This window comes from Pleurodeles waltl, chromosome 2_2 (assembly GCF_031143425.1).
Source record: "Pleurodeles waltl isolate 20211129_DDA chromosome 2_2, aPleWal1.hap1.20221129, whole genome shotgun sequence".
In the NCBI taxonomy this organism is placed as follows: Eukaryota; Metazoa; Chordata; class Amphibia; order Caudata; family Salamandridae; genus Pleurodeles; species Pleurodeles waltl.
The window spans coordinates 309,208,679-309,352,857 of NC_090439.1; the positions used below are offsets into that span (position 1 = coordinate 309,208,679).

Below are 144,179 nucleotides of genomic sequence, written 5' to 3' on the forward strand. Positions count from 1 at the left end.
CGTAAGGACCTAAGAGCCAAGTGCCACAGCACCGGATCACCAGTGTTCAACAGTACTCATGAAGTACCACTGAAAGAGAGGAACACATAAGTGAACTCAATGAATTGCTTGAGTTTATCCCAACGACTAGGCCCGTCCCCATGATCGGAGATGACGTGGTAGAAGACTAGCCACTAAATCTGCATGGACTGAAAGACGTATTCAGTGTGTTAAACGATGCCTGCATACATTCTCTTCGATCACCAGCTTATCGAGGGGAGAAAAAGTGAACGAGAAAAACACCTTTTGGTGCAAGGTGTGCTGACGATGTTAAATGTAGTATTCTCGCGTGGAAGAACGAAGGCAATTCGGTACAATTTTTCAATTTAATCCACCAACAAGGAATTGTAATAAACAACATTCTTTATTTATTTAATCGGGATTCAACTCAGCTAAAATGGGGACCTCAGAATCGCACTTGTGACCTGAAATACATTTGTTTTGTGGCGTTGTTGCTCATTCCGGTCTTCAGCATCCAGCGTGATTTCATCCTTTGGACGTATTGCATGTCACGGCCCCGCATCAGCGATGCACCTAGAGGCATGGAGAAGGGCAACACATGAAAACGGGCCAAGTGCCAAACGTAAGATGCTTTAGATTTCAAATAGTTAATTAACTTTTCATAAGGGAAGTACTTTCCATGGCTTCCGGAGAGCCTGCTGTGAGTAATCATCGCTAATATTTTCCAAATCAAGCATTTTCCAGGCTTACCCACTTCCACTCTGCAAGTGGAACATGCTGCTTTCAACGTAAACTTTCAAACACTTCTATTCTGACTTGTACATTTAGTCTAGTCACTTACTTTGATCTTTGTCTGACCCTCTAATCAGTTTGATAAGCTCAGCACCGTTTCCTGATTGTATACCCTTTGAGGAGTAAAGGCATGCACCTTCCGTTGTTTAAACATGCCCAGAAATACGACCAATTCATATACTGGATATTTAGAAGGACTACTTCCTTAAACGAAATTAAAGCGCAAAGTAATATTTTCTTTACTGCAGTGGAGAAACGTTCGTCATCTTTGGATTAAAAATATAACGCACATTCACTGCAGGTCGCTTAGGTGAAAACCTGCTGGTCGGTCTCTTTCTGTCCCTCTCTCCCCCACCCAACCAATCACATCCAGGCTGAAAGCGCCCCCCACCCCTCCACCCCGCCCCCCGCCACCCTCCAAGATTTCGCTAACAGTGGGACAGAGAAATCGGAAACATACAGAACTTTAAGTTCAGGTCACACAGTGAAAATCCGCACTCGACACAAGGAGACATAAAATTTGAAGGGTTTTCAAACAAACTGTACTCCTACTGTGGGCAAATGTTTCGAATTCAAGAAACAAAACCCACCTGTCCCATCCGTCCAGCCCAAGGCTTTGTATTGCTGAAGCACTCTGCCAACAGCTCTCTGATTTTTTGAGACCACTAAGGCTCTGCTGACACCAAACCGTTGCTTGTAGTACCTCATGAGGGACCGATGGCCTATTCTTGCACCTGTGAAAAGTGAACAGAATTTCCGATTACTCAAGAGCAGACGAACAAACATCACTGCAGATTAATATGGACTGCACGACATTTCCGAAATAGCACACTACCACTTGCCCATTTGTGCTTGTTACCATCACCCGATACTCAACTGCGAGTTTGAGTTTTTTTCTGGGGCGTTTTTATACGGACATCTGCTCGTGAACTGTATTTCTAGAAGAATGAAATATTGTCTGTTTAGATGGGGTGACAGACAAGGTTCCAATTGAGAGGATTCTTAACTCACCCCGGCCATTGGTTGCTGTGTCCTGCACAAGTTGATCAACTCATAGTTACATTTAACCAATAGCTAATAATTAGCAGCCATGAGATAACGAGTTTTTCCTCTTCAGCAGATACAACCGTTTAACTGAACAGCAAATGTAGGAGTGTGCTTAGAGCGGGCGTGGCAACTTTTTCAGAAGCCCAAGGGCAGACAGTTTACTGTGCTCAGATTGTGACAATCGGAACCCTTTTACCACTGGTGTCCTGAGCTTAACCTTACGATTCAGCTCAACACTGAGCAACAAGTATACCCCCTCTAGCATTTGCCCTCCAGGGTGGAGAAGTTGAGCAGTCAAAGTCTTACTTGGGGAGGTGCTGTAGGGTTAGAGACTCAACTCAATAAATGAACCAATACAGGTTAACAACTCAATGTTCGGCCAATGCTTAGTCTAAAAATCACATACATTACTCAAATCCCACACCAATGAATACTGCGCACAATACCTCAGAAATCATCACAATACATTTGGTATTACTAATACCCTGCTGCAGTTACTGGGAAGAGAGCATAACCTAGGCTGTTCTTGTAGAACAATCTCTTAAGATACTCCTTGTACAATAGTTCACAATTAGTCTTTGCCGTTCTCTTAGTTCCATAATGTAAGTCTTTGGGGAACGCCGACACTATCGGGGGACAGCACTGCACTTGCGATTACACATTCCCATTTAGTGCCGACAACGTTCCTTAGTCTGGGTTCCCCCCTGGGTGCACAATACATTTTACTGTTTGTTTGGTTGCCTATTAATGCAGACAGTGCGCAATCCTATGGAGTTCGGCAGGGCAGCGTCACTCCACATGGCTCCCACAGTATGGCAATGGACCTTGCCTACGTTCAGCTGAATGGTGTGCATGGTGTCTAGGACGTTGCAGTGGTCAATTCCTGGTGGTCGCAGCTCAGTAAATCACACAGCTCGGGTTTTCTCTCGAACTCAAACACAAAACCCGCCATCAAACCAAGGTAGCTGCCCGCTCATGGTTGTGATAATGAGTATTGATGCACACCTTACCATTGATGTGGTTCTTCTCTTGTTTCCCTTGTATGTCTTTTTTGGGGCCCACATATTGCACTCCAGTTTCTTCCAATGCCCCATGGCTTCTTGGCACTCTGTTCTCTCAACATAACTTGACCAGCCTTGAGTTCCTCAGTAATGACGTTGAGGGGTGTAAGCAATTCTGTTTACATTGCAGGCACATTTTGTCGACTACTAGGCCTCACTCTAGCATTGCCGGTGGGTTCTTCCCTGGTGCTGTAGTGCACGTCTTTGGCTCATTTTTTCATAGCTCCTTACCGGAGCAGTATCTTCCCTAATGCAAGGACACCTTCAATGTCTTTCTGGAGCATTCAATAAGTTCTTCCCCTGAAGGCAGATTCCAGACAGCCTCCTCTAACAGACTTAGTCAAAGTTCAAAGGTTTCTGGTCCTAAAGAGTAAGGTGGTTGGAGTGTATCTCCGGACCCTGGAGCACCAAGAGTTTCTCAGTTGCTCTCATGGATTCTGTCAGAGAAATACTGGTTTCGGACTCACCTCTAAACTAAAACTGTCAACAGTAGTTTAGCCCTGAGACCACAGTTAGGTAGTTCTGGCCCTTTTGTTTATTACATTCAGACTAGTCTATCCAAGGTATTTGTACCAAGGTGCTAGCTGGAAGGCAGGGTGGAACTGGGAGGCTGGTGGAAAGAAAGACCCAAAACAAGAGCAAAAACGTGATGCTGTCCTGGATAACTGTGTTAACTTGTGTGGGGGTGTAGCCCTTCCAGTGACCAATGGGCCAAAAGATTAGAGGGGAAACCTCCGAAGTTTCAAAAGGGCCCTCTGTCTCCTCTTGTCTACAGCCGAAAGTCTGACACACAACAAAGGATCTCTGGAATGTTCTGGAGGAGTTCTGCAAATCTTAACTGCTACCTGGGCTCTCACCAAACCTCCATTTGGGTACTAGTCCGATGCAGCAAATGGAAAATATTACTTACCAGCAGACATTTGTTCATGGCATGTAGTGCTGTAGATTCACATGCTGTGCATAAGCTTGCCATCTAGTGTTGAATTTGGAGTAGTATAACTTCTTTTTCTTCGAAGAAACTTTTGAGTCACTGGATGGAGTGGCTCCTCCTCTCGGTAATACTGCGCATGGGCATCAAGTCCTTTGTTAGATTGTTTCTCTGCAGGCGGAAGAGTGAAGTAGTGAAAATAGACAGTATAACAGAAAAGATGTCCATGCTATGTTATTTACATATGTACATTATTTACATATTATTAAGTCTACACGAGTCCGGAGAATCTACAGCACTACATGCCACAAGCAGATGTCTACTGGTAAGTAACATTTTCCGTTCAATGGCATGTGTAGCTGTAGATATACATGCTGTGCATAGACTGTAAAGCAGACCCTCAAAGTGGAGGCTAGCGTGCAGGGGTCGCAACTGTTTGAAAAAGTGTTTTGAGCACAGCTTGTCCAACATTTGCGTGTTGTCATGCAAATACGTCCACACAATAATATTTTGTAAATGTGTGTGATGAAGATCATGTTGCTGCCTTACAAATATCTGCTACAGGTAGGTTACCTAAAAATGCCATGGATGCACCTCTTTTCCAAGTGGAGTGTGCCCTAGGTGGTACAGGTAATTGTTTTTTAGCTTTACTATAGCAAGTCTGAATACATTTGACTATCCATCTAGCTATAGTTGTTTTAGATATAGGCTCTCCTTTGTGTGGTAAGGAGAAAGCCACAAACATTTGTTTTATTTTCCTAATTTTTGTTTGTTCTATCTATAGAATACATAACAGCCCTGTTAACATTCTATAGTTTGAATAATATTACTTTGGAAGGAATTCTGGATTTGTTCTTAACACAATTTTTTTCTTTATGAACTTGAAAAGGTTCTTCCAAAGTTAAAGCTTGGAGCTCACTGACCCGTCTAAGGGAGGTGACAGCGATTTAAAAAGGAATTGTAGGGAACAGGGGTGAAGTGGCTCAAACAGTGGAGCCATAAGTCTTGTTAGTACAATGTTAAGATTTCAAGATGGAGCTGGATGAATTCTTGGTGGAATAATTATTTTTAGTCTTTCCATAAATGCTTTGATAACTAGAATTCAAAACAAAGAAATATGCCGTTATGGCTGCTATATGTGAACAAATACATGTGAAGCTTGATTTGCTTTTTGTAATTGTAATAAATATTGTACAATGTCTTGTACTGTTGATTTGAGTGAATCAATGTATTTTGTTTGACAATAGCAAACAAGCCGTTTCAATTTTGCAGCAGAACATTGTCTAGTTGTAGGTTTGCGTGCTTGTTTAAGGATAACCATACATTCTTGTGATAATTGTAAATATCCAAATTCTATGACCTCAGGAGCCATATTGCTAGTTTGAGTGACTTGGATGTCTTAATGGACCGTGTCTTTGTGTCGGGAGGTCTGGCGTGTTGGGAAGCTTCTGATGTGGAACATCTGAGAGTTTCCAAAAGTGTTGTGAACCATGGTTGACGTGGCCGTGTTGGGGCCACTAAGATCATGTTGAAGGAAGATTGTTTTATCTTCCGGACCAGAAAGGGTAGGAGTGGGAGAGGGGGAAACGCATAGGCAAATATTCCTGACCAACTCATTCATAAAGCATTGCACTTGGATTGAGGGTGTGGGTGCCTGGAGGCGAAGTTTTGGCATTTTTTGTTTTGATATGTTGCGAGTAGGTTTATTTGAGGTGTTCTCCACTTTTGGAAGTACTGTTAAAGGACTTGTGGGTGGAGTTTCCACTGATGTGTTTGTTGATGCATCCTGCTTTGTAGGTCTGCAAAGTGATTGTCTGTCCCTGGGAGATATTGTGCCACTATGTGAATGTGGTGATGCGTTAGCCATTTTCATATTATTTGTGCAAGATGGGACAATTGAGGAGATTGTGCCCAGTTTTTGAAGATAGTACATGGCAGTCATGTTGTCTGTACGTATTAGCAGTGTCTTGTGTTGCAAATGTGAAAGGAATGCTTTCATTGCTAAGGATACTGCTCTCAGTTTAAGGTAACTGATGTGAAGAGACCGTTGAGTATTGTTCCATTACCCCCAAACTGTGAGGTTGGGTAGATGAGCTCACCAATCAGTGTTTGAGACATCCGTTTTAAGAGTGATCTGAGGCACAGTGCCTAAAAAGGGCAACCCCTTCAAAAGGGGCTGTGGTGTTCAACCAATGCAGAGAGATATAAGTCTGGCGGTCCAGCAACACTAGATCTTTCATTTGACACTGTGCCCGAGACCATTGACAAGAGAGACATTGTTGAAGAGGACGCATATGAAGTTTGGCATGGGGTACGATGGCAATACAAGATGCCATCATCCCTAACAGTTTCATAACAGTTGTTACTGTGTATGTTTGGTTCTGTTTCAATGTAGCAATTAATGTTTGAGAAGCCTGAACGCGGGCTGAGTTGGGAAATGCTAGTCCTAATTGGGTATTGAGGATAGCTCCTAGATAGGGCTGTATCTGCAGAGGTTGCAGATGAGATTTTATGTAGTTTATGGTGAACCCCAGAGACTGTAGGAGACAAATTGTACTTTGATTGTTGCTTTGACACTGTGTGAATGAACTGGCTTTGATAACCCAATTGTCTAAATAAGGGAAACATGAATTTGTTTTCTTCTGAGATATGCTGCAACGAGTATAACACATTTTGTGAATACTCTGGGAGCAGTTGCGACTCTGAATGGTAATACTTTGAATTGGTAATGTTTTCCTGCAACTACAAATCTTAGGTATTTGTGGTGTGCAGGATGAATGGGAATGTGAAAGTAAGCGTCCTTTAGGTCTAAAGCTGTCATGAAGTCACCTTGTTGTAATAGGGGAATAAGATCCTGAAGAGTGACCATATGAAAGTGTTCTGATAGGATATAGTGGTTTAAGGGTCTAAGATCTAATATTTATCTGACAGACCCATTTTTTTTTATATTAGAAAATACAGGAAATAAATCCTTGTTCCTTGGTATTGTAATGGTAAGGGTTCAATAGCCCCTTTTAGAAGAAGTGAATGTACTTCCTCTTTGAGAAGAGGGAGATGATCTTGCGAAAGTTGGTGAGTTTGAGTGGGTATGTGGATCTCTTCAGCGGTGCAGGCAGGCAAGGGGGTAGCTCCTCAGGGTAGCCACCACCTGGGCAAGGGAGAGGGCCTCCTGGGGGTCACTCCTGCACTGGAGTTCTGTTCCTTCAGGTGCTGGGGGCTGCGGGTGCAGGGTCTTTTCCAGGCGTCAGGATTTCAGAGTCAGGCATTCGCGGTCAGGGGGAGCCTGGGGATTCCCTCTGCAGGCGTCGCTGTGGGGCCTCAGGGGGGACAACTTTGGTTACTCACGGTCTTGGAGTCGCCGGAGGGTCCTCCCTGGGGTGTTGGTTCTCCACCAGTCGAGTCGGGGTCGCCGGGTGCAGTGTTGCAAGTCTCACGCTTCTTGCGGGGATTGCAGGGGTCTTTAAATCTGCTCCTTTGAAACAAAGTTGCAGTCTTTTGGAGCAGGGCCGCTGTCCTCAGGAGTTTCTTGTCTTTCTTGAAGCAGGGCAGTCCTCTGAGGATTCAGAGGTCGCTGGTCCTTTGGAAAGCGTCGCTGGAGCAGGTTTCTTTGGAAGGCAGGAGACAGGCCGGTAGGACTGGGGCCAAAGCAGTTGGTGTCTTCTGTTCTTCCTCTGCAGGGGTTTTTCAGCTCAGCAGTCTTCTTCTTCTTGTAGTTTCAGGAATCTAAATTCTTAGGTTTAGGGGAGCCCTTAAATACTCAATTTAAGGGCGTGTTTAGGTCTGGGGGGTTAGTAGCCAATGGCTACTAGCCCTGAGGGTGGGTTCCCCCCTCTTTGTGCCTCCTCCCAAGGGGAGGGGGTCACATCCCTAATCCTATTGGGGAATCCTCCATCAGCAAGATGGAGGATTTCTAAAAGTTAGAGTCACTTCAGCTCAGGACACCTTAGGGGCTGTCCTGACTGGCCAGTGACTCCTCCTTGTTATTCTCATTATTTCCTCCGGCCTTGCCGCCAAAAGTGGGGGCCGTGGCCGGAGGGGGCAGGCAACTCCACTAGCTGGAGTGTCCTGCGGTGCTGGAACAAAGGGGTGAGCCTTTGAGGCCCACCGCCAGGTGTTACAGCTCCTGCCTGGGGGAGGTGTTAGCATCTCCACCCAGTGCAGGCTTTGTTACTGGCCTCAGAGTGACAAAGGCACTCTCCCCATGGGGCCAGCAACATGTCTCGGTTGTGGCAGGCTGCTGGAACCAGTCAGCCTACACAGATAGTCGGTTAAGGTTTCAGGGGGCACCTCTAAGGTGCCCTCTGGGGTGTATTTTACAATAAAATGTACACTGGCATCAGTGTGCATTTATTGTGCTGAGAAGTTTGATACCAAACTTCCCAGTTTTCAGTGTAGCCATAATGGTGCTGTGGAGTCTGTGTTTGACAGACTCCCAGACCATATACTCTTATGGCTACCCTGCACTTACAATGTCTAAGGTTTGGCTTAGACACTGTAGGGGCACAGTGCTCATGCACTGGTGCCCTCACCTATGGTATAGTGCACCCTGCCTTAGGGCTGTAAGGCCTACTAGAGGGGTGACTTATCTATACTGCATAGGCAGTGTGAGGTTGGCATGGCACCCTGAGGGGAGTGCCATGTCGACTTACTCGTTTTGTTCTCACCAGCACACACAAGCTGGCAAGCAGTGTGTCTGTGCTGAGTGAGGGGTCCCCAGGGTGGCATAAGATATGCTGCAGCCCTTAGAGACCTTCCCTGGCATCAGGGCCCTTGGTACCAGGGGTACCAGTTACAAGGGACTTACCTGGATGCCAGGGTGTGCCAATTGTGGAATCAAAAGTACAGGTTAGGGAAAGAACACTGGTGCTGGGGCCTGGTTAGCAGGCCTCAGCACACTTTCAATTCAAAACATAGCATCAGCAAAGGCAAAAAGTCAGGGGGTAACCATGCCAAGGAGGCATTTCCTTACAGCCCCCTCCTGTTCTAATACTTCTTGTGCATGCTCGTCGCCGAAGATGTCCGGTGTGTCATCTGGATGTTGAGATGCCATTTCCATCCGACAAGCTCTTCGATCTCTTCTTTGATCGAAAAGAGCGTCACGCTTCGCGGGTCTGCTCGTTGTGGTCAGGAGACAGACACAAATTACACATCTGATGGTGGTTGGTGTGTGGAAATTTTGAGTGGCATCAAGGACAAAAACATAATGGAGTACGTTCCGTTATAGCTGCATACTTCGATGTCACGTGGCAGAAGAGGGCCCGAGAGGGCCTGTTCTCGCCCCAAAAGGCTGAAAAATTTGATTCAGAGTGTAGAAATGGAGCCAGAAAATAAAGTACTGAAGAATATGTGATCAAGAACAATATCAATGATGATAGAAAGACAGAAAGAATACGGTTTTAGACTTTACAGAACCGAGAACTCTGAGGGAGTAACACACGTCCGAACCAGACTGGGGAGAAAAACAATCTAACGAGGACTCTTCTATGCCCATGCATAGTATTACCGAGAGGAGGAGTCACTCGATTCTTGGACTCAAAACTTTTCTTCGAAGAAAGACAAGTTCCACTAATCTGAACGCTACACTAAATGGAGAACTTATGCACAGCATGTGTATCTACAGCTACACATGCCACCAAACACTACATTTCAGTGTGTCTATGGCCAAATGCATCTCGCATGCTCCATGCAATAATCACGTTCCAAATGGATGGACAGGTAAAAAGGTGTCTTGCATCTGTAAACTATATCACTGCCACCAACAACAGTCTTTTACAGCCTGGAGCGCTAACAGTAGTGTTCTGTGTCACAGAAATGCCTCAAGTACTCAAGCATGATTGTGGAGTGTGCAGCGGTGCAGGTCATAAATCCACAGCTTGCTATAAATTTAACTAAAGGCAGGGTTGCACGCTCAAAATGATAAAGTAAACCCTTTTGAAAGGCTAAAATCTTTTTTAGTATTAGTAACCTACCCCTAGGGAAGACGTTAGTAGCCCACCTGGCTGGGTGCTTAGTATTAAAAAGAAGGTCATGTTCCTTTGATGTTTGACATTGCCTGGTAGGGAAAACACAAAATTACCATTTTCACTTCAGCAAGGCCTGTGGTCACACTGGCTAACATGAAATTTCACTAGCAATTGGCATAAGTGATAACCAAAGCTATTACTCCAAGGTATCAAATTAGTCATTATTTTAAAGTAGACTTATTGCGGAGATCTGATTTAAAGGTAACATTTAATAGGAAGGTGACTTTTAAAAATCACCACTTTGTTGCCCGAACCTTTGGTAGCCTTTCCAGTTTATCTACAGCAGTTGTCACCCAATACAACATACCGCCCTCCTGCTTGAAGTGTGAAGTACTCCCAGGGATGGGGAACCAAGAGAACTGCTTAAGGAAGGAGGAATTACCTCCTCCAGCAGGAAGACTACAAGGCTGCAGCCACAGATAGCCCAGCTTCAAAGAGGCTAATGCCTCAGTGAAGCAAATGGTGATCACACCTTCACCTGCTCGCTCTTTTGTGTAGGGGGACAGGCTAGCATCTCCTTCAAAGTTTCCCAGGAGTTGCCACTCATTATGCTGGGTACATCCCAGGGGTGTGCCTAGGGTCCCTCACAGGAATTTGGTAGAGAGGAGTATCCCAGGATTGTTTAGTGACCAAACCCCCAGGAAGTGATGTAAAGTGGGAAGGGTAGCCTTGTGGGTACCATTGTCCCATTGACTAGGGAGTCCTCTCCTGCCACAAATTAGAAAATGGCATAGAAGTGGCACCCCTAGACCCAAATCATTAGATCATTACTGGACTGGAAGAAGGTAAAAGAAGGACTGCCCTACTGCTCCCTAGACCCAGCAGTGAGAGAGTGCACCTGCACCCAAGGGACTCGCAAAGAGGTCTGTGCTTGCTGTGGCCACCTGTGGAAAAGAGCTCCACTTGTGCCAGGATGGAAGAAGTGACTTCAAGGGCTAGGTGGCTAGACTCCTGTTATGCTACCAAAAGCTAGAGAGGTCCACACCCTTTGAGAGCACAGCTGCCAGGAACACCTGCCTGCTGCTGGATGACGAAGTGCATGTTGGGGGACCAGGTCTAGACCTCCCGGGTTGTCATCAAGCCCATGGGACCTACAACGGAAGCCAAAGTGGATTCTGGTCCCCTAAAGAAAAGCAACTACTTAACTCTAAGCAACCGCTGAACCTGCTTTAACCAGGAGACCAGTTAATCAGTGGCAACTGGACCTGGGCTGGACTCGCCTGTTGCTCTGTGGACAGAGTCCTGAGGCCAGAGACACCCATGAAGTTTGTGGACCCCAGGGTAGCCCCGAAAAAAAACACAGAACCTCTTTAGCATCTTTCATCTCCAGTATCTGGAAAATGTATTGGCTTGACTGCTTTAAAAGAGAAAAGTACACTAAAGACCATTAGTTTGCTGACTACGACAAGTAAACTGGCCCCATGGGCCTGAGTGGTCCCTGTGACCAGTCCCAGGCTGTTGTTGCTAGTCACACGATTTTAACAGGTGTTTTAGCCCAGTGGCTACTACCCGCTTGCATTGATTTACTGTGATTTGCTTACCTTTGCAAAGTCCTACCTCCAGGTCCCGCCAAAGGATTTTTGCTGTTCTGGTGTCTAACAAGATAAAAGCAAACTCTATTTTTATAAATTGGATTGGATATTTATTGTGTTTTCTCTCTTACTTATTACCCAATTTGGTACTTCTAAATGCTTTACAGTAGTTCCTTTGATTAAGACTGACTGCTTTGTGCCGCAGGTCCCCAGGATAGAGCTAAGGGTTTTCCTAAAGCAACCTAACTGGACATTGGCAATGATTGTGACATTATTACATGATGAGGTTTCACAACCACACCATATAGTGTTCCACTTTCCTACAGCAATATAAAATGCTGGTGCTGAATGAAATGGATTCAGCTTTTTCTTCTAGCCTGGCACCCAAGTTGCCCTTTCCCTTCACGCTACACAGGTATAGCAAACCAACACAGAAAATCATGCTCTCCATGTAAGTAGATGATCATGACCAGTCAGCTGACTCAGCCTTCTTTACGTCTGATGAAATCATTAAAATAGACTCAGCTAGCTATTTCAAGTACTGGTCAGGTATTCAGGAAGTCTGCAGGAAACTTGATCTACATTTTGAAATCTCTGCAGTCAGCTCAGAGTGTGAACAGAAAAGTAATTACATGCCTCATCCTCGGTTTTAGTAAGACTGGGACAGCCCTCACATTCCACCAGTGAAGACAAGCAACAGAAAAAGCAGCTGGCATGATCTGTGTGGGTATAGCTTAACTTCAGCTATGCATAATGTAGCAGGTTGTCTAAGTGGATGAATGAGAGAGTTTGAAACTTGCTCTAGCCATAATTGTCTGTTAAGAATGAGTACATTAGAGTCTGCTGGGTCTGGTGCAAAGCATCCACTGGCGCATGATACTGAGGAAGATCCTAGTCTGGCAAGGCCTCCCTAGGACGGGACAGGACCTGAGGATTCGTAGAATAAGACAGGGTGGTCCTAGGCCTATCTTGATCTCTTGGAAGGTAATCTCAGAGTGGGCTGTTCTCCACAAACACTTCCTTATGACGGGATGGCCCTAGATCTGGCAATGAACACAACAACAAGAGACTGACAGAACTGTAAGTGAGCAATATTATGACAAAATGGCTTTGGAAGGCAGTGCTGCCCTGCCATTACAAGTTTTCAATGTGGCTGTGTTTTTTTGGGTCCAATGATCTTGGTGTTCATGCAAGCACACTGAGGTACTACATGTACACTTTGCCTTTTCCAGACATTAGAACTGTGCTTGAAGTCAGCGCAAATGTTGATGAGTAGATACTGCCCTGACAAATCAGCCTCTGCAGTGACTGATAGACGAGGTAGTGTGATTCTAGTCCAGAGGTCCTTCTTTACCTGTGTCCCTGTTGGCAGATTGCCTACCGGGTAACCGGGGTACTTTGCCTCCATCAAATCCTGGACATGCATGGAGGATGAATATTCTGTATGCATGTGATGTGTGGCTCGCATGTGGGCAGCCAACAGTGGGGGCCTTTTTGACCTTCTGTGTGTTGCACAAAATGATTGTAATTGTTGTGTTTAGCTGTTGATGTCCATATTGGACACCTGAGCCTTCAAGACCACAAGATCCTGCACCACACCGAAACCTTGAGTAACTGGTGAGTAGAGGAAGTTTTCAGCTCCTTCCCTTTACACAACTTAGGGTTTTCCCTTTCTTGGGTGACACTCATCCATCTTTACTATCTGTGATGTGAACATCTTTCATGTCAACGAAAGCAATGGAGGCCTCAGTGTAGGTGCAATACAAAACTCAGCGACCAGTCAAAACTGATTTGAGTGTGGGAAAAAGAGGGCCCTGATCCTAGCCAGTAACTAGGACCGAATGATGCTCCAAGACTAGGGAAGCAGACGATGCAAACCCTCTGGTTGACTTTGAGATCCCATACTGACCATCAGAGAGGAGTAAGTACTGAAACCCTCATCCACAACTTGGTTCCTCTGACGATTTGGCAACTTGCAGGCCTGCCTGCTACTGTAAGACAGAAATCACAAGACTAGCAGTATAACTGATAGACTGCTTCCCTTTAGACAAGGCCTAAGCCTGAGAAAGCTGCAGAGTCACCAGACTGCTGTGGCCTGGGAAGGATATACTGCACACAAACATGTTCAGAATCAGTAATATACTCCTTTTAACATATTGCATGTTTCACCAATCTGGTTCCTACTTATAGAGACATTTATTACCTATGACCCACGCGGAGGGGATCAAGGCGGTACTAGGGCTACACATGCACAAAAATTAACCAGAGCCCAAGTGAAAAGTTTTTCCTGCAAAATCAATGTATGTCTCCTGCAGCAGAGAAAGGCTCAGCATCAAACAAATCCCACTCCAATATCAGAACGGGAATAATATGATATTGAAGGTCACTGTGCAAGAATGAAAATGTCAACATGCAACTGCTGCAAACTGGAAGATCTGGTACACTGCTTGGTCACTGGGAAGGGAAAGAATGCTCAATAACTCAAAAGTTCTGAGAAAGAGTTCTCTATGTATAGCATGGTCAGTGCATGCTATGTGATACTCTTAGGAAATAATCAACAAATCATCTTACCTCACCAAAAGCTAGAAACAAAAAAGAAGAGAGGCCCACTGTGACCTAAGAATGCTTGCACATTCAGTGAAACTGAGTGCAGCAGAACCTTCAAAGGACACGTCCAATGAAAGGAGAGAGAAAAACGAAGAGTGGGTCGGACAAATCAAAGGGCTGTACAGAGCGTTAAGCTGCTATGCAACCCAGTTGGCCTCTTGTTCTGGGAGAGAGAGGACACATAGTTTAAATAGTTTAGGAAAGGACATTTATTCTGCAGCCAAGTATCACATGGGGATATCTCTGGCAGATAGGTATTAACTTTTTTAATAGCCATGAGAACCCTTTCAGAGTAGCTCTCAACAACAAAGATAAAAGAGGCCATTGAGGGAAGCCAAAGATATCTCTGACAAGAGGAACCCGATACCGGATGTTAACAATGCAGTTAACAAAGGAGTCCCTCCAGCTAAGCTTCTGTGGAGGGATGGGATGCCAACATCAGTCAAAACCAACAATGACAGGATATCATTTCAACCATCAGAGCTATACAAAAAAACAAATGTAAGCAAAAAAGAAATATCATATACAAAATACAAGAGCGATAATGTCCCAAAACTCATAACCAGCAATCATTTGAAACTAAAATATTACTAAGGCATTGGGACTGTTGAAATAAGAAAGCAATAAACTTAAGATCCGATCCAGGCACTTAAAAGCGATTAACGGAAAATGGGCCAAGTGAAGAGAGAAAGCCCTTGACCTAAAATGTCAAAGTAATTCCTAAGAGGATCATGAAGAGGGACATGCAAATGTATTCAAGACAGGATCAAAAGGATTGCCAATACAACAATCTTTTAAACAAATCTGGGAGGGTAAACATCCACAAATATGACCAAACTGGAAGGACAGAAGTTAAAGCAATTACATTAATTGTCTAGGAAATGTTTGTGGAGATCCTTGGAATAGAAGATTCTGACAATCTAGTGCTTGAAACAGTAAGTAATTTATAACCCAAAAACTAACATATGGTCACCAAAACAGTTTTGAATCCAGCTATGTTTTAATACGTGATAGAGGAACAAAATATTTTGGATAACGTTTGTAAGCTTTGCAACATTATGTTAAAGGTCTATATTCTAAAATCCTTGATATGATCTCTCAACCACCTCTATCAACTGCAGACAGGGAACAAAGCACACTAGCGAGAAAGTGAACACAAATGGAAATTCTTTTCTGGTCAGGCATTTACACACGAGGATATACAAGGAATTGCCAAGTAGGAGGAGAGAGCACATATTATGAAACTAGCAATAAAGATTACCCTTGCAACAAGGCAAGTGGAAAAATTTACTGAAACCGAACCAATTCAAGAGAAAAGCTGAAGAAAATGCTGTCCGTCCATACACCTCGGACATTGAGTGATAGCATATGCGCTCCCCAACCCATGTATGAGGTGTCTGTGGTAATAGTCACTGTAGGAGTTGATTGTGTGAATGGTATTCCTGCTGTTAACCGTGTCCTGTTCCACCATGCCATTTCCTCCTGAACATTTTGCAGGACAATCACTAAATCCTCCCAACTTGTTTGTAGCCCCCCTTCCCAACAACTCCTCTACTTGAGTAGACGGGATGTTTTTTCTTTGAGTGGACCATTTTTCTTGGCCCTTTTGTTGTCCGGGCATTCTGAGATAGGATTTCGATGTCCTCTTCAATACTCCTCCTGTAAGCCTCCTGTCAGTAGATTCTTCAGTCTTCTTTGATGAAAGACACTTTTGCAACTTCTTTTGTTCACCGTTTGGAAAGTCCCAACGGTGGAAATAAAGAATCTGAAGATGGTGACCAATAGAAGGCATCCGGGGATGGGCAAAGCACCAAATGGTGGAGATCATCAACGCCCAACAACAAAAAAATACAAAAATTAAAAAAGAGGGAAAAAAAGGAGGACTACTAGTATACCAGTCCCAACCACTAGATGGTGGAATAATGCACAGCATGTGAATCCAGAAAATATTCTCGCTGTAAAACCCACAGCGGCAAACTGAAGGAAAAACGGTAAACCGAGTGAACACCCTATCCTGTGTAGAAGGCATAGAGAGGCAGTCCTGAAACCTATACCCCCACAATCCTTGGATAAATTATAAAGAAAGGAACATGGTTAAAAATGCAACTTTTTAAATTCTCAATCTCCAGTCTAGACGAGGCAATGGGACTTTCTACAATCAACATTTCTTAAACCAAACCATTAAAACATTATGCCATTTAAAAATATTTTAAAAGTATGACATACTTAGAGTATGTTAGTTTTGAGAAGCATGATGCAGGTTTAATTATTTTTTCAAAGCATTACTCTTAACATTCTTCATTTTTTCTTTCATTTTCCTTCAGAAAATTATCTAGGTATATCAGTGAAGATCATACAAAGTAATGCAAACTATCTGTGCAAACACAACATGAACATGGTTTAACAAGAACTAAGGCGAAAAAACCCAGAAGCCAATTAGTTTTTCCCCTAATTAGAGTACTTGCCAGAAGGGAGCACCAGTTCCAAGCTTTCATCATCATATGCCAAATTCTTCTCAACCGGCACTTCTTCTTGCATTTCCACATCCTCTCCTTCCTTGTGATCAGGATAACTGGCCCTGTTAAGATAAACCAGTAACGTTGAATACGATTTTTAAACTGTAGAATATTTAGGTTTAATTTAACCATGGCTGCAGAATAATTTTAAATCACATCGTTTGGGAGATCATGCTAGTTTGTACAGTGAAACAAGGAATGCCTTTGTGACTGCACTGATGAGGTGGAAAATATGTGCACACGCATATATATTACATTTTTTAAAAAAATACTTAAGTTGAAGCGAAGTTAAAGACGATACAGCACAAAACCCAAAAAATATTCCCCTTGAAATTCCCAATTTAATGTGCTACCCAATTTCCCAACTGCCGTGTTCTGTTTCATCACCACAATACACTCTTAGTGACATAAAACAAAGTTTAATACACAAAGTAGCAGTAGACAATATACAATATGTTGAATTACACATGGAGGTAATGCCAATTTTAAATAACATGAAACAATACAGTACAGAATAGCACATGCATCACAAAGAGTATGTTGAAATGTCCAATAACTCCTACCAAGCGCCATACACTCCGAGTGTCAAAATCATCACACACAATAACATATTACACAATCTATAATCTCCACAATTTCATAAGTACTAGTTGGATACGGAGGGAAGACAAGTTCTAAAACATAAACCTTTGGAACATTCCACAGCCATCACTAATTTGTCCTTTTTAATGCAGCCTGAAAATTTATGGAGTTAGCACCGCAAATGTATTGACTTCCAATCACCTATCATTCTGACCACACTTTGGAAGCATTAGCAAAGCCAATTTTTCTTGCATTTTGGCTTCATTAATCCATTTTGATTATATTTTGTTTTGTCAAGCTGCTGATTTTCCTAAAGAACAAATTGGAGCAATGTGGAAGAGTGGGAGAAGAAGTAATTTAACGCCGTCTGAAGTAAGTGCGCAAAGGGGCAAAAAAAAAAAGAGCTGGAAGGGAGGTTTAATAATATGAAAAAAAATGCCGAGTATGACAGGATGGGGTGAAGAAAGCAACTGACGATTTGGTGGTGGGCGAGCAACAGACGGCACTGATGTGAGAAGGGGTTACAGCACACAGGAGAGGCGGAGAAAACAAGAAAAAAGATACACTCCCATGGAGAGCCGAAAGAAAAACAAAGAAGCAGTTCCATGAATGTAAGAAATGGAAGGATACAATTCGCCCTCTCAAAATCGTGGTAAATACCACAGGGGAGACTAAAACACAAGTTATTAAAAAGCAGGCAAATGAGTCCGACAAGAAAGTATTCATTTTTGGAGACAAAAATACGAAATGTAATTATTCAATTGTTGACTCTGTGGCTTTAGACATGAGCGAGTCGGCCCTATAAATGTCCATGCTTGGATGATAAAGGAATTAATCCTGTCCAATGTGCAACTTGGTTGCAGACAGACGCGAGACACAAAAAGCACTATTTGGTGATTTCTAAATATATAATCTGTACGAAAGTGACCATAAATTTAGCATTCATGGACACGTTCTCTTTTGATACGGTGGGCAGGTCCATACTCTGGACTATTCATGTAGCTTTAGGTGTAGAGAATAACCTAGTACTACAGTCACTTCACAGTTTTTAGGCATCCGCACGGTATGTCAGGGGAAGGGAGTGTGCATCTCCCTTGAGATGGGAAAAGCGTTTGAACTGTGACATGTTTTTGAACCCTCATTGTCCATAGTTTATGTTAGCCACTGAGAAGATGAATTGTTGGATGTGGAAATGAACCACTCAAAGGACTAGATAACTTCATCTTCTTTTTTTATGCAAAAATGAAGTTGATACTAACACAACCTCATTTCTTGTACCATAATTGAATATTTGTGCAAAAGCTGTCCAATGCCTGTGCTGTGCTTATATTCTGGGTATCCGGTGATTCAGCTACAGTGTGGGATGTTCAGGATGAGTCTGGCGGAGGCGTTCTGGATGTTCAACAGTTTCTTTAGGAGTTTCTGGGCGGTGCCGGCATAGTGCGTTGCTGTAGTCTAGTCTGCTGCTGATGAACGCATGGGTGACTGTTTTCCTGGATTCAGTTGGGATCCACTTGAAGATCTTACGAAGGAGGTGGAGCGTGTGGAAGGAGGACAAAACAGCGTTGATTTGTCGGTTCATTAAGATAGGAGTCCAGGATCATACCGAGGGTTTGTTCGTGATCTGTGGGGTTCAGAGCGCTGCGGGCCACCAGGAGTCGTCCCAGTAGAGCCCAGGATGAGGATTTTGGTCTTGCCGGAGTTAAGAATGAGGCAGCTGTCCTTCATCTAGGTGGTGACTGCCTTCACACCGTTGCGGAAGTTGTTCTTGGCATAGGAGACAATGGTGAGGCTGTAGCTTTTGAAGATTGCTGCAAGCGGGGCCATGTAGATGTTGAAGAGGTGGGGCTCATGGAGGATCCATGAAACACTCCGCAGCTGATCTATGTGGGTTCTCAACTGAACAGTGGAAGTCTGACTTGCTGTGTTTATCCGGCGAGAAAGGAGCAAATCCATTCTAGGGCTTTGTCACAATTGCTGGGCTTGTGGAGTCTTGTGCAGAGGGTGTGGTGGGAGATGGTGTTGAAGGCAGCAGAGAGGTCCAAGAGGATGAGGGCAGCAGCTTCCCCTCAGTCGAGGAGGGTGCGGATGTCACCTGTAGCGGCGAGGAGAGCAGTCTTGGTGCTCTGGATGCTTCTGAAGCCCGATTGGGAGCGGTCCAGGATGCGGATTGTTTTTATGAACTCAGAGTTGGGCGTTGATAGCTTTTTCAATGACTTTGGCTGAGAAGCGGAATAGCGATATGGGTCTGTAGTTGAGGTCCGTCGGGTCGGCAAAGGGTTTCTTCAGCAGGGGTGTCGATCTCTGCGTGCTTCCAGTCTTCCGGGAAGGTGGTGGACTCGATGGAGCAGTTGATTGTGCGGCAGAGTTCAGGTGAGATGGTGGGGCTGGCTCTGTTGAAGATGTGGTGAGGGCTGGTGTCCGAGGGGGCTCTGGAGTGGATGCTCTTCATGATCTCAGAGGTAAGGGTCGCCATTTAGGCAAGGTCTGATGGGGTCTGGAGCCATTGGGTGAGGCGGATGGGGTGGTGTGGTGGATGGGTCTTGGATTGCGAAGCTGTCGCAGATCTCCTTGAGCCTGCGGTGGACAAAGGTGGCGAGGTTGTCGTAGAGGTTTTGAGAGGGGGGGGAATGTCTGCTGTCTCCGTTTTGGGTTTGGCAAATTCTTTGACTATGGCAAAAAGTTATTTTTTGTGTCTGTTGGTGTTGATGCATTCCCATATAGCTGCTTTCTTTGTTTTTTTCATGAGGTGGTGGTGGTGGTGTGCAGTGACTGGAATTTTGAAGGCTGGTCTGCCACGCCACGATCTTGCTGCGCCTCCATCTTTTCTAGAGCCATCTGCTGGTGCGCTTGGACTCTTGGAAGCCAGGGGAGAACCAGCTGGCTTTCTTGGAGGGCTGCTTTCTGAGGGTTTCCTGAGGGGGGCCCATATGTTGGCAGAGTCGGAGATCCAGCAGTGGAGGTTACATGCTGAGGTGTTGGTGCCTGCGGATGTCGGTGGTGGGGTTCTGCTCAACAAGGTGGTGAGCTGGTCTTTAATGACCTTGTTCCAGCTTCTGCGAGGCTTGCAGTGGGCGTGGAGGAATACAGTGGGTGAAGGAAGTGGACGCAGTGGTAGTCAGTCCAGTGCGGCTCGGAGTTGCAGCTTACGGAGATGTTGTTGCTTGCGGAGAAGGTGGGGTCGAGCGTGTGTCCTACTAAGTGGGTTGGAGTTGTGACCAGTTTTTTGAGTCTGATGGTGGCGAGGTTCTCCAGTAGGGTTGAGGTGTTGTGGTTGTCAAGGTTGTCGAGGTGAAAGTTGAGGTCACCGAGGAGGATGTGATCCACAGAGGCAGGAGTGTGGTGAGCGATTAACAGCTATGGCTTCCCTGAAGGGGAGGTAGGGTCCGGGAGGGCTGGAGACAAGAGTGCCACTGTGGTGGGTTGGTCTGGATCTGGAAGTGGAGGTGCTCCCTGTAAGGTGAGAGGTCGTCGGAGCTGGTTGTGAGGCGGAGGGTGTTTTTGTGTACGATAGCGATGCCTCCTCCCGGTCAGTTGATGCAGTCCTTGTGGATGATTTCGTAGCTGTCAGAAATGGCGGTTGCACTGTCCGGGGCTAGGTGGAGTTTATCCAGGTTTCTCTAAAGAAGGCGACATCAGGGAAGATGGAGTTGATCGGGTCCCAGGTCTCAACCGCGTGTCTTTTGAGGGAGCGGGTGTTGAGTAGGATGCATCTGAGGTGGTCGGGTCTGGTTCTTGAGGTTCGTGTGGTCGGTGGGCCTGGTGTGCAGAGAGAGGAGATGGCACAGTTGCGGCAGTTCAATGGGCCTGGGGTGTTCTGTAATGTGAGGTGGCAGCCAGTAAACTGTCCGGGGTTGAATGCATGGAGGGTGACAACAGCTACCAGGCTGAGCTGTGCGGTGAGGGAAAAAATTGACTGTCAAGGTCAATAAGAATGCTCCTTCACAGCGCAGCGGCTGCCATTAAGTAGAGGGGACCCTCAACCCAAATCCCATCCCATGTTCCCAGGAGGTCAAGGGAGGGGGAGCGCTAAAAAAGATCATTGCTTTGGGCGCCACCAGCGCTAAAGACTGATGATGGGTATATGTGGCAAGATAAAGTAAGTGTGTCTTTTTTGTGTCTTTGGAGACCCTGCTGATTGAGGGAAGACAAGGTAAAGTGACCAACATTATTTAGTGCTGCACACACACAGCCCCCCCCAATTTTAGAACAAGATATGTGCCTTCTACGTAGGATAGTGTTTTAGAAGGATGGTGTTAGCCAGTAGCAGGAGGAGCATCTCGGTGGATGACTGCTGCTCAAGTCCTAACACATGCTGCATTTCAATGACAATTCTGCTACATTGCCCTGGGATCATCCAGACCATGACGGGATGTTCAAAATTCGGCCTGTGGTGAAACATTTGTCTGCCAGATTTCCAGAGATTCATACTCCTGGAAAGAATATAGCCATCGATGGGTCTTTGGTCCTGTAGAAAGGGCAGCTGCAGTTCAGGCAGAACATAACGAGCAAAAAGAGCTCACTATGGTACCAAGCTGTTACTGCTGTGTGGGAGATCTACTGGCTATGTGTGTGCAACTTGAGAGTGTATACAGGGAAAGACTCCATTCTACACTCAGTACGTTGCCCTCACAAGCTAGGAGTCATAGGAAAGATTTTATGGGAGCCTGTCCAGCCACTCCTTTACAAAAGTTATAATCTTTATTAGGACAATTTCCATACGGGAGTAGAGCTGTTCACTGAGCTCTACAGAGCTGGCACTGTGGCCTGCGGTACAGTTTGTTGTTGCCACAAAGGATTCCTGCAAGAGCTTGTTTGCAAGTAGCTCCAGAAATCCAAGAGCACGGTGTTGTGTTCCAATAAACTGCTCGCAGTCAAGTTCTCAGATAGGTGTGATATGTACGTGCTCACTACAATCCATGATAAGAGCACTTCCTCCATCACGGTTTGGCGTCAGATGGCCGAAGTTTATAAGTCGACCTTCTTTCTTGATTACAGGTACGTGGGCGGAGTGGACAAAAAAGACAAGGTTCTTCAGCCATACAATGCAAGTCCTAAAACTTGCACTTGGTACAGGAAACGGTTTACCCACCTGATCCAGATGGCAACATACAACACATATGTTGTTTATCGTCAGACAACCACAGGAAGACTCATGTCTTTCCTTGACTTTCAGTTGTCTGTGATTGAAAGCCTCACTTCTAAAGAGGCAGCAGCCTACACTTCATAAGCTCTGGACGACGTGACAAAGCTGCAGGAGTGGCACTTTGCTGAGCGCATTCCTAAAAACACCCAAAAACGATCAACCATGTTGTTAAAGTGTGCTCGAAGCAGGGAAAGAGGCAGGAGAGTCATGTTTCCTGTCCCCAGTGGCCACCTCAGTCAGGCCTGTGGTTTCTCACTAGCTTTATTTTGTATCATACTAAAGCGAACTACTGGTAAATGATTATGGTGGCGCTGCTCTCAGGCAAATCTTTCAGTGGCTATGCATGGATACCTATTGTCCATTGGCCACTACTTCACTAGGCAAGCAGCCACAGAATTTTAGTTCCTTTACTTCAGGAAATCAAGTACTTCCTTATGGCCTGCTCAACTCCTCTATCCTCTTGTCTAAACGTGGTAGGTGTTCGGTTCGCTGATTGACAAGTGCATTATAGTCCCCACACTGCAATACTATTGGACAGAACATAAGCCACATTGTCACAGAGTACCCTGGGTGGCAACATATTAAATGCTTGACTGGATTAAGAAGGGCTTGTTGGGGAACTTTTGTATACTATAAAAGGACCACCCTGACTGCCCATGAGAACCAGAGTAAGCATAATAAGTCAAACAAATGTCATGTGGGACTTATTCACTAATATTTCTACCTGCTTTGAAAGTGTGCAAACTCAATTAGTAAACTTTATCATAACCAGTGTTACTGAAAGGGGCACAGGACACAATATCTTGTATGATGATTGCTTTCACATCTTCAGTATAAGACGTGAAAACAACCATCATACAATGCATGGTGTCCTGTACCCTTCTTCAATAATACTGGGTTTGACACAAGTTAGTATTTGAGTTTTCACACTGTCAAAGCAAAAGTAGAAGTGTTGCTGAATGAGTCCCACAGGACACCTGTTTGGCTTTTTACTTTAGGGAACATAGGCAGTATTCCCCAGCATGTTTGCCTTAGTTTCAACAGTAGATATGCTCACTCATTTAAAGGAATGAGCCTCAGGGGCTTAAACAGACACCCCAAACTTGCATCCACAAACCGAACAGATTTGAATTTAGCACAGTAAGTGCGTTGATGGCGCATGAAATACACGTTTTCTTGAGCTTCCAGTTGCTAGGGATGTAAGGCCTTAGTATAGGTTAACTTGGCAATTATACAGGATGAGTCAGGACTCTGATGAGGACGGAGACATGAATGGGTAAAAAAGCTCACTGTACGTATCCTTTCCCAAGGATAGGGCATAGGGTAGAAGGCAGATAGTAAAGGTAGTACAGATACACACGCCATGATCTCATCTTCACCTATGTATTCAAACCCATTGGTTGCACACTCGCCCCAAGCCAGAATTACTATAGCAGTTTTGGGTCAATGCTTGATCTGCTTACCATGTTTATCCTCTGTCAGAGCTTAGTGGTAGTTCAGTTTGCTGTATGAAAAGTGCATTACAGTCAGAGCACAGCACATAACGGTGGATGGGATGTATGCCACGTTCGCACAGGCTATCCTGTGTGTTAAAAACATAAGTTTTTCATAGATCATCACGTTCCCTTTAGGGAACTTCGGAAAATTTTGCAGCATATTTGCCTTAGTTACAAACGTAAGCTATGCACGCTCTGTTCGAAGTATGAGCTTCAGAGGCATACTCGGAAACCCCCTACTTCCATCCACAAACTGAAAGGAGTTGGATTTAGCAAAGTGAAGCTGCTAAAGGCGCATGAAAGACATGTCTTCCTGAGCCTCATGTGGCGGTCATGGGAGCCATTAGTAAAGGTTCACTCGGCATGTGTTCTGTAATATTCAGGAAGAAGGAGGTGGTTACTTGACAGGTGCTAAAATGTAGTTAAACTTATTCCGGCCTGTGAAGCACGATTGTGGTGGGCCCTCATAACCGCAGTAAGTGGATGTGAGTGCACTGATCATTTGGATTGAGCTCATAGCAAGGGGGAAGAAATCTTGTGTGTGGTGCGGCAATGGTGTGTGAATGGACCATAAAGCAGTTGGTGCTGTGAAGTGGCTTTATGACTCACATTCAGAAGGCTTGGTTTCAATATTCAGATATTCTGATAAGTATTTATGCTTGAAACCAGCATTTCTGGAGGTACTAAAAATCAACCAGTACAAGTGATGGATTTATATCTGTGACGGTAAGATGACCATTACTAAGAACTCCTTGTTTTCTATCTTTTTGGGTAGTTGTAGATTTTGTGCCCTAGCTCAGCTAGCACCTAGGCAAACCTGCCCATTTTTTAAAAGTAGACAACCAGGGGAGTTCAGAGATGCATGATGTGCATGGCTCTCATGAGGTTTTTTTTTTTTTTTTTTACCCAGATGCCCCTGCAAAACTCAAACTTTGCCTAAAAAAAAAAAAAAAACATTTTCTTCGCATTTCCATTAGGACTGGATCGCTCCAGGATAAACAGTAGTCCTCATGCAAGGACTACCATTGACCCTTGTGTGATCTATTCCTGTCGCGGGCACTAGGCCAAGGTACACCAGAGGGGTAGTCTTTTTATCGGGACAAGTGAGGAACGCTGGGTGGTAGGAGGTTTGTGGGTCCCTGCATATTTTTGTAGTTTATATCACAGAAATGCAATAAGAAAAGTGTTTTTATTCACTGTTGCACGTTTGCAGGGTATTCTTGGTAAGAAAACTTTGGGGGAAAATCGACACAAGCAACACCTCCCTGGATTCCTCTTGATGTCTACTTTTAAGAAATATCTGGGTTTCATAGGTTTCCGTACATGGTTGCTGACTCCTGGACTAATTAGTACACCTATCATAGTTATCAGCACCACAATACGTATTGGGCCCTTCCTTGTGCTGTTGTGTGCAGTTGGCCCACCAACACAAGTGAGGTAGCATTTTTATCGGGAGACCTAGGGGAACGCTAAGTGGCAGGACATTTGTGATGGCCTGGTGATCCCACTACTTTCCCACTCAGAAATGTGTGGAAATGTGACTGTAGCTATATTTGAGGTTTGCAGGCGATTCCAAGTAAGAAAATGTTCGAGGTTCCACTTAGACAACACCTCCCTGGACTTCCCCAGGTGTTTAGTTTTCAGAAATGTCTGAGTTTGGTAGGTTTCTATAGATGGCTTCTGAGCCCAGGACCAAAAGCACAGGTGACCCCTTGCAAAACCAGGCCGTTTTGGGAAAGATAATTTTGATGTCTCCTCAATACGTTTTTGGCCCTGACCTGTTGGAGGCATTTGGCCCACCCACACAAGTGAGGCACAGATTTCTCAGGAAACTCGGGGGAACGCTGGGTGGTAGGAAATTTGTGGCTGCCTGCAGATTCCAGGATTTCTCTTCACGGACATGCAAGTAAAATGTGTTTTTTTAGGCAAAAGTTGTGCTTCGCAGGGGAATCTGGGTAAAAAAAAAAAAAAAAACATGGTGCGATCCATGCATGCCAGCCCACCATAGATACCCCTAGGTTTCTAGTTTTCAAATATGTACAGGTTGGCTAGGTTTTCCTAGGTTCTGGCTGAGCCAGGGTCCAAAAGCTTGAGCTACCCACACTGGAAAAAAGGGCCTTTTGAGTGGAAAAAGCAATGCGTCCATGTTGAATTTCGGGATGTTTCCTGTCGCGGGCACTAGATCTACCCACAGAAGAGAAGTGCCATTTTTAATGAGAGAACTAGGGGAACGCCGGGTGGAAGGAAGTTTGTGGCCCCCGCAGATTCCAGAACCCATCACATAAATGCGAGAAAAATGTGCTTTTTTTTTTTGTCAAAGTTTGAGGTTTGCAAGGGATTCTGGATAAACCAAAAGTGGCGAGAGCCCTGTAAAACAGCCCACCATGGGTATCCCTAGGTGTCTAGTTTTAAAAAATGTACAGGTTGGCTAGGTTTCCCAAGGTGCAGGCTGAGCCTAGTGTAAGGAAATGCCTCCTTGGCATGGTTACCCCCTGACTTTTTGCCTTTGCTGATGCTAAGTTTTGTTTTGATTTGAAAGTGTGCTGAGGCCTGCTAACCAGGCCCCAGCACCAGTGTTCTTTCCCTAACCTGTACTTTTGTTTCCACAATTGGCACACCCTGGCATCCAGGTAAGTCCCTTGTAACTGGTACCCCTGGTACCAAGGGCCCTGATGCCAGGGAAGGTCTCTAAGGGCTGCAGCATGTCTTATGCCACCCTGGGGACCCCTCACTCAGCACAGACACACTGCTTGCCAGCTTGTGTGTGCTAGTGAGGACAAAACGACTAATTCGACATGGCACTCCCCTCAGGGTGCCATGCCAACCTCACACTGTGTATGAAGTATAGATAAGTCACCCCTCTAGCAGGCCTTACAGCCCTAAGGCAGTGTGCACTATACCATAGGTGAGGGGCACCAGTGCATGAGCACTGTGCATCTACAGTGTCTAAGCAAAACCTTAGACATTGTAAGTGCAGGGTAGCCATAAGAGTATATGGTGTGGGAGTCCGTCATACACGAACTCCACAGCACCATAATGGCTACACTGAAAACTGTGAAGTTTGGTATCAAACTTCTCAGCACAATAAATGCACACAGATGCCAGTGTGCATTTTATTGTAACATACACCCCAGAGGGCACCTTAGAGGTGCCCCCTGAAACCTTAACCGACTATCCGTGTAGGCTGACTAGTTTTAGCAGCCTGCCACACACCAGACATGTTGCTGGCCACATTGGGGAGAGTGCCTTTGTCACTTTGTAGCTTGTAACAAACAAAGCCTGTACTGGCTGGAGGTGCTTCACACCTCCCCCTGCAGGAACTGTAACACCTGGCGGTGAGCCTCAAAGGCTCACCCACTTTGTTACAGCACCACAGGGAACTCCAGCTAGTGGAGTTGCCCGCCCCCTCCGGCCACGGCCCCACTTTTGGCGGCAAGGCCGGAGGAGATAATGAGAAAAACAAGGAGGAGTCACTGGCCAGTCAGGACAGCCCCTAAGGTGTCCTGAGCTGAGGTGACTCTGACTTTTAGAAATCCTCCATCTTGCAGATGGAGGATTAGGGATGTGCCCCCCTCCCCTCAGGGAGGAGGCACAAAGAGGGTGTAGCCACCCTCAGGGCTAGTAGCCATTGGCGACTAACCCCCCCAGACCTAAACACACCCCTAAATTCAGTATTTAGGGGCTCCCCAAAACCTAGGAACTCAGATTCCTGCAACCTAAAAAGAAGAGGACTGCTAAGCTGAAAAACCCTGCAGAGAAGACGGAGACACCAACTGCTTTGGCCCCAGCTCTACCGGCCTGAGTCCCCACTTGTAAAGACACTGCTCCAGCGACGCTTTCCACAGGGCCCACTGACCTCTGAAGGCTCAGAGGACTGCCCTGCATCTAGAAGGACCAAGAACTCCCGAGGACAGCGGCTCTGTTCACCAAAGACTGCAACTTTGAAACAAAGAAGCAACTTTGCAACAACTTGCGTTTCCCGCCGGAAGCGTGAGACTTGACACACTGCACCTGACGCCCCCAGCTCGACTTGTGGAGAACAATCACTTCAGGGAGGACTCCCCGGCGACTGCGAGACCGTGAGTAGCCAGAGTTGCCCCCACAGCGACGCCTGCAGAGGGAATCCCGAGGCTCCCCCTGACCGCGACTGCCTGCTTCAAAGATCTGACGCCTGGTAAAGACTCTGTACCCGCAGCCCCCAGGACCTGAAGGATCCGACCTCCAGTGCAGGAGCGACCCCCCAGGTGGCCCTCTCCGTTGCCCAGGTGGTGGCTACCCCGAGGAGCCCCCCCCCCTTGCCTGCATCGCTGAAGAGACCCCTTGGTCTCCCATTGCTTTCTATTGAAAACCTGATGCTTGTTTGCACACTGCACCCGGCCGCCCCCGCGCTGCTGAGGGTGTACTTTCTGTATAGACTTGTGTCCCCCCCGGTGCCCTACAAAACCCCCCTGGTCTGCCCTCCGAAGACGCGGGTACTTACCTGCTGGCAGACTGGAACCGGGGCACCCCCTTCTCCATTGAAGCATATGCGTTTTGGGCACCACTTTGACCTCTGCACCTGACCGGCCCTGAGCTGCTGGTGTGGTAACTTTGGGGTTGCTCTGAACCCCCAACGGTGGGCTACCTTGGACCCAAACTTGAACCCCGTAGGTGGTTTACTTACCTGCAAAAACTAACAAACTCTTACTCCCCCCCAGGAACTGTTAAAAATTGCACTAAGTGTCTAGTTTTAAAATAGCTATATGTGGTTTATGTGAAAACTGTATATGCTATTTTGCTAATTAAAAGTTCCTAAAGTACCTACCTGCAATACCTTTCATTTGAAGTATTACATGTAAATCTTGAACCTGTGGTTCTTAAAATAAACTAAGAAAATATATTTTCCTATACAAAAACCCATTGGCCGGGAATTGTCTCCGAGTGTGTGTTCCTCATTTATTGCCTGTGTGTGTACAACAAATGCTTAACACTACTCCTTTGATAAGCCTACTGCTCGACCACTCTACCACAAAATAGAGCATTAGTATTATCTCTTTTTGCCACTTTCTTACCTCTAAGGGGAATCCTTGGACTCTGTGCATACTATTCCTTACTTTGAAATAGTGCATACAGAGACAACTTCCTACACCTAGGGTCCAAAATCTCAGGCTATCCACACTGGGGGAAAAAGGGTCTGTTTTCAGTGGGAAAATGTGCTGCGCCCATTTAGCATTTTGGGCTGTTTCCAGTCAGGGTCACTAGACATACCCATACAAGTGAGGTACCATTCTTATTGGGAGACTTGAGGGAATGCCGGAGGGAAGTAAGTTTGTGGCTCTCTGCGCATTCCAGAACTTTCCATCACAGAAATTTGAGGAAAATGTGTTTTTTAGTCAAAGTTTGCAAGAGATTTTGGGTGACAAACGTGGTGAAAACCACACGTCAGCCCACCGTGGATACCCTTATGTGTCTAGTTTTAAAAAAATGTACAGGTTGGTTCGAATTCCCTAGGTGCCAGCTGAGCTAGGGTCCGAAATCTCGAGCTGCTCACAGTGGAAAAAAGGGTCAGTTTTCAGTGGAAAAATGCAGTGTCTATGTTGCGTTTTGGGCCATTTCCTGTTGCGGTCACCAGGCCTATCCACACAAGTGAGATACCATTTTATTGGAAGACTTATGGGAGCACAGAATAGTAGAAGATTTGTTATTGCCTATTGAATTTCACTGCATTTGTGCCTTTCAAATGTAAGCCAGTGTATAAGAAAGACGACATTTTGAAAAATACCCTCCAAACCATGCACTGGTATGGGTACCCACAAATTCAGAGATGTAGAATTAACCACTGCTGCTAAAGTTCATATCTTGTGCCCATTTCAGAAACACATAAGATTCTTTTATACCCGTTTGTTTTTTACTCTGCCTGTTTCGCTAGAAGAATTGGTCCATACCCGGTACTCAATGAAAATCCATTGTACGGTGCAACTCAGTTGTTGGCTCTAGGTACCTTGGGTTCTTGGAGAACCTACAAACCCCATATATCCCTACAGCCAGAAGGGTCTAGTGGACGTTTTGGTATATTGCTTTTGTCACAAAAAGTAAGATGAAAATGCTATTATAAATCTTGCCTTTTTTAATTTTTTTATTTCAACAGTTGTTTTGCTTGGCAAAATCTTGAGGGACATACACATATGACCCCTTGCTGAAATCAGAATGTGCTCTATGTTTTAGAAAGCTACAGCTTTTCTAGATCATACATGGTTTTCACACTGGTTTCCACCACAAATGAAGTAGGTGGAGAGCACAAAAAATAGGGAAAAAGGCTACCACTTCGAAAACTGCCAAAACTGTAATACAAAGTTAGGTTTTTGGATACAACTTTGCATGTTCCTGAAAGCTGGAAAGATGGGGACTTTAGCACAACAAACCGTTTGTGGATGCCATGTTTAGGGAAAAAAGCACTTATTTGGAGCACTTTGCCCAATTTTTCTAAAAAATCTCAAACGTTTGCTTTAAAAAAAAACAAAGACAATTCTTTATTCGGTTAAATAGTAAATACATAGCACATAATAAAACAATCTAAAAATATACACAGATAAAAGCTTAAAATACTACCAATTTCATTTTTCAACCAAAATTCAATAAGTAAAAAAATTAGGCTATTCCGCCCAAGTTATGGGTCCCTTTAAAAAAGACTAACCCCCCCCCCTCCAGCACACCAACACATGAGGGACCATTTGCAGCCACACAAAAGCCGGGCGATACTGCAGAAAGACCCTTTTCCTCAGCAAGGGGGATAAAAATTGTCACCTAAATGGTGCATAACAATCACAGAACAAAGTAAAATGGAGCAGAGACTGTGTGCACACCCCATCACAGGGGGAAATTTGTATACATTTTGGGTCATTTTGACCAAGCGGGAAACACAAATTACATCTAATTACTCCTAGGCGGAAGCCCAAAAAAGTGTCCTTTCCCATACATTCTGTACCGTCAAAAGATGCAACTCTGGACCCATCGCCATCTTCAATGTTAGGAAACCCCTCATTGATTGTTTCTTTAAATCCTCTGCCTACCTCTTGGCCCCTAGAATATTAATAGGGTTCTCCTTTGCCCACTGTTTATCAGAGCGTGTTAGACACTCTGGGGTATTAAACATTTGTGGGCAACCAAGAGATGCAGAGATTTATTTTATAAAAGACAGCCAGGGAATGTCTAAAGCGTGATCGCAAGCCATACAGTCAAGCAGGATTTCCCTACTTAGGGAGGCACACTCATTTAACCAAATTGAGATCCATAGCAGAAAGGGCACCATCTTAATGGCATGGTCTAAGAACTCAAAATTCAGTTCCTCATGTATACAGAAACAGCCTTCCGCAGAAGCGATTTTCCTCTATCAAGGGAACCTTACTTCCTGAATAGCCCCAGAGTGCTGCCCCGTATGTTAAAACCGGGAGGCATTTCCATCTATATACCTCAAGCAAGGGCTGTATGGGTTTATTCCCCACTCTTGAGGCAAACTCAAAAGGTAGCTCCTACAGCAGCATTAAAACGCGCAGACATTCTTGAGATGCAGGGCTTCCATGTACCATTATCAAATATAAACCCCAGATAGGGAAATTCCTGTACACGGCTAATAAAGTGGCCATTGATCTTTACCGCACCCACTTTACTCTTTGGTTTACCACACACCATGAAACATAACTTACTGCTATTTACTTCCAAGTTCAAGTCAGACATAAAATTATGGAGACCGTTCATGGTCCAGGCCATAAGTACTGCATCATCCGCATATATCAGGACTGGGACACTCTTTCCACTTATTTTGGGAACATCCTTACATTTTTCCACCAGAAAATTGCGCAGGCCATTAGTATATAAAAGAAAAATGGTGGGGCCCAGAACACACCCGTCTCACACCCTTCTAAACCCAAAAGATTCTGTGCATTCTCCCTCCACCCCGAACCCCACAGTTGCATTTGTTCCCAAATGTAAGTAACGGAGCAGCTCCTCAATTTGGGGTTCCAAGCCCATCAAGGGTAGCTTTTCCCATCACTTACTACAGTTCACCGTATCGAACGCACAGCTAAGATCCATGAAGGCAAGGTACAGGGTACCCTTCTTTGCCTGCGTATATTTACCAATCAGCATGAGCAAATTTAGACACTGCTCTTGAGTTCCAAGCCCTTACCTAAAGCCATACTGGACCCTACTCAGCACATCATTCCCACTCATCCAATCCTCAATGCGTATTAAAACTATTCACCCCTGGATTTTCACTGAGGAATCTAGGAGTGGGATTGGGCGGTAGGATTTGGGATCACTCCGGTTTCCCTTTTTATATACAGGGACAATGCACGCAGATTTCCAAGAAGTGGGGATCCCTACACTTACTGCCGCATTTAGGACATTGAGCAGTATGGGTGCCCACAGCTGAGGGCAGCATTTATATATATATCCATAGGAATGGCATCTGGGCCCGCTGCTTTATGGCTAGAGCTGTCCTGTATAGCCTCCCACACCTCATCTAGAGTAAATCTAATAGCCAGGTTATGGGTATGCCTATGTAGCTCATCCATTTCCTCCCCTTGGGTACCCCCCAAGAAACACTGCAGAAATGGCTCACCCAGACATCAGGTAGGATATTGCAGCCCAGCCTGCAGTCATTTCTGTCCCAAAGGTAACCCTATTTATGATCTTCCAGAACATGCCTGAGTTCTTGGTGAGCAGCGCACGTTCCAGATCACCCAGGCGTGGTTCTTGAGCTGCTGTTTTCTTTCCTGTAAGGCAGCTTTATACCGAGCTTGCGCAGTGCTCAGATAAACCTTATCTCTCAGTTGTGCCTTTAAAGCCTTCTTCAGGGATTTCCTCGCCTCATGACAGGGCTTACTGAACCAAACCCTGTGAAGCTTAGGAGTAGGCTTTTCAGTTTAAAACATACATTCTTTAATGACTTTATTTAATCTGGTCACCGCACAATAACATCTCCCGCTGGGAAAGGGGGGAGGGAACTCAGCCAGAAGGATCCCCGTTATTAAAGTTAGATTTTGGCTCACCACCCTCTCCACTACCTGTGGGATGATTGGCTGTCTCCATCCATTCTCCTTTCCTGATCCTTTATTCTCACAGCTACCGGCCCTCTGAACATAGGTTTACACATGTTATATGGGAAGATTGTAAAAACCGTAAAAGGGTTATGGTCACTAAGACACTGCCTTATGACCTTACCGTGCCGGACCAGATTTCTCAGTGAAGGTGATACAAACATATAGTCAATTGTCGTCCCAGCCCCTCTCCCCACAAAGGTTGGTACCTGCAATTCACCTGCAGACTCCAGGTCACATATATTCAACAATCCCAGACTCTGTATCCCCTTGATGCAGGACCTTCCCCCTTACATCCTGTGCACCCTTAGTTACATGCACACTGTTATCCTGAAAAAGATTTGCCACTGTACAGTACCCCCCTATCTTCGCACTGAAGTCCCCAGAAATAATGGCACAAAAATACATACCAAACACTTCCACTCTTACCCTCAATATCTGCAATACTGAACAAAGGGCCCGAATTTGGCATCCAGAGTCCCATTCTGCGTTGTAGAAATTTACCAAAAAAACATTATACTTGTTTGCTATATTTTGCCTATTTTCTTGGTACCCTCCAGGGGAATCCACAAAGCCTGGGTATGGTTACACTCCCCATGACGCTGAAAAAAAAAGAAAAAAAAAAAAAAAAAAAGAGGAGGAGGACGCAAATTTGATGTGGATCCTTTATGTGGAAAAAGTGTAATGAAGCCCTAAGCACAAACTAACCCAAATAGTCAAAAAAAGGCTTAGCATAAAAGGCCCAACCGCTAAGGGGCTAAAGTATAATGACCAAAGAGAACGGTGAAAGTATTTTACTGGTGGTTGTCTGGTAGGTGTGGTGGAAAATGATACTGCCTCTGTATCATGTTACAGCTGCTGCCCCCACCCCCACCCCCACCCCCGATCTCAATGGCCTTCAGCTGTGTGCATTGGGGTTAATGGAGGGCCTTGCCCACGCCAGACCCTACACAACCCACCTTGTTGCCAACAGCTGCATGTAGCCTTTGGTTGTGTTCAATGGTGGTCTGGCACGGTCAACCAACCTTTCATGCAGCCAACCGACAGCTGCACATGCAGTCTGCAACTTAAATCCAGTTCTGGCATCTCAACTTTCAAGGAAATTTGTCAAATGGTACCAACGTTATCAATAAATCAAAGTGATTTTAACTACTACTCACTTTTACATTAACAACCCCTTGTCAGTCTGCATTAACCATATAAATTCCAGACGATTTTAATGCAGATTTGTAAAAGGTTGCCAAAGATATTAGCAAATGAACAATAATCCCGCCTCCTTTGACTATGTCACCCGTTATGGAGCAGTATGCAACTCAGCATATCAGAGGTTAAAACTGGCAAGTTTCATGAAATGGTACCAAAGTTATCAACTAATCAAATGTTTTTGAGCCCCCTTTCAATCTGCTGATCTAACTGAAACCAGAAACACCTTCACTAGATTTAGCTTGATAACAGTACATAAAACTTCACAAAGATTCATTAAACTACACTTAAGTAATTAGTAAATGAAAATACTTAAGACCTTTCACCTTAAGTGTGCCCAGAATTGATGGATTTACATTAAACTTAAAACACCACCACGCTTAATATGCTAAAAGTCATGCAGGCCCATGAAACTGTAATAGCAATCATTGACTTCCCTTTTGAATTTGTCCCCCATACCGGCCACAAAAACTCTACTCTGCTGGGCCTAACTTGCTATAAGGCTGTCAAATTTCAAGCCCGTTTATCATACAACACCTAAGCTATTACATTAAATTATTTTTGCACCCCTGCATAAAAACCTGTGAAACCCACAAAAGACTAATCATTCAAATTGTTGTCATACTTCACATGAATTTGTGAAGATGCTACAGGTAATAGAAAACATACACTTTTGACCCATATCTTTCAACCTTACCTCCCTTGATAAAACCACACAAATGTAAAAGCGTCAAGAGTAAGCTAAACATGCTAATCAGGCCAAATGTGGTGAAATTCATCAAATGTCACTGAAGTTACAGGCAAATTGGAAGTCTTCCTGTGAGTCCAGTTAAGAGTAAAGAAAGGCTGGGCCTACTCCACATCCTTTTTTGCCTCAGCAATGGAGGTTATGGCAGTCAAGGTAAGGAGTTATGGTGAAAGTACGAGGAGTAAAATTGAGAGGAATTAAATATTTTCTTACAATATATGTAAACAAAATTATGCTTTCATTAATAGATCCAGCATGCTCTAAACCAGCACTAATAGAGAAACTGGAGAAATATGGTTAGATATCAGGATTTAATATCAATATGACCTAGCCACAGACACTGAATATATCCATCCACAACGAAGAAACAGCCTGGCTCGAATGGAAATTCCTATTCCAGTGAGTGAAAAAAATCAGCCCCATACCTAGGCACTCAAATTGCTGACTCTACTAACTGGATCATGCAGATAAAATATACTGAATTATTAAGAACAGCGAGCCACGATCTGCAGACCTGGCATCTGTGTTTTTTGATGGCGTAGGAGGATTGGTGTAAAAATAATAATAAAAATGGCGACTCTGAACTTAATTCTTTAGCATTTCAAACGCTTCCACTCCAAGCTCACCAGGCAGGTCTGAAAAAACTCCAGGGAGCTACAGACAAATTTGTACAAGATGAGAAAGCTCCAAGCCTAGTAGGATGCATGCAGATTAACCAGACTGGGGCTTCCTAACATAATGCACTCCTTTCAGGCTACGCAGCCTACATTTGTGGTGGATTGGGGACAAGAAGAATCAGAGAAACAGAAGTGGTTCATTAATCAGATAGTCGCAGGGGGGACGCATCAAGAGAATTCAATGGCTTAGGAAAAAACACCGAGCATTGGCCTCTACTTATCGCCACTGACCAGGATAATTCTTGCAGTGTGATTGTTTCAAGACAATAGGGCTCCCTAAGTTTCCCTGCCCCCTGGCCCTGATCCTCAAAACCAGATTTGACTCCGGCAGCTGTGAAAGGGATGTGCAATATATGGAGGGAGTAGGGGGTGTTAAATGATGCACGTCTCCATCAAGTTGAATGCAAGTTGAGTCCTGCTTCGCTAGGAGAGACGGAAGGTCACAAAGAAATGGGCTAAGAAGCTCTTCTTAGACTTATATAAATTCCTTATCAGCAAAAGAGAGATAGACCACATACTGGGATAGAGGCAATTGGAGACAGAGTTAGGATGAACACATATGGAAAAGTAAGGAAAAGAAATCCATTATAGAGCATAGGAGGGCTAGAACAAAGTTTCTGGATTCAGAACAACCTCCTATCAACCACTGGAATCAGACCCCTTGCCAAGTGTGAAGATTTACTATTTCCTTCTACCTTTGGACCTGCAGTGAGGTAAGCAGGGAATCCTACGAACAAGGTATGAATTGATGCAGGCTTACTCTAAATCTGTTAAGTCATAGAGCAACTTCTCGACCCATTTATACTTACTAGTCCTTTCCTCCTAAACAACTGGCCTGGGGTGAACCTGTGGCTGCTGAGATATTTCAGTACTATGTGCTGTCCTCATGGAGGCCCTTCTAAATCAACTGGAACGTGTGCACCTCTTCTGGGACATCAGGTCAAGAAGTGCAGCTCTTCAACAGGCAAGCCTTGCCTTCTCTTTCTAAGTCAAAGCAGCAAAGAGATGTCGACGTTTGTTAAAGTTAACAACCAAACTACTTCTCTGCAACCAGTGCAAGGAGGTACTGGGTCATAAAATGTCACTTTTTATAGGAGCATTTACATCAGTGTCTTATTCAGTGGGCTTAAGGAGACCAAAATACTTACAGAGAGCATTTATCTATGACCAAAGCAAATGTGGTGCCAAACAAAAGCTCGAGATGTAATGAAAATGTCACTTACCCAGTGTACATCTGTTCGTGGCATTAGTCGCTGCAGATTCAGATGTTTGGCACAGTCCGCTGCCTGGTGTTGGGCTCGGAGTATTACAAGTTGTTTTTCTTCGAAGAAGTCTTTTTGGTCACGGGACCGAAGGACTCCTCCCTCCTCGGCTCCATTGCGCATGGGCGTCGACTCCATCTTAGATTGTTTTCCCCGCAGAGGGTGAGGATGGAGTTGTTTGGTATAAATAGTGCCCATGCAATGGAGTGAATATGTATGTACGTTAAGAGTTTATAATAATTATTTACAAATGTTCAGATGTTTAAGATTTATGATCTACTTCTAAACGGCTACAGGCTTCCCGGGGAGGTGGGAGGGTACATGTGAATCTGCAGCGACTAATGCCACGAACAGATGTACACTGGGTAAGTGACATTTTCAGTTCGATGGCATATGTTGCTGCAGATACACATGTTTGGCATAGACTATAAAGCAGTTACCTCCCCTAAAAGCGGTGGTTTAGCCTGTAGGAGTTGAAGTAGTTTGGAATAATGTTCTTAGTACAGCTTGGCCCACTGTAGCTTGTTGTGCATTTAGTACGTCTACACAGTAGTGTTTAGTAAACGTATGAGGCGTAGACCAGGTTGCAGCCTTACATATTTCGCTCATAGGAATGTTTCCTAGAAAGGCCATTGTAGCACCTTTCTTTCTGGTTGAGTGTGCCTTTGGTGTAATAGGCAATTCTCTTTTGGCTTTAAGATAGCATGTTTGAATACATCTGACTATCCATCTAGCAATGCCTTGTTTAGAGATTGGATTTCCTATGTGTGGTTTTTGAAAAGCTATGAACAGTTGTTTTGTTTTCCTGATTAGCTTTGTTCTGTCAATGTAATACATTAGTGCTCTTTTGATGTCTAATGTATGTAGTGCCCTTTCAGCCACAGAATTTGGTTGTGGGAAGAAAACTGGCAATTCTACTGTTTGATTTAAATGGAATGGTGAGATTACCTTTGGCAGAAATTCTGGATTTGTTCTTAGAACTATTTTATTGTTGTGTATTTGAATAAATGGTTCTTGTATGGTAAATGCCTGTATTTCACTTACTCTTCTGAGGGATGTGATTGCAATGAGAAATGCGACCTTCCAGGTTAGATATTGCATTTCACAGGAATGCATGGGTTCGAAAGGTGGACCCATGAGTCTTGTTAAGACGATGTTAAGATTCCATGAAGGAACTGGTGGTGTTCTTGGTGGTATAATTCTTTTTAGCCCTTCCATGAATGCTTTAATAACTGGTATTCTAAATAGAGACGATGAATGAGTAGTTTGTAGGTAAGCAGATATTGCTGCGAGGTGTATTTTTATAGATGAAAAAGCGAGATTTGCTTTTTGCAAATGTAGTAAGTATCCTATTATGTCTTTAGTAGAGGCATGTAATGGTTGTATTTGATTGGCATGGCAGTAGTAAACAAATCTTTTCCACTTAGATGCATAGCAGTGTCTAGTGGAAGGTTTTCTAGCTTGTTTTATGACCTCCATGCATTCTTGTGTGAAGTCTAAGTGTCCGAATTCTAGGATTTCAGGAGCCAAATTGCCAGATTCAATGATGCTGGGTTTGGATGCCTGATCTGTTGTTTGTGTTGTGTTAACAGATCTGGCCTGTTGGGTAGTTTGACATGCGGTACTAGTGAAAGGTCTAGTAGAGTTGTATACCAAGGTTGTCTTGCCCATGTGGGTGCTATCAGTATGAGTTTGAGTTGGTTTTGACTCAACTTGTTTACTAGATATGGAAGGAGAGGGAGAGGGGGAAAAGCGTACGCAAATATCCCTGACCAACTCATCCATAGAGCATTGCCTTGTGATTCGCGGTGTGGGTACCTGGATGCGAAGTTTTGGCATTTTGAGTTTTCTTTTGTTGCGAACAAATCTATCTGGGGTGTTCCCCAAATTTGAAAGTACTTGTTCAGAACTTGGGGGTGAATTTCCCATTCGTGGACTTGTTGGTGGTCTCGCGAAAGGTTGTCTGCTAGTTGGTTTTGTATTCCTGGAATAAATTGTGCTATTAGGCGAATGTTGTTGTGAATCGCCCACTGCCAAATTTTTTGTGTGAGGAGGCACAATTGTGTTGAGTGTGTTCCTCCTTGTTTGTTTAAATAATACATTGTTGTCATGTTGTCTGTTTTGACAAGAATGTATTTGTGTGTTATTATGGGTTGGAAGGCTTTTAACGCTAGAAATACTGCTAACAGTTCTAGGTAATTGATATGAAATTTTGTTTCGTGTATATCCCATTGTCCTTGAATGCTGTGGTGATTGAGGTGTGCTCCCCACCCTGTCATGGAAGCATCTGTTGTTATAACGTATTGAGGCACTGGGTCCTGAAATGTCCGCCCTTTGTTTAAATTTTTGCTGTTCCACCATAGAAGCGAGAGGTATGTTTGGCGGTCTACCAACACCAGATCTTGAAGTTGACCCTGTGCCTGTGACCATTGTGATGCTAGACACTGTTGTAAGGGTCGCATGTGTAGTCTTGCGTTTGGGACAATGGCTATGCATGATGACATCATGCCTAGAAGTTTTAGCACAAATTTTGCTTGTATCTTTTGGTTTGGAAACATAGCACTTATTACCTTGTGGAATGCCTGCACTCTTTGTGGACTTGGAGTGGCAATTCCTTTTGATGTGTTGATGGTTGCTCCTAGATATTGTTGTGTTTGACAAGGTTCTAGGTGTGATTTTGTATAGTTGATGGAAAACCCCAGTTTGTGAAGGGTTTGTATGACAAATGTGGTGTCGTTTGCGCATTTTTTTACTGTGTTGGTCTTGATTAGCCAATCGTCTAGGTAAGGGAACACATGTATCTGTTGTCTCCTGATGTGTGCTGCTACTACTGCTAGACATTTTGTGAACACTCTTGGTGCAGTTGTTATTCCGAATGGCAACACCTTGAATTGGTAATGTATTCCTTTGAATACGAACCGTAGGTACTTTCTGTGAGAAGGGTGTATTGGTATATGAAAGTACGCATCCTTTAGGTCTAATGTGGTCATGTAATCTTGCTGTTTGAGCAGTGGAATGATGTCTTGTAGTGTGACCATGTGAAAATGGTTGGATATGATGTAGGTATTTAGTGTCCTGAGATCTAATATTGGTCTTAATGTTTTGTCTTTTTTTGGAATTAGAAAGTACAGGGAGTAAACTCCTGTGTTTTTTTGTTGTACTGGTACTAACTCTATTGCATCCTTTTGCAGTAGTGCTTGAACTTCTAGTCCTAAAAGTTCTAAATGTTGTGGTGACATTTTGCGTGTTTTGGGGGGGATGTTTGGTGGGAAGTTGTGGAATTCTATGCAATAGCCATGTTGGATTATTGCTAATACCCAATTGTCTGTTGTAATCTGTTGCCAAGATTGGTAGAATTGGCTTAGTCTTCCCCCCACTGGTGTTGAGTGAAGGGGTTGCGTGACTTGAAAGTCACTGTTTAGGTGGAGGTGTTTTTGGAGTCTGGAATCTTCCCCTACTCCTTGGGAATTGACCCCCCCTATATCCCCTGAAACCTCCCCTTTGGAAGGAACCCTGATATGGTGTGGTTCTTGTTTGTTGGCTGGTGGTGTCTGTGGGTTGGCCACGAAACCCCCCTCTAAATGGAGTTTTTCTGAAAGAGCCTCTGCTCTGCGGGGAGTAGAGTGCGCCCATGGCCTTGGCCGTGTCTGTGTCCTTTTTAAGTTTTTCAATGGCTGTATCCACTTCAGGGCCAAAAAGTTGTTTTTCGTTGAAGGGCATATTAAGGACAGCCTGCTGGATTTCAGGTTTGAAGCCTGAAGTGCGGAGCCAAGCGTGTCTCCTTATGGTGACAGCAGTGTTGACTGTTCTCGCTGCAGTATCGGCTGCGTCCAGTGAAGAGCGGATTTGATTGTTTGAGATCGTTTGTCCCTCTTCAACTATTTGCTGCGCCCTTTTTTGGTATTCTTGGGGAAGATGGTCTACGAGAAGTTGCATCTCATCCCAGTGAGCGCGGTCATATCTGGCCAGCAGCGCTTGAGAATTTGCGATGCGCCACTGGTTGGCTGCCTGTGATGCTACTCTTTTCCCTGCCGCATCAAATTTTCTGCTTTCTTTGTCCGGAGGTGGGGCGTCACCAGATGTATGGGAATTTGCTCTTTTGCGAGCTGCCCCTACTACTACGGAGTCAGGTGGTAACTGCGAAGTAATAAACACTGGATCTGTGGGTGGTGGTTTGTATTTTTTATCCACCCTTGGGGTGATGGCTCTTGATTTTACGGGCTCTTCAAAAATTTGTTTTGCGTGCCGTAACATCCCCGGTAGCATTGGGAGACATTGATATTGGCTATGTGTAGCCGAGAGGGTGTGAAATAAAAAATCATCCTCTATAGGGTCTGAATGCAGTTGGACATTGTGGAATTCTGCAGCCCTAGCCACCAGTTGTGAGTATGAGGTACTGTCCTCTGGCGGTGACGTCTTTGTGGGGTATGAATCTGGATCATTGTCCGGCACAGGGGTGTCGTATAGGTCCCAAGCGTCTTGATCCTGATCATCTTGACTTATGGTAGTTTGCGCTGGTGAGTGCATTTGTGGCGGTGTTTGTGCCGGCGATGCCTGTTGTAGTGGAGAGGGCGGAGGCGTGACTTTTTTGACCACTTTGGCTTGTGGTTGTGCGTCATCCTTGAGGAGACTGATCCTTCTTTTCCTCATTATTGGGGGAAGGGTTGATATCTTCCCTGTGTCTTGCTGGATGTACAGTCTCTTTTGTGTGTAGTCTGATTCTACACTTTGGAGCTCTTGTCCAAATCTGTGCATCTGGCCACTTATTCCTTGTTCCTCTGAGTAGGATGAAGGTGTGGTATTTTTCGGCGCCGAGAGAGAATCTTTTTTCGGTTTCGGCACCAACAGAATTTTTGTTCCTTTCGGCATGGATTCTCGGTGCCGATGTTTTTCGGTGCCGGTATCTTGTCTTTGTCTCTCGGAGCCGCTTTCTCGGCTCCGAGGTTGCTCCATGGCGGTCCCTCGACCGGAGTCGGGTGTCTTCGCTATGGGCGTGCCCTTTTTCGGCGCCTTCGACGGGTCGCCTGTTTTATGGGTCGAGCCATGGCCTGTTGGCAGTGGCGTCCCCTGGGCTTTCGTTTTGTCGATGGTTTTACTTTTCGACGTCTTAATCACAGTTTGTTGCTGTTGTTCGACGTCGGAGTCTCCGGATTCTGATTCCGGAACCGAGAATGTTTCCTCTTCGTCGTCGAAACGTTGTTTTGTCGGCGTGGACGCCATTTGTAGACGCCTGGCTCTTCGGTCCCGGAGTGTTTTTCTGGACCGGAAGGCTCGACAGGCCTCACAGGTATCCTCCTTGTGCTCGGGGGACAAGCACAAGTTACAGACCAAGTGCTGATCTGTATAAGGATACTTACTGTGACATTTTGGGCAGAAACGGAACGGGGTCCGTTCCATCGGCTTCGATGTTGCACGCGGTCGGGCCGACCAGGCCCCGATGGGGGAATCGAAGCTACCCCAAAGTCTTCCGATGATCGGTGTCGATGTACCTAACTATCCCGATACCGAACGGAACAATACCGACGCTTTCTTCCGAGATTCTGACTAACTTTCCGAACCGAAACACGGAGCGAAAAGGAATACGTCCGAACCCGACAGCGGAAAAAAACAATCTAAGATGGAGTCGACGCCCATGCGCAATGGAGCCGAGGAGGGAGGAGTCCTTCGGTCCTGTGACCAAAAAGACTTCTTCGAAGAAAAACAACTTGTAATACTCCGAGCCCAACACCAGGCAGCGGACTGTGCCAAACATGTGTATCTGCAGCAACATATGCCATCGAACACGTCTTGCATATGGAAGTGGACTGTGAAAGGAAAACAATGCTGCAGTGTAACAGTATATGGTAGGAAGCATCCCAGCACTCCAAAAGTACATCCAACCCCCAACAAATAAACCTGGTTACTGGGTCTCTACACAGAAATGGTGTGCAGAAAATCTAATGAGAGTGGAAGAGAACACAAGAAAGGCTATATGTATACAACGATATTCTGAAGCACTATTATGGTTTTAGGAAAGCTTCTCCTACCTGAAGTCATAGAAGTCTGCAAACTCGAGGGCTGCGTCTCCCTCTGTGAAAAGTTTGCAGTGGCTTTTGTCATTCATGTGAGCCTGGACAGACTCAGTAGAATAAAACGACTTCCCCTTCTCATTGCACCAAAGACAGATTTTCCCAACACCAACTTTCTCCCCTTAAAAACAAGAAGGTATATTAAAAATGTGATGCAATGTGGTTTCTGGGAATCTATAACAGATTTTGTGCACATTTGTTTGGCAAAGAACTTGACCAAAGCCTATAGCGTTCTTCAATAGTAGTGCTAACTGGTTATTGATAAAGATATTTAAAGTCCTTCAAGCAAGAGAAAAACAAAAACATTACTTACCTGTAACTACAGTTCTCCAGTGAGGGAACCTCAGTAGAGTTACAGCCTTAGAATTATTGCCTGGCACCATGGTAAACTTCATAACACCAACATTTATTTTTGATCACAACACTTTTTTCTGTTTTACTTTTATGCTTTGCGTCTTTATAGTAACTATGATAAGACATTCAGCGTTCTTTACGAACTACAAAACAAGCTGAACTTCAACGCTGAATTACATGATTGATGCCACAGAAAGTACGTTTAAAATATCATCAATGGGTACGTAGTATGACATTTTCTGACATCAGTTAAAAGTAAACTCTTGCAAAAGGCCCTTCAGTTTAGAAAATGAGGCTGTTGTGGGGAAGGGAGAAACACGTTTTAAAAGTAGACCCTTCCATCTTAGGAACACTTTAATAAACAAACTCAACAGCTCTGCTGTCAACATCGCACACTCGCACTCCCTCAAGCCATAACAGGAAGTAATGCTGGTCTGATAACAACCCTCGAGGTTATAGTAGGATGTACAATGGGTGTCCCATTACTCACAATCTTGTCTGGCCTTAATAAAGAGTTTAGGTGTTCCCTTGTTAAACTGAGAGTCAAGAACATTTATGTTTCCCCCCCCCCCCCATTCACAACTCAGATTGTAAAGGACTATTTTCCCACAAGCACAAATTCCTTTTTTCACGCATTTCAGTTCTAGTCATCGCACCAATCTGATTAATTCAGGTCTTCATAAATGTGAAACCTGAATGTGTCATCAATAAACCTCATCTTTTGACCAGTATTTTATTTAGGTTCTCCCTCGTTTACACTTCCCAGTTCGACCAGCACATTTTCTGTGGTGAATCCAGTGAAGTTCAGGCCATTGTAGGTAGGAACTCTGCTTTAACAATGAGCACAAACTTTATGTTGATCCACCAAGGAAAGTTTCATTTGGAAAATGGCGTACCACTTATATCAAATTCAGCTAGTGCACTTTCAGAACTCTTAGTAGCACGTGCCTTAATTTAGTTATACTACCACTGATTTCAGGAAGGCACGTGTATCTATCGCACGGGTTTCAGACTGCTGACTCTTCTGGGAACTGGCCTCATCTTGTAGCAAGTTTTTAAACGTGCTTCTACGGCAATCTAAGTGATCAACTTAATGTTCAGGCTTGGTAATGTGGCCTCATTATGTTTCAACCAAGTAAACCCTGGCTGCAATGTGCTTTGTAGTGCCCTTCAAATATGGATCTTGTTTTAACGATTCAACCTCCTCCTTCAAGCATTCCTATTCATTTCTACCACATGCCGAACAGAGTGGTGGTATTCGTAGCATAAAGTTGCTTTTGCTTCTTTCCTTTATCCTGTGCTCTTTCGGTGGCAACATAGTGGCTGTTGTAAACTCTGCTTAATTCCCACCACTCCCCTCACCCCACCACCACCCCCCATCCCCCCACCAACCCCAGAAAGCCTGGGTGGATGATCATCATTAAACAGGGAAAAACAAATCAGAACTCTCAACGCTGTGCACCTCTGCACTTCCAGTGCTGATAAATCCTCCTCCACACTTCTGGTCACAGCTATGGCGAAGGAGCAGGAAACGGCCCAGGTGGCCAGTTCCACTCTGGGCACTCATTCTCATGCAGTGGCCTCATAGCAACACTCAGGATCTCAAGTGAAGTGGGAATCCAGTCACAGGACTCTGGGCCAAATGCCATGGGCACGGCGTCAAAGCAGCTCCACCAGGTATGATAGCTGAAAGTATTAGTGTGAGACACACTCCTGAGTTAGCAGGACACCCCAATGGAGTGCTGCCCTTCTACCTGTCAGGAGTCTATTTTTCTCCCATTTGCAGCCCCAAAATTATAGTTGTATCAGAGCTTCAAATGCTGAGGCAATCGTGGAGAGTGGCTGTTGTTTTCCAACTACTTTTCACTTTTTGACAGAAATACACAAAGTGAGAACCAAACAGGGAAAATATTTAGAACTATGTAGTTAAACAGTGCCCATCTCAAAACCCATTCTATTTTGAGTGGAGCGTCATTTGGAACCAAGAGATCACCTCTTAAGCACCCGTTAGCAGCTATTTTACTTCAGGTTCTTTTTCCAGGAGGAAACTATCATCTCCTGTGGGATAGGAAGGGGTGTTGCTTTTGTATCTGGGGAGCATTGTTCACTTGAGAACTAATAGTTACAGTAATTTTCCTTTCTCCAGGAATGGATCCTCCTGAATTCATCCCTTAGAAGCATATCAAAGCAGTGTCAGAAGAGGAAAAGGTAAACTGAACCGTTCAATTACAAAAAATAAAAAAAAAGTTAGGTATGGATGTCTGCCCCCCTCCCCCACCCCCTCCATAGCATTTGCTCTAGCACCCCAATATAAGCAACGGTAAGCACAAAAGTTATGCACAGACCTACAAGTTGCTGTCCCTGTGCAACCTGAAGGTGGACTCGTCTGTTTTAGCATATTCGAACCAAAGGTGTCCCACGCTCCACCTAGAAGTCGATTGTTTAGTAACTGTTTTACCAGCATTAAACTAGACATACACTACTATAAAATGTCTGACTGCCCACCTCTAACAATAGAACACAACCCTTGCCAGGGAGCACTCAAAGTCACTAAATTAACCTGAACTGAATCCACAGGTAGCTATGGCACAGACCAGACAGCAATATTCAACCTAGGTCCAGTTGCTACTGGTCAGCTGGGCAGCTGCAGGAAAGGCCTCTTGTACCTCGTTCTATCACTGTAGATTCAAAAGGAGGTCAATTTTATGACCTTTGGAATCCACTTCTTTCTGCTGGGTACAATACGGAGCCTAATAGGGAGCTGTTCCACTCCTTCATGGCTCCTCTTGGGTCACAGACAATAGGTCTGTTCGTCTTCTGTTCGTCCTCAGGTCCAGCATTTTCTTTCCTGGGCGGGTGCCTCGAGGCGCCACCTTTACACCTGGCTCTATCTAGTGGGTGGAAACTACTCCTTGACACATCCTAACCAATGGGGTAAAAATTCCAGGGGCCAAACCCTACCTGCTTTGGGCATTTTCTTGCTGGGGAAAGTCTTTGGCTGCATTAAATTAGGGTTCTGAGGGTGTGTTTCATGGTAATCTCAGTTGCCTTTTACATATAACAGTAAAATCCACTTTTGATTTATTGTGGGTGCAGTGGCTGCCTCTGAGACAGAGGCCTGCTAGGACAAAACCAAAATTCTACAACAACCAGCCAGTGGATATACAAGGAGTTGTCTTGGCATACTGTTCCCTTCCTCTGAAGTGTTATATGTAGCTCAGCAGACCTGTCAAGTAGGATTTGAAACTGTGGTAACAAAAGGGGGCAAACAACCCTACTGAGCTCAGTGGAATCATCCCTGCCCAATCAGGTCAACCTGCTAATCACAGTGATCTACGGTGTAGCTCCTGGGAGGAATTTCACACTTACTAAATCCAAGTACAGTCTGGGAGTAGCTGGAGAATACATGTAAATAACACCCCAAGAACTTCAGGCTGAAAAGGCAGAATTATAAAAGCTATTTTTCCTTAATATTTTATTGGCAGGATAAACTGCAGTTTTTACATTGCTAGTCAGGCTATAATGGTAGATCTGAATCCATGTTTGCACTGCCTCTGTAGTGAATGGCATAATCGATGCTGCAGTCCACCAATGGCATTTAACGTCCAGGCCCTGGATACACTTTGTACCCTATACTAAGGGCTTATCTGCAAGTTAAATACTAGAATTAGGAAAATATCAATTTGACCACGTATTAAAGGGATGGATCATAGGCACTTTACTATTGGTTAGCAGGCATAAAGATTCATAGAGTTCTAAAGCCAGCAAAATATATATGGTCCAGCAAAAGGCAAACACTGTGGGTGACTACGCAGAAAAGGAGGCATTCCTACAAATCTTCAGAGAAAATTATGAAGGGTTGGTTAAATGTAATTACTAACGACCAACTGCTTTGTTGTGACACTACAACAGGTTCTAATGCTGTGACATAACAGTTCCACTTGCAAAATCTCCTCCATTTCCTAAAGCATCAGAATTTGTAGATGGACAGCAATACTCTTTCAGAGTATTCATGCAGTCTTGAGGCGAATTCAAATATAGGTATTGAGAACTTCAGGAGCCCAGCAATCAAAGTGAGAAAGCCAAGGCTGTGGTGAATAAATCCTCTTGTCGCATGAGACAACAAACAGCTTCTGCAGGGAAATCTGGCAAGATGCACTTGACATTCACAGATTAGATAACTACATTTATTTATTGGGGACCTTGGCACCCTGAATGTACTCATTATTATTGGAATCACAGGAATGAGTGGAAGAGAAGGCTCACAAGGGGATCGCAAGAGATTACAAACGTAGCAGTCTGCATTGTACAAAAACATTTTGCAGTTTCCTTCGGCACCAAACATCAGTAACAGGCTCTTCACATCAAGTCGACATCTGGATGAAGCTCTTAAAAATGGACTCCTGTGAAATGCATGCTCATGGGTTCTGCCTGCTGGCTGTTATCACTAGGAAGGCGCGGATTTGACAGTCTTGAACCCTAGTGAATCCCCTAGAGTCATAGCTACTGGGTCTCTTCAGACAAGACAATCAGCCTTGTTTCCCTTTTACTTTGAGGAGTAAAACATATTTGTTTATGAACACTAGCAGAAAAGCCTACAGAGAAGATAGGATGGCTCTGAACTCAAATCTTTTTCTGCTACAACACTTCACTGTTCCACTAGATGCCCTAGACTGAACTCCTCAGCCCATCAGAGACATATCCGCGATTACTGTGCCACGATTCTGTGCGGATTGCAAAAGAAACCACTTGTAGGTGTTCTCTAGTTTAATATAACAAAGCAATGATTTCAATTCATGAGAAAACCCAAAAACTTTGTTTACTATAATTGACAAGAAATGTGGGCCCAGTTATATAGGGCACATTTTTGCAATGGTCGCAAGTGCAGTCGAGTATGAGGGAATCAGAAAAAAATGACTATCATTAGCCCCACCAAACAAGGCTCCTTTCTGTCATGCTAGCATGGATCTATCCTAATCTCTAAAATGTTTCTCTGAAACAGGCACTTCTCAAAGACGGAAAGAATATATATTTTTTGGTGTCCAGCATAGCTCCTGCATAATAAATCTAGGGAGAAGGGGTCAAAGAAGACTTCCACCAACTGATGGAAATCTCATACTGTGGTCTGTATACATTGGGTGGCTTGCATCCCCGATAGTTCAGACAGGAACCAGTTGTCAGGACTTAGACACAAATACAACCCATCCAGAGATGAGCTGCAATTGCTGAAAGACACTTAGTTAAAATCTAAGAGCATATTTCAAGCTAAAAGGAGGCCCCTTGAACTTTTAATGGGAATCTCCTACCATTAAACGAAGATAGCTTCAGTGCGCTTTTCAAATAAAATATGGAAAAAGCATCCTACAGGTCGATTGAAACAAGACCAAGAAGTCTCCTTGACTTAGAAAGGGTGCCATCAACTGCATAATCACAAGTTCATGTTTTTTTCTGGAAAGAAAATTTGTTGAAGCACTTTAAGATTCAGAATGGGCTTCTTCACTTCTTCTTTCCTATCTATCACTAAATGGATTATGCTCATATTTCACACTTAGAGGACCTCTTTTTCATCCTTCTGTAGGAGAGAATCAAACCTCCCCATGAAAACATTTGAGAGGGTTCACCTCCAACAAAATTACAAGCTTGCAGAGCTCAGTAATAGTTTAGGTTTATAGTGGGATTGAAATGGCCAGGTCTTTGAGACATTCTCGAACTGGAGTTGATTGTCAGTACTCAATATTCTGATGGGTATTGTATTGTATTGTACTGGACAGAGTAATGGACTCTGCTGGACTGAGTCTTCCTAAATCAACAATTAACCCACTTATTCTACATTAGTCAAAGGAATCACAGGATAAATATTTGGAGGAATCAAGTGGCACCAAGAACTCTATAGATAAACACTAAATCACAATTATCAATAAACTCATCCGGTCACTGCCTCAATAACTGCAACTCTTATCATTGGCAAACAGAGAATGCAATTCACCCCTTTACAAACCAGCTGCCTTGCATGCTACGTATTACCATATTATTTAGTAAGTCCAGAATCTTAACCATAACCTTCTAACTGACCTGAACCCTGAGTTGTTATTCATCACTGAACCTGGCTGGAAGGGGATGCTGTACCAATACAGATATAGAGTTTATCCTGGTGGGTATGTGGCACAATACAGAAGCCGCCCAAGCAGATCTAGCAGTCATCTTAAATAAATAAATGTATAAAACCCATAGAAATGGTAGTCTCAGAATGTGAGTAATAACCTGTTCAATACTCACCTGTACTGTCTTGTCAACTTTCCTCCTCCATCAACCATGCCCACACAAGCCAGCTTTTGCTGATGTTCTCCTTTACTTAGTAGCAGAGATTACTACAGATACCCCAAGCCTATGTACCTTAGGGCATCCAAACAGTTTCTTTAATAAACCAGCAGTTACATATCAAGCATCATCACTGACCTAGAATCACTGAATGTGAAACAACTAGTCACAAGACTTATACATTCAGCAGGCCATACTCTAAACATCTTTCTTTTCATCAGGAAGTACAAATCATAGACAACGGTAACAATCAAACAGTGTGGAGGTATCACCACGTCATACACTTTAACTCAACTTTTTCAGGCTCAATACCTGTAACCAGAAGGTCCTACTACTTGTATAACAACCAGATAATGAAGAAACTTGACCTAAACATATTGTAAACAATTCATCAAAATGGTCTGACATTTCTATACCAACAGACTCTTTGAATAGAAGTTTGCACCTCACAAGACATTTAAAAAAAATCTAACACAGAACCCACAGCAGCAGGTCTATGAGTCAGGCAACCTAACCTGAGGCAGAGAGGTCTTAAACCTACAGTACACTCAAAGAACATAGCTATGAAGTTACGAGGCCTACTAAGAAGTGGATTTAACACCAACAATAGGCTTACAATCCATAATAATGAGCCTGTAAGATCTACCCAGAAAGGAAGGTGGCACTAACCTATGATAAACATAGAACACTGAACTACAGATAAGCACAGAAATCACACTAATTGAGTTAAAGGTCTATACAGAAGTAGATAGGGTGCGCAAAACAGGAAGATCAGAACTCACAGTATTTGATATGTATGACGGGCTCCGCCCATAGGCGGAATTGGTGTTGAATAGAAGTACACGCAGAACAAACAGAAATGGGCCTAAGTAACCAACGGCATGCTCAGAACTCACAATAAAGGGTCTACGCAGAAGCGGCTTGAAGCTAACCGAGAGCACACTTCAAACCTACATTTCGAGGTCTATGGAGACTGCCCAGTAATGGAGTACTGGGTGGAATGTCCCACATGGGAAAATGTAGACTACAGTTTGTTTCCTTGCATGAAGTTGCAGGAAGACTGGGATAGGCAGTGTTCGATAACAAATGCCTTAAAAGGCCCAAGCAGAGACTTCAAGAAGATGTCATGTATGGGGCGGGGGGGGGGAAAGAAAGAGAGAAAGAAAAAGAGAAAAAGAAAAAGAGAGCGAAAGAAAGAAAGAGAGAAAGAAAGAGACAGAGAGAAAGAGAAAGAGACCGAGAGAAAGAGAAAGAGAAAGAGAGAGAGAAAGAGAAAGAGAGAGAGAGAATGAGATAGAAAATGAGAAAGAGATAGCAAAAAAAGAACAGCTCAACTGGTCTAGGTAAGAGTTCTCCAAAAACGGCCTCTAAAACAAGTTGCACCGCAAGCACTAAATCAGGTTAATTCCTAGCAATGCCGGTTTATGCTATTAAAAACTTACTTAATATAATAGGTATAAAAATAAGCTTTCACTTCTTTTAAATCCGTTTTCTAAGGGAGAACATTCAGTTGGTAACTGGGTTAAGTGGGGTTTGATGATGCCTTGCTGGCAAACTGGACAGTTTTCTAGAAGGGTTATAGCATAGGCACTAGCTCGTCTGCCAACCTACCACTCCAAATTTTACTCCTCTTCAAAGTCTCATTACTGCTTAGGGTCTGAAGTGTCTGTGCCAAAGGGCAATGCTCACTTTTTGGGACCTTCAGGATTTGTGCTTGCGATTGTCAGGAAGATCTGGCTTTGAAGAGTCTGGTTTAACAGTTGAGCTTTCTAGACATGTTTTACTTCTAGGAGGTGTTGTATTTGTATTTAGGGTGCAGGTGTAGTATTCTCTGGTGTGGTATTCTCTGGTTAACTGGTCAGTATTATATACTCATACTTTTCGGTGCTCTAGTGATGTCTGAATTTAGAGGCTTTGAGGTACTTAAAAGGGCATCTTACTGAAATGTAATTGTTCTTCAACTTCTCAGTATCAGTCTATAAGTGATCACCTGGGTTTGGTGTATGGACTGAGTGCGGTCAACATTTGTTTGCAAAAGTACAGTATTTTCTGACAACAGCACATGCAGGGTTTTTCAAAATTGAAGATGCAGAGTCAGCTTTGTTGCTTGTAGAGATATAATAGAAATATTGGTATTTTGCATCATGGGTCCCTGAACCCTGAAGCTGGCCCAAGAGAAGATCTTGGTACTCCATTTTTCTGTCAGGTCATTTGCATGTCTACCTTTGATGTTGACGCGGTCAGTCTTTATATTTCAAAGAACCTGCAGAGGTGTCAAGTCTTCCAGATTATAACATCAGTAAGAACAGCTACTGAAAAATCAGTGTGGGACAAGCATTTTGAGATCTATATTTCAAGGTCACCTAATGATAATAACAAACAGTGTAGTCTGAATTGATGTGTGCATGACATATTTGTTTATATTTGTTTATAACACTGTGTCCAAGACTGGCATATTGATCCATGTAAGAAATTCTCTATAACATATAAGATCAGTGATCAAAATATAAAAGACCCAAACAGCCTTTACACAGGAGAGATCTTTCACCCCATCTTATCGCACTAGATACTACCAGGCGATCTGGACAGAGACTGACAGACTGTCGTACTGTTGCAGCATGCTGTCTTATGTGGACAGCTGATACCAGCCATGTCAGAGATGACAGGAGAGGAGCTGAACCAAGCTAATGTTGGTCTTCCTTTTGAGGGAACACTCTCCAAGCTACTGAGAACTACAGCTTCTTGCTGTACGCCAAAATGTACTGTGCAGAGTCCTCCTAAGAAACTGTAGATGCAAGTTGTTACTCAATTTTCTCATTGTACAGCACATAGAAGTAGGGTTTAGAATGTTAGATAGCCAGATGATATTTCCTCTACTGGTAGAAATGTTTATATTATTTTCATGGGTAGCAGCATGCTTTTTACTAATATTGTGTGAAGGTATTGTACCTGTGCTAAACAGGATATGACTGTTGAACTAAACACCTAAGCATAAAGTGTCTTTCTCTTGGTGCAGTACTTGTGTGTCAAAATACGAAGAACAAATAGGGGGTTTAAATTACCAATGCATCCCTGACCCCTTTGTAAGGGACTATTAGTTACCCAGAAGGCACAAACACCACATCAACTATGTACTGTGTAGGACGACTACTTTAACATTCAAGCCTCAGTGCAATTAACCAAGTTCAGGCATCAGTGGGTATGAAAGCAAACCTTGTAGAAAGTAAGCCAGAGTCTTAATTTAAGCAACAGTGCCAGAGCTGGCATTCTGGCAAACAATATTGAGTTTTTATTCAGCAGACAAGTTTATGATTGATACAAGTTTCTTTCTGTGTCTGCTCTTCAAATGGCTGCAAACGGTAAGGCCTACTGGAGCTTGATTTTATTGGAGTGGTGATCTGTATTGGAGGGACTGATGCAATTTATGCCAAGACAACCCTCCCTGTTTTAGGATTCCTACAGACATGGCCTTCTAGGGTATCCTTAATGGAGCCCTATGCCACCTTCTGTGAAGGTGCTGGGATGCAGCAGATACCGCGCTCTCCTATACGTGGACCCAATGCTTCTGTGAGTCTGAAGTGTGCAAGCTGAAATGTGCCATATTATCCACAGATGCTGAAAAAAAACATTCGACTATTGTATGGGCATACCTCCCATCAGATACTACTCTTACTAGGGCTTGGCCCCCAGTTCTGCAAATGGGCGTCTATGAAGCACTCACAGTGGTGGTGAAGATTAACCGGGTGATGTTGGCCCTGTTCCCCTAGGCACGCAGCATTAGGTAGGGTCACCCCTTCTTTCCGCCCTCTGCAAGGAACCTCTGGCACGGTGGATTATGGCAAGTGCTGATATAACAGGATCCCCTTTTGTGATGGGACAACAGGGAAACAAATCTCACTCTATGCAGATAATATTCTATAACACCTTTATGACCTAAACCAAGCCATTCCAACAGCTCTGTCAATATACCAGTCCTTTGAAAAATATTTATCATAGAGGACAAACTGTGGGGAAATGTATGCTGGATGCCCTTGGCACATAGGGTAATTTAGGTGACTGCTACTGTGGCCAACAGGTCAAGAGGGATTGGCTGCAATATCTTGGGAATGAAATAACCTTAGAAATGTACAGTTCTTGGACAGAAACCTTGAGGGGGTCATACGAGAATACTAGAAATACACAGAACGATGAAAACAGTGGCCACTAGCCCAGAAGGGGAGAGCAGCAATTTTTAAAATGATAACACTTTCCAAGCTGCTATACATCCTACAAAACACACTGCTCACTAACCCTCCCCCAAGTCATACTTCAATAGAATAGATAAAATCAAGAACAGCCCCCCCTAACAGATGGACGCACACCCAAATAGCCTTTCTTTCCCTGCACTGGTCAGTCTACAATGGTGGTATCGGGTTACTAGATATTAAGGAATAATGGCGGGTGAAGCAGGTATGGAACATTGTCAAATGGGGATTCACCTCAAGACCTGATCCTGCTAGAAGACTGGAATGAGTGGACAGGAAGAGCACATATGCATGCATTATTTATATAGCAAAAAGAGCAAGCATCAATTTGTTACACACCACCCAGGCAATGTTAGATGTATGGGACAAGGCTATTAGGCACTTGGGTTGGCAGGGAAAGGTGACCAAGCAAACACTGCTATGGAAAAGCCACATTAAAAAAAGGTTGGTAAATTGACTGGATTTCGCAAATTGAATACCATAGGCATCTACTCTATAGGAGACATAATGGATGTCGGTGGGGTGAAATCCTTCAGCAAGAATAGGACCCGAGACCTATGCAGAAATATAAGCAAGCAGAGAAAATAAACTTGAAGACAGCTCCCAATAGCAGCCTTTTAGAGGCTAGAATACTTAGACAAGAGATGATTGGTAAAGTGGTCTCATAAACCTATCAAACCATAGTAAATAACAGATGTGATATGGGTGACCCAGGAGAGAAAAGTAGGCCCAATGGAGCATGTGGTCTGGGAGAATTCCTTAAAGCATCCTACAGAAGTAGATATTAAGTCCCAACTCAGATTATTACAGATGAAGATTGTACAACGGACCTACTAAAATTGAAGACCAAATGGGCAGGGCACCGAACCCACAATGTTTGCTATGTTTATGGGCCAGGGTACTTTTATACACTCACTGTGGGATTACCCAGTTATTGCCAGGTACTGGCCACCATGATTGTAGACATGGAAGCCATAGTTAATGTGGTCATCCCTATAACCTTGCAATTTATCCTATTGGGATTCCCATGGGATGTATACCTCACGCGAGCTCATCTTCTGTAATTTAGGATTCATGCTAGTGAAGAGGGACATTGCTATGCTGTGGTGCGGTGTAGGCCACAATTACCAACTGAACAATAATGTCTTATAGGCAAGGACATTTGTATGGAGTCAGAAAGAGTGGTCTATACCAGTAGAGGAAGCCCACAAATATTTGACATAGCATAGGGCAGATGGAGAGAGCATTACAGTCTAGGATGAGAGGGGCGAGAAACACCATCTTAAAAACTTTACTTCTGCTATGTCATTATATGAGGCCTGGTCCCTGCATCCAGCTGGACCCAGGAGGGGTGGAACTAGATGGTTGACATGGATGGGATCGACAGTCGAGATGTACTATTCCATTACAGATATATTGCACTGGAGGGGTGTGTACTATGATGAATGTGATGCACAGGGGTCATGGGTTATCTTAATATGGATGTTGATTGTTTTATATTGTATAATCATAATAAAAACATTTTTTTTTTTAAATATATGCTTATCTCTACAAGACGACTTTTAGTAGAAGTGCAAACCTCGAGTTACATGATTTCTGTGACATACAAACCCTGCAGACATTGGGAGAAAATCAAACAAAAAGGGAGGCATACTGATACAACTTGCTCTATTCAGCATCTGGAAAAAAAAAAAAAAAAAGGAATGTATGAATAGTACATCAGGTCTCGTCAGAGAGGTCTGTGTACATGTCTATATATTGTGTCAAAAACACATGTTCTTCCAGCTTTTCTCAGCTGAAGGTCTGTTCTGAATGTTACTAATCTGAAAACTAAATTACATGTGAAGCAAAGTGGAGCAGCATCTTAATGTCAAATAGTAGACTTATTACCAACGCTCCCTTGATAAAAATCCAACTTTGCCAAAAAGGCTTTTCAAGAAATGAAACAAAAAAAAAAACTACTCAATGGTATCTATTTTAGATTCATACTGCAAAAAGGAATATTTAAAAATGTATTTTTGTTGCGTAAGCATTTGTCAGAAGCCTTGCAATGAAAATGAAACAAACCAATTGGATTTATAAAAGCGCTTATCTGCCAACCAGGCATCCTGGCGCTAGATGCAAGAGAAGCCCCCTAAAAAAGACAATCAATGACTAAATGCCAAAGTCTTCAGTTGTTTCCTAAACTGGTTTTCATTAGGAATTCGCAAAATGAAGAGAGATCCCACCAAGTCTTAGTAGCCTGTTAAGTAAAAGAATAGCTACCCTGAGTTTTGAGGCAGAACGTCGGGGGCTTCAAGAGTAAGGCTTCTTCTGATCTAAGAGAGTGGGACTGCAGATAAAGGCAAAGCCACTACATAAATACTTGTGGGAAGGGGGTGGGGGCAGTCAAGATGGTGCCTGGGAAGGGCGCTGGAACCTCCAAGGGTGACTGCCGCACCTGGTGCAGCGAAGTCAACGCGGAATTGGAGGCCGAGGGTGGGCCTGCCTTGTGGCGATCCCGACCAGTGCGGGGGCAGCCGTGCGTGTGCGGCCACATCACGCGGCCGCTGACAGGTTGCTGCCGAACTCACTGCGGAGTGTTTGTGCCCACCACACGAGCTTAATATCACCAGCAGTGCGGGCGGAACCAATGCGATGCCGTGCGACTGCGGTGGGGCCGTGGCCACACTGCGCACCAGCTGTTCTCCCCCCCCAACTGATGGAGATGCGAACCGGAGGGGTACCAACTCACAAATCGTATGTTTGACTTTTATGGAGCTTTGGTGTGGCAGTGAGGAACCCTGAAGCGCCTCATGGTGGCAACTGAAGGACCTCTAAGCAGCATCCGGTGACTCTAAATGGCGGTTCTCACACGCAGATAGCTGTGAGACCCCTCTGCACGTACAACAGGGAGGATCCTCAACAAACAACCGTCCACTGGCGGTGACCCCCCCACCCCTGCCTCCCCCCAACCGGTAACGAGGAGGAGGGATCCTCTGGCTGGCCCTTTGCCTGCCTGGAAAGTTCAAACTGCACCTCCATACGGATTGCTTCTAGTATAGGGAGGACACCCAGCATTGGGCCTCAGCCTACAGTGGAGACGCGAGTCGCACCACTAAAGTGGGGGCCTGGGCAAGACTGTGGTGACATACCTCCCTCATGGCCTCCTGCAGCCCTATCTGTGCTCTTGGCCACTGTCTAGAGCAATTATTTGTGAATATCTGCGTGCTTGGCATTGTGCTGGTGTGTTGCACTCCTGTGAGAGAAGGTGCTCCTCTGGTGACGGATGGCCCTCATCCTTCTCGTTTGCGCTGAAATGATGGGTAAGGTTAAAGGCACCAAAAATGTTGGGCAAGACCCAGATCAAACCCTGAGAGATGGTGGTGCGCTGAAGGCCCTCACTCAACTTGACACAATGCTTACATTGCACTCTGCTCAGTTTGATAAAGCCCTACAAGCTATTCTAGACACGAAAACTTCGCTGGAAGCTAGGATCGACGCAATAGCCGTAGAGGTTAATCTACTCAGGGTGGATCATTGTAACTTGACAGAGTGGAAGGAGCGGAGTCCTTGCTTGCCACCCTTCGCCCTACGGTACAGGGACCTCAGGTCCAAATGACGCAGGTGAATCTGGAGATGACTGCTCTTCACAAGCGGGCGGAGGATGTAGAGTGGAGGTCTCGCCGCAACATTAGACTGGTGGGATTTCCTGAGCGACTGGAAGGCCCCAGTGTGGAACTCTTTGTGGAACAATGGCTGATTGACACCGTTCTAGGTGGCAACCCCTCGAAGTTCTTTTCGGTCGAATGGGTCCTCAGAGTACCCGGCAGACCCCCTCACCCATGTGCACCTCCATGACCTATAATGGCCCGCCTCCTTACTTTTAGAGACCATTATTTAATTCTGCAACTCTCCCGCTCCAATGGACTGTGGTGACACAATGCCAAGATCTCAGCCTATTCGGACTTTACCTATGAGGTGCAGAAACAGCATAACTCCAACGTTAAAGTGAAACAATGTTTGAGAGAACTGAATTACCGACCCGTGAACCTGGTTGCATGCCAAAGGGCTAATGCACTCCTCACAGGAGTTCTGAGAAGATACCACCTGGCTGCCCCCCTCCTCCCCACCCCAGATAAAGAGCGCAAACGAAAATCCAGCAGAGCGAGACCATCGAAAGGCCAGGCACCCAGGGAACGAGAAGGGGCAACAAAGGAAACAGCACAACTGTCTAATAACCCCTTTTTTGCACTGGCAGACAATCCTCCAATTACCTCGGATACAGATGCAGGAACTCCATCGCCCACCCAGAACTCACTTGAAGAGGAAGGCCTGGCACTAACCCCATGCATGGCAGATGACCTCTGATATTACCGACACTCTATTATTGTCCTCATGCACCAACGAATCTGATGCGGGTAGGCGGTGCCCGCAGAAACATTGACTTGTATCCTTCTAGTTTGCTGCTTCACCAGGTCCCGGGCTTTGCCTTGTTCTATCCCCCCCAGGGCCTACAACGCTGACATGCGGCTTATATACAGCTTCATTGTACAACTGTTTGAATGTTTGGGGAGTTTTGGCATGATACCTGTTGTGGGTCAGGCCTGGGATATGGGTGTTGTTTCTCTTGGTCTTACAGTTTTAAAGTGCCTGGTGGACAGGGAGGATGCGGATTGGGTGGAGGATTTGGGGGAGGGAGCGGGTATGGAGTTGAACATTATCTGTTGACTTAATGGCTGTAGAATACGCTATGTTAACTTGGAACATCCGGGGTATGGGCAATCCTACTAGGCGGTACAGGGTGTATTCCTATCTCAGGTGGCGACGGATACATTTTGCCCATCTACAAGAGACACATTTGACACAAGGGGAATCGCTTAAGCTTAGCAGTCACTGGAGGGGCCAAATATATGGTACTGGATACATACGCCAGGGTTGCCTTAATTTGGGTGGCGCCGGAAGTGCCCTTTGTTAAAACCAGGGCGCACACAGACCGGGAAGGGAGATCCGTTCTATTAGAGGGCCAACTAAACGGGCGCTCTATTACGGTGGCATCGATATATGGCCCCAACACTGCACAAGGGACTTTCCTAAACGAACTGACCCCAACTTTATTACATGATCCAGGGGCTCCTAGTCTTTTTTGAGGGGGAGTAGTTGCTTTAATTGTGTACAAAAACACCACACTAGATCGCTCGACCCCTCCTCTTCTGAACACTCCTGGCCTACAAGTTACTAAACGTTTCCAACAGTGACCTTATATAGTGACCAATAGTCACCTATTGGGAAAAAAGTATTGGGAGAGAAAATTAACTTGTAACAGCTCAATAGATTTTCGCATGAGCAAATCTACACATGCATATTTGCTTGTGATAAATGCAGTTCACAAATAATTTCTAGGAGTAGGACTTCCTTGCCTACTTCTGTAAATTCAGGTGAATTAATAAAAACTGTAAACCTGCACTAATGCAAGGACATGTACCATGGGTGCACTTTTGTGACTTTAAGAATTAGGCCTAATTGGGTCTGGCGTTAACCAAGACATTTTGGTTTTAAAATGCTGGCTTTCACTATCTATCTATAGACTTACTTCACTGAATGACAGCATTCTGCTTTTTGATAAGGAAGATATCGGCATACAAAGTAGTTTTATTCAATGCCAAGAACGTTGTGGCAATGTCTGCTTTTTGAGAGCAAAAACATTTTTATTTTGGTCAATGTTTGTCATAATGGTGAGGGACTAACAAGTCCCACAACTATAAAGTTGTGGAAAAACCTTGTCAAAAGAAGATATGCATTGACAAAAGCAAAATGTTAAGCACCAAATCAGACCTTTTGACTTTGCCAATGCTTGTTTAGTTTCAAGTTTTCCATAATCCTATTGAAACGTGTTACCCCGATTTTCCATTATGAATATTTTTGGGAAATACTAGCATGAATTAACACATTTTACTAAATGATGCTTCAAAAAAATGATACCTAAAATTTCACAGTAGTTTAGCAAAAAATATTTCTAGTTGCATATTTTTGTGAACAATTTATTTTGAAAGCAATTGTAAATCTTGCTTTCAAAATTCTGCAGATATTTGTATCTGATCAGAGTGAATTATGGGAGCACTGTACTTAGCCTCATATTGTTAAACTTTGCAAACGTGTAAATTTTTTCCATACTTGAACCACTGTCAGTAGTGCAGTCCCAGGCTTACAAGATTTCTGTAGAACGCTCACCCTAATAAGAAAGGCTTCGCATTGATGAACCATACATACAAGTTTAAGCAGCATTAACATAGACAAAAAATTGGCCTTAAATGCAAACAATGCCCTTCCCTGTTCCATTACGTGGTACAGTAAATTGGCAGCAAAAGGAGTTGTGCTGCAGGAGGTTGGGCCTACTTGTCCCAAGGCCAAAATACACATGAAACCTGTTGTCCTTGACCCTAAACAATCTGTCCCCATCCCTCTTTACATACATGTACAAGCCTGGGCAGGGGAATCCAGAAGGAGCAGAAAGTGGAAGATAACCAGATGAGAGTACAAACACAAAACTGGCCATCACAAATAATTGTTAATAAATTAGTAGGGCCTCCCGCTTCTTCTATCCCAGATCTTCCCCCGCACATTAAAACATCTTACCCCATGGCAAGCAAGAGGACGTTTGATTATTTTAGGTTTCAGTTTTACATTTGGGCCATGAGAGCTTGTCTAACTCTCAAAAGCGCCCCACTCAGAATGGTAAGGGCTGCACTTTTTGGACTTTGGGACGCTGGCATCTAGAAACCTAGACACATCTGAAAAGTAACATGTGGGTGAGTCTAGGGTGGTGAGCTTCACATGCACCCCGCACTATTTGGTTTTTACCCACAATGCCCTGCAAACTTTGTTTGAAATCACACATTTTCCCCACATTTGTGTGCTTGAACTTTCCGGAATCTGCAGGAATCCACAAAATTCCTACCACCCAGCATTCTCACATCTATACTGATAAAAACACTGCCCCACTTGTCAGCCTAAAATCATTTTTTTTCCCGAACTGCCCTTTAGGACCAGTTTTGGTTCCCCCTCATTTTCAACATGTTTTTGGCTTTTCCCTGTCACAGGCACTTGGCCCACCTAACATTTGTACCGGTGCAGTGATCCCACACATAAATATGGGTAAAATGTGATATTTGTTTTTTTGAGCTAAATTTGAGGTTTGCTGAGGATTCTGGGTAAGAAAACACTGGGGGATCCACGCAAGTCACACCTCCCTGGACTCCCTTGGGTGTCTAGTTTTCTGAAATGTCTGGGTTTGGTAAGTTTTCCTAGATGGCTGCTGAGTCCAGGACAAGAAACGCAGGTTCCACCCCCACCCCCAAACAAAAACAGGTAGTTTTGTACTTGATCATACTCATGTGTCCACATAGCGTTTTAGGGCATTTCCTGTTGCAGGCACTAGGTCTACCCACACAAGTGAGGTACCATTTTTATCGGGAGACTTGGGGGAAACACAGAATAGCAGAACAAGTGTTATTGCCCCTGGTCTTCCTCTACATTTCTTCCTTCCAAATGTAAAACAGTGTGTAAAAAAGGCATCTATTTGAGAAATGCCCTGTAATTCACATGCTAATATGGGCACCCCTGCATTCAGAGATGTGCAAATAACCATTGCTTATCAACACCTTATCTTGTGCCCATTTTGGAAATACAAAGGTTTCCTGGATACCTTTTTTTCACTCTTTATATTTCACCAAATGAATTGCTGTATACCCAGTATTCAATGGAAACGCATTGCAAAGTGCAGCTCCTTTATTGGCTCTGGGTACCTACAGTTCTTGATGAACCTACAAGTCTTATATATCCCCGCTACCAGAAGAATCCAGCAGACGTAACAGTATAATGCTTTCGAAAATCTGACCTCCAGGGGAACACACAAACTCTGTACCTCTAGAATCCCTAGGATGTTGGGGGAAAAAGGGACACAAATTTGGCGTGGGTAGGTTATGCGGACAAAAGTTATGAGGGCCTAAGCGCGAACTGCCCCAAATAGCCAAAAAAAGGCCTAGCACCTGAGGGGGAAAAGGCCTGGCAGCAAAGGGGTTAAGCAACCTGTCAACACACTGTGGAATTCTCTTGCCGTTTACACAGTGCCAGTGGCTTTCTAAGATTAAGATAACAATTAGCATACTTGCAAATATTTTCATTTCCCATTCGTAAACCATAAGAAGTGTTTGAATTATAGAAAGAGGTAGGTGCCTCAAACCCTTGTGTCGTAATCACCAGACCTCCTCCTAGTCGGCAGTGACCCAATTTTCGTACAGGTGATGTTATCAGAATCACATTAACTGATCTGCTAAACTCCACTATTGCTCCATAAGTTTCACCTACCGAGTCCTGGCAGAGGCTCCTGGTAGGGTCTCTTAATGAAAGATGGGCGGGAATTACTGACTCAGTAGTACCGCTTCATGACTCAACTGAAAACAAGCACTCACAAATACAATAGGTCTGGTGTGAGTGGCAGCCTTTTTGCTTCGCCAATGTTAGTTCTGTTACTTTTTTTAGTAAAACTTTATTTTGAGGAGCTGAAAACCCTGTGCCAAAAAAACAAAGTATTTGCAATACAATGGGTCTTGCGTTTGCTCGAGTTAGAGCTATTAGCGTTTAAACTCCTAACCGGACTTTTCTTGCCACATACACTGAAAAGTAAAACAGTTTCACGTAAGCGAGCAGATGGTCGCCATGAGCGCGAAGCAGACACACAAAGGGAAACAGAAGTTCGCTCGCAGTGAAATGTATGAGCAAAAGTGGAATTATCCATGCAACCGGCCAAAGTGCAATTATCCATGTCCAGGGTCAAGGTCATGCAAAGCGCTCGATTACTGCCCAGCCAGACCACGCTGCCTACGAAATAAAAAAAAAATGTAGTCCAGAAACCAAACGGAAAACATGGAGCCTCGTATGTTTCCAGTAGTTGGCCAGTGCGCTTAAGGATGGTAAACACCAGAAAAGGCATGACCTGTGCATGCTTTTCACAAATGAAATCAAGCGATTTTTAAAAGGCAAGCCCACGAACTAACCAAACTAATGGGCGTGGCAGAGGCGTGGTTAAAAGCCCATAGAGAGATTACACCAGGGACAGAGCTTTCGTGCTCGAACCTAAACAAAAAAAACAAAAAAACCTGTACTGCAATAAAGCACAAATATTCTTGGCAATTCTGTGTGGATGTACTTTGTGTGAAAAAGAAAAATCCCAAAGCTCGCAGTGAAGTTAGCCAACGGCTTAAGTGAGCTAACCCACTGTCCTGTGTTATATGCTGTAGTGGGCAGAGGGAAAAACTTAAATGACCACAGACCTATGGAAATGAAAGCCCCTCCAAGTATATTAAATTTATAATTCTAGAAAAACCAGAAGGTCTTGGGTAATGGTAGACTACAAATGCTTCATTAATGTTGATTAAGATTTATGATCTTACATGCTGTACCATATCAATTCACAAACAAAATATCGCTGCAGTTAAAGTATATACTCGTTCAGATATATCATTAAAGATTATCTGCGTTTTCTTGTGAAAAATAAACTTTTTCAACAGTCTCAAACCCTTAGTAGTCAAAAGGCTAACGATTTACTCAGATTAAACAGTAGGAAGAATAACATAATGAGAACTCAAAAAATCCACCTCCAAAATCTATCTGTGTGTCAACAATCTATCTTGGACAGATATCTAACACAAAATGTACATACCCAAATATGCTATCAGTCCCCTGAGATCTTGGAGAAACTCTATATCTGGGATAAAGAAACTGTGCACTTTTGTCATGTGGGCCACATTTTTCATGAGGGAATGTGAATGATGGGAGCAGAACAAACAGTCTGTGACTGGCAGTGAGCCCTCAAGAGCAGGTGGCGCCATAACTGCTGCACCCTGTTCAGATACAATTGTTGCTGGGTCCATCTCCTCATCATCAAGTCCATCATCATCATCATCGTCATCATCCTCCTCCAAATCTTCCCAGCCTTCAAATAGAAAAGAAAATCAGAGTAAATAAATCAAAAAAGTCTTCCCAGCCTTCAAATAGAGAATAAAAGCAGAATACATTAATACTTTTTTCAATTGTTTCTATAGTACTTTACATTTTACTTTATAAGTTGATTTGATTAGATCTCAAACAAAGAAATTGTGTACAGCTCATAGAACTGCTTCGCCTTTAACACTTTTCAAAACGTAATGGACCACGCACACTCCGACCCAGAATTCTTCTTACCTCTGCGGTATCTTTTTGCAATCTATAATCAGTGTACATTTAATCAGAGCTTTCAACAATTACTTATCCACAAGATTACTGCAGCTGATTCTTTTGCTATCTCCGTTATTTTTCCTTGACACAGAACGAACAAGAGAGTTATATACAACAATCTGCTTTATTCCGTCATCCTTCTGCTCAATTTCTTTAGTACGAATGGTGATGTAGTTTCCATAACAAGCTTATACTTGCAAATCTTGAAAGATATCTGTAACAACACGCCCAGATTTGTGAATCATAAGATATGTCTACATGCTACATAAATGGTGATAATGCAATGCCACTTTTAGGGCACAATTTGCAAGGGAGGGGGGGGTGCCGACCAACACTCTGAACAGCTATCACCAGCAGAATCAGAATTATTACGCTCTGTGTCTGTTGTTGTAACCCTAACCTGCTCTGGTATCCTAGTAGGGTAGAAATATAGGGGATTTCCACGAGCAACTGCTGATAGCATGAGATGCTGCACTAAGATCAGAGCAGAGGACCTCTGATCACATCACTTATGCATCACTGATTGTCACCATTCTGGAAATGGCGGTGAAAAGGAGACTTAAAATACAAAGTATCAATTTTCAGTGCAAAGTGGAGACTATGACATCTTTGAGAAAGATATGGTCCATCATCATGGTATTAGTAAGGCTAGCAAACATCAACGTAGAAAATGTTTTAGGACTGCATGATGCACCAAGGGATTTGATGAGTATTTCACACACATCTTCCTGCCTCTTCTTGAAGACTGTGCAGTTCTTTCTTTGTGATGCTAGTAGATTGTTTTCACATAATTAGCCCCTTGATGGTTTGCAGTTATACCAGATAAAATACACTGTTGTCATTACAACACTATAAAATGCTGAAGGACTTTGTGTAGAAATAGATATATTTTATACTGAATCAGAGGACATGACTATCCACAGCTTCAAATGAGTTAAAGAGACTTGAGCTATGCCAGATACTGAGCAAAAAAACAGTGCAGAAGCCTTTGGTAAAGAAGGTCCTATACAATGTCTGTCTCCTTAAACAACAAGAAGCCATATTTCTTGCTTGGGTCAAATAACTAATGACAGCCAGAATCTCAGTATGTAAAATGCAGCAATTGTTTTTGAGAGACCACTTTCACAGGATATAAACATCTACATGTCTTATTGCAATCCACTTGGCTCATCAGTTAGAGGGACTTTTCATGAAAACAGCAGTGATAGAGAACGAGTGTTAAAGTTTAGTATTTCAGTCTCATTCACAGTACCTTCATTATCGTTCCCTCCACTGGAACTAATCTTCAAACAACAGAAAACATCAGAGGCTTGATGATCTTATAGTCTGAACAATGTAAGTAACTAAAGTTGTACCTAAAAGCCATGTCCAAGGAGCTAGGAAGCATAAGTAGGAGATCAAAAAATTAGAACGTTGGAATTCAGTTCCAATACAGGAATAATATATCTGGGTACAAACCTCTCCAGCTTCTTTCAGTACCACATCTCAAAATAGTTTTCCTTAAAGTATCCTAATGAATAATAAAAGTTACTCAACTTCCAGGAACATCAGTTTTAGATACAACCAAAGTGCTCACTTGCAAAATTCTCTCCCGGCCAGATTAACTGCACTAACGTTTTGCCTGAGGGAGACTACTTCAACCAGGATCAAAGTGTAGTTGGAGGAATGTAAAAGGAAAGTCAACAATTCCACAAGTTCACCTATGCCATTCTTGTGATTCAGAGAAGAGATACTTCTACCTTAGATACTGTGATAATTCTGAATAATGTTAGATTGCAAATGTGTTTCTGATGGGCCACTTAGTAGAGTTTTAGGATATTAATAACGACACAAATGTGACAGGAGCAAGCTGTAAAGGGTCTGCCTTAATTCATGTGTGAGGGTATCCAGTCTCTCACTTGGTAAGCTTGCAGCAGGCAGCATCAATTAGAGAGAAAATCTAGAAAGAGTATTCATATATCCGGACTCTGATAAGGTTGTGAATCCCCCAAAAAAACAATGGCATATGAATGTTTTCAAAATAAATGTCCATTTAAGTTGTAGAACCAGTCTAATTCGGTTGTACCATTGTAGTGTTTTGAAAATTCAGAGATATCAGTCTCGGAACAGAAAGGGCATCCTTCTTGAAGAGAAAAGTTTTTATTATTGCTATCTGAACTTGAAGTACTGAACTGTTTAGCCATTTAGCAGAACTATGACAACAGAGTCCATAATCGGTAACACCAACGCTGGTATGATCGTGTCTATAAAAGTAAAATGGAGAAAACCTAATTTTGATTGATAAACACGACAGTACTAAGATGCTACCAACTCTGTTTGGAACAGAGTTTGTACAGACGCTGTGTATCATATAAGAGTCTTTGGGGTCTAGGACACATTTTCCTTTTGAATCATCAATATCACTTTTGAAAATAAGTATCGGCAACAATAGTGTGCCTGACTCAATGCCCTCGTAGTCACTTCTGAAATGTATTCCTGTTTTGAGGACACGGCTCACAAAATTAAAAACAAAAAAAACTTAGTGTCCTATTATGTCAACATTTTTATAAATGTTAACATTATGTTAATGTCTTGGTACCTTCAAAATTCTTTAGTGTTAGTGTAATGCCTACACTTAGATATTTAGTTGCATTGTCCAAGGGGCCAGCATTTCTGACATACAGTGCTTCATCCCAACCACACTATTTTCATTAGAACACTTTTAGTACTTAGTGATACAGTTTGCAACAAAATCCTTGTAGTCTTATTTGCCTTCTCTGTAAAGCCCAAGTCTATTTAAATATATGTGCCTTTTAAACCCTTGGTTATCGTACGACCCTATGGCATCCACATACTGAGTTCCAATGCCTCGAAGAGGTCTCTATTCTCCATGAGTCTTAGTGACCTCAAATCCCTGCGACAGTCAGTTCCCCAAATTTATAGTGATTTTCTTCCTTATCTTTGACATTTTGCCACACCGAGTAGTGTGGTTCATCAGGATACTTGAAACTTTACAGCAATGTAGTTATCCAGCTCCATTTTCACTCACCTACTTGCCATGTGTTATGTTGCAAGAGAAAACAGACATGTATACAAAACCTGTGTTGTGTGGAAGTTGAAGAGGGTCTGCACCACAACCCAGTCAGAAGATACTGATACAGTGATGTAGAGCTCATGAGTTGCTGCAATTTGTTTTCACTTTTGGACACGGGTGCAAGCTGTCTTGTGGCTGTACTAATCAGCACTAGAAATGGTCACGGACATTGTCGTCCGCAGGTGTGAGTGGTGGGAGGCAGCCCTGGGAGGAAGGCTCCAGGATAGGGAGTGGAAGCTGGCTATGGATCAAGTCCACAAGATATGGCCTAACACTTGCTTTAAATATACACAATTTAACTATATTCATACTACCTAGCTGACCTTCCCACAGAATATCTGTACTGAGCGGACAGACAAAATGCAGTGTCCTAGATGTGCCCTGAGAGATGCTGGGCTTCAAGACATGGTATGGGAATGCCCAAAGGTTAGGCAATTCTGGAGCACTGTGATAACAGATGTGGAACATAGGCTGGGTAGGAGGGATGTTGGATCCATGGCCCTTTGGTTTTTGGGAATTTACCATCAGAAAAGAGATCGTAGAGTGAGTGACAGATTCCTTGATCCAACCATGGTCTTGGAGTGAAGGGAAATCACCTTTCATTGAAGATCGCAGGATGCCTACCCCCCCCACACTCACTGGCACTCCTTTCTGAAGTTATGGGTTAGAGCAAAGGCTGAAGCTCTGCGGAATGAGGAGAGGTGGGTGTTGCAGAGCCAGCCTATTGCAGGACTCTGGGTGGAACAGTGTGTCTGCAAAGAAGCTGTGTATTATATAAAGTTCTTCAGGGTCTAGGATACATTTTCCCTGTGAATAATCAAGCTAACTGTTGAAAAGGAAAATCTGAAACAATAAAGTGTGCACAACTCAGTGCCATGGTAGTCACTATAGAAAATGTATTCCTGTTTTGAGGACTTGGCTCACAAAATTATAAAAAACAGAGTACTATTATTATGTCACAATTTTTTATAAAATATAAACATTATATTAACCTCTTAGTAGCCTCGGAATTCTTTAGTGTTAGTGTAACGCCTACTTTTAGATATGTTGTTGTATTGTCCAAGGAGCCAACATCTGATATACAGTGCTTCATCCAGCTCATACTATTTTCATTAGAACACATTTCGCACTTAAAGGAATTTCTCACTTGACCACGATGGCAAATGAGGGCCTAAGCAGGACAGGTAACAGAGTGATGTGCCATCACCTTTCCCCACGCTGCCAGGACAATCAAACGAGAGGTGCAACCTTTAGATGGCACTGACCTAGCTCTCCCTTGCCTATATGAGAGGGTATTCTTACTTAGATTTGCCCCTTCTGCCGAGTCTAGTGCACAAAGGGTTATGAGTAGTTGCACATGCCTGCCACAATATGAGTCTCATTTTCATGTTAATTCTTTGTTTGGTGTGTGTTTCCTACTATGCAGGTTTGGACTGAGACATTGACCCCCATCGGGGGTGGAGCAGGGGTAATGCAGATTGTTTGTGATGCTATAAACTAATGTTTCCGCTGTTCAACTATCTGCAAGACTTGATGGGAGAGGTCAATGTTAAATGTCTATCTTACAGCTGTTAATGCCTACGTGCCCATGATGGGGCTTGTCAGCACTGAACTGCCATGGTGTTCGAAGAAATGCAATAAAGAAATATTTTAAAAAATAACAAAAAAATAGTGGTGTAGACAAAATCAATTTATATACGTCAAGTGGAATATGCATTATGATGCAGAGAGTCACACTCTAATCTCCCATTTAGTAGGGAGACGATTTAACCAGCTATGCAACAACATATTAATCCTTAAGGTGGCTTCTGGTGTCTGGACCCCACAATTGTGGGATCAAGATAGTCAGAACCTGGCCTTCCTGCCAAGAGGTAACTCAATCTTACATATACACGACAAAACAGAGGACTATAACCTCAACATCATGGAAGCCCCCCTTAAACATTGAAAATGTTAATAATGTTAATCAACATGGAGCCAGGCTCCTTGACAGAAAGGGTTCCCTCGATGTCTAGCACATCAGGTGGCCATTAGAGAGCTCTACTGGGTTAGGGGCAATCTCTTAAAGTTCAGTCTGTACGTCACAATGGAGAGCCAGTGAAATAAGGTGCGATGCCTCTGAAGGAGCATTTAAAGGCATAAAGTGGTGGTCAGGAAGGTATGGACAGGAGCAACTACCCTTCGCTTCTCTTTTGCTGCTTTTATCCTTCACTGTTAGATGCACACTAATAATTTTTTTTAAAGAAAATCCAGAAGTGGAAGTGCACATTTTCTCCTCAGATTTCCTGCACAATTAAAGCAAAGTATTTCACAAAGTGAAAATGAGCAAAAAGAGAGTGAACTGCGAAAAGCTTGCCACAGTTCTGTCCTAGTCTATTTTTGGAGAAAGAACCAGAATGAAAAAATACCAATCATGAACACCAAATCTACATCTCAGTCTTCGTACAAGTACGTTACGCTGGGTGAAATGTTTATAAAGACTTTCTGTGTACAAACAACAAACCGGGCAAAGACGTTCAGGAAGGTCTGTGATAGAGATAGAAAAAGGACTGAGGGCTAGCTGGCTACCCATAAAGTGACAGCACATATTTAACACCGTCCAACTCCATGATCACGCTGGCAACAATAAAGTTTTGCAATGGTATTTTACTCTTTCCCATAGTTCTATTAAAAACAAAAACATGAAAAGGAATTGTTCCTTTTACATTTCTTTTTTGCTCTATATGAAGGATGTTTTTCCTTTCCAATTTAGAAGTGCTCCAGGCTTAGCTAGAGGGAGAGTCTATTCAGTGTTTATGAATAATAAAGAAAAATAAAACTACTTTACTTACCTGCATCTACACTTAAAATTCATGTTCTTGCAATATTCCCCATTGTTAAGCTGTTACTCCTCTGTAGTAACTGTTAAAGCACTAACAGTAACCACTCAGTAAAGCGCTGCACTTATTGCAGGTTATCCACCTCATTGTATGACTTCAATCACTCTCCAGTATTTTGGAGATGCCTCGAGCTCTACTACCTTCACAGCCTTACAAAGTTCAGGATAAGTAAAAGGAAGAGCAAAAGGTTTGAAGCTCGTGGAGGAGAGGAGACAGGATTGCCTTTTTAGTTATAAAAGATACTCTTACAAGATACGTATATTTTTCTTCTACGTGATTGGATCTTCATACACTTGCTTGAATTACAACTGAAGAGCAATTATCGGAAACACTATCAGAAGGTGGTAAGTGAGGCTCATCTAATATGAAAACATTCTTGGTGCTACCTGCTCTTCTGTAGTCTCAGACTCTTTGTAGTTTGGGAACTAATGCCTCACAAAAAGTGTGCAGATATCCACGTTGCTTGCCAAATGTCTTATAGCAGAGGGGGCTGACCAGAGCTAAAAATGGTCAAGAATCTTTAGCGCTCTTGATTCTCCAAGAGCTGAAGGGGAACAGACGACTTGAGCTGGGGACCCCGAAATAAATGTGTCCGGACAAATGTGGGAACCACAGGCGGTGTGGTTCCCAGTTAAAGCCCCTAGTAAGCTCACTAAAAGAATCTCCTCTTGCCTTCTGGCAACCACGGTGCTCACAATGGATTAGAGCCTAAGGTAGCAGTGGCAGCAAGGTCAACCTTCTCAGTTTCACCATCAATTTGGGGAGGAGTTTGGATAGTACTAAGGGAAATGCATGGCTGGGGAGAAATTGAACAGCACCAAACAGGTGACTGGCCATTGCGTGGCCTGGGTCCAGGAGAAGGAAGATAAGATGCTGTCAAGAAAGTGGGGAGCACAAGGAGCAGTTTCTCTTCATTATCGCTCCATAGTTTCATCAGGGATGCTTCACCGCTCCAAGCAGGCCTGGCCTTTCTCTCTTTCATGGACAACTGGGGTGTGTTTGCCTGCACTTGGAGATGAAAGAGACTACAGAGCTCCAATTCCTGACTTGCAACAACTGAGTTTGCAGCACCTTCTGCTAAAAACTTCCCTTTGGGAACTATATATTTACTGGGATTTAAAAGGCAGACAAAAAGGAAAAGGAAAGCAGCTATTGAATCCTCGAACAACTCCACACGGTAAAGACAGGCTGAGGTGAGGAGCAGCTAATAAACTCTGCTTCGTTTTATCAATGTCATTCATGAAGACCCTTAGTAAAAGACACACCGAATGGAAGGAGTGGTTTTGTTTAGTAGGATAGTAGATAGAGAGACTAGCTAGTCCTGTCCTACACTTTGAACAAAATATGAAGTCCTCAGTGGCAGCAACTGTAAGATCAGTGCAATGCAAACATGGCTACCTTGAAAGAAATGGCAATGTTTAACAATTGTGCAGGTGTGGAGCCGGTGGGACTGGAGCAATATAGAGGAACATGCAGCTCAAGATAGTGAAGATCCTTACTTCTCTTAATGTTTATTTGTTCACAGGGGTAATGGAAAACATGGTTAGGTTGGAGTTTTTGTTGGGTACTTTTTGGTATAGCGTGATGGCACTAATTGAGGAGTATTTAAGCCCAAATCCAGCCAGCCAGCTGCAATACACAAGACAAAATGTAGCGTGGTTTTGAGGATAATAGAGACATTGCGAATGTGTCTATATGTAAAATCTTTTTTCTTTTTTTTTTTTAACACATCTTTTAGTACTTAATTGCTTCCTGGCTGTACTATGTATTATCCTATAAGCCTTCAGCACTTTGAAGAATCCAAAGTAAGTTTTCAGCAGCCAAGCCATCAGCTGAAGTGACAGAATATGAGGCAGGACGTATGTCTGCTACTTGACAAACGATGATGGTCTGGTTCTGAATGCTACTGGCAGATACAGAGACATACACCACAGATATGTGAACCAATGCTGGCAAGTGGGGCCCATCAGAAGGGAGGTGCAAGACTCCCATTTCATTTTCCAGAGGAAGCATAGAACAGACAGAGAAGCTTAAGCATATATCCTGCTTAAGGGATTGGAAAATAGGTCTCCTCACGGTTGGAATGCCACATTCCGCTTATGTACAACTGGCTGGAGTGTAAATGGAATGGCAAAGAAATCATAGGTAGGAGTTCACCAGGGTTGAAAACACAAGTTACAGTTGTCTGTGATTCAGTTCCTTAGAGCACTCCATTTCTTTCTGCTAAGCATACCTGCCTATTTGTGGTGCAGGCCTGAAATGTAAGCCAATGATGTGAAATTTTGTTTGGCTTTCTACATGGATAGAAGTATTCTCCCACCCATTGTTATTTTAAGGTAAAACGGACATGTTAAATTATATTTCTGAACCGGATGTCTGTTTTCCTGGTGAAGGGAAAAAAGTAGGTTTTCTGGGCAAGGCATACCACTCTGACCACCAAAATACAGAGTAGATTCTTTCTCTGTCCAATATCCAAGGGCCGTTAGTCTAGAAGCCCCCTGCCCCCAACACTCAACCAATAGGCCTGCAGTTAGCAATAGCTGTCGCTCCTATTAAAGTCATACTTAAACAAATGACCTTTGTTTTACTAAAAAACAAACATCCAAGAGTTGTTTCCACCAGCAAGGTTCCCCCAAATAATTTCCTCGGCAGACAGCAACAATATGTTTGTGGGCACAATAGTCTCTACTGCATGCAAGATCCAGAGTAGTGATGATCCACTAAGCAAATTATTGGGGTGAGTAAGCTATCACACCTGAGGGGAGGAGAAGTATTAGCTAACAGCAGTAAGCTACAATTTGACCTCTGTTATGCCCGGCATTTTTGCCACAGGATGGCAAAATTATCATTTTTGCCAACTGTAAAAAGTCACCTGTCCCTTAAAGGAAAGGGATGAACCTCCCATTCATTATGTAAAAGAGTTCTGATAATAGACACTCTGATTATGCCAAGGCTCATACTATATGCCACCCTTCTACAGATCTACATACTAGAGCTGGAGGTAGCGGAATGCAAAAGATCGAGCGTTGAAATGCCCTTTAGGGTCTGTGCACACCTAACTTGTACGTTTTAGGGTTTTTTACCAGTTCTGCTCTTTCTTCTCTAATCTTTTCCCATACTGAGAAAGGCTGGAAATGTACTCCTGACAAAGACAGAAGGTAAAACTTGTACGAGGGTTGGGGAAAAAAAAGTGGTTGAGGGAAAGTGAACTTGTAAACACTCAGCAGATTTTTGCATGAGCAAATCTACACATGCTAACAATGCAGTTCATAAATATTTTCTGGGAGCACAATATCCTGGCCCACTTCTGCAAGTACTTGTGAATTCTTGGAATGCATATATTTGCAATAATGCAAGGACATATACTGTGGGTGCACTTTTGTGACTTTCTTTAAAAAAATAAAATAATAATAATAATAATTTTAAAAAAATGGACCCCTAATTAGATCTGGCCTGAACAAGATCTTTTGTTTTTATTAAAATTATCTCTCTCTCCGTCTATCAGAGGGCTTTACTGTGAGTGACAGCTTTCTGCTCTCTCACAAAAAGCAAATCAGCACACAACATAATTTTATTCAGTGCCATGAACTACTGTGGAAATGTGTGCTTTCTGAGTCCAAAAAAAATGTTTTGCCTTTTGCCAATGTTTGCTATAATGGTTAGGTCCCAGCAGCCCCCACAACAATACATTTTTACAAAAACCATGTCAAAAGTAGACACGCATTGACAAAAACAAAAGGCTAACCACCAATGATGACCTACAGGCTTAGCTAATGCTCGTTTATTTTCATGTTTCCTTGAATCTTGTTGAAACTGGTTACACTGACTTTCTATTATGAATACATATGGGAAATAATAGCATGCATTAACACATTTTACTAAATAATGTTTCAAAGAAATAGTACCTGCGCTTTCACTGTAGTTTAGCAAAACAGGTTTTCCACAGTTGATTTTTGGGGCGGGGTTTATTTTGAAAGAAAATAACTATCAATCTTGATTTCAACCTTCTGTAATTAATTGTATGTAATCAGACAGCATTCTTTATATAGCTTTATGTTAAAATGTACAAAAGTGTGAACACATTTTTATACTGGAACCACTTTCGGTAGTGCAGTCCACGTTTGAATTTCCTTAGAGAGCACACACTAATAATGGTTTTGCATTAATGAATCAAATAAAAGTTCTAATAGCATTACTAAAGGGACAGAAATATCTCAATTACAGATAATGCCCTTCCCAGATCAATAATGTGGTACTGTCAACTGGCAGCCAAAAGGTTTTTGCTGCCAGGAGTTGAGCCAACTTGTCCCAAGGACAAAATAAACATGAAAACCTGTTGTCCTTGACCCCAAACAAGATGCCTGGGGTGTCAGACTATAGGAATTCCACACCCCGCTCCCTAAATGGGTCAATGGCTAGAAAAGCTTAGTTCAGATCCTACGTTCCCTCTAATGTGTGCGCTCAGGCTCCCGCTCAACCTCTGCCTTTTGAGCTATTCACAGAAAAACTGAGACCACGCACATACATTTCACGAACTAAGGGAGCACTACCATTATGTTCATAAGGCCAACTGTAAAGCTCTCAGGGCGGCAGCAACACTTGGCTCCACTGAATTCCTCCTCATCAACATTACAAAAAAATATAAAGTATTTATAATGTGCTGCCTGCTGTAGGACACTTCTGCTGCAACCCCAGCTTCCAAGATAAGCAAAAGCAGGTAAGTGAAACAACTTCCATGCACCATTTCTACCCAGGAACCTCTAACTATACCAACATACGCCTTCTTATTCAGAACAGAATGCGAGACCTTTGTTTCTGAGCTTTTGAGATTAGAACTGTTTACAAAGTGTACCACATCAGAGAATATTGAAATCTTGCCTACTACATTTTTAGTTATCTAAATGCTATTCAGACTGTCAAAACAAAATGCCCTATTTGGCAATTTTAAGTGTGAGTACGTTTAAAGCACGTTGGTGCAAAATTAACGTGGCCGTAAAATCAAATTCAAAGGATACATGTTCACATGTTGCTACATTTATCCTTGTACTATTTGTAGGGAGCCAGTGAGAATGGGTGTTTGGGAGACTGACTTGCATAGATACTGAACCTAGTAATAAGCCTTCAGAAGAATTTGTTGAAATACAAATTTTGGTAAACCCCTAACCTTCGGATTTGGAGTTTGCACATTAGGAGTAACCCTACTGCCCTGTAAATAGTAATCTATTGATGTGTCAGTGGTGAAATATCTACTTAATTAATCAAATACATTATTTTCTGCAACTGAACAAAGGTATTAATCAAGTTAGGTTGACACTTTGCATTTTGTTAGGTATGCAATGAGTGCATGGACTATATGTGTGCTTTGAAAATGTTATTAAGCAACTGATAAACCACACCTCTCGATCCCCCTTGAAAACATTCCTAATTACTCTACCTGTTTTAGTGAATTAAGTGTATGGGTAACTGACTTTGTGCCATTAGATAGACTGCATTTTAGGGATAAAACATTGGCAATGCTAAAATGGCTAGGACAATTTGAGCTTCTGGAGATTTGTTTAATTTCATTCCCCACCATGCCCCAATTCTGAGGATAATATTCACATACATAATAGCTCCCTTCAGTGCAAGGGACTACTAAGGTAATGTGTGCTTTTTGAGACAAAACTCTTTTTGCTTTTATGTATTTTTTTTTAGGGTAGAGCCTGCGTCGCTTGCATGACGCTTTAGGAGTTAGAAAAGGGCTCTGAGCCCCGTCCATGTCATGTCAGTGTCTTTCATTGGTTCGTGGGCTGCCTAATAAAATCTGCTTGCTTTCATTAGTCGAAGGCAAGCATACGTCATGCCTTTTCCGGTGGCTAGCCCTCCTTGAGCGCAGCGACCAAGTACAGAAAACATGCAAGGCTCGCTGTTTTCCATCGGGCTCGTGGACTTCCTTTTTCTCTAATTTACGAGCGTGATCTCACTTGGCAGAAGTCGAGCGCTTTACATAGTTAATTTCACTTTTTCGGGTTGTGTACATAAATGCACTTTTGCCCGATAGGTGAAAAGTCGGGTTAGGAGTTTACAACGCGATCAGCTCTAACATGAGCAAGCACGAGACCCGTTGCATTGTAAATGCTTGTCTTAATTCTTTTCAAACTGACCTGCGTCTGCTGCTTGAGCTGCCTACTCCTGGCACAGTGTTTGCTCCATACGCAGTTGATTTCACTCTGCTTTAACCACCAAACATCCCTGTCAGTTCTCAGTAAGCTCTCATTGTTAGTTCACTATTAGAACCCTGTTAGTTAACGTTCATGTCAGTTTCCAGATAACAATAACAGCCCCAACGTATCCAAGATGGGAATGGCAAGGTACCCAGCCAACAAAGTTATCAGAGGCAGTATGTTTACCTCTTATCCAGTTCATCTGAATGCAGAAATAGTGTTCAGTGGCATATATAGGGACTTAAAAGGGAAATATTTGGTGGTGTGGGTCACATCTTCTCCCCTTCCTGTTTCTCATTCATGGTTGCCTGCAACATTTGAAAGAACAGTGAGGAGAGGCCGAGGTAGACCTAGGGATCCCCTCAACCTGACAACACACAGCAAGTAATCCAATGGCCGAAAACAGGGTTCAGAAAAGAAAAAAACTGGGAGCAGCTGTGATATCACTTCGTGGTCCCACCTTCCAACCATAGAGTTTGTGTCTGTGTGGTAGAAGGCAGTAGGAAAAATTCACATGAGCTTGGAACCCCTTCCCAGCTTATCACCCCTTAAAATACCCCTTCCCAATTCAGCTACAAATGTCATGACAAGTAAGTGTGGGTGGCCAGGCAAAGAGATAAGAGCAGTGATCACTACTTGCTAATGCTCTATTAAGTAGCAGACAAAACAAGTCCTATATGGTGGCTGGGAGCAACAGAATGCCTTTTTGAGCGCCCTTTCACTTCCTCAACCAAGCTGCAACATTTAGTTTTCTACGGACTCATTCACATCTGCTAATAGCTGCATATTACAATATCTATTGTGTCCTCCGCTGAGGACTCCAGCGACAGGACATTGTGGAAAAACTGGAAGCAGTTATCACTGATCCCAACTCCCCTCTTACCTCTTGCCCTACTCGCGTTATTTCTGTGGTGGGAACAGATACAAAAGGAGATAATAGGTGTTAAACATCCTCTACCAATTCACTTCAAATCCCAACAATAAACCTTAGAGCCATTGGTAGAAACAAGGAGAGAGATGGCTGGTGCAGTCCTAATCATTTTACTTTCTTACTCTAGCTCACCCCGCCCCCAGTTTGTGGCTGAAAATAGAGAGAATGGTGATAGGGTTTAGCAGACCCATTCTCACATTGCGCCGCAAATGTCAGATTCTGCAGCAGAGCATGGTTAGGATAAAAACTAGCAGCAGTGATCAAAAGTTCTGCTGAATCTTCCCACAGCGCCCACTCACCACTGTTCAGTGGAGGATATCAATGTGGAATTGTGTATCTAGCAGTTTCCACTGTTTAAAGGCATCCCTGATATTTGTGTAGGGTACTTCAGAGAGAAGATGTTGCTATCAGGCCCAGTCCTTACCTTACACCCTACAACTTCATGTTGAGGGTTGGGTTTGGGGTATGAAGCCTGTCTGCCCCTCTCAACCCAGCAAGACATCTAAATTAATGGTAGCCCCGCAGTCATTTAACTTCCAGTTTCTATCTCTTAACTCTCTGGTTTGTGACTGCAATAAGAAAAGGCTGTGGAGGAAACTGTGACAGGGATTGGAGGGCTCCTAACCCGCTTTTCACATTCACTCCTACAAATCTATTCATTGTGCAGTGCGTACAGTCGGGGAAAGTCTGTGAAGGAGGTGGGTATAATACTTGCTCTAATGACTTTAGTTTGCGTAAGTCCACCGAGAGCAAGAATGAAGGGAGTGGGAGAAAAACAGAAGATTCATCAATATGTGGCCAATGTAACTCCGGTTAAGCTCCATATTACTAAGGTGGCTCTCAAGTGTAAACCATAATTCCTCAGAGAAGTTTCATAATGCCCAATCAAGAAATCATACACTAACCTACCTAAACCTCAGCCCTGCAAAAGAAACGTCAGACTGTCCCATCACAAGTTTGGTAAAAAGGTTGCCTCTCACACCCATTTCCAATATGGTAACAAACAGGGATGTCCCTCTCTCCACCCTAGCTTTAAAACCCCTTGTTTGTCTCCTACAAAAGCACCATTCTAATAGGGGTATACCAGTACCTACCAGGAAAATGCTTGTGTCTCTATGCAGATGAGATTCATTTATTTATTTATTAAGAACCAAGATTCCAATCTATCACTAGTAATCAACAAAAGTATCACATCAGGCACTATTTTTGGTGTTATACTGTAACAAACCTGAAACCTTCCCCCTTGCTGCAAAGAGTCTCCATATAGATAGTATGTTCCTTATCACAGACTGTAACCCACTTTCGAATGGGAGGTTAATATGTCCCAATCTATACCTGGTAGTTAACCATTCCCGACCAGTTGTGACAATGCTGCAGTAATTCTGGAGAAGGACACTTTATTTACTAAGATAGTCATATTGGTAAGTACCGACACTTTAGGAGAATGGCTATAATAGCTTATACATCCTGCCACTGAGAGATAGCTCCAATTTGTATCCGCCTCATGGAAAAGGATACCTAGATATCTCATGGTGCACTATCTAAGGAGATATTCAGTCTTAGGGCGCCCTATCCCCCTTCGTTGTATATTGGCTACGACCAGATCGCCACACTCCTCATCTAGTAGCCAAGAAAGATCAGCCACAGAAAGACAAATCACACACTGCTACTTCCAATCATCTACCTAGACCTTATTTCGAGATTTACACACAAAGCAGCATGCACTAGTCACCCTGGAACTCTAGAAGACTAGCAGGCCTTGTTCAATCGTAAGCTACCAATATACAACTGTATACAGCCTCAACAAAAGAAAAGATCAGCAGGGAAATCCAGGCAGGGAAAAACATGTAGCACCCTAGGAGTTCTATTCATAAATGGGGAGTTAATAAATCAATTTAATCCTTCAGCATCCCAACCCATAGTGAGCACATTAAATTTGCTACAGAATATGGAAAGCAGCTAAATCTGCCTTACCACGAGTCTGCAAAAAAACGGTAATCCCATACAATATATGCTAGCCTTCTTCAACAGAAGAGGATGGGCGTCCAGGTTTATATGCTGAGGTATTCTTTAACAAAGGACACCAAGCTCAGGAGCAGTAGAAATTAGATTTGAGTTGTAGTAGCAACGACAAGACATGGGCATACTGTTGTAGGCAAAATAAATTAGGAACTACAGGCACAAACTTACAAACATTTTTAACACAGTTTTATCATTTTCTTCCAAAACTACACAGAAGTTATTCAAGCATAAGCTATGCATCTTATCACTAACCATACTCCAATGCAGATTTCACACACCTTGCTTGGGACTGTATCAAGATCCATAAGTACTGGAAAGCCCTCTTCCAACTGTTAACGCTGAATTTATTAATGAATATTCATGTATTCTGAGCGTTGGATTTGCATAGAAAATGTATTAACTGAGAGAAAAATAATGCACGCATTTGATGCTGCGCCCATGTGAGTGGCCGCCAATGTTCACAAAGTGTACTTATTAATGACTTATTAATACGAAATGTTGAGTTTATGTTTGATTGATGTAGTAATATGTCAGATTAAGGGTTATGCATTAGCTTTATTAATCTGTAGGCCCTTAATTTAGAGAGGTCTTGGCCTACTTGCACGGCCTCATGTCAAGCTGCATTTCATAGGCGTTTAATCAAATGGATGCTTAGAGGATTAAATTGTGATTTTCCACTGTACTGACCATGTGCTCGTAGCTGAAGTTAGTGCTCATAAGAAACTCCTTGCTAGAAGATGCTGTACTTGCTAGTGAAACAATGTTTATTGTAATGTGGTAAGACTGACCTTCCCAGGAGAAGACAATGGACGCACTGACAGGAGTATAAGCTGAAACAATATTGATATCTGACAAGCCGAACGATGGGAAAAGGAGAAGAGGAGCCAATCATCGACATGTGAACCACATAATAGTAGAAATGTAGATTAAGGGTTTTAGTTTAATTGGACTAAATGTGAACATGCGATCCCTTGACCAATTAGGATGTGGGAAATAGTTTTAGGAAATCTAACTTAGCCAGACTGCACTGAGAGGAGATACGCTATTCTCCCCATTCTTCTTGAGAGTTAGGCCATAAGCTATATTCTTTCAAACTGCTCAGAGAGACTTTGCTTTTGCTGAACTTTGAGACTGAATCCTGATGTCGTTCTGTCCGAACTGATGTCCTATTGCCGAAGACTGTCACAACTTGCTGAACCAATTGAGGACAGGTATATTGACCATGTTACTGACTATGTCGATTTGCTTTTGTTTCTAGGTACCAACCGCTATTTTGATAGCGCCATAGTTAGATGTTCTTCCAAATTTGTGTTGACTAAATTGTTTTGCATGAAGTCCAAACATGCTATTCTAATCTGATGTTAGGGTTCTCACTGATGAAGTTCACTTCATGTAATAACAGTTAATGTCTTTTCTTTGCTGAATCTAAATGTATGTAAAATTGTTTGCGCAGTTTTCCCTGCTATTAATTTGTACTGTAACCTTAGAATGTGTGGTAGCTCAAGCTTTGATTAGACTGCGATTCTTTCAGTGCTTTGGACAGCCAGTATTGTTTCTGTATGTTTATCATTTGATTTTGAGACTAGGTTACGTGACATTCGCATTGTTAATATAGGGAAATAAACATTCTTACTCAGTGGTTCCCAAACTTTTGACATCTGTGGACCCCCCACTTTATCATTACTGGAAAACGGGGGCCCCCCACTGAATCATTATTGGAATTTGGGGACCCCCTACTGAGTCATTACTGAAAGCTGGGGACCTAATTTGTTAATATTATTTAATTTTCTAAGCAGACGTGGACCCCCTGAAGAGGCTTCGCGGACCTCAGGGTTCCCCGGACCACAGGTTGGGAACCACTGTTCTAACTTTTACTTAAAGGTGTGGTTATTCATGACTCAAAGGTCACGGTGTGTGGAAATGACTGACTCCTATTGATTATTGAAGTTACTGATTGTTGATTTGTATCTGTATTGGATATATGGTGGGAAAAACCTCGAAGTGCAGTCAAAAAGGTCCATCGGTCTATGGGCGTCTCCCTTGTAAATTTACTTAATAAGGTCTGACGCGCTAACAGAGATGATAGCAGAGATTGATGTTTGTCTTCCTTAAGAGCCCATTATAGATGCCCAGTACATGGGTCTGTCTCCTTAACAGCCCATCGTAGATGCCCAGTACATCGTTTTGTCTCCTTAAGAGCCCATCATAGATGCCCTGTACATGGTTTGTCTCATTAAGAGTCTACCATACAGTTCAGCGATAGGTAGTAGAGTATTTGGCCAAGAGACTGTAACCAAGAAATAACACGTGTTCCCAGAGATGGTAGTGGGGTAAGAATTAGTCTCCTAGAAAGAGCAAAATAATTTTGCATAATTGGTGAAATTTTGGGTTTTACAGATTCAATGACACAAAGTGGAAAGAAAATGTGCCCCTAAGTACCTAAAATGACTTTCCCAGCATCTTGGAGTTTGCCATTGTTTGAGGATGTTCTTGGCATTCAAGTGTCGGTGTGAATGAAATAGGTTTTACGCTTGCACAGCTTATGCAAATCACACATGAATTGTGATGTTTGTGAGGGTTTAGGGAGTTTGCGTACTCCAAATGAAGTGAAATGTGAGTAAGGAAGTCGAACTTCACACGTGTGTGGCGCTTTGTGCTCAAATAAATTGCCCACGTGGTTGTTGGTATACGGATCCTGTGTGGGCGAAGACTCCAGAGTATATTGAAAAGTGTATGAGACAATTGGGTTTTGTTGTAATTGGTCTGATTTAATAGGTCGATCGGGCGTGGTGGACAAGTCAGAGTGTGAGTCAAAGTGAGTGAAAGAATTTTGGACTGAGATCTGGCGAGGCCTATGTGCACCAAGACAGACCCACTGATCAGCTTAGAGTGAAATTTGCAGGTCGAATTTTGCTTGCGAATCAGGGAAACTGAGGAGTAGTTGCTAGTGCGAAACGCCATCAGTGAAAAATACGTAAAGTTTCTGAAGCTATTGTGTTACCTTACCAGTAGTAAACGGACAAATTGGGTTTTGATTTCGTTTAGTGCTTGCAATAATTTTTCATTATTTTCGTGTGAATCAGAGATTGGGAGGACAAGCCACAAGACGGTCGGTCGGTTGGTTGGGTCGTGCACGGATTGACAGCCATCCGTGAAGCGCAATTGGTTGAGAAGGTGAGTGAAGAGAATTCTGGGATCAAAAGTCACTTCCTGATTTGATTTAGAATAACAGAAAGGTCGCAAAAATGAATTTTCTCAAAGCGTTAAAGGGTGCTTTAAGCGGAGATACATACATTACAAAGAGTATAGGGGATATTGCACTGGCAGGAGGTACACCAGCTTACATTGTAATCGAAGAGCAGGGTGTCGCGCCATGTCTTTGGTTGAAGCAATAGTGCAAAGTGACAGAGAAAGATGGGAGCTTAGCATTTCCTGCACACAAAATAGTTAATTTGAGGATCTTAGAAAATCTGAGGTGGGTGCTGTATGATCTGAAACCCCCTCCGAGACCAGCACAGTTCGAGGCATTAGCAATCTGTGAGTTAGTACCCAGACAGCAACAGAAATTTGAGAGGAGGATGAAAAAGGCAGAAAAGACACTAGCAGAGGCTAGATAAGAGCATGCTCAGAAATTGTGGAGAGCCAAGACTTTAAAAGTGATTAAACGGTTTCCAGCTATTACATAAGAAAGCAAAAGAGAAAGAAGGAAAGCTATCACAAAACAAACAGGAGCCCTTCCAAGAGTAGGGAGCGGAGACCAAAAGAGACTAAAGGATCTTTGACATTTGAAGAAGAGTCAGACGATGTTGAGTTTATTTTGCAGTTATTGAGAAATCGTCCCCCACCATATGCAGCACAAGAGAGTGGTCCGAGCACTAGTGTAAATCCTTCGGCACAGACACAGGTTAACGCAAAAATGAGTCCAGTGCAGGTTATTCAGACTATGACACAGAGCCCAATGTAGAGCAGTCATAATGTACCTATTGCTCCAGTAGTACAAAACCAGGTGCCACAGTTGAGTGTCCAGAGGATTTACCCTGATGTACCTATTGCAGAAACTGCCACAAACCGAATAGCGCCGACAGGATAGGTTTTCCCAAAACCAATGTTATTTCAGACAGAACCAACTCCACTTTTACTGCCTCAAGGGCAGCCACAAGTAATGCCAAAATACACTCCGATAACAGGGACCCTGACAGACATCTGTGTTGATAAGCCAGAATGTGGATGGAACTATGCAACCACAGAGCTTGAGAATCAGACCAGGCCCAGATGCTGGGTCTGTACCTGTAACTATTGGTCCAGGTGTACCTTTGTTCGCAAAAGAGAAAAATAGTGCAAATGGACAGGGTGTCCTGAGTCACGATTCAATGAGGGGAGGTCTTAATGAGAATATCCGAGTAATCTCTCCTGTGGGACAGACCTCTGACGGATCAAGATCATTGCTAGACCTTAGTCCATTAGGAGTTCCTCCGGATACTGTTAGAGGGTCGAATGTTAGGCCAACAATATTTTGCTGCAAGGTTTGACAGCCCAACAACTGACTGAATGGTTAGACAAGCTGAATACCCCGCAGAGTGCTCCTAGGGGTGAGGAGTACTTGAACTACACAAAACTAGGAATGGAAGCGGGTGAGCTTATTGAAGGAGCTATGGATGTGAACAGATTAGAGTCCTACACAGAAGAAGAATTGAGATATCTGTGCCCGAAAATTACGAGGGAAGTGACCAATGTGCATCAGAGGTTAGCAGACCTGGCAGAGTAGTGCGGGATGGAAATAGAGAAGACAAAGCATTTGAAAAGGAGTTACGGTTAGGTTTTTAAACAAAAGACTTTGAACACATGAGATCTGCAGGAATGAAGGCACACCTTAGGGAGTTGCTCCAAAGTGTACAAACATGGGGAGCCTTAGAGAAGTGGGAAGGCAGATGGGCAAAGAAAAGAGATAAAAAGGAAGAGGGATTCTGTGGAGCTGACTGCGAATGTGCAGCAGCGCAAGGATCCGGTGAAAATTACCAATGAAATATTCCAGGAGGGAATTTTGTCCATGCCCCTTGGGGCAGAAGTGACATTCTGTCCTTCACAAATGACTATCTCAGGTTGAGAAAGAAGCCAGTGGAGTGGTACCAGCAGACAGATAGGTTTTTGGAACTTGCAAAGTGCCTGTGGGAAGATTTGAACACTCTAATAGAGACAGTAGTTCCAACTGATCTGTGAATGGAGTGTAAGAGGAGTATAGATTGGCCGACAAAAGAACCAGAGAGAGCTCAGGCTACAGGTGCGCCATCTCCTGAAGTAATGAAATATTACTAAGAATTTTTGAAAATTAGAATTTCGTCCAAAAACATTGATTGGCAGAGAAAAGATGGGACAGCTCAGGAAGCAAGAGTCGATATATGCGTATCATGAGATTGTTGCAGGCGTTTAAGCATTACAGGGGTACAGAGACAATTGAGCCGAAAGACATGATTCATTTTGTGCTCAGATTTGTGGAAGGATTGAGATCTGAAATTAGCCAGATGATTAAGAGTCATTTGATTTGCTGGCAAGCAAAGCAATTGATGACATGTTGCAGTACGCAAAATACTGTAGTGACAAGATTGAGTTGATGCAGAGAAAACTGAAAGAAAAGGCAATGGTGATGCAGATTAAAGCAGCACAAACAGGGATGCAGGGAAATTTTCCACAGCAGCAGCAGGGAAATGTAGTATTTCAAAACCATATGAGAGGTAGAGGTCACAAAGGACTTGGTAATGGAAACCGTAGCCCCGATTTGAGTATTATAGTGGCTCAGAATGATGTGCAGGGCATGAAGGGAGTGTTGCCTTGTCACGCTTGCGGAGCAGTTGGACATTGTAGGTAAGCGTGTCCAACGACGGTGCAGGAAGGTGTTGTTCGTCAAACAAGTGACATCAACTCGTTCCAAAACATGAGGGGGCCGAGAACGAGAGGTCATAATTCTTTCTTTCTAGTGTTCACTGTGAAGGAGCTTCCTTCTGGCCTGCAGGGAATGATTGAAGAGAAAGTGTGGGATCTGAAAGACAAAGAAATAGGTCTGGTAAAGGGAGCTGAGCCAGTTAAGGTTCCTGTAAAGCCAAATGCAATATTTCCTCAGAATCACATGCCACAGGACATCCTTATGAAGGCTGCTCACAGAATTGCATGATTTGTGAAACAAGGGGCCTTGAAAGAAGTGTTGAGCAGCCCATGTAATTCGCCGATAATGGGATTGAAAAAGCCCTGTGGGAAAGTTCGAATTATCCAGGATTTTAGAAAAATAAATGGCACTGATCAAAAGTTGCCTCGTGGTGCCAAATCCCGCTGTAATTCTGTTTCAGATTCCATGTGATGCTGAATGGTTCACTGTTATAGAGTTGTCACAAGCCTTCTTTTAGGTGCCTCTTGACGAGGACAGACAATTTTTCTTTTGTTTCAAATTTGTGGACAGAGTTTACTGCTGGTGTCAAATTCATCAAGGGTCTTCTGAGTCACCTTTCATATTCAATCAGATCTTTAAAAATAGTTTGTAATCGTTGGAATTGCCTTTCCAATCGACACTGGTACAGTACATTGAAGACTTGTTGATTGCATCCAAAACAAGGGACGAGTGCAAGTATGACACAATTGCCTTACTGAACCATTTGGGAAAGAATGGTCCTAGAAGTGCCTCTACTTAAATTGCAATACTGTCAGAAAGAAGTGAAATATGTGGGTCACCAGATTGTGAAAGGAATAAGAAAAATATACAGGGAAAGGGTCACAACCATATTGTGGATGAGTCCTCCAGCCACACAGAGATGTGTGGATGTTATTAGGGATGGTAGACTACTGTCGCCAATGGATTCCAAATTTTTCAGTCATTTCCCAGCCCTGGCAGAAGCTGACTCATAAAGAAGTCACTGATCCCTTAGTGTTAGACCAGGCCTGCATGAAAGAGTTTTCTGATTTGAAAGAGTCTGTGCAAAGCTCCGGCTTTGGGTATGGGTATGCCTAACTACACAAAGTCCTTCACATTGTTTTTTCATGAGCGTGATGCATGTTCTTGGTCTGTCTTGACTCAGGTCCATGGAGGTGTGAACCGCCCAGTAGCATATTTTTCAGCTACTTTGGACCAAGTTGGAGCAGCTTTACTAGGCTGTCTGTGTGCAGTTGCAGGGGTTGGACAGAGCCTCACACAATGTGAAGGCATTGTGATGGGAAATCTCCTAGGATATGAAACGAGAGGTCTAGGGTCACTAAGTGTATCACTGAAGAGATGTAAAGTGCTGAACCAGGTAACTTTACTTTTAAATCAAAATGCTGAAACTGAAAAATTGGAAGACATTGAGCATGATTGTCTTGAAGTAACTGATCTGTGCACAAAATCGAGACCTGATATTAGAGACACCCGATAGGAAGAAAATAACCAAATTATCTTAGTTGATGGTTCCTGTTTACTGTTTAAGAGACAATACAGGAACGCTGAGCAGGCTGTGTTGTGTGCACAATTATTGGTATACTGGAAGTGTCTTGGCTTCGAGGAGTATATGCTGCACAAGTAGCTGAACTGGTAGCTCTTACCAGAGTGTGCCATATTTCTGCTCAGCTTAAAGTTACCATCTATATAGATAGCCAGTATGGATTTGGAATAATCCAGGACTTTGGCCAGTTGTGGTCACAGAGAGGTTTCATGACCTCTTCTGGTTCACTAGTGAGAAAACTTGAGATTTGTTGCATGCTATCCAAATGCCTGAAAAGACTGGTGTGGTGAAATGCAGTGCACATCGGAAATCGCAAGATTTGTCTCAATGGGAAATGGATATGCGAATTAAATTACTGTGTGGAGCCTTGAACATTGAGCAAAAGTTGCATTGTGGTTACCACCCTGAAGCATCAGGACTTGTGGAACAGATGATTGGTACCTTGAAACAAAAATAGCGGAAATGTGTGCGTCCATGAATATGAAATGGCCTGACGCACTGCTGTTAGTTCTGAGGACAATGAGAAACAGACCCAACAGGAAGACAGGATTGTCACCGCACTAAATCCTCATGGGCAAAACACTGAGGTTTCCAGAGGTTCCTGTAAATGCTCTTGTGAACATAACAGATGATATGGTGTTGGACTACTGCAAAGGTCTGGCTGATGTGGTTCGCTCATTCTCTCAGCAGGTAGAAGCCACCACACTGCTACCGATCCAAGATCAAGGACATCCCCTGAGAGCGAGTGACTGGATGGTGGTCCAGAAACACATGAGGAAGAGGTGTTTGGAGCCTGGGTGGAAAGGCCCGTTCCAGGTGGGTCTGACCACCACCACAACTGTGAAGTGTGCTGGAGTTCTGAATTGGATACATGAAAGCCACGCGAGAAAGGTGGCATGTCCTTTGGATGATGGAGAGGAGTTGTTGAGAGTACCAACAACGGCCAGACAAGCCTCAGAGCCGGAAAGAAAAGAAAGAAGACCTGAGACTGGATCTGAGCAAGTAGAGAACGTTTCAGTCACTCCTGTGAGAGATGAAGGAAAATACCTCCAGGAGAGTGACAGTGAACCAATATTGATTGAGGAAGCAGGAGAGTAAAGTCAGGGGAGGGCATTCCCAGAAGTAGACAAGTTTGATAGACAAACAGAGAAAACACCAGACCCCGATGGGGAAGGAGCTGAGGCGGATCAGAGCCAATGTGATCTGACTCCCCCTGAACCAGTTGCAGGTCTGTCAAGAGAAAATCCTGCAGAGCAAGAAGAAGTTTAAAGTTCAACACTGAAGAGAGCATTGACCAAGGGTCCAGTGAAAGGAGATGACTGGCCGGAGTCACAAGCGAAGAGAAAGGAAGCAGTTGTTGTGACAACAATTGAGGACGAAGTAGAGACGACAAGGAGAGAAGACCTAAGTGAAGGAGAATTGAATGGAGATCAAAAGTTGAAAAGAAAGAATAACAAGTTGAAGGCAGGCAGGCCCTGAATGGGTGTATGCAACAACAAGTAAATGGCAAAGAGTTTTTGTCTTTTTGCTTTGATCGAGACATTCCAAGTCAATATTTTGGCACTTGAAAGGAAGTAACAAACTAAACTGTTAGACAAATTGAGAAAAAATGCAAAAAGAAAGATACTGTTGAAAGTAACTGGAAAATACTTTGATAACCTGATTTGACAAAGAAAACCTGATTTGCCAAGCTGTTAAACAGATTTTTGATAAAAGGATCCTGGAAGTGAGACTGAAAGCTGTAAATACCTGCTGAAAGAAGATTTTGTTTTTTTATTTTTGCTGCATAGTTTCTAAAAAATCTCTCTTCTACGTTTTGATTCTTTACAGATCATGGGTAACATTAGTCAGTAGGGTAGGAAGAACAGGTGTTGTAAATACATGAGTATTGGTTTGGCAATTGTATGTGTGATATTGATTGTGGATCTCTGAGCCTATATTATCTTTTGGGACAGCTTATGCGCATAGAAACAACTTGACATGCTTGGTTACACCTTTAGAAAAGAGCTTCTTAGATCACACAGATGACAGGAGAAAGGTATTAAAGGAGGACTTGGAAAAGGGCTTAGAGAAAAGAACTTTTAACAATAATTATGCTTTTAGCGAAATAAAGACACAAGGGAAATTAGCTTTAGATGTGCAACACGCAAGGAAGCTTTGTGTACATAGGCCTAAATCTTGCACTGACACTTTGTGGGGACGAGTGAATGTAGACATGCGTTTTTGTTCCAGACTAAATGGACATTTAGGTTGAATGGACAGGATCCAGCGATTCCTGGCATATATTACTTTTGTGGACCTAATGCTTATTACCGTCTTCCAAGAGGATGGTATGGCATATGTTACTTGGGAATAGTTTTCCCACAGATTTTCCAACTTGAGGACTTGAAAAGATTACCAAAAGTGACTGAATTACATTGCATTAGAGAAAGGAGAGAGTCTCATTCTGATATATTGGGAGATATATTTGGAGCAATGATTCCTTCAGTAGGAGCTGTTCTGAAACCTATAAAGATTAGAAAGTTGTCTACTATTGATGATAACATGCTGACCAATTTTTCAGGAGCCATGATCCTAATGGATACAGAAGAGGCTACGGTAAGATCTATGACTCTTCAGAACCGCCTTGCGTTAGACATTCTTTTAGCAAAGGACGGCGGATTATGCAAAATGCTTAATTCGAAGCATTGCTTACTTACTAATCTGACTAATGAGAGTGCTGATTTGAAAGAGTTGAAAGAACCAGGTATTTGGGAGAACGTTGGCAAAGGAATTTTCTTTGCTGAATCTAAATGTAGGTAACATTGTTTGCGCAGTTATTCCTGCTATTAATTTGTACTGTAACCTTAGAATGTGTCGGAGCTCAAGCTTTGATTAGATTGTGATTTTTTGCGCCGCTTTGGACAGCCAGTATTGTTTCTGTATGTTTATCATTTGATTTTTAGACTAAGTTACGCGATAATAGCTTTGTTAATTTAGGGAAGCAAACATTCTAACATTTACTGAAAGGTGTGTATTCAAAATTGAAAGGTCATGGTGTGTGAAAATTACTGACTCCTATTAATTAATTTGTATCTGTATGGGATATATGGTGGGAAAAACTCAAAGCGTAGTCAAAAGGTCTATCAGCCTATTCGCGTCTCCCTTGTAAGTTTACTTAATAAGGTCCGAAGCGCTAACAAAACCATTCTGTGATATTACAACCCATCCCACTGATATGTACCCACTGACTGCACACCTGCGATACATTGCCAAAATTACCATATTAGGAAGCTAACTGCTATAGAGCTACTATTCTCTCAATACAAAATAGCAATTGCATGTACCACCTACTACAAAAGCTGGACTAACGATGCTGCAATGATCTTGTGGATATTTTTTTCATCCAAGCAACCAATAAACAGCAGATTAAAAGGCACATGGGGTCGCTTCCAGGCATTCCATATCAGTAGGACCAAGATACCGCCTGACTCCCCAAAAGCCACATCAATAGCTAGCAATGACCGGAAATATAGTCCAAATGCAAGCTTCAAAACACAGCTGTTTCTACTGTCCCCTAGGTCTGTGATTTCCTACTCAGCCTTTACTTGCTACACCTTGTTCTTATATAGGCATTTCGTGTCTTAGCATATTTTTAACTGTACCAGTACAAATAGTGATTGTGGTATGACGTCAGGATTGTACACCTGATGGATGATGTGTATAGTAACAACAATGTACTTTGTCCTGAAAGTGCTAAATTGTGAAAATTAAAGACTTAAAGAGAGACACAACGTTTGAAGAAAAAGGTGTTGGGTTCTACAGAGTGAGGGAAGTCAATGCCCCTTAAGTATCAGTACCTCCACACACGGGTGTTATGAAGTTGTGCGAAAGGTACCTTCCATGGTTTATTCAGACATCACAAGGGCACACAAGCAGTTATATGAGGTACTACACATCGGCAAGACGTCCAGAAGTTGTTAAGGGCTCATATTTAACTCTAGGTCAAATAAGAGTAGAATATTGATTTGTAAGCTCAACGTGTAGTAACTTTGATTAGTTTAGGAGAAGCTTCTTCAGTCAGTAACTAGTAAGATGGACATTAACAACCGGTTTACATTTAGGACTAAAGAACAACAGGAGATATGATTGAAGAAGACATAGACTGGAGGAAACAGTGAAGGGGAAGTTTACTACGAAAAACTGCCTGTCTCACACAGTTTTGTTTTAGAAATCAAAACATTAATTTATAGCTGTATCATTTTGGATTTGGCAAAAGTTATGTTTTTCTTACCTTCGTCATCTTGCTCCATGTCATCAACATCATCTTTACTCCATTCATGTTCCGCCATTTTTTTAGCTTGTTGCTCGAACCAAAGTAAGCGAGGAGGCTTTAAAGGCCTGCATTTCTCTTGTATCACCTGGACACCTGATGCAGCAGTGGATGTATCCTCTGCAACTGTGCCTGGAAATGAGGGCTTCTTTTTTGGAGACATGGAGGGCTGGGCCTTAATGGCTTGTTGAATGGCGGTATTCATCACATCATGATCCACGCTCTCCTGTCCCAGACCCTTCTCTATGTTCTTTTCATTAAGTAGTTCTACCTTCTTGCTCACAGATTCAACAGCCTTCTTTTCTAGATCCAGGTGCTTTCTGGACTTCAGGTGATTCTCATAGGTGTTGTACGTTGAGAATCGCTTACTGCAGGCTGCGCAATAGGTGGCAGTTTCTCTGCTCTGTTCTTCCACAACTGCCCTCTGAGCGAGGACCCTCTCCTGGAAGTTCTCAGCTGTGACAGATGGCATGTCAGCCACTTTTCTTTTTAAGTTGTATCTGTGCCAGTCAGTCTTATAGTGAGCGCGCTGAATATCGGCGTCTGCAAAAGCCACACGACACGTGATGCACGTGTAAGATGCCATGTCTGTGAAGAAGACATAAAATTAATTGAAACAACAAAGTAAATGACATGCTAAGAATAATATTTTCTTTTCCAAACTATCACTCTTCAAATGCAATGGTATCAATACACTTAAAAAAAACAAAAAAGCAAGACATTTGGTTTGGCTTTTGTACAATGAAAATATGTTTGCATGCTTGAGTATTCTAAGTAATGGAAAGAACAGGTGAACCAGCAATGTAGGGCTTATGCCCACATTTAGAGAAGCTTGGAATGCTCATGCCAATTCACTACCTAATGTATGTTAGCAAAGGTAAGGGAATACATTTTCACTAAAGAAAAGACAAAATGCTCTGCACTTGAGGGAAAGGTGGTCATGGACAAGCAGGGCAGGGGTTTGTGCAAAAACAAGGAAAAAGGGCAAGGGGATGTGGTTTATAGAGGAAAGCCAGAGTGATAAGGCAAATTAAGTTAGAGCAGTACAGGGTCTCGAGGCTGTAGAGACACAGGGGTTAGATATAAATGCCACATCCATGGTTGGTGGGGGGGAAAGGTTGGGTGTTTTAGTGAGGCACAGTCTGGGGTGGGAAGATGAATTTCAGATACAGAGAACAGGGTCTGGGGTGGTGGAGCAGCACAAACAACACGGTCAGGAGGGTATTTGCAAGAGGTCAGGGTTGAGTGATTCTGCAGCAATGCAAGTTCCCAAAAATAAAAAGCACTGAGGGGAAAGTGTGTGTGTTGGGGGAGGGGGTGGGTTGTGAGTAGAGAGGGGAAGCAACATTGGAGTTTGGAGAATGGGAAAGGGATAATGGCATTCTCTGTGGAACTGCACCATTAGCATATTGGTTTCAGTTAGCCCAAACTGTTCTTTTGAAGTGAACGAAGACTGCAACTCCCAGAATTAATCTGACTGAGAGGAAAAAAAAAAAAAAAAAATACACAGAACTGAACAATGGCATCTCTGACTATATATAGTCATCTGTGGCCAAAAAAATAACATACAGCATCCTCGTACTCTGTATTTCAAAGTTGCTCACGTGGATCCTCGCATGAACTAGTACAAGTCACTTGGGCTCACCTCTGCACCTTAGGCTACCTTGATCGACAGGATTCGAACAGATTTAAAAAACGTCACAGCCTGCAAACTTGTCACTTCTGTTGAGGTTACAAACAAAAACTAGAACAAACCAAAATATGTCTAAGTAAGAACATATTCATTATCCGTGACACCTATAAGTAGCAGGGTCAAAAATACACAATTGTTGGGACTGAAGTACAACTACAACAGACAGTACACAGCCTCCTATTTCCTCAGTTAAACACATCAGGAGCATGATGGTTGTGCATGCATAAGAGGCAGACTGTCCCCTGTGAAAATAGGTTAACCAACACTGGTTATGACACTCCATGATTATACTGGCATGCTCATGCACCTAAAGCTGCGGGGGAACAATGCAGGCAGACCAAACAGAAACTGGCAGACACAGACAGCACATACACATATGTAGACAACCACACAGCACAGATAGACAAATAGGGGTGTAGCATTTTATAAAATATTCGCGTGCCGACGTCATCAAAAGTCGCTGGGTGGGGGAGGGAAGGGGAAGCGGTTCACCTTCCATCCCTTCCCAGGGGAGGGAGGTGGGAGGCCCTTGGGGCGAGCGCTAGCGTTTCCTCCGAGGGGCGGTGCCAGATCATAATGTTTATGTCCAAGGCACACCAGCGCCTTGCCACTGGACGTAATCATTACGTTCATGGCACCCAAAGGGTTAAAGAATTTACAAAATATCAATTTTCATGTTAGCACATTTACTCACAGAGGCTGGAAGCAGGTGTGTGGTGGTAGTTTGAGCACTGGAATGTGCTCCGAGTTTGTACATATTCACAGATTTACATGTTTTAGGGAATTCATCTACTCCTCTACAAACCACCCTGGAAAATGTAATTTACGCCTGTCAAGGGCATGGGTAACAAATTTTTTTATGGCAGGAGGCGACCTTGCCCCCTCATATTAAATAAAAATAGTGGCGCATAGGCAGGCCGTGGCCCAACGTTTTGTTCAGAAACACTTGCACAGTGCTATGGAAGGCCAGGGTGCCAAATAGCTAGGATGCCTCTTGAGTCCAACACATGCATCTCTAAACCACCACCAGACACTCCTTTCCTGTTATCTCTTTTAGGTTCTTATTCATCCTTGCTTTTCTTTCTCTCTTGGTCAGTGTTTCTCAGTCTTCTTACTCCTCCTTTCGCCCTTTTGCGTTTTTAGCTCTTGCTCTAGATCAAAGGTTGTTGAGGAAAAAATATGTGCCAGTCGCCGAAAATAAGTGCTTGCACTCCCCACCTGCAAATACCAGCTCAAGATTAGCACTGGGAATCAAGAAATAGTTTCTCCATGTGGGGAAAATAGATTCCAGTAAAGAAAAAAAAAGTTTTCAAAAATGAATTTAGTCTGCAGATCTTCACATGACCAAATGTACATTTGTATACCTGCTCATGGAAAAAAAATGCAGCTTACATACATTTGTTAATAGTACATCTGGCAACCTACAACTATAATGTTTCCAGGCCTATTTCTGTAAACTCGTGAATTCCTGAGTCGTAAATCTGCACCCATGCAAGGTCTCAGACCTGCAGGTGCATTTCTGTGATTTACGTTAACAATGGGTCCCTAATTTGACATATTTTTTAGATGGTGCTGAAAACAGCTTCTCTGTTATTAATTTATAACATATATGGACATGTATCAAGCATATATTTTTTTAATGATCCGTAGACAAAATGACCCATGGAGCTGTTTTAAACAAAAATACCAGTTTTTTTATAACTGTTGGTAACCACCATTCTTTTTTTCCTAATTGCAAATCTTTACAACAGCATTTTATTTTGAAAGCAATTAATTGTACAATAGTTTAGCAAAACTGTCTGCTACCATTATCTTTTCTGCCAAGTTGCAAATATTTTAGGTGCCCTGTGAATACAATGATGAATTATGCTTCTATTCACAAGGAACCCTGAGATTTTTCTGGGTAAATAGTATTATTTGTTCAAAATCTTTTATTTCAGTTACCTGCGTCTGTTTTACTGTGGACTCTGTGTTTCAGGCAGCCTGGCATCTTTTAAAGTGGTGTTTTTTTTTTTAATTGTTTTTGCCGTGACCGTGTGAATTGCCTTGCTAGTTTGTGGCACATAACCCCCCACTTTCTTTCTTCTAAGTAAAAAGGCTACATACATCTTGCAGTGTATTTTTAGGATACTGTTTTAATCGGTTTCTGTGATTTAAATTGTGCTTAAAAACTGTCTGCCCCCCTTTTTGTTTGCCTTTAAAAAAGCCTGATTTCAGAGTGCACGCCCAGCAGTATTTCAGAGTGTGTTTCTTAAACAATCTCTCCCTTACCTGGAAAGTAGACTCTGCTAGCTTGGAAGTGTGGATTCAGCCTGTCTGTATCCAAGGAGATTCTGAATAGAGCAGCAGTTGCCTTTCCCCCGGACCACAGGGACTGGACTTAGCTGATTGGCTCCCTGGGTCCCTGTTGCAGTCCAGATTCCAATGTGTAACGGTTAAACCTTGGCGGCCCAAGTGGGTGCTCATACCACCAGAAAATTCTGACAATTACATCTGTTTACAGTTTGATTAAGTAGTTGAACATATCACAGTAATGTTTCTAAATGTTTTTTTTTTGCACTTCTATCACATTCATGAAGACTTTATTAGCAAACATGAAGTTCTTAAGTTTTCCTGAGCACAACCCTAAAGGATAACACTGGCATACGTCCATGGTATAGAAAATCTTCTGCATAAACTATAAAAATCCTTAAGTCATATCCCGCCACAAGAAGGTTCTAGCACCCTCTAACATTTTTCATGATTTTACCTTTTCTTTTTACCTCTTGCAAATACTATTCCCTAAAATATGATCCTGGTCAGACGTTATCTACCATGTCATGCTGTATCAAAGTTACTAACCCGGATCACCTAAAGTAAGCCCTAGCTATCTACAATACCCACGGAGAGTAATGTTCCCAAAGAAAGTAATCTGATTATAGAATTTGAGTGCAGATGTGATGGTGGCCTTAGGCTAGAGAGGTGAATTGCAGTACCCATACCCACTCTAAACCACAGAATTGGAAAGGGCCAACCTATCAGCAGACAAACAAACATGTCCCCAGAGGACCGATACTGCACGGTGCTATACATACTGGAAATTGCTGTCGCAATGGAGTCTATGCTGTATGAGGAAAAGTAGAACTGAAGAGTTGTGCATCTGGCAGATTGTGAATGCACTGAAATTTGAAACTGTTTGTCTCCTGCTTTTCTGGTGGAAAGACAGCAATGTTAGCCTACAGGGACCTATGATGGCTAGTCTACACATTCAGGGAAACAAATCAGAAGCATTATCATAGCTCTGCATCTTTTAGTAATAAACATGAAGGAAAGGGTGTGTTATGATATCTTGAGCTCTGCCTCACATTATGTGTTATTAGTTTTAAAAAGGTGTATTTGCTGGCCAGAACCTTAGTAGAGGCTTAAATATTAAGAGGTCAGCCGAATTAAAACTTCTACACCATGCCGGCTCTTTCCCTCTTTCAGAGGCATATTTGTAGCTTTATTTTTACACCAATCACTGTAGGGAAAAAGCTTCATGACCCTTAAGGCTGTTTTAGAGGAGATATAAAAAAAAAAACACAACTTTGAAAAGTCCTTAACAGGTGCATATGTGTTCTGTATAAATGTATTACTATAAAAAAGGAGTTTCGAAGGCTCACGGCTAAACGGTTGCTCTATTACGACATGTATTTTGGGATAGGTGAGTAGATACTGGATGCGCTAATCTGATTCCTAACATTTCGGCTTCTGTGACCCCCATTTAATCATTAATGGAACACTAGGATGTGCACAATTTTTTTATTTTTTTTATTCTGGGCCCCCACTGAGTCATTACTGGAATCTGGGGACCTTGCCAACAGCGTTTTTGATAACTGGCACCGCAAAACAATACACAGAAAATACAGAAATAAGCATTCATTATACAAATGATTAATGTTTTTATTTAATTCACAAACATAAAAACATTTTAATGGGAAGGTTGGAGCTTCTCTAAAATCAACTGAGGTCACTCATCATCCATACTATAGTATGTTTGATGCACTTGCGTTGTCACAAATCAATCGAAGAACACTGACTTAATTTTTAGCCTCCAATTTTGAATTCCTTCACACATACAGAACATTTTAAATGTTTCCATTTTACAATATTCTTCTTTATTTATACACATGATTTATATAAGTGCCCACCCGCGCCTGGACTGTGCCCAGCACCAGGACCCCTGGCGCTCCCACTGCTACACCACTAAGAACTCCAGGATCTGAAACATCGGGCTGTGCAACAGCTGCTTCACAGCCTCCCCATCATCGACCAAAGGACCCTTCATCTGCCAACACTGCAGCTTCTCCTGCAACTTGGACCAAATTGCACTCACTGATGCCCGCACCATACCCATGCAGAGGACAACCCAGAACCTCCCCAGGGCTTCCTACTCAATGCCAGAACCTCTCCACGGCTTCCTACTCAATGCCCGCTCCCAATGCAAACAAGCCACAGAACTGGGACACTATCCCCCACAACCCAGGTGCCACCTTCATCACTGATACATGGTTAAACACCTACTCAAACCCCGACATCGACATGGCCACCCACTACGGCTACAAGATGTTACAACGAAACTGCACCAACAAACATGTTTTCATATTCAAGGAAAACATCCAATGCACCATCACCGTCGAAGAACCAAAGCCGACCGATGCAGACACCAGGATGCGTGGCACCCTCATGTACAGACCCCCCAGGACCACGTCATAGCTTTCTGCGATGCGATCACCAACTTCATTGCCCTCCTCGCCATCCACTCCCTTCAATATGTCCTACTCGGCGACGTCAATTTCCATCTCAACAGCCCCAACTCCACCTCACTCCTGGAGAACCTCAGCAAAATTGGCCTCACACAACTGGTGACCACCATCTTCACCTCCAGCGACAGAATAAATTCACCCACATCACTGAACTCACCTGACCGACCACAACATTGTTCACTTCACCATCGCCCAGAACACCAACTATAAGCTCCACATCACCCCCCACTGAAGCTGGGGCAAGGTAACAGAGACTCTACAGACACAGGTCCTAGGCACCTCGCAACCCAAGCCAGGATCAAGCTTGAAGAATGGCTTCAGCTTAGATTGAGGTCCCACTGGAACCTCAATCCCGTAACAAGCTGAGCTTTCATGTGGATTCTGCCTGCTACCCATGCTCTACCCGCAAGCAAAAGAGGTAAAATCAAAGCCTTAACATTCGAGGTAAGAAGGGGAAACAAGAAGATAATCATTTAGTGGCTGATTTGTACAAAGTGCAACCAGAACACTGGGATTAATCACATCTCCCCTCTTCATCAAATTGTGTGATTTTAGGCAAATATTTCACTATACCAATCCTCCTTATTCTTCACTATTTGCACATGAAAGCACCTTCATAAACATGAGTTCAGAATAACAGCTGTACATGAATCTATAATGCTTGATTTAATAGTCTATATTGTTGCTTTATCTATAAAAATCTAGGCCACGTACAAGGGCTAACATGGCAACTGTATTGTCTCTTAGTTCACCAATTGCACTGTCACCAGGTTGGGGCGGGGGCAGGTACGGCTCTACGTTCATGATTAAAAACTAACAATTTCAATAAATACTTCATAGTGGAGTGCTACAATGTGACATATTACTGTCAAAAATTCCTTGTGTTAAAGAAATGCACTTTTTTCATTTTGAAGAAGCTATCATGTTTTATTTGATGTTTGTTGTATGATTTACATGGTAACCATTTTCAGGGTTCAGCTTGTACATGGCTCGAAGAGCCAAACCACACCCCTGGTTCGGCTTGCGCTGTTAATTTGTTGGCTTGTCCATCTCTAGTTGAACACTGTATTTCTTGCAGTGTAACTTCGTGTAGAGCAAACAGCAGGAACAAAGCAACATTAGTGGCCCTGTCAAACCCAGACATTTCCAGCATTGGCACCTTAATTTCAACTAGTGAACAAATACCTAGTGAAGAGAAGGCATTCTGTTTGAATCACAAATTTATGTAATACAAAATCGTTAAATAAACAAGATCAAATTGCTTGTCTGTTACTGGTACTTTCATCGGATACACCAAGAGAACATTTTAATAAAAATGTGTCTACTGCCAATGCCCTGTGTAGTTAATAGTGCACGGCATAGGCAGTGCAGGGGGTGGAGAGGATTCAAAACTCCTCGAATTTGGAAGGGGCCGGGAGGAGGAAGAGAAGAATTTCCATGTTCATCTCCACTGTTCGAAGGGCCATTAGCATGTGAAACCTCTACCTATAAAGGCCTTCCTCATTACCTGCTGACTTGCCTCCACCCACAGATCACCTTCAAAGCTTCCTTTTACAATTGCCTACAGCCTGAACCTTTGAGGAAAAAGGAGAATAAACCTGAGTTTACGGTCTACATCCAGCCCGCAGCTTATTGAGGAGGACCAGAATCCTCATGTTGGCTGTTTTAGGCCAGGCTTAAGATCATCTAGCACCCCAGGCCCTTCTCAACACTACCCTACCTGCAACTTGAAGTCAAGCCTGCAAGGCAACGAGGAAGCTGCAGCCCTGGTGGTGCTTGCCCACAGCAGAAGATAAAGGGGCATGCGTCCGGAACAACTGGAAAGGTGAGGAGGGAGCTTCATGAATAACTTGAGTCTCACTTAATGAAAGGGAGCCCTGCAAACAGGGGGCACATCAGGCCGACTGCATTAGGGATTCAGGCATCAACTGTCTGTAGTGCAATGACCAAAGCACCCGTCTCTGACAAGAAGGGATGGCAAGTTAAGCGCTCCATGCTAACATTTGTTATTAACAGGACATCTTTAGTTACCATCCCAGCATGGCCAACTCCGTTATTTTCTTCTTTTTTATTTTGTGGTGGGATAACCCCACCCAAATCCAGCTTTTCATTTAAACTCCTTAACCGTTTACTGTTTCCTCCACCTGAAAAACCCTAAAGCCTGTTACATTAATAATGGAACCCAAAATTTTCTTAACAAACTGTACCCACTGCTGAACGCTAAAGACAACTTTGGTGTCCACTTATTTAACCCACACCTGATCCCTAAGACCCCTTTTAAACCCTTAACACCCAGAATCCTTATAAACATAAACACGTTTGTTTCACATTTTATCTCACCCCCCAAAAAAAAGAAATACAATGCCTCCTACTCCCCTGCCACAGTGCCAAAATCCTGGTCTTATATAATATGCCTAAGCGGGTGCCTGCCATCTGAACAGACCTGGATAGGCTTAATGGAGCCCAGGTTATGCTGGCAGTAGCAGAGTCATCTCAGAACCACATACCTTTCGCTCCGGACGTAGCACCAGCACTGTACATCATACACACCGGCTCACGCGGTTCTTCACTGCAGAACTGTTGAACTGGAAGAGGGGAAAATGACGTGACGCGCTGTGACTCACGCACGGATCGGAGGGCTCTCGGCGCAGAACTGCGTCACAAAAACTTCTGTGGGGGTCAAACGTTGTCGCGGCGACTTGAGCTACGTTGGTGCTAATGGTGTTCACTAACTGCGAATCAACTCGGACAGGCCACAAGGTTTTTCAGGTCGCCAGGTCACTGACAGACATAGGTAAGTCGGCTGACAAATCTGTCACTTCTTGCCGAGCCGTGCGTACCGATATTCCAGTACGACGTCACATTTCATTACAGCAAATGAATCATGAGAACTTTGTCGCGCCCATGAGACATTGACCAATCCAACTCCATCTCGCTTTCTCCCGACTGATGGAATGTTTCCTACTACGTGATTGGCTGTGAGCACTGAGTGGGTCGTGCTGATGAGAGCTCGTCATAATGACAGTACAGAAAACCAGTTAAGTAATAAAGGTGAATGAAAAATGTCCTAGCTAATGTGAAGAAAAGTATCAGTTCTGTTAAGGACAAGGAGGCGAGGATTATGCAGTCATTTCTTTATTAAATACAACAAGTTCAAACAAGAAAAACTATCGAAACTCCAATTCCCATGATGCTCTTGAGCGTAACCATAACAACCAGTAAACCTATCGTGCTCCATCCTCTTCTTCACTGTAGGAAGTTAAGTTCATGCGCTCTCAATCCCGTGAGCGAGCCTGCTATGAGTTCCAGGCGGTTTATGAGCAGGTTCAGCTCTTCCGGAGTCCATTGAACCCCATGGATATCTGACCACACCTGGCCCCCCCAGCCTAGTCTGCTGGCGTCTGACTTTATCACCATGTCGGGAAATGACCCAAAAGATCGTTCTGCCACCCAAAGATCCAGCCACCATTGCATCTCTGATCTGGCTTCTAGTGATAATTCCACCAGTTCCGAGTACGTGTGCCCTTTCCTGAGGTATGACGCTTTCAATCACTGGAGGGCCCTGCAAAGAAGTGGGCCAGGGAAGATAGCCTGTATTGACGAAGACAGGAGGCCCACTATCCTGATTAGCTGCTGGAGGGAGATCCTGTCCCTCCTGATCACTTTGGAGAGTTATTTTTTTGATCTTGGAGATCTTGCCCTCCGAGTGTTTCAGCGTCGCTGACATAGTGTCCACTGTAAATCCCAGGTAGGTCGTCGATTGTGACGGAAGGAGCATAGACTTCTTCCCGTTGATAACAAATCCTAGATCCTGAAGCAGTCATGTTCTCGTAATTCAGCAATTGAGTACGTGATTGGTCCATCAGAAGTATATAGTCGAGGTAGATTATCAACCTGACGTCGGAGTCCTCAGGGACTCCACAACCGGTTTCCGCAACTTCTTGAAGCACCACGCTGCTGACAGTAGGCCGAAGGGTAGACATTGGAATTCGTACACTAGGTACCGCCACTGAAATTGCAGAAAGTGGCGGTGGGGTGAGAAGATTGGGACATTGAGGTAAGCATCTTTGAGGTCCAGACGAACCAGCCAGTCTCCCTTGATTAAAAGGTCCCTGAGAAGATGGATACCCTCCATCTTGAAATGGCGAAAAACTACCCACTCGTTGAATTCCTTGAGATTTATCACGGGTTGGAAGCCTTTGTCCTTCTTCTAGACCAGGAAAAATATTGCTCAAGAAACCCCTTGGATGAAGGCTTGTTTAGGTAATGGCTTCTTTGCAAAAGAAGCTGTTGTATTTCTGCATCTATAATTTGAGATTCCTGCAAATTGAATCGTATGGGACCATGCCTCACGTGTTGAATCGAGGTCCCATAGAACTCTATGTGGAAACCTCTTACCGTCTCCAACGCCCAAGGGTCGGTTGTAATCCGCTGTCAGTTCTCTAAGTATAGGCTTATTCTCCCTCCCAGATTTTGAGGGTAAAAAAGGGAAGTGCTTACCGCAACCTCCTCCTGGAGCGTTGGAGCCTGCTCTTGTAGGACGGGAGGGTCTGCTTCTATAGGAACCACGATTTGGGAAGAAGGCACCTTGTCTCCCATCGTTCCAGCTGTTGTTGTGGTGGACCTGAGCTCTGGAGGGGCCTGGTTGAACGGAGTGGCTGGAAGAGCGACCCCTGACTCTTCCAGCCCCATGGAAAACCTTCCCCGGAAAAATCTTTTGCATGGAAAACTGCATTTTGTTTAGTGCTGAGAAGGTTGCAGCAAACATCCCAAGCTTTTTTACACAGGAGTCCCCAAACAGATTGCCTTGTGGAATCACTCCTGCCTCACGAGCTGGATAACTCCCCCAATTTGGGGTAAATGTTGATTAAGAGGGATCGGCGTCTCTACATAGCGATGGCACAATTTGAATTTCCGAGCAGGCACCAACCTTTGTGCCCGCGATGACGTCGGTTTGCATGGACACTCCTGATTGTCTGGCCGCCTCTGCCAATTCAATTATTTTTGTCTGTGGACCCAGGACGTCCAGAAGTTTATCCTGGCAAGCTCGCCGGGAGCAATCGATCCCTTTCTTGGGGTCACGCATGTATTTAGCAAAGAAGGTGCATAACTTGAGGTCAATAGACGGAGTGGCCGCCACTTTGTCCTCCAGCGCAGGTCTGGGGCACTCCGCTCGAAGACAAGCTCTCACCTCCTTCTATATGGGGTGTTGTATTATCTTGGCCACATAAGCTGCCACTTTGGGATCTGGGACCCATTCTGAGGACCTTGGATGGTAAATGTCCTCAGGGTCAAAGATATTGTAATCATCTGGCCCCTCCTTCGCGAGGCTTGAGGTGGTCGCTGATGGGCGCCAAGGTCTGCCCAAAACACACCCCTCATCAGATGAGCCCTCATCATCGGTTTCACCCTCCAAATGGGGCGATCCCACAAAGGGATCCATTGCTAGGGCAACCGCGCCACCGTGCTCTCTGGGTGTTTCATCCTCCCCGCAGGGTATGTTTTTCAGCATTCGCACACTCTTACGTAAGGTCTCTCTCAATTTGTCGAAACCTTCACGGTGCCCCATGTCACGCTTATTTGGCCAAGAGGAGGAGAAGCTGCTAGAAGCACAGGCCCCAGCCCCTGAGTCCCCAAAGATTCCTGGGGCATTAGAAACTTGTGCCATTAATTTGTCTAATCTATCCTGCAGGAGTGCTAGGGCCTAAAATACCGCCTGCAAAAGGAGTTTGTCCACCCTAGCGGATAATTGACGTTGAGGGGGTCATACTTCCTCAGCCACCAAAGAAGGTGCGTAGGAGTGGTCCTCAAAGGAGTCCATCAGAATCTGCCCTCAAGAGACATAAGTACACTTTACTTCCCTTAGGGAATGTAATTCTGGGGTGAGAGCACCAGATTTCGCCCAGTACTAAAATTAATTAAGGGCAGCTCCCTCGCTGTGCCCACAGTTTAATTGCTGGCTGAAATTTATGAGTCTGTGTTTCCCCATCAGGTGTAATACTTATCAGGCCTAACCTGCACCTACCGCAAGTGCGGTGTCAGCGAGGGTTGTGGGGAGATCATAATTGATCAAAAACCCCAAGGGCAGGGTCTGATCAGTCCCCTCACATGCCGGCAGCTTGCGTACGCACCAAAATGAAGTGCTGCAGCACGACCTGCTGAGCGATTGACAGAGCACGATAACATCACGAAAAAATGCACCTCTAGCAGCTCAGCAGGTCACCACTGCACATTGCGCTCAGGCCGCAGCCTACCGCGCGTCTCCTGAAAAGCAAAAGTTAATGCCACAAATCACAACACTCTGAGAGCGCTCAGCACAATGCGCAAACAAATCTCAAGTCAATCCCCGGCAACCCACACCGTAAAGGAATCTTAAGGAAGTGAGGACTTAACTGACGAGTCAGCAGTGAAGAAAGAGGAAGGACTGCTCCCGTTTGACATTTATATGGACAGTCAGATGGAGACATGATTGGTTTACTGGTTGTTATGGTTAAAATCAAGGGAATCAGGGGAGTTGGATTTTCAATAATGTTTTTCTTGTTTGAACTTGCTGTATTTAATAAAGTGAAGAAAGGACTACAAAATCCTCGCCTCCGGTCCTGACATAGAATAAACATTTTTTAGCTTTCGCGTTCAGAATTTTAACGTTCTATTAAGGACTTGGTGGTGAGGATTATGCTTCTCTTTCTTCACTTTAATTTCTTCAGCAGCCAATCAGAGAATTAAAACACAAAAAAATGCAAATCCCAAGAGTATACACAACACGTGATAACCATGGAGAAGGCCCCCCAGTATAATGCTCACAACAATGAATCAACTCCTCTATCTTTGTTCGAACATACAGTAAAAGCCTATATGAGTCAGCAAGAACATAAGCTGGAGGAGCAACAACACGAGATGTAGAAGAGGAACAAATGAAAGTCCAAACTTTGAATGGTGAGTAAGACCAAAGACCCTACACCAGATCCAACCTTCAAGGATAAATCCACTCGATATGCCAATGGATAATTTTTCATCATTACCTGCAAGGAGATGAAAAAGACCAGGCCATAAAACTGAACTAGGATAAAATAATAGTAGTAGAAACGGGATGAAAAGCACTGAAAATACAGCAATAATAATATCACAAAATAAATGTTACAGTAATAACAACAAATCAAACAGTGCGGGTGGGATAATACTCGCTTCCATGTCCTTAATGGAATTTTAAAATTCTTAACGCAAATGCTAGATACATTTTTATTCTATGTCAGGACCGGAGGCTCCGATTATGCTTGTTTAAAGCTGACCTATAACCACCGAAGCAATATGAACAATAGGCTTATAATAAAAATATTTAAATGTAGATTCAGGTGACCAACCTGTGGCTCTTAAAATGTCTTCCAATCTGGAACATAAGGCAAAGGATTTTGAAGCCATGGCCCCTCTAGTTGAATGGGCACCAAACTTGGAAATATCAATGCCTGCCGGACTCAAGAGCCAACTAACCCATCTTGCCAAAGTAGCTGACGATACAAGGTGATAAAGCTTAACAAGTGAATTCAATAACTGTCCCCCCATATCAGAATTAAATTATTCTGTACTTACCTCGTACGCCTTTAAACATTGTACCACACACAATGTTGGATTTTCTACAAAACAAGGATAAGACACTGATCTCAAAATGCACTTGGAATGACGAGAAATGGAAAAGGTTACTCTATCAGGGAAGAAAACCCTACCTGCCAGATCCAAGGCACTAACATCAGAAACCCATTTGCAAGAGACTGTACATAACAACATAGTGAGCTTAGTGACATTTGTTTACTGGAAAGGAATCTATTGGCTGGCCAAGACTCCAAAAACCTAAAGATTATGTTCACATCCCAAAGGGTAGAATAATGCGGACTAGGGGGGTTAGCCAACCTTATGCCCTTCAGAAGCTTGCAAATAATGGGTAACTCCCCCACCGGTTTACCATCCTCCGGCAAATGACCCGCAGATATGGCAGACAGATATGTATTAACCGATCTGTAAGCTAAACCAGATGAAGCCAGGGAGGACAAAATGTTCAGGACCAGACTGCAGTCTGCTGAAGAAGGATCTGCGTTCCGTGCACTGCACCAAGAACACCATTGTTTCCAAGCGGAAGCATCTCTCTAGTGGGAGTTGGAAGACCAGGCCCCTGAAATCTAATAGGAAGACTCCTGTGAAAAGCCCCGGAGACTCCATCTTTCCCTGAAAGTCACCACGCCACCAGAGCAAGTTGTCCCGAAAGAATTAGAGGGTGCAGAAGGCCCAGCACGACCAGAAGGAGGTTCCACCTGTGCGGAATCAATAGTGGATGTTCGCAGCTCAATTCCAGAGACACCGGGAACCACGCCTGGGACCTCCAGAGAGGAGTCACCAGAAGGAGATCTGTCTGCTGACGACGGATCTGAGCAAAAACCCTGGGAGTCATCAGGAAAGGAGGGAATGCATAACCCAGATCCAGAGACCAGTCCTGGAGAAAGGAGTCTGTCGCAAGGGCTTCCGGGTCTGGTCTCCAGCTGAAAAATCTCTTTAGATGTCGGTTAAGACAGGAGGCAAAAAGGCATGTCGAGAAGGGACCCCACAGTGAATGGAGAAACTGATAAACCTTCAGATGAAGTCTCCAGTCACTGAAATCCTAAAGGTGGCGAGAAAGCCAATCTGCCACCGAATTGCTGCACCCTGGCAGGTATTCTGCCAGTACCGAAATCCGGTGTTGTAGACAGAAGTGCCAAAAGTCCCTGGCAGTTTCTTCCAGAATGCAAGACTTGGTCCTGCTCAGTTTGTTGACATATCTCACTGCTGAGAAATTGTCCATTCGAAAAAGGTTACGACAATCCGTTTTGAGAAGGGACAAACTCCTGATCACAAACAAGCCCACAAGGAGCTTCAGACAATTGATATGAAGGTCCAGGTCCGCTTTGGACTAACAACCCCTTGTGGATACTGGCCTGCAACTAGCTCCCCACCCCCAAAGACTGGCATCGGACTCTATCACAATCTCTGGGGAGGACCCAAAAATGGCCCTTCCATTCCAGGCCTCCATGTGGTCTAACCACCAGTGCATGTCCGTCCGAGCCTCCTCCAAAAGGGGAACCTGATCCACATAACTGAGGCCTCTCTGAAGATGAGAAATTTTCAAACGCTGCAGAGCTCTGTAGTGAAGGAACCTGGGAACATCGCGTGGATTGAGGAAGAGAGCAGGCCCACCATGTGGGTTATCGCCCTCAATGATACAGTCTGTCTGGACAACAGTAACCTCAATTCCCTCTTGATTGAATTAATCTTTTGAGGGGGGAAGGACCAATTGAGCTAGGGTAAAGTCCACTCGAAAACCCAGAAAATCCAGTAGTTGGGACGGAATTAAGACTACTTGAGATGGGAGATGACCAGGTGAGGACATTAAGCCATGATGAGAATGTCGTTGAGGTAAATTATCAGACTCACCCCCCTAGTTCAGAGGAACTCCACAACTAGCTGCATCACCTTCGTGAAGCAACAAATTGCTGATGAGAGGCCGAAAGGAAGGACTTTGTATTCGTAACATTGGCCCTCCCAAAGAAACTGGACGAACCGATGGTGGGGACGAAAAATAGGGATGGTCCAATAAACATCTTTCAAGTCTAAACGAGCCATCCAGTCTTGTCCCTGAAGAATGTCTCTTAATAAGTGGATGCCTTCCATTTTGAAATGGCGATAAACCAGACATCCGTTAAATTCTTTGAGGTTCAAAACGAGATGGGAACCCCCACCTTCTTTGTCTACTAAAAAGATCGAGCTGAGAAACCCCATAGGGTGAGCTTTGACAATAGTGCCTTTTTGCAAGAGGGTTGCAATTTCTGCGGAAATGAAATTGCAATCTTGACAAGAAATATACGTCGGACGAGGAGGGGATAACTAGGAGGGAGAGTCGTACAATTCTAGCTTGAAACCCTGTATGGTCTCCAGGACCCAAGAGTCATGAGTGATTTTGCTCCAAGCCTGTAGGAAAGACCCCTGTCCTGCCCCCTAAAACAACCTCGGAGCTGGAAATGAGGCTCACCTGTAGATCCTGTGTCCTGGGAGTAGGATCTAGACCTCTCTCTTCGGAATTTGGAACGACCTGCTCTCAGGCGGGAGGGGTAGAAGGAGGAAGAGGGGGAGTCGTAGTCTTGGAAACCCCCTCTTCCCTGATGATAGTAATACCGCTGAGGGCCTTGATTCATGAAGCGACCGAAGGAACTCCCTCTGTAGCGTCCGGCCCATCGAAAAAGTGGACAAAGAACCTTCTTGATAGAACCTTGGGCCTTGTCCAGATTGGTGTAATTTGTCACAAATTTAGAAAGCTCCTTGAGTAAAGGAGAACCAAAAAGCAAACCTTGCGCCAAAGGCCCCCACTCAGAGGAAGCAAGGTCCGCTAACTTTGGGTCCATCTTTATCAAAACAGAGCGAGTACATTCGTTAGAAATCGCACAATTTACGTTCCCCGGGGAGCATAGTGCCCTTTGAGCCCAACCCACCAAAACATCAAGGTCAATGGAATTTCCAGATTCTTTGGCCTGAAACCCCAGTTCCAGATTCTTGGTTAATGGGACCGTCACATCCAGTAGCTTGTCTTGGCAACTGCACCAAGCGTGGTCTATACCCTTCTTGGGGTGCTTTGAAAACGTTTTAAAATATGTGACCAGTGTGGGGTCCAGTTCTGGAGTCTCTGTCACTTTGGAAGGGAAATCTGGTCTCAGGAATTCAGAGTGTAGCCTGGAACGAACCTCTTTCTCAAACCCATGCCGAATGTGGGACTCAACATAGTCTGCAACTTCCGCCGGAGGAAACCATTGAGTGGATCTGGCGTGAACGATATCCTCTGGCTCAAAAGTAAGTACTTTCAGGGTAGTAAAAGATTCTTCCAGGTGGTGTGTCTTCTTCTTGCGCTTCCGGGGAGGGTCGTCCCCTTGGTCTGACGAATGGGCTGATGAGAAGGAGTCCAATTCCTCCCTAGTCTTAGACTTTGGAAGCAGAAGTATTATAATTGTGCTCCTTGGCTAGGAATCTGATAAGACTCTCAAAATCAGCAGTATGCAGATTTCTATCCTGCTAGTGGGCTTGCAAATTGATAGACAGGGAGGATTCTTCGATAATCTGAGACCCAGATGGGACACCCATCCCTGTTGCTCGGTAAAGCCAATGAGAAGATGCTTAATAGGCCTAATAGCCTGGGCCAAGGCTTGATTTACTGTGTGACTCACACCAGCATCTAAGGCATAGATAAGGTCCTGTTCAAAAGATCCAGCAGGATCATCCACATATTATTCATCACCTGTAGGAAGTTGGCTTTGTATGTACTATTTCAAAGTAAGAAATAGTGTGCACAGAGTCAAAGGGTTCCCCTTAGAGGTAAGATAGTGGCAAAAGTAGATAATTCTAATGCTCTATTTTGTGGTAGTGTGGTCAAGCAGTAGGCTTATCAGAGGGTAGTGTTAAGCATTTGTTGTATACACACAGACAATAAATGAGGAACACACACTCAGTCTTACTCCAGGCCAATAGGTTTTTATATTGAAAAATATATTTTCTTAGTTTATTCTAAGAACCACAGGTTCAAGATTTACAGTAAACACTTTAAATGCAAGGTACTTCACTTAGATACTTTAGGAACTTTGAATAAAAGCAATATCATATACAGTCTTTGTAAAAATGGCAATAAGCTATTTTCAAAGTGGACACACTGCAAAAATCAACAGTTCCTGGGGGAGGTAAGTAAAGGTTAGATTAGGAGGTAGGTAAAACACTTACAAGTCTCAGTTCTGGGGCATAGGCAGGCCACCGTTGGGGGTTCAAGGTAACCCCAAAGTTACCACACCAGCAGCTCAGGGATGGTCGGGTGCAGAGGTCAAAGAGGTGCCCAAAACACATAGGCGCCTATGGAGAACAGGGGTGCTCCGGTTCCAGTCTGCTAGCAGGTAAGTACCTGCGTCCTCTGGGGGCAGACCAGGGGGGTTTTGTAGATCACTGGGGGGGACACAAGTAGGCACACAAAACACAGCCTCAGCGGCACTGGGGTGGCCGGGTGCAGTGTGCAAAGCAGGCGTCGGGTTTTAGGTAGGAAACAATGGAGGGACCCGGGGGTCACTCTAGCGGTGCAGGCAGGCACAGGGGGGGCTTCTCGGGACAGCCACCATCTGGGCAAGGTAGAGGGTCGCCTGGGGGTCACTCCTGCGCTTAGGTCCGGTTCCTTAAGGTCCTGGGGGCTGCGGGTGCAGTGTTGGTTCCAGGCATCAGGTCCCTTGTTACAGGCAGTCGCAGTCAGGGGAGCCTCTGGATTCTCTCTGCAGGCGTCGCTGTGGGGGCTCAGGGGGGTCGTCTCTGGTTACTCACGGGCTCGGAGTCGCCGGGGAGTCCTCCCTGAGGTGTTGGTTCTCTGAATCTCGAGCCGGGGGCGTCGGATGCAGAGTGAGAAGTCTCACGCTTCCGGCAGGAAACATGCAGTCTTTGGAAGTTGCTTCTTTGTTGCAAAGAAGTAGCTGGTTTTGAGCAGGGCCGCTGCTCACGGGAGTTTCTTGGTCCTTTAGTCCAGGGCAGTCCTTTGAGGCTTCAGAGGTCGCTGGTCCCTGTCGGATGTGTAGCTGGTTGCAGGTTTTCGAAGTTGGAGACAGGACGGTAGGGCTGGGGCCAAAACAGTTGTCGTCTTCCTCCTTCTCTGCAGGCTTGTAGGTCAGCAGTCCTTCTTGTTTCTTCAGCTTGCAAGAATCTGATTTTCTGGGTTCTGGGGTGACCCTAAATATTCAATTTAGGGGTGTGTTTAGGTCTGGGGGGCAGTAGCCAATGGCTACTGTCCTTGGGAGTGGCTACACCCTCCTTGTGCCTCCTCCCTGAAGGGAGGGGGGCACATCCCTATTCCTATTGGGGGAATCCTCCAAAACCAAGATGGAGGATTTCTAAAGGCAGGGGTCACCTCAGCTCAGGGCACCTTAGGGGCTGTCCTGGCTGGTGGGTGACTCCTCCTTGTTTTTCTCATTATCTCCCCTGGACTTGCCGCCAAAAGTCGGGGCTGTGTCAAGGGAGCGGGCATCTCTACTAGCTGGAGTGCCCTGGGGCATTGTAACACGAAGCCTGAGCCTTTGAGGCTCACTGCTAGGTGTTACAGTTCCTGCAGGGGGAGATGTTAAGCACCCCCACCCAGTGCAGGCTTTGTTTCTGTCCTCATAGAGCACAAAGGCTCTCACCCCAGGGGGTCAGAAACTCATCTCTCAGCAGCAGGCTGGCACAGACCAGTCAGTCCTGCACTGAAGTATTGGGTAAAATACAGGAGGCATCTCTAAGATGCCCTCTGTGTGCATTTTTTAAATAAATCCAACACTGGCATCAGTGTGGGTTTATTATTCTGAGAAGTTTGATACCAAACTTCCCAGTATTCAGTGTAGTCATTATGGAGCTGTGGAGTTCGTTTTGACAAACTCCCAGACCATATACTTAATATGGCCACACTGTACTTACAATGTCTAAGAATAGTCTTAGACACTGTAGGGGCATATTGCTCATGTAGCTATGCCCTCACCTGTGGTATAGTGGACCCTGCCTTAGGGCTGTAAGGCCTGCTAGAGGGGTGACTTACCTATGCCACAGGCAGTATTTTGTGGGCATGGCATCCTGAGGGGGATGCCATGTCGACTTTGTCCTTTTCTCCCCACCAACACACACAATCTACAATGGCGGTGTGCATGTGTTTAGTGAGGGGTCCCTTAGGGTGGCACAACATATACTGCAGCCCTTAGGGACCTTCCCTGGTCACAGGGCCCTTGGTACCACTGGTACCTTTTACAAGGGACTTATCTGTGTGCCAGGGGTGTTCCAATTGTGGAAACAATGGTACATTTGAGGTGAAAGAACACTGGTGCTGGGGCCTGGTTAGCAGTGTCCCAGCACACTTCTCAGTCAAGTCAGCGTCAGTATCAGGCAAAAAGTGGTAGGTAACTGCAACAGGGAGCCATTTTCCTACATCACCCATCTGTTCATTATGTGCAGCCATACTGACTAGATGCAAAACAAAACTCCAGGGAAGCAGTCAACCAAATGATGAAGGCCAAAGGGCAGGTAACAAGCCTTGAAAAAACAGGGGAGAAATCAAGTTTAGATGTGGAGGGAGCCCTGCCCAGAGAGAAAACAGGCCCAGTCGGTGTCAAAATTATTTCAAGCCCAAGGAGAACACTCTTGGGTCGTAACAGGGGGAGTGCACAGCTCTTCTGAGGGCCAGAGATGAGAACACGTGTCTCAAAGTGTTAAAAGCCGACACCATAATTAGTGCATGCTCGCTAGCCCAAGAGCTGTAGAGATAGAAAGAGGACTGCACGGCAGAGCCGCACGTCCTCACTCCCCTGCTCCCACTCCACTGAAAGGACACGGGCAAGGAGGCCGCATACGAGAGTTGAAAACAATCCCAAATGAAACCAGGTAGCGGTTAACGATGCGTGCACAGAGCGATCGAAGGACGCAATGGCGTGGCAAATCGTAAATAACAAACAGAACCAGTACAAATATTAGCCATACACATGCAGAATCAAGTAAAACTAGTCGATGGTACTTAACTGGCTGCGAAGAAAGAAAGGAATAGTATGCACAGAGTCCAAGGGTTGATACATTGTTGTGAGCATTATATAGGGGGGCCTTCCTCTATGTTTATCACGTGTTGTGTATACTCTAGGGTTGGTCGTTTTTTTTTTTTTAACTCTCTGATTGGCTGCTGAGTAAATTAAAATGAAGAAAGAGAAGCATAATCAGAGCCTCCGGTCCTGATAAAGAATGTGCATCAGCGGTTGAAGTGAATAAAAAGTATGTGGACGGTGATCCTTAGTGTAAAAGGTAGAGGGGATGGAGTGGGCATTGCTTGGTTCGTTCTGTAAGCGTGATGGCCTGGTGGCTCACAAGAATGAAATATTCTGTAGCAGTTTTGTTAGTCTTTCCCGTAAAAAAGTCCAGACCCCCTACATAAAAAATAAATGCACGTTAACATACTCAGTGAGAAATGCACTAATTGCTAAACTGGTTATAACCATCACTGCATATGTGTGTGCTTGTAACCAGACAGCCACGGAATTAAATCCCGGTTGGCACGGGGTGGATAGTGGCGTCCATTTATAGTGCTTTGAGCTCCCAGTCTGCAACCGAAAGCAATATGAAATAGGCAAGTCATTATTTAAAAATTGCATTACGCACAATGCAAGATAACCTTTTCAAAATACGAAACGCTATAGGGGCCTCGTGTCAGTTAAATTTACACATGTAGATTTACAGATGTGTAAATTTACACCAATCTTTACAATAACCGTTTCTTATCCACCATTTCTGAGCGTAAAGGTTTAGACATATATGGCTCCACTCACTGAGTTCAAGGGGTGGATGGAGTCTGCTAGGACATGTTTTGAGCGGAACTTTATTATCATATTTTACGTTACACATCCTTGACTTAGTTCTCCGTAACCGGGATGCAGCCTGCCACATGCGGAAAGTAGGCCTCTGCATGCATAAGGGAGACTTCTGCATGGAAGGGACTAGGATAATAACATACAAGTTACCCGCATCACACACACCTTGCACCTATTCACATCCAACCGCATCAACGCTGGCTATATGATAGTTTATTCTTTTCTCCTATACCTGTTTATGATCGTGCAGCCACCAGGAAACACATTCTGACTCAAGGAAGGAGACCCCACTCTCAAATCAGAGGAAGAAAAAGTAGAAGACAGCTTTTGTCGAGAACAGCTCTGCCAAGTGCCACTCATCTCGCATCAGAATAATGCATTTCCAGTCATTTTCTTGCATTACCCCAATGCCTGAGATTGTCACGCCAGTCCTGAAGTGAGGTAAAACCTTCTTGTTCCGGTTTCTCACTTTGCTAGGCAAGCTCTGAGTAGTGTTTATCAAAGGCCACAAGGTGGCAGCTGGTGTACAACGGAGGTATACGGTTCTCACTATACTACGATATTTATATGTTTCCCCTGTTTTTATCGCTTTATTTCGGTTGCAAGAAAGTGCCTCTCATAATCGTTGAAATGTCACTCATAATTACAGTGAAATTATGAAAATGTCACACATAGCAATATGAAACATTGGCAGCTGTAAGAGAAAAGTGTGGTCAGACACCACAAAAAGTACATTGTGTGCCTCTGTTAACCGTCAGTGGGGCACTGTTGCACAGGGTGAAGGAGTCTCCAGTAGACAGGAGGTATATTTTCTGGCAAAATGTGTTTATTTGAGTCCAAAAGCATGGAGCCAAAACCAGCTCACCTTCTGCCTCGGCCAGTCAGCAGGAATTGACCGAACCGATGCACAAGCAACGCCAGCAAAGTTCTTACATATTTAAAGCACAACAAATTTACTGAACACATTATGCGAGCACATGATAAATAGGCCCCGGGTGGGAAGCTGAGAGCACGAGGTCTCCCCCTTGGGAATATTGTGGAAGATGGTGTAGCCCACGAGCGCCGTTTTGGGCATCGTTTGGGCGTTTTTTTGGTAAGGAGGGGCGAGGTATTTAAAAAGGGGCCATTTTGTGTCACTCACCATTTTAGGTGGCGACACAGTGGCTGGTGCAGACGTTTTTTACATGTGCGTTTTTCGTGGGCGTGTAGGCCAAAATCTTTGTTGTCCTCGGTTGTCTTGTGGATAGTGAGGAGGGTGTACGTTTTGGCACTGTTATAAAGCGCTTCCTGCTAATAGCGTGTATTTGCTGTGGTGTGTTTTTGAGGCGCGCTGTTATAAGCGTTACTTATGCTACGCGCTTACCTTCTCTGGTTGCCTTGGGCGCCCATGTATCGCAGGCGCTCCGGCTTCTTCGGGTAGCCGGGCACCTGGATCTGTTGGCAGAGGGAGTGACTGGTAGCGCCCGGCTGGTGCACAGAGTGGTGACAGGTGAGGTTGGGTGCGCACGGGCAGGGGAAGCGTGTGGGTGTGCCTGGGGCTTCCCAGGGGAGGGGCTCTAACGCGCCAGAGCAGCCAGCCTGTTCGGCGGCCCGGTCGCGTGTGCAGAGCGTGGGGGGCAGGTGGGGGAGGGACCATGGCCGGCCCGGGGGGGCTCAGGTGGGGAACTCGAGGCAACCACTGGCAAGGGGAGGTGGAAGGGGGCCTGAGGGAGCAAAAGGGGCTTGAGTAAGGCGGGAGTGGAGTGGGGAGGGCAAAAAGGGAGGGTGGATGAGGGTTTTTGCGGGGTGAAGGCAGCAGTTAAGAGAGTTAAGGGTCTTCAGGCTCCAGGAGGTGTGGCAGATCGGGATAGATCTTTTGGGCAGGCAGTTAGTAGGGAGGTCTTGGGCAGTGAGACGGGAGCCCCCTCCATGGGGGAGGGAGTGAGGCCAGACTTTGAAGACAGAGTTTCGAAACGTTCCGGAGGGGTGCAGAGGTTTGGCCTCCCTTTAGAGTGGAGCGAGGACGAGGGAAAGGCCCTGGAGGTGGAGGAGGATGGTATAACGTTGAGGTCCTCCCCCGTGCCGCACCTATGGTAAGGGGATGTGCACAGAGGGTATATGGGGCTCCCGTTGGGAGGATGGGATTGGGGGTGGATTCCAGTGAGGAGGTTGAGGGTGAGTCGCAGTGCCGGGAGGGTGGTCATGTTTTCGGGTCCCTGCTCATCAGCACGCCGGGCAATTTTTGGCAGGATCAACATTTCTTGGAAGAAGGTGACTCAGGCTGGCTTGCGGCGGCCCAGGAACCCTGGGAGGAAGAGAAGGCGGCACCCAGCACGGCCGGCTGGATAGCACTAACGCGAATTCACAAACAGGAGATGGGTTTGGCCAAGGTTTGTACTAAAGGGCAGAGTACCGGACAGGGTTTTGCGCCCTCCGGGGGTGGACAATCTGCCAATCGGTGGCCTAGCCATATGGAGCGGCTGGGAGGGTCATGTACGGCCTCCAGACGGCTGTTTCATCAGCCAGTGGGGCTGCTATCGGATATAAAGAAAGCAAAGGTGTTGACTGGTGACGTGCTCTTTGAATGTGACGTGAGTGTCAGTAGTGATGTACTGGATTTTGATGAGGACAGCATAGAGGAATGGGAATTACGGGAGGAGGAGGAAGACGACTGGTGGAGCAGAAGGGGGGGCATCTAATGCTGCACCGGGAAGTCCGGTCAAAAGAGGGTTTGGAAGAAGAAGAATATGAACTGGCAAAACGCCCCAAGGTGCCAGTAACCATTGAAAACTGGTCCGCCTCGTTCTTGATTTTTGCAAGCGTTTATTGTGAGCGCTTTCCTGAAGGGTCAGTAGCACTCCTTAAGTACATGGTTGTCATCCGGAAGGTGTACTTTAATTATGGAGGTTACGCTTGGGCGCAATACGAAGAAGAATTTCGGGCACGGATGGTTGCGGACACGAAGTTACAATGGGGGGAAATAGATGCAGACTTATGGCAGTACACAATGGGACCGTCTAAATTTGGCAAGACCATTTTTACAGCGAGTGGCTTGCCTATCATGTATCAGCCCTTTCGGGAGCGCCCCACACAGACTGGGGCAAATACAGGGGCAAAGGGAGGGTCAGTACCGTCGGGAATCGGGACGCCAAAGTCTGGAGCCTGTTGGGATTTCAACAAGGGACTTTGCATTCGCAGGGACCCCAGCTACAAGACAGGGTGGCAGCGCACAAGGGGGTATGGGCCAGGCCCGATCTAGAGGGGGTCAGGGTACCTTGGGAACAAGCTATTACTCCAGTTAAGAGGGATAGATTGCAATTCTGGTTACAGCAATATGTTGACAGGCAGGCAGGGCAGTTATTACATCAAGGATTTCTTTATGGCTTTGAGTTGGTGTAGGAAGGTGGCTCTGTATGCACTATTTCAAAGTAAGGAATAGTATGCACAGAGTCCAAGGGTTCCCCTTAGAGGTAAGATAGTGGCAAAAAGAGATAATACTAATGCTCTATTTTGTGGTAGTGTGGTCGAGCAGTAGGCTTATCAAAGGAGTAGTGTTAAGCATTTGTTGTACATACACACAGGCAATAAATGAGGAACACACACTCAGAGACAATTCCAGGCCAATAGGTTTTTGTATAGAAAAATATCTTTTCTTAGTTTATTTTAAGAACCACAGGTTCAAATTCTACATGTAATACTTTGCATGAAAGGTATTGCAGGTAAGTACTTTAGGAACTTTGAATAATCACAATAGCATATATACTTTTCAAATAAAACACATATAGCTATTTTAAAACTAGACACAGTGCAATTTTCAACAGTTCCTGGGGGAGGTAAGTATTTGTTAGTTTTTGTAGGTAAGTAAACCACCTACGGGGTTCAAGTTTGGTTCCAAGGTAGCCCACCGTTGGGGGTTCAGAGCCACCCCAAAGTTACCACACCAGCAGCTCAGGGCCGGTCAGGTGCAGAGTTCAAAGTGGTGCCCAAAACGCATAGGCTTCAATGGAGAAGGGGGTGCCCCGGTTCCAGTCTGCCAGCAGGTAAGTACCCACGTCTTCGGAGGGCAGACCAGGGGGGTTTTGTAGGGCACCGAGGGGGACACAAGTTAGCACAGAAAGTACACCCTCAGCAGCACGGGGGCGGCCGGGTGCAGTGTGCAAACACACGTCGGGTTTGTAATTGAAATCAATGGGAGACCAAGGGGTCTCTTCAGCGATGCAGGCAGGCAAGGGGGGGGCTCCTCGGGGTAGCCAAGACCTGGGCAAGGGAGAGGGCCTCCTGGGGGTCACTCCTGCACTGGAGTTCCGATCCTTCAGGTCCTGGGGGCTGCGGGTGCAGGGTCTTTTCCAGGCATCGGGATCTGAGAGTCAGGCAGTCGCGGTCAGGGGGAGCCTCAGGATTCCCTCTGCAGGCGTCGCTGTGTGGGCTCAGGGGGGACAACTTTGGTTACTCACAGTCTCGGAGTCGCCGGAGGGTCCTCCCTGAAGTGTTGTTCCTCCACCAGTCGAGTCGGGGTCGCCGGGTGCAGGGTTGCAAGTCTCACGCTTCTGGCGGGAAACGCTGTTGTCTTTAAGTTGCTCCTTTGGAAACAAAGTTGCAGTCTTGGGTGAACAGGGCCGCTGTTCTCTGGAGTTTCTTGGTCCTTTTAGAGCAGGGCAGTCCTCTGAGGATTTAGAGGTCGCTGGTCCTGGGGAAAACGTCGCTGGAGCAGTTTTCTTCCGAAGCGGGGAGACAGGCCGATAGAGCTGGGGCCAAGGCAGTTGGTGTCTCCGTCTTCTCTGCAGGGTTTTTCAGCTCAGCAGTCCTCTTCTTCTTAGGTTGCAGGAATCTGAGTTCCTAGGTTCAGGGGAGCCCTAAAATACTAAATTTAAGGGCGTGTTTAGGTCTGGGGGGTTAGTAGCCAATGGCTACTAGCCCTGAGGGTGGGTACACCCTCTTTGTGCCTCCTCCCATGGGGAGGGGGTCACATTCCTATCCCTATTGGGGGAATCCTCCATCTGCAAGATGGAGGATTTCTAAAAGTTAGAGTCACCTCAGCTCAGGACACCTTAGGGGCTGTCCTGACTGGCCAGTGACTCCTCCTTGTTATTCTCATTATTTCCTCCGGCCTTGCCGCCAAAAGTGGGGCCGTGGCCGGAGGGGGCGGGCAACTCCACTAGCTGGAGTGCCCTGTGGTGCTGGAACAAAGGGGGTGAGCCTTTGAGGCTCACCGCCAGGTGTTACAGCTCCTGCCTGGGGGAGGTGATAGCATCTCCACCCAGTGCAGGCTTTGTTACTAGCCACAGAGTGACAAAGGCACTCTCCCCATGTGGCCAGCAACATGTCTCGAGTGTGGCAGGCTGCTAAAACCAGTCAGCCTACACGGGTAGTTGGTTAAGGTTTCAGGGGGCACCTCTAGGGTGCCCTTTGGGGTGTATTGTTCAATAAAATGTACACTGGCATCAGTGTGCATTTATTGTGCTGAGAAGTTTGATACCAAACTTCCCAGTTTTCAGTGTAGCCATTATGGTGCTGTGGAGTTCGTGTTTGACAGACTCCCAGACCATATACTCTTATGGCTACCCTGCACTTACAATGTCTAAGGTTTTGCTTAGACACTGTAGGGGCACAGTGCTCATGCACTGGTGCCCTCACCTATGGTATAGTGTACCCTGCCTTAGGGCTGTAAGGCCTGCTAGAGGGGTAACTTATCTATACTGCATAGGCAGTGTGAGGTTGGCATGGCACCCTGAGGGGAGTGCCATGTCGACTTACTCGTTTTGTCCTCACCAGCACACACAAGCTGGAAAGCAGTGTGTCTGTGCTGAGTGAGGGGTCGCCAGGGTGGCATAAGACATGCTGCAGCCCTTAGAGACCTTTCCTGGCATCAGGGCCCTTGGTACCAGGGGTACCAGTTACAAGGGACTTACCTGGATGCCAGGGTGTGCCAATTGTGTAAACAAAGGTACAGGTTAGGGAAAGAACACTGGTGCTGGGGCCTGGTTAGCAGGCCTCAGCACACTTTCAAATCAAAACATAGCATCAGCAAAGGCAAAAAGTCAGGGGGTAACCATGCCAAGGAGGCATTTCCTTACACAACCCCCCCCCAAACGAAAGAGGATGAGACTAACCTTTCCCAAGAGAGTCTTCATTTTCTAAGTGGAAGAACCTGGAAAGGCCATCTGCATTGGCATGGGCAGTCCCAGGTCTGTGTTCCACTATAAAGTCCATTCCCTGTAGGGAGATGGACCACCTCAACAGTTTTGGATTTTCACCTTTCATTTGCATCAGCCATCTGAGAGGTCTGTGGTCAGTTTGAACTACAAAGTGAGTACCAAAGAGGTATGGTCTCAGCTTCTTCAGGGACCAAACCACAGCAAAGGCCTCCCTCTCAATGGCACTCCAACACTGCTCCCTGGGGAGTAACCTCCTGCTAATGAAAGCAACAGGCTGGTCAAGGCCATCTTCATTTGTTTGGGACAAAACTGCCCCTATCCCATGTTCAGAGGCATCTGTCTGCACAATGAACTACTTGAAGTAATCTGGAGCTTTTAGGACTGGTGCTGTGCACATTGGTTGTTTCAGGGTGTCAAAGGCCTGTTGGCATTCTACAGTCCAGTTTACCTTCTTGGGCATTTTCTTGGAGGCGAGTTCTGTGAGGGCTGTCACTATGGATCCATATCCCTTCACAAACCTCCTGTAATACCCAGTCAAGCCAAGGAATGCCCTGACTTGAGTCTGGGTTTTTGGAGCTGCCCAGTCCAGAATAGTCTGGATCTTAGGCTGGAGTGGCTGAACTTGGCCTCCACCTACAAGGTATCCCAAGTAAACCACAGTTCCCTGCCCTATCTGGCATTTGGATGCCTTGATAGAGAGGCCTGCTGATTGCAGAGCCTTCAAAACCTTCTTCAGGTGGACCAGGTGATCCTGCCAGCTGGAGCTAAAGACAGCAATATCATCAAGATAAGCTGCACTAAAGGACTCCAAACCAGCAAGGACTTGATTCACCAACCTTTGGAAGGTGGCAGGGGCATTCTTTAAGCCAAAGGGCATAACAGTAAACTGATAATGCCCATCAGGTGTGGAGAATGCTGTCTTTTCTTTTGCTCCAGGTGCCATTTTGATTTGCCAGTACCCTGCTGTTAAGTCAAAGGTACTTAAGAATTTGGCAGCACCTAATTTATCAATCAGTTCATCAGCCCTAGGAATGGGATGGGCATCTGTCTTGGTGACAGAATTAAGTCCTCTGTAGTCCACACAAAACCTCATCTCTCTCTTTCCATCTTTGGTGTGAGGTTTCGGGACTAAGACTACTGGGCTAGCCCAGGGGCTGTCAGAGTGCTCAATTACTCCCAATTCCAGCATCTTGTGGACTTCCACCTTGATGCTTTCCTTAACTTGGTCAGACTGTCTGAAAATGTTGTTTTTGACAGGCATGCTGTCTCCTGTGTCCACATCATGGGTACACAGGTGTGTCTGACTAGGGGTTAGGGAAAAGAGCTCAGCAAACTGTTGCAGGACCTTCCTGCAGTCAGATTGCTGTTGGCCAGAGAGGGTGTCTGAATAGATCACTCCATCTACTGAACCATCTTTAGGGTTTGATGAGAGGAGATCAGGGAGAGGTTCACTCTCAGCTTCCTGATCCTCATCTGTTACCATCAACAGATTCACATCAGCCCTGTCATGGAAGAGCTTAAGGCGGTTCACATGGATCACCCTCTTGGGGCTCCTGCTAGTGCCTAGGTCCACCAGGTAGGTGACCTGACTCTTCTTCTCTAGCACTGGGTAAGGGCCACTCCATCTGTCCTGAAGTGCCCTGGGAGCCACAGGCTCCAAAATCCAGACTTTCTGCCCTGGTTGAACCATTGCAGCCTTTTGGTCATACCAAAACTTCTGGAGCTGTTGGCTGGCCTCAAGGTTTTTACTTGCCTTTTCCATGTACTCTGCCATCCTTGAACGAAGGCCAAGTACATAGTCCACTATGTCTTGTTTAGGCTCATGAAGAGGTCTCTCCCAGCCTTCTTTCACAAGAGCTAGTGGTCCCCTTACAGGGTGGCCAAACAGAAGTTCAAAGGGTGAGAACCCTACTCCCTTCTGAGGCACCTCTCTGTAAGCGAAAAGCAGACATGGCAAGAGGACATCCCATCTCCTTTTGAGTTTTTCTGGGAGCCCCATGATCATGCCTTTTAATGTCTTGTTGAATCTCTCAACAAGGCTATTAGTTTGTGGATGATAGGGTGTAGTGAATTTATAAGTCACTCCACACTCATTCCACATGTGTTTCAGGTATGCTGACATGAAGTTGGTACCTCTGTCAGACACCACCTCCTTAGGGAAGCCCACTCTGGTAAAGATACCAATGAGGGCCTTGGCTACTGCTTGGGCAGTAGTCGACCTAAGGGGAATAGCTTCAGGGTATCTAGTAGCATGATCCACTACTACTAGTATGTACATATTCCCTGAGGCTGTGGGAGGTTCAAGTGGACCCACTATGTCCACACCCACTCTTTCAAAGGGGACCCCCACCACTGGAAGTGGAATGAGGGGGGCCTTTGGATGTCCACCTGTCTTACCACTGGCTTGACAGGTGGTACAGGAGACACAAAACTCCTTAACTTTCTGGGACATGTTGGGCCAGTAGAAGTGGTTGACTAGTCTCTCCCACATCTTGGTTTGTCCCAAATGCCCAGCAAGGGGAATATCGTGGGCTAAGGTCAGTATGAACTCTCTGAACTCCTGAGGCACTACCACTCTCCTAGTGGCACCAGGTTTGGGATCTCTTGCCTCAGTGTACAGGAGTCCATCTTCCCAATAGACCCTATGTGTTCCAGTTTTCTTGACATTGGACTCTTCAGCAGCTTTCTGCCTAAGGCCTTCAAGAGAGGGACAGGTTTCTTGCCCCTTACACAACTGCTCCCTTGAGAGTCCCCCTGGGCCTAAGACCTCAACCTGATAAGGTTCTAACTCCATAGGCTCAGTTCCCTCAGAGGGCAGAACTTCTTCCTGAGAAGAGAGGTTCTCTTTTTGTTGTTGTGTTGCAGCTGGTTTCCCAGTTGTCTTTCCTTTCCTCTTGGTAGGCTGGGCCCTTTTTTTCAGACTCCAGCTCTACTTTTTCATTCTGAGCCTTGCACTGTGCCCTTTTCTTGACACACACCAGTTCAGGGATACCCAGCATGGCTGCATGGGTTTTCAGTTCTACCTCAGCCCATGCTGAGGACTCCAGGTCATTTCCAAGCAAACAGTCTACTGGGATATTTGAGGAGACCACCACCTGTTTCAGGCCATTGACCCCTTCCCACTCTAAAGTTAACATAGCCATGGGATGTACTTTAGTTTGATTGTCAGCATTGGTGACTGGATAAGTTTGTCCAGCCAGGTATTGACCAGGGGAAACCAGTTTCTCTGTCACCATGGTGACACTGGCACCTGTATCCCTCAGGCCTTCTACACTTGTCTCATTAATTAAGAGCTGCTGCCTGTATTTTTGCATGTTAGGAGGCCAGGCAGCCAGTGTGGCTAAATCCACCCCACCCTCAGAGACTAATGTAGCTTCAGTGTGACACCTGATTTGCTCTGGGCACACTGTTGATCCCACTTGGAGACTAGCCATTCCAGTGTTAGCTGGAGTGGAGTTAGAATTGGTACTTTTCTTGGGACAGGCCTTGTCTCCAGTTTGGTGTCCAGGCTGATTACAGCTACGACACCAGGCCATTTTGGGATCAAAGTTTTTACCCTTGTACCCAAAATTGTTTTGTGAAGAGGGTCTGGGCCCACCCTCCTGTGCAGGTTTCTGGGGGCCTGAAGAAGACTCTTTACTATTTTTGTTTTTGGATGTCTCAACACTCTTCCCCTGGGGAGGCTTTTTGACCCCTTTCTTTTGGTCACCCCCTGTGGAAGTCTTGGTCACCCTAGTCTTGACCCAACGGTCCGCCTTCTTTCCCAATTCTTGGGGAGAAATTGGTCCTAGGTCTACCAGATGCTGATGCAGTTTATCATTTGAACAATTACTTAATAGGTGCTCTTTCACAAATAAATTGTACAGCCCATCATAATCATTAACACCACTGCCTTGAATCCAACCATCCAGTGTTTTCACTGAGTAGTCCACAAAATCAACCCAGGTCTGGCTCGAGGTTTTTTGAGCCCCCCCTGTATCTAATTCTATACTCCTCAGTGGAGAATCCAAAGCCCTCAATCAGGGTTCCCTTCATGAGGTCATAAGATTCTGCATCTTTTCTAGAGAGTGTGAGGAGTCTATCCCTACACTTTCCAGTAAACATTTCCCAAAGGAGAGCAGCCCAGTGAGATTTGCTTACTTTTCTGGTTACACAAGCCCTCTCAAAAGCTGTGAACCATTTAGTGATGTCATCACCATCTTCATATTTAGTTACAATCCCTTTAGGGATTTTCAACATGCCAGGAGAATCTCTGACCCTATTTATGTTGCTGCCACCATTGATGGGACCTAGGCCCATCTCTTGTCTTTCCCTTTCTATGGCTAGGATCTGTCTTTCCAAAGCCAATCTTTTGGCCATCCTGGCTAGCAGGAGGTCCTCTTCACTGAGGCTATCCTCAGTGATTCCAGAGGTGCTGGTCCCTCCTGTGAGGGAAGCAGCATCTCTGACTATCACAGTTGGAATCAGTTATTGAGGGTCCCTGGGTTCCCTAGTTAGGAATGGAAGGGGGGAATTCTCCTCCAAGTCACTAACATCATCCTCTGGGTTGTCATCCTCAGAGGAGTTGGCTTTTTCAAACTCTGCCAAAAGCTCCTGGAGCTGTTGTTTGGAGGGTCTTAAGCCAACTGGGATTTTCTTTATTTTGCAGAGAGACCTTAGCTCCCTCATCTTAAGATGGAGGTAAGGTGTGAGGTCGAGTTCCACAACATTCTCTTCTGCACCAGGCATTATGTTTCTAAAAGTTGGAATACTTTTTAAGAATCTAAAACTAGTTCTAGAACCTAATTCAAACTTTCACAAAACTTTTAAACTCTAAAAGAAATGCTAACAGGGACTAACACAAGGCCCTAGCAGGACTTTTAAGAATTTTGAAAAATAGTTCAAATTGCAAAAATCAATTTCTAATGAAATTTTTTGGAATTTGTCGTGTGATCAGGTATTGGCTGAGTAGTCCAGCAAATGCAAAGTCTTGTACCCCACCGCTGATCCACCAATGTAGGAAGTTGGCTCTGTATGCACTATTTCAAAGTAAGGAATAGTATGCACAGAGTCCAAGGGTTCCCCTTAGAGGTAAGATAGTGGCAAAAAGAGATAATACTAATGCTCTATTTTGTGGTAGTGTGGTCGAGCAGTAGGCTTATCAAAGGAGTAGTGTTAAGCATTTGTTGTACATACACACAGGCAATAAATGAGGAACACACACTCAGAGACAATTCCAGGCCAATAGGTTTTTGTATAGAAAAATATATTTTCTTAGTTTATTTTAAGAACCACAGGTTCAAATTCTACATGTAATACTTTGCATGAAAGGTATTGCAGGTAAGTACTTTAGGAACTTTGAATAATCACAATAGCATATATACTTTTCAAATAAAACACATATAGCTATTTTAAAACTAGACAGTGCAATTTTCAACAGTTCCTGGGGGAGGTAAGTATTTGTTAGTTTTTGTAGGTAAGTAAACCACCTACGGGGTTCAAGTTTGGGTCCAAGGTAGCCCACCGTTGGGGGTTCAGAGCCACCCCAAAGTTACCACACCAGCAGCTCAGGGCCGGTCAGGTGCAGAGTTCAAAGTGGTGCCCAAAACGTATAGGCTTCAATGGAGAAGGGGGTGCCCCGGTTCCAGTCTGCCAGCAGGTAAGTACCCGCGTCTTCGGAGGGCAGACCAGGGGGGTTTTGTAGGGCACCAGGGGGGACACAAGTTAGCACAGAAAGTACATCCTCAGCAGCATGGGGCAGCCGGGTGCAGTGTGCAAACACACGTCGGGTTTGTAATTGAAATCAATGGGAGACCAAGGGGTCTCTTCAGCGATGCAGGCAAGGGGGGGGGGCTCCTCGGGGTAACCACCACCTGGGCAAAGGAGAGGGCCTCCTGGGGGTCACTCCTGCACTGGAGTTCCGATCCTTCAGGTCCTGGGGGCTGCAGGGTCTTTTCCAGGCGTTGGGATCTGAGAGTCAGGCAGTCGCGGTCAGGGGGAGCCTCGGGATTCCCTCTGCAGGCGTCGCTGTGGGGGCTCAGGGGGGACAACTTTGGTTACTCACAGTCTCAGAGTCGCCGGAGGGTCCTCCCTGAAGTGTTGTTCCTCCACCAGTCGAGTCGGGGTCGCCGGGTGCAGGGTTGCAAGTCTCACGCTTCTGGCGGGAAACGCTGTTGTCTTTAAGTTGCTCCTTTGGAAACAAAGTTGCAGTCTTGGGTGAAGAGGGCCACTGTTCTCGGGAGTTTCTTGGTCCTTTTAGAGCCGGGCAGTCCTCTGAGGATTCAGAGGTCGCTGGTCCTGGGGAAAGCGTCGCTGGAGCAGTTTTCTTCCGAAGGGGGGAGACAGGCTGGTAGAGCTGGGGCCAAGGCAGTTGGTGTCTCCGTCTTCTCTGCCGGGTTTTTCAGCTCAGCAGTCCTCTTCTTCTTAGGTTGCAGGAATCTGAGTTCCTAGGTTCAGGGGAGCCCTTAAATACTACATTTAAGGGCGTGTTTAGGTCTGGGGGGTTAGTAGCCAATGGCTACTAGCCCTGAGGGTGGGTACACCCTCTTTGTGCCTCCTCCCAAGGGGAGGGGGTCACATTCCTATCCCTATTGGGGGAATCCTCCATCTGCAAGATGGAGGATTTCTAAAAGTTAGAGTCACCTCAGCTCAGGACACCTTAGGGGCTGTCCTGACTGGCCAGTGACTCCTCCTTGTTATTCTCATTATTTCCTCTGGCCTTGCCGCCAAAAGTGGGGCCGTGGCCGGAGGGGGCGGGCAACTCCACTAGCTGGAGTGCCCTGTGGTGCTGGAACAAAGGGGGTGAGCCTTTGAGGCTCACCGCCAGGTGTTACAGCTCCTGCCTGGGGGAGGTGATAGCATCTCCACCCAGTGCAGGCTTTGTTACTAGCCACAGAGTGACAAAGGCACTCTCCCCATGTGGCCAGCAACATGTCTCGAGTGTGGCAGGCTGCTAAAACCAGTCAGCCTACACGGTAGTTGGTTAAGGTTTCAGGGGGCACCTCTAAGGTGCCCTCTGGGGTGTATTTTGCAATAAAATGTACACTGGCATCAGTGTGCATTTATTGTGCTGAGAAGTTTGATACCAAACTTCCCAGTTTTCAGTGTAGCCATTATGGTGCTGTGGAGTTCGTGTTTGACAGACTTCCAGACCATATACTCTTATGGCTACCCTGCACTTACAATGTCTAAATTTTTGCTTAGACACTGTAGGGGCACAGTGCTCATGCACTGGTGCCCTCACCTATGGTATAGTGCACCCTGCCTTAGGGCTGTAAGGCCTGCTAGAGGGGTGACTTATCTATACTGCACAGGCAGTATGAGGTTGGCATGGCACCCTGAGGGGAGTGCCATGTCGACTTACTCGTTTTGTCCTCACTAGCACACACAAGCTGGCAAGCAGTGTGTCTATGCTGAGTGAGGGGTCTCCAGGGTGGCATAAGACATGCTGCAGCCCTTAGAGACCTTTCCTGGCATGATGGCCCTTGGTACCAGGGGTACCAGTTACAAGGGACTTACCTGGATGCCAGGGTGTGCCAATTGTGTAAACAAAGGTACGGGTTAGGGAAAGAACACTGGTGCTGGGGCCTGGTTATCAGGCCTCAGCACACTTTCAAATCAAAACATAGCATCAGCAAAGGCAAAAAGTCAGGGGGTAACCATGCCAAGGAGGCATTTCCTTACAGTTGGGGTATACAGGGCCTAGAAAGCGGCGCTGGGCCGAAAATCTGCGCTCCGTCAAGGGGAAGGAGGAGCTGGTGTGACTCAGTTTGGAGAAGGAGGTGGCGGAAGGGCCTATGGAAGGTCCTTTTTCAGATTGGCCGCTCCAAAATCTTATCGTTTCTCCTATTGGTGTTGTCCCAAAGAAAGAACCGGGGCAATATCGACGTATCCATCATTTATCCTAGCTGAAGGGTTCCTCCATTAACAACTTCATTCCGGAGGAGTTGATGAAGGTGTTGTATGCGTTGGTTGAGGTGGCTATTGCAATGGTGGAGTCGTTGGGCCCCGGTGCCTTGATGGCAAAAACTGACATTAAATCTGCGTTCAGGTTACTGCCGGTCCACCCCCAGGATTTTGAATTGTTGGGAATTCAATTCCAGGGTCAGTGGTATGTGGACAAGGCTCTTCCCATGGGATGCTCGATTTCATGTTCACTTTTTGAGTGCTTTAGCACATTTTTGCAGTGGATATTTGAAACGGTGACTGGGCACAAGACAGTGACCCATTATGTGGATGATTTCTTCTTTGCGGGGCGCCCGGGCTCTCTTTGCTGCGCAACGGTACTTGGTCAATTTCAGGATCTCATGGGGGACCTGGGTGTACCCCTGGCTCCCGAGAAAACAGTTGGGCCCTACACAGCCTCGGCCTTCTTAGGTATTGAGTTGGATTCAGTGGGCATGGTGGCCCGGTTGCCCGCAGACAAACAAACAACCATGATTGAGACGGTCCAAGCAATAATCAATAAGAAGAAGGTGACGGTCATGGAAATCCAAGTGCTTTTAGGGCACCTTAAGTTTGCCTGCAGAGTAGTTAGAGCGGGGCGGACATTCTGCAGGAGACTCTGACTGGCCTTATCAGGGCACAGCTTGCCGCATCATCACATGCGACTTGGCGGGGGATACGGGAAGACTTGGAGATGTGGTGTGTGTTCCTGGAGTCTTTTAATGGGATTCCAATACAAGCGTGGGCGCTGTGTGAATGGGATGTTCTTATTTTTTCGGATGCGTCCGGGGCGTCGGGTTTTGGTCTGTATTGGCAAGGGAGGTTTTGTGTCTTGGACTGGCCAGTGGCGTGGCATCTGGCGGGCACAGCATTGCATTTCTGGAGTTATTTCCTTTAGTGGTGGCAGTCCGCGTCTGGGGTCACCTTTTGATGCACAAGCGAGTGCTGTTCAGAGTGGATAACTTGGCGGTTGTCCAGGTGGTGAATCGGCAGTCTGCCAGAGAGGTACAAGTCTTACAGATGCTGTGTGTGTTTGTGTTGGAGTGCTTGCGCTGTAGCATCTACTTTTGGGCGCGACATGTCCCGGGGGTCACAAATGACATTGCGGATGTGTTATCTCATTCGCAATGGGAGAGGTTCCATGGGTTGGTTGCGGACGAGGCCCTGTGCAGAATTACGATGCCGGAGGCGTTGTGGATAATAGGAGAAGGAGGATGCTGCGGTTGGTGGTAAATTCCTTGGCACCATCTACTCATCAAGCGTATGTCAGGGCGTGGCGCAAATTTTTGCGGTCTGGGGCTCAGAGGCGACACTTGGACAAGGACAGAGTGGACGATGTGGTAAACTTTATTATGGACTTAGGGGGAAGACGTTTGTCAAGGGTATCCATCGCAGGGAAGCTGGCTGGCATTGTATTCACGGGTAAGCTATGGTGTGGGTACGCTCCGTCGGCGGGGGGAATTGGGGCAGAGAATACTGGAAGGATGGGCTAGGGAGGACAACACAGAGGGGAGGGTGAGACAGCCTATTACATTGAGTCTTTTGAATGGGGATCTGCAGGCTTTGAGAGTGGTGTGCTTTGATGAGGCTGAAGGCTTGTTGTTTCGTACCCTCATGTCTTGGATGTTTTTGGGGGCATTTTGAGTTTCTGAGCTTTTGGGGTCCAAATTGGCACCGGGCATTCAGTGGGCCGATGTGAAGATTAGGTCGGAAGGAGTAGTGCTTCACTTAAGGAGATCAAAGACGGATCAGAGGGGAAGGGGCAGGCATGTGTTTTTGGCAGCTTACCCAGTTTTGAAGCTTTGTCCGGTTCATCTAGGCATGGGGCTAAGAGCCATTACACAGCTTGTGAGCGGCGACGTTTTTTTCTTCATTTAAATGGTAAGCCAGTCTCTGCTTATCAGCTGCTGGCAATTTTGAGGGCAGCTCTAAAGGTAATTGGGCAGGATGCTGCGCAATTTGGAAATCATTCTTTTCGGATAGGTATGGCAACAGAGGATAGGTTTTGGGGATGGAAGGAGAAATTGCTGGCATTGGGAAGATGGAAGTCGAATGCATATAAGAAATATGTGAGACAAGGAGTCAATGTTTTCTGATGGTAATTGTTTTTTCTCCTGCTGCAGGTTCAGTGCCAGGACCATCGGTACGGTGTATCTACATTTGGTTTGTGGGACATTCATTTGTCAAGTGGGCCTGGAGACAAGCGCAAAGGACATCGATTGGGGACAACTTGGGTTTGGACAGGGACAGGTACCATGTACGTTGGGAAGGTAAAGGGGGATGGGCTGGCCAGAATTGTTGGAGACATTACAGCGGGTGCGGGGACGAGGCTTTTGCCCTGATGTGTTGCTCCTACACTTGGGCGAAAATGATTTGGTAAAGAGGACGGGTTTAGATATCATGAGGCACATGAAAAGGGACTTATATGAGATCCAGCAGCAATGGTATGGTTGCCATATCATATGGACAGCCTTTGTTCCCCGACGGGTGCGTGGAGAGGGGCGAGGAAACCTGGGGCAATTGAGAAGGCTCGTAGGAAGATTAATAGAGAGATGCAAAGGTATGACGTATTTGGAGCATAAGGACCTCCGGTATGAGGATAAAGAGTTTTTCAGGGGCGATGGTGTACACCTGTCCTTCATGGGCATGAAGTTGTACCTGCTCTAGCTTAAAGAAGTGTTGAGAGAATTGTTTCAGGAACATTAGTTGGTATCAGCATATGGAGAGGCAGCGTTTTGGCTGTGGGGGTCACCCACAGGGTGCAGGACGGACGGAGGGGGGGCCGAAAAAGGGGTTGGGGGAGGGGCCCCACCCACTTTTTCTGGTGGCGGAGACAGAGACTGTTCATGTGACAACGATAACGGATGGACAAGAAATATGCCAATACACTTTCAGATTGTAACGGGGTGGACAGCAGCAAGAAAACAAAGATAACAAATTGGTCAATAGGGGTTGGAGATTTGCAGTTTTCATAGGTTGACGGCAGCAACTGACTATCACTGTAATATACGTTAAAAAGGATGACTGGATTAACGAACAGCAAGTTTAAGGGGAAGGGAGGGGGGAGAGTAGGTTAGGGGAGGGTGGAGCGTTTTTGGTTAGGTGAACCTATGTATAGTGAGGTACTTAGTTTTGTGAGGCTGGACACCAGGGTATTATTTTGTGAGTGCCCCTGTTTCCAATAAAGCAGCCTTTCTGATGGATACAACTACCTGTGGATTCCTCACCTCATGAATACTCCCATGGCGCCAGCATTCGACGGAAATCTTCTTACTAGTCTCTGCACGTCGACGAGGACGTCACTGTCTCGCACGCGACGCCGTCTGACGTCATACAGGCAATAAGAGGTCCTCGACGACGTGCAGACGTCAGTTCCCTTTTTTCCGTGCATTCGAAACGGTTATCTTCGAGGGAGCAACTGTTACTCTTGCGGTTACAGTGTATATCTTGCTGCGTACTCTTTCTCTGTGGAAATAATGTCGCAGAGAAAGTCTGGATTTAAGCCTTGTCGTGAGTGTGGAGGCAAGATGTCGGTGACGGATCCTCATTCCGATTGCCTTTGGTGTTTGAGCTCCGACCACGACGTCTCGACTTGTGATTCGTGTCAGCACATGAATCCGAAGGCCCTTAAAGAACGCGAGGCGAAGCTGTTTATGGCCAAGTCAAAGGAGAAGCATCACAAGAAAAAGTCTTCTCCAAGACATCGGCATCATCGAGACTCCCGGCGCCGTAGAGAATCTCGGCGTCATTCAAGGGAGGCTCGTTCCAGGTCTCCGGATCGGCGCCGGAGGACATGGGAGGTCAGCCCCACGGTGACGCCGCATCCTTCGACGCCGTTGCTCTCTCCGGCGTCTCCAACTTCGCCTGGACAGGCGTCGGTGATTGAGGTATTGGAGCCTCAAGTGTTTTCTCCGGCGCAGACGCCGAGGCCGGCGTCGGGGTCGCCTCCGAGTCAGGCACCCCAGTATCCGGCTTTTCCCACCCCTGGAGCCGATAGTTCCGCATTCTTGAATGCGATGTATGCCATCTTCCAACAGATGGCTCCAGGGGGTGCTCCGGCTGGGCCTTTGGCCTTTTCTTAGGGTGATCCTGTGCCTCTTCGGCCGGCACCCTTTATGCCCTTTCTCCCGTTTGGGAACGTGGGCTCGGCGCCAGTGTCGGCGCCGGTGGCCGCTCCGATGGCTTCGGACGGATTGGCCCCAGGGATTTCCATCCCGTCGACGTCGAGATTTCGGCCTGTGACTCCGGTGGGTCCATCCGTTTTATCTGCTCTTCAGTCGGCGCCGAAGTTACCTGTGGCGCCGGATGCGGCGTCGGTGGCTTCGGAAGATCGGCGCCGATCTCCGACTTCGGCGGAGGTATTGTCGACTCCGCGGATTGAGCAACGACTGCATTCAAGGAGGCGTGCTCTCCGGGTACTAGAGGAGCAGGAGTACCAACGAGCCCTAGAGGAAGGAGAGCTAGAGGACTCGGGTGATGGGCTGCGTGGACTGGAGTCGGCCAGTGGGCTGGACACTTCCCCTGAGTGGGACCTTTCGTCCCCGGGGGAATATACCGAGGAAGCTGCTTCCTTTCATACAGTGGTACGGAAGGCAGCTAGTTTTTTGGACCTGCCTTTGCCGGTGGTGGAGGCGAAACAAAACCTTTTGACAGAGGTGTTGCATCCGGCCTCAGCCGCGGCGGAGCCTCTATTACCTTTTAATGATGCTCTGCTGGATCCGGTTTTAGAGGTGTGGAAGAAGCCGGCATCTTCCCCAGCAGTTCACAGAGCCGTGGCCAGGAGGTATCGGACGGCTCCAACTGATCCTGGTTTCCTATCTAGGCACCCTACGCCGGAGAGCTTGGTTGTGCAGGCCTCCTGTTCGTCCAAGTCAGCGCCTGGTTCTTTTCCGACGGTGCCGGGGGACAGAGATTCAAAAAAGCTGGAGGCGCAGTCGAAGAAGATTTTTTCGTCCTGCAGTCTGGCTTTAAAAGCCACCATTTCAACCTGTATCCTGGGGAGGTATATTCATGCTCTGATGGATGACATCTCCTCTTCGTTTACAGAGCTTCCCCAGGGTCTTTTGGATCTTGTCTCTGATGCTCAGGCTGCTGCGACCCAAATTATCCAGACGGGACTGGATACCACCGACTCGGTAGCCAGAGCAATGGGCACAACTGTGGTGGAAAGGAGACAGGCCTGGCTCCGTAACTCGGGCTTTTCGGCAGATGTACAGTCCACATTGTTGGATCTCCCGTTTGATGGGGACAAACTGTTTGGGGCTAAGGCTGATTCGGCCTTGGAACGGTTTAAGGAGAGCAGGGCCACGGCTAAGTCGCTGGGACTCCAAGCTCCTTCTTTCACGGCCTCTTCCAGATTCTTCAGGAGGTTTCGTGGATTTGGGCGTGGCTCTTCCTCCTCTTCCTTTCGGGGAAGATATCAGCAACCTGCCTCTTCCCATCCCTATAGATCTTTTAGGGGGAGGGGTAGGGTCCGCACCAGGGGAGCCTCTCAGCAGCACTCTGCCTCTTCCTCATCCTCTGGCGGGGTGCAGCAGGGGAAGCAGCCTTAGGCTTCCACCATTTCCCACTCACTCCTCTCCTGTAGGGGGAAGATTACAGCATTTTCTCACCAAATGGGAGACTGTTACGTCGGACACTTGGGTTCTCAGTGTTGTGGGAAAAGGCTACACCCTTCCCTTTCGGGAGTTTCCGCCCCTCATCCCGCCCGCCCTTCGTATTGTTCACAAGAACACCTCCTGTTGCTAGAACAGGAGGTAGAAGTCCTCCTTTTAAAGGGCGCGGTGGAGTTGGTCCCGGAGCAGGAAAGGGGTCAAGGAGTTTACTCAAGGTATTTCCTGATTCCCAAGAAGGATGGTCGTTTGAGACCAATTCTGGACCTGAGGATCTTGAATTGGTTCCTCAAGCAGGAAAAGTTCAAGATGCTGACCCTAGCACAGGTGCTTTTGGCGTTGAACATGGAAGACTGGATGGTGTCTGTCGACTTGCAGGATGCTTACTTTCATATCCCGATACTCAAGTCACACAGGAAGTATCTCCGGTTTGTGGTGGGATCGCAACACTACCAGTTTGCGGTCCTTCCGTTTGGTCTTACTTCAGCACCTCGAGTCTTCACGAAGGTGATGTCGGTGGTTGCGGCAGAGCTCAGAAGGAAGGGGATAGCAGTATTCCCTTACTTGGACGATTGGTTAATCAAAGCCAAGTCCCCGGAGCTTGTGTTGCGTCATCTGCAGTCAACAACCCAGTTGTTGTTCGACCTGGGCTTTTCGGTGAACGAGCCCAAATCTCACCTAGAGCCCTCTCAGCGCCTCCTGTTCATAGGGGCAGTACTGGATACAACATTGGGTCGGGCCTTTCCTCCGCCTCAGCGGATTCAAGATATTCAGGATTTGGTTCCAATGTTTCGAAATGGAGCGGTAGTTCCAGTCCTCAAGGTCCTTCGTCTGCTCGGTCTTTTTGCCTCCTGCATTCTGTTGGTCATGCATGCTCGCTGGCACATGAGGGCTCTTCAGTGGTGCCTCCGAAGGCAGTGGTCTCAACACAGAGGCGATCTAGAGGGTACTGTCAAGATCTCCAGAGATGCTGCTGTGGATTTGAAGTGGTGGATTGCAAGCAACAATCTTTCACAAGGAAAGCCGTTCCAGCAGTCGCCACCAGTGACAACAGTCATAACGGATGCTTCCACTCTAGGGTGGGGAGCTCATCTGGGGGATCTGGAGATCAAAGGTCTTTGGTCTCCAGAGGAACAGATTTTTCACATCAATCTGTTAGAGTTACGGGCTGTACGTCTGGCTCTCAAGGCCTTCCTCCCTTCCCTTCGTGGTCAGTCGGTACAGGTCCTAACGGACAATACTACCACGATGTGGTACATAAACAAGCAGGGAGGAGTGGGGTCGTACCTTCTCTGCAGAGAAGCTCTTCGACTATGGTCCTGGGCAAAGGACCATCGGATTTGCTTGATAGCAAACCATCTGGCCGGAGTTTTGAACGTGCGTGCGGACAGTCTCAGTCGCCACTTCTCGGCAGACCACGAGTGGCGTCTCCATCCAGATCAAGTCCGTTTAATCTTCCAGAAGTGGGGGTTTCCTCGGGTAGATCTGTTCGCCACTCGAGAGAACGCGCATTGTCCGTTGTTCTGCAGCCTTCAGTATCCGATGCAGGAAGCGTTGGGGGACGCGTTTCAAATGACCTGGTGCGGCCAGTTGCTTTACGCGTTTCCTCCCATACCCTTGATTCCTCGAGTATTGAGGAAGATTCGCCAAGACCGGGCTCTAGTAATCTTAATAGCTCCGGATTGGCCAAGGAGGGTGTGGTACTCCGACCTTCTCCAACTCTCAACGTGCCCGCCGCTCCGTCTCCCTTTCAGGGCAGACCTCCTCTCACAGTCGCAGGGGCAGGTTCTACACCCCAACCTCCAGAGTCTGCACCTACATGCCTGGAGATTGAACGGGGCAACCTGAGTTCCTTCTCTCTCCCGCCTGAGGTAGTGGATGTTATATTAGCGGCCAGGCGACACTCCACTAAATCTATCTACGCTAATAGGTGGTCTAAATTTGTTGCGTGGTGTGGAGAGAGGCAGATTGATCCCTTACATGCTCATCTATCGGACATTTTGTCTTTTGCTCTATCTCTGGCGCAAAAAGGTTGTGCAGTGGCTACCATTAAAGGTTATTTATCGGCCTTGTCAGCCTTCATATGTCTTCCAGACCAACCATCTTTATTTAAATCCCCTATTGTTATCAGATTCTTGAAAGGTCTTCTAAATCAATATCCTCCAAAGCCATTCGTTATGCCGCAATGGGATTTGTCCTTAGTCCTGACTTTCCTTATGGGGTCCCCTTTTGAACCTATGCATTCTTGCCCCTTGAGGTATTTGGTTTTAAAAAAACAGTCTTCCTGATAGCTATAACATCAGCAAGGAGAGTGAGTGAGTTGCAGGCCTTATCAGTAAAACCCCCTTATACAACTTTTTATGGGGATAAGGTGGTGTTGAGGACCAAGGCTGCTTTCCTCCCGAAGGTTGTTTCACCCTTCCATTTGGCTCAGGCAATTACTTTGTCCACGTTCTATCCTCCGCCTCATCCTTCCAAAGAGGAAGAAAGACTGCACCGTCTGGACCCAAAGAGAGCGTTGAGCTTCTTTATCGATAGAACAAGGGATTTCAGGCTGGAGGATCAGCTGTTTATTGGATACGTGGGCAAGAGGAGAGGAAAGGCAGTCCACAAGAGAACACTATCCAGGTGGGTTGTTCTTTGCATTAAAATATGTTACTCTTTGGCAAAGAAGGATCCTCCTGAGGGCATTAGAGCTCATTCCACCAGAGCTAAGTCGGCCACTTCGGCCTTAGCCAGAGGTGTTCCTGTGGTCGACATCTGCAAGGCCGCAACTTGGTCGTCCCTTCACACTTTTGCAAAACATTACTGTTTAGATTCTGAGGTTAGAAGGGACGGCCATTTTGCACGGTCAGTGCTGCAGGATTTCTTGGTTTGACCATTTAGGCACCCACCGCCGGGCGTGGTACTGCTTTGGGACTCTATTCATGAGGTGAGGAATCCACAGGTAGTTGTATCCATCAGAAGAACGAGTTACTTACCTTCGGTAACGACTTTTCTGGTGGATACATTAGCTACCTGTGGATTCCTCACGGTCCCACCCGCCTCCCCGTTGCCTTTATGGTCTTGCCAAGTAATCCTTGAGTGCGCTCCTCTTGGTCCTTGAGGGTGCAATAGATGTATATATATAATATATTTGTATATATATATGTGTATATGGTATATACTTGGTGTGTGTATATATTTTAAAAGAGAGAGTTTTATATATATATATATATATATATATGTACATAAAAAGATTTACAGTTATTCATACAATGTGGTGTATTTTACAATATAATGGATGTTGCCTTGCTCTTTCATTGCATTGCCTGGTTGTTCTCATGCACGTAAAAAATGATTGGTACTGACGTCTGCACGTCGTCGAGGACCTCTTATTGCCTGTATGACGTCAGACGGCGTCGCGTGCGAGACAGTGACGTCCTCGTCGACGTGCAGAGACTAGTAAGAAGATTTCCGTCGAATGCTGGCGCCATGGGAGTATTCATGAGGTGAGGAATCCACAGGTAGCTAATGTATCCACCAGAAAAGTCGTTACCGAAGGTAAGTAACTCGTTCTTTACACACACAAAGGTGGTAGTGGTGCTGTTCCTTTCTTCCACAAAGCATATTGAAACAAACAATTCCAAACCAGAACCTTAAACGTGCTGAGGCAGGCTCGAGAGTGGCACGCATGAGAAGCAGCTCTCTCCCTAGGGCATATGCTTACTTGTACAAACATAGCAATGCTTAAATCTAACAGGTATACCTGCTTTGTGTGACATCATGCCAGAGAAATTAACATTTGAATGACTGAATTGGCATTGACCCTCCTCAACACAAGGAACACCATCATTAGCATCATCAGAATTCTGCTTACCAGCAAAAGGAATAACATCAGACCCCTGGTCAAACAAATTATGGTCCCAGTACACAGTAATAATGTTGTGATGAACATCAACTATACTTTCACCCAAAAAATCATTACTGTACTCATGGTTCAGATTCTTCACAAACTGAATTTCTTAGCTTGATCATCCGTGATTTTGATTACATCTCTTTTGCTCTACCACCCTTGGTTTTGCAACAGGATAGAACCTTTTGAAACTTTCTCCACCATTACCGGTGATGAAAATTTTGAATCACCTTTCTTTACCCTTCTGAGCACTCTTACCAGAACCCAGTCACCTCTAGAAAAGTCAACATCTTTGGCTGTATGTTTTCTATCAAACAGTCCCTCAGTGCAAATTTGACTGGTAGAAACTTTGGCAGGCACTGTAGATAAATAACAGGTTTCCATTTGCTCAACTCCCTGATCCAGTAAGGGTAAATAAAACATCTTGGAAATCTGTTGCGTAATAAACAAATGGGTATACAGCAGTGGTGCTATTGCATGTTAATAAGTAAGACCAAACCTTTTTTTTAACAAGAAATGTTTTCACATTATAACCCATCACCATTGCAGTTTGCACAACCTCTTTCAAAAATGTGTTCATGCGCTATACAAGGCCTTTAGAAGATGGAAGATAAAGTACTACTTTCATATGCTAGATTTGATGTTCAGCAACAAAAGTTTTCATTTTGAAAAGTAGTTCACAAGTACCATCATGTACCTCTGTGACATAGGTGACAACTGTAGGAAAGTAGCCTCTTTCTAGCATGGTTACCCCCACTTTTGGCCTGTTTGTGAGTGTGTGTCAGTGTGTTTTTACTGTGTCACTGGGATCCTGCTAGCCAGAACCTCAGTGCTCATTGAAAAAACCTATATGTCAGTGTGTTTTGCCTGTCTCACTGGGATCCTGCTAGCCAGGACCCTAGTGCTCATAGTTTGAGGCCTTATGTGTATGCCTGTGTAGTGCCTAACTGTGTCACCGAGGCTCTGCTAATCAGAACCTCAGTGCTTATGCTCTCTCTGCTTTTAAAATTGTCACTGTAGGCCAGTGTTTCCATTTACCAATTTCAATTGGTACACTGGACCCCCTTATAAGTCCCTAGTAAATGGTACCTAGGTACCCAGGGCATTGGGGTTCCAGGAGATCCTTATTGGCTGCAGCATTTATTTTGCCACCCATAAGGAGCTCAGACAAACCCATACACAGGACTGCCATGGCAGCCTGCATGAAATAGTGCACACACTATTTCACAGCCATATTCACTGCCCTTAAGTAACTTATAAGTCACCTGTATGTCTAACCTTCACTTGCTGAAGGTTAGGTGCGAAGTTACTAAGCGTGAGGGCACCCTTGCACTAGCAAATGTGCCCCCACATAGCTCAGGGCCATTTCCCCGGACTTTGTGAGTGCTGGGACACCATTACACACGTGCACTACATATAGGTCAATACCTTTATGTAACTTCTCAATGGTAACTCAAAATATGGCCATGTACTGCCAAACCAGCTCTCTGAGTCTTGCGCTGTAGCTACAGCTGCTGCCACCTCACAGACTGGGTTCTGCCCTCCTGGGGTCTGGGCAGCCCAGTCCCAGGAAGGCAGAGCAAAGCACTTCCTCTGAGAGCAGGGTGTTACACCCTCTTCCTTTGGAAATAGGTGTTACAGGCTTGGGAGGGGTAGCCTCCCCCAGCCTCTGGAAATGCTTTGAAGGGCACAGATGGTGCCCTCCTAGCATAAAACAGTCCATACTGGTTCAGGGACCCTTTCTCCCCTGCTCTGGTGGGAAACTGGACAAAGGAAAGGGGAGTGACCACTCCCCTGTCCATCACCACCCCAGGGGTTGTGCCCAGAGCTCCTCCAGTGTGTCCCAGACTTCAGCCATCTTGCTTTGCAAGGTCTGGGGGCACTCTGGAGGGCTCTGAGTGGCCAGTGCCAGCAGGTGACGTCAGAGACCCTTCCTGATAGGTCCTTAGCTGATAAGGTAGCTAATCCCCCTCTCGGGGCTATTTAGGGTCTCTCCTGTGGGTTCTCTTCAGATTCTGCTTGCAAGTTTCCTTCAGGAATCCTCTGCAATAACTTCAGACTCTTCTACCGAAACCTGCTCCAAGAAACGCTGTAACTGCAACAAAAGGTCTACAAGAGACACTTTTCTTCAGCAACATCAGCTCCAAATCAGCAACTGCAACAGTTTTCACGGTGCGCACGCTCTGGGGGCTCCCTGTCTTCATCCTGTACCAGAATGACTGAATAAATCTCCCATGGAATGATGGAGTCACTCCCCTGCTCCAAGGAGGCACCTTCCAAGATGACGACCAGTACCCTAGGACTCCTCTCACAACAACGAGCATGCTCCTAAGGACACAGAGGGTGGACATCATTGACATAGACTGTCCTGAGGTCCTGCTGATACAATTTGGAGGAGGTAAGACCTTTCCTTCCCCGAGAACAACAGTACCCCTGTGTACTGTGTCTTCTTCACCTCCTGAGGCCTCTGTGCACTCTGCAAAATTCCTTTGTGCACAGCCTGGCCCAGGCCCCCAGCATCTCACCATGCGACGCTCAACTCGCTGAGTTGTTCTCCGGTGGCATGGGAGCTTCTTTTGTTGTGCTGCATCAACCGTGTTTTGCACCTCCTTTGAACCCGGATCCTGCGGCTTCTGGGGGTGTTGGCTGGCATCCTCAGGGCTCTCTAAAGTGCTGAGAGCCCCCTCTCCCTCCTCACACAGAGGGGAGGCCCGCAGGTCCCTCCTGGGTCCATCCAGCACCATTTTGACGAAAAACGCACTTTTGTCGTAGCCAAGGCTTTTTGGCGCCTTCTAACACGAAATCTCATCTGCAACGATCTTCACGCTGTGGGACATCATTTGCATCATGCAGGAATCCACTGGCATCTTCCTAGAGTGCATTTCTGCAGTCTTCGACTAACCGGGGACTCTTCTTTTGCACCCTCTTCTGGGTTGGCAGGGGCTCCTGTCCTTCCTGGAACTTCTTTCGACTTCTGGACTTGGTCCCTTTCCTTTGCAGGTCTTCAGGTTCAATAATCCAGCAGTTGTTCTTTGCAGACTTGGTTGGCTGCTGCAAAACCCCAAAAACGAGGTGTAGTGTGTCCTAAGGAAACTTGCAGTACTTTACTCCTGCTTTTCTGGGCTCTGGGGTGGGGTAATTTACTTACCTTTACTGTATTCTTACTCTCCCAGCGATTCTGCACACACTACACTTGTATAGGGGGGAATTTGTGATTCACATTCCACTTTTTTAGTACATGGTTTGTTTTGCCCCTATACCTGTTTTCTCCCATTGCATTCTATAGGATTTCCTACTGTTTGCATTGTTCTATGACTATTTACTTGTCTAATTTTGGTGTCCAGTGTATATATTGTGTATAATACTTACCTCCAGAAGGAGTATTGTCTCTAAGATATTTTTGGTACTGTGTCACCCAAATAAATACCTTTATTTTTGTTAACACTGAGTATTGTCTTTACTTGTGTATAAGTACTGTGTAACTATAAGTGGTATTGCATGAGCTTTGCATGTCTCCTAGTTCAGCCTAAGCTGCTCTGCTATAGCAACCTCTATCAGCCTAAGCTGCTCGAACACTACCACATTTCACTAATAAGGGATAACTGGACCTGGTGTAAGGTGTAAGTACCCAAGGTACCCACTACAAACCAGACAGCCTCCTACAACAACAGAAACGGACACCAAAGTCTAACATAGCTTTGTGCCATGTTTCTTCAGGACATGGGGTTGTGTCAATCAGAGACTCATGCAACTTCCAGTGCTTGTCTGAATCCAAGCACATGGTACAATCTCCAATGAATTTGAAAATTTGAGACTCCATGGCTGGTCACCAATAAAATTGTTTAAGTGCTTTATTAGTGCTGCTAACACCCAAATGACCTTTATGGGCTTCCTCAATGAGAAAACCCCTCAGTGATACTTGTGGCACACACAAATCAGAATGTAACATCTCACCATTTACTCAGGAGGGATGCTCAGAAACCTGTACATAAGGCCTTAAAGAGGCCTCCACATTAGTTTCCCAAGGCCACCCATTCTTTATGTAAGAGGAAACATTTGTCAGAATAGGATCTTTACTTGTACCTTCTAGCCAGTGTTTGTATGTAATAGTGCTATAGTTTCCCAGATTGTCATCAGCTAATGCACCCACACATTCTTCCTGACCTGCACTGTTCAAAGTCTCATCCGGAACAGGCAATCTAGATAACCAGTTCACCTGATCATTTTTCCCATCAGTGGTATACTTTAAAGTGAAATTAAACTCTTGCAACTTAGATGCCAACCTGACTAGGCACGCTGAGGCTTTTCCTGATCCATTACCACTTAGTAAACGCAACAATGGTTTGTGATCTGTATTCATGTCAAAATTTGTGCCCCATATGAAACTTTTAAACCTCCCGACAGCCCAGGAGCAAGCCAATGCCTCACGTTCAATTGTACTATAATGTGATTCTGTAGAAATAAGAGAATGTGAAGCAAAGGCAATTGTATGTTCCTTGTCCTGAGTAAACTGTGAAAACACAGCCCCTAAACCAATCTGACTAGTTTCCACAGTAATGACACTTTTTCTGCCAGCCACAAATGGAGATGGCATAGGAGCTGATAACACCAGTTTTTTAACCGTTTGGAAAGCCTCTTGAACTTCAGCTGACCAAATGTATTTAGTACCTTTTAAAGCAGATTTCTTAGAGGCTGCAAAACACAAGCATAACTCTTAAGAAAACGCTGATAGTACTCACTTAAACCCAGGAAGGACCTAACAGTATCTGTTTTCCTGAGTGGTTGTGCCTCCTCTATAGCCTTGATGATTGAAAACTTTGGCAAAACCCCCTAAGAATTAATGGAATGCCCCAAATAATCAAACGTCTGTGCAAGCAATTTACAGTTGTCAGTTATTCTCAGCCAACATCTTTCAAAGCTGAGCATATCATCCTGGGAAGCCTGCATGCTCACAACACCCTCCAGGATGGAGGACTTTGAAAGATGCTGGCAACAAACGCCAATCCAAAGGATAACCTCGCAAATTTAAACACACCAAAATGGGTAACAAAGATTATGCGTTCTTGGGAAGTATTACCCAAAGGGATCTGATGAAAAGCGGATTTCAGTTCCAAAAAGGAAAAGAACTTCGCATCACCAATGTTGGCTAACAAATCTTGAACTTTAGGCAATGGGTGGCAGTCTACAACAATGTTTTTGTTTACACTGTGCAAGTCAGCACAGAACCTGATGTCGCCAACTTTCTTTTGAACAATAACTCTAGAACTCACACACTGAGATTAACCTGCTCTCTTGATAATGCTATCCTTAATTATCTGTTCAAGTATATTTTTCAATTCAGCTCTTTTACTCATTGGCACCGGTCGAACTTTATGTGTGACCGGTACAACACTTTTAAAACAAATGTGATTGAATGTACATAGTTTTTGATGCATTCAATAGTGTCTTTAAAAATTTCAAGAAAAGCTTTGACAATCTCTTCAGCAGACTGCTGATCATGTACCTAAACCAAAGAATTAGGCACATCAGAAACTCTCACAGACGGATCTGCACCCAGAACTACTATAAGGCTTAATTTAGACAGGTCTTGCCATCCCACAATGTGCCTACCTTTGATTGCCACATACACCTTGGTGAACTCCGTCCTGCCCAAAAATGTGACGAACTTCAAGATAGCCCACCATATCTAAGTCCTGTTCCCCAAATGCCTTGGGATGTACATCAGGTTTTTTCATACTTACACACGCTTTCTACTGTGCTTTGAGTAATGAGCCAGAAATAATTGCTATGGCCGCACTCGAGTCATATTAATGGTGAGCGCAACCCCTAACATTACCTGGCAAATAGGTTTTTTAACCTTACCAGCCACAACAGAGTTCACTTCAGGGTTCAACACCAAATTTGAAAAATCAAATATACATTCATTGTCCGACACTTCAATACTGTGCACTTTCATTGCATTCTCACCCATTTTGCATGCTCTATGAATTTGCCCAGGTTTTTACATTTAGTACAACTTATACCCAAAGCGGGACAATGAGTAAATTTGCTTAATTGCAACCCAAAACCACACCTGAAACAAAATTGGTTAGATTTTTGAAAAGCAGATTTTAACATTTTTGTCATTCACATGCACAAAATTTTTACATTCAGCTTTCACAGTTGCTGAAGAAGGTATGATGCTCTCCCGAGCCATCACATGAGTGGACACAATAGAGCGTTCAATACCCTTAGCCAAATCAGGTACTTAACTCAATGAAGGATCCCTGCAGCTAAGAAGTGTTTCTTGGATCTTCTTAGAAAAACAACTGCAGACAAACTGATCTTGTAGGTAAGTATCAAGAGATGCTCCAAAATTGCAGTTAGCTGCCAACAACCTTAATGCGGATATAAATTCTTTAACTGATTCATCATGCGTCTTCTTTTTTTTTTTTAAGAACTTTAATCTTTCAAGTTATATACTAGGTTCTTCAGAAAACCTGCGTTGGTGGCAGGTAACAGCTTCAGAAAACAACCCAATCTCCAGCTTTACCTGCTGGTGCCACAGCTTTGGGTAAATTATCAAAAATCTGTTTGCCCTTATGGCCTAGACGATTGAATAGTATAGCAGCTTTGCTCCTTGGCTACAAGTCATCAGCCCCAACAGCAACAATACAATTCTCAAAAGATCTTAACCACATGCACCATTTAACTGGTGGTTTTCATGGGTGCCAAAGAAATGTAGTAATTTGCGCCAAATTTGTTGCAGATGCTGAGGTTATGGTGTAATTAACTTGAAATAATTTTAAACTAGCACCAATGAGGAATTAATCAGATTGAACATCCTTTGAGCATGGCTGAAAGTAGAAACAAATCTCTAAAAGTGTTATGATATGGCCAGCGCTGGCCGTGCCATAGGTTTTTTTTCTTTTTAAATGGTGGCAGGGCAGAAAGGGATAGAGAAGCAACACAAAGGGAGGGTGTGTTGGGAACCAACACAGATGGTGGGTGTGGAAAACAAAAAAGGATTATGGGAGGGAGAAGCTGGGGCAAACTGATGATAATGAACGATGGGAGGGAGGGGCTGTGGCAAGCTGACAACAAAAGAAGGGGGGAGGGAGGGTCTGGTACACGCTGGTAACAACAGAGGGTGGAAGTGAGGGGCTGGGGCAAACTGGAGACAACAAAGGGAGGGAGGTAGGAGCTGTTGGGAAGCTACAATGACAAGGTGGGAAATGAGGGGCATGGGCAAGCTGATGACAATGGCAGGAGGTAGGATCTGGGGTAAGCAGACTGCCTGTGGAGGGTTGGCCGGCAAAGGAACATGGAGGGATGCAAGTAAATGAGGAAGACAGCACAGAAAACACTCTTGTAGAGTGCTTAAACTCATATAAAAAGTAGTGCCTAAAAAACGAGTAGTGGCAGGACACAAGTTATGCATTCATGCTCTATGAAAGGGACCAACTCACGAAAAAGAAGGAAGCCTCTGGCAACTGACTAATAAGAATTGAAATTAAAGTGAAAATGGAGCTATCCAATTGTTAGTAATTTTAAGGCTCTAAGCCTACTGACTAGAAAAAAATATCTCACGAGCGACAGCGCATATGCTATCTTAGGTGAGGCCTAAAACTAGCAAGATGAGCAGTGGAAGGTGAAGGAGAAGTTACCCAGGATTCAGCTAGATACAGCTGTTCCTGGAGGGGCACCTGGATCCTGTTTGTGTCTCATCCTCCTTGAGGAGGCTGACTTCTCCACAATTTACCCTCTAGTGCTATATGGGCTGCCTGTTGCAGACACCACTAATGTTGTGCCAGGTAATATATTAAATCTTCTTCCTGTCAATACAAACTATCCTACGATCAAAGACCCAAATCTGTCCTTTCACCATACCTACAGTGTTAACAACACAACACATACAAATCCCTTACACACAATCT

The 144,179-nt window shown here is 44.8% G+C and overlaps 1 protein-coding gene across 1 annotated transcript; it reads right to left on the reverse strand.

The window, feature by feature from the left end:
• Positions 1 to 351: 351 nt before the first annotated feature.
• ZNF622 (zinc finger protein 622) lies at positions 352 to 100,154 on the reverse strand. Its single transcript, XM_069219776.1, has 7 exons — positions 99,800 to 100,154; positions 90,777 to 91,403; positions 63,382 to 63,654; positions 42,724 to 42,886; positions 16,456 to 16,568; positions 1,383 to 1,526; positions 352 to 573 (listed from the first exon to the last, which is right to left on the reverse strand). The coding sequence occupies exons 1-7, from the start codon at positions 99,834 to 99,836 to the stop codon at positions 446 to 448; spliced, it is 1,485 nt and encodes a 494-aa protein (XP_069075877.1). The 5' UTR covers positions 99,837 to 100,154; the 3' UTR covers positions 352 to 445.
• Positions 100,155 to 144,179: the final 44,025 nt, after the last annotated feature.

Excerpts from the sequence above, each read along its gene's own strand:
- ZNF622 (XM_069219776.1), bottom strand. The coding sequence starts at position 99,836 with ATGATGTACAGTGCTGGTGCTACGTCCGGAGCGAAAG. Across the intron at positions 1,527-16,455 it reads GGAACTGGTGCTCCCTTCTG|GTGCAAGAATAGGCCATCGG; the intron begins GCAAGTACTCTA and ends CACTTTTCACAG. Across the intron at positions 574-1,382 it reads GGGCTGGACGGATGGGACAG|GTGCATCGCTGATGCGGGGC; the intron begins GTGGGTTTTGTT and ends CCATGCCTCTAG.